General features: G+C 47.8%; 1 protein-coding gene across 2 annotated transcripts; it reads left to right on the top strand.

The window, feature by feature from the left end:
* The first annotated feature begins 74,828 nt into the window (after positions 1-74,828).
* Positions 74,829-132,354, top strand: WSCD1 (WSC domain containing 1). Of its 2 annotated transcripts, XM_064271629.1 has the most exons (9): positions 74,829-74,894; positions 85,721-86,415; positions 92,078-92,192; positions 94,043-94,227; positions 99,950-100,071; positions 113,400-113,559; positions 114,615-114,779; positions 118,369-118,569; positions 121,978-132,354. In XM_064271629.1, exons 2-9 carry the CDS (start codon positions 85,989-85,991, stop codon positions 122,328-122,330), a joined length of 1,728 nt encoding a protein of 575 aa, XP_064127699.1. In that variant the 5' UTR covers positions 74,829-74,894; positions 85,721-85,988; the 3' UTR covers positions 122,331-132,354. The 2 variants fall into 2 exon arrangements, with proteins under 2 accessions (XP_064127699.1, XP_003416907.1); XM_003416859.4 differs by lacking the exon at positions 74,829-74,894 and having other exon boundaries at positions 85,486-86,415.
* The last annotated feature ends 11,825 nt before the right edge of the window (positions 132,355-144,179 follow it).

The raw sequence follows: 144,179 nt of genomic DNA, 5'->3' as shown, positions 1-144,179 counted from the left end.
AATAAAGAAAATTAGCCATATAAAGAAACATTTTTAAAGCAACAACAACAAAAAAGAAGCATTAAAAATAAAAAAGCAGAGCATAAAAAGATGACAGGACGAAGAACAAAGACGAACGCCTTCTCTGGAATTGTAAATGGGATGAAGACTCCTCTTAAAGGAAATCTGTCTCTGATTGCATCAAAAAGCAAAGGCAAATTATATGCTGGAGACAAAAGTATATAAAAGCAAGTGACAAAGAGAGACTGAAAGTGAAAGGACGTTTGAGCCCGTACCTGGCAAGGCAGCAAAAGCGAAGCAGAGCCTAAGGTCTTAATACAAGACAAGGTTGAATTTGAGGCAAAAAGTCTAAATAAAAGTCCAAGAAAAGCTTTTTTTCTGTAAAGGGTACCATCCTCGATGAGCCAGCATGAATATTTTCGCATCAAAACATGGCAACAAAATCCATAAGCAAAAATTACGGCCTGTGATAGACCCAACAGACAAACAATAAGCATGGATGTCATTATGGATTGAACTGTGTCCCCCTAGAAGATGTGCTGTGATTCCTAATCCCTACAGGATGTATCCGACTTATAGTGACGGCAACAGGTTTGGTTTTCTTGGCATAGGAAGTATAAACCAAAAAAACCAAACTCGTTGCTGGTAAGTTGATTCCGACTCTTAGTGACCCTATAGGGTTAGGAATTAGAGCACATATTCTGGAGGTACACAGTTCAGTCAAGGGGTCCTGGTGGCGTAGTGGTTAAGTGTTTGGCTGCTAACCAAAAGGTCGACAGGTCAAAATACCAGCTGCTCCTTAGAAATCCTATGGGGGCAGTTCTACTCTGTGCTATAGGGACACTATGAGTTGGAATCAACTTGACAGCAATGGGTTTTTTATAGTTCTGGAAAGGAGACCTGGTGATGCAGTGGTTAAAGTGCTGGGCTGCTAACCAAAAGGTTGGGTGTTTGAACCCACCAGCTCCTCCGTGGGAGAAAGATGTGGCAGTCTGCTTCCGTAAACATTACCGCCTTGGAAATCCCATGGGGCAGTTCTACTTTGCCTATAGAGTCGCTATGAGCCGGAATCCACTCTATGCCAACGAGTTCGGTTTTTTGGTTTTTGGGTACTTGTGGGTATAATCCTGTTTATGAGTAGGGTTTTCTTTATTACGTTAATGAGGTCCTATCAGTGTAGGGTGTGACTTAAACCAATCACCTCTCAGATGTAAACCAAGCTAATTAGGCACAGAGAAGGAAGTAGAGATGGGGGAAGACAGATGCCAGCCACATGAAGATCCTAGGAACAGAAACTGAAAAGAGACAAGGACCTTTCTCTAGAGCTGGCAGAGACAGAAAGCCTTCTTCCAGAGCCGGCACCCTAAATGCGGACTCCTAACCTCCTAAACTGCAAGGATATAAATTTCTGTTTGTTAAAGCCACTGCTTGTAGTATGTCTATAATGGCAGCACCAGATAACTAAGACAGGTATACCAAAGCCAAACCAAACTCATTTCTGTGGAGGCTATTCCAACTCGTAGCGATCCTATAGGACAGAGTAGAACTGCCCCATAGGGTTTCCAAGCAGTGGCTGATAGATTCAAACTGCTGACCTTTTGGTTAGCAGCCAAACGCTTAACCACTGCACCACCAGGGCCCCAAGACAAGTATAGAGGACCTAAATCTTATACCTAATAATAATTATTATATATATGTAGCCATATATATACACATATATACATATATGTTCTATGATATATATGTAAAAAATATTTATCTCAAAAACACACTCCTCCCTGCCGCCTCTGAAGTATCTGTTGGAACATTTGTAAAACTGGCCATATTGCGTATTAGACCACAAAATAAATCTCAATACATCCCAATGAGAGAAAACAACACAGACGGCCTCTCTGATTATGATTTAATAATATCGGCCAATAATAACAATAAAATACAACCACAATAAAAATCTGTCACCAGACACACACACACACACACACACACACACACAAACTCTCAGACAATTCTTATGTGTCAGAAAATCCAAAGCAAAATTGCAGGATATTTTTAAAATAAGATCAATGAAAACCCTATGGGCTGCCATTAAAGCAGTGCTCAGAAGAAAAGTCATAATCTTAAATATTAGTTTTAAAAAATGAAAATAAACAAATTAAGGGCTCAGTTCCAAAAACTAGAAAAAACAAGAACAAAATAAGCTTAAGGAAAGCAAAAGCAGGAACTGTCAAAGACAGTAGAACTACCAAATAAATTTGAAAGCTGGTACACTGGACGAGAGAAGGAATAAAATAACTAAACCACTAGCTAACCTAATTAAGGAAATTTTTTAAAAGAGAAAGGAAAAGCACAAATACATTACATTAGAAATGAGAGTAGGAGAAACCTCCAAAGTTCCAAACTGTGCCCTAGCAGAGCAGATTTCAGAAGTCACACATAGTTTAGAGAAAGATAAATTGTTCAGGGATGTGGTAGCCAGCCTCCAAGATGGCTGCCAATGAGCCTTGCCTCCTGGTATTCACACCCTCGTGTAGCGCTCTCTCACATTTACCATGGTTGGTCTGTATGACCAATAAAATATAGCAGAAATTATGGTGTTTAACTTCTAAAATTAGGCTGTAAAAGACACTGTGGCTTCCATCTTGGTCTCTCTCACTCTTTCTCTCCCTCTCTTCCTCTGTGATTCTCTCTTCTCTTTCTCTGTTTCTCTTTCTCTGTTTCTCTTTCTTCCTCTCTCTCTTCCTTTCCTCTGTTTTTCTTTCTCCCCTTCCCTTCCTCTATCTCCGTCTCTCCTTCTCTCTCTCCTTCCGTCTCTCCCTCCTTCCCTTTTGCGCTCTCTCTCTTTCTCCCCCCATCTCAGTCTGGGAAAAGCCAGCTGCCAAGCCATAAACATCGCTGTAGAGAAGCCCAGATGATGGAGAGCTGAAGCCTTCTGCCAACAGCTGCATGATGGGACTTGGAAGAGAACCCTCCAGCCTCAGTCAAGCTTCAGATGACTGCAGCTCCCACTGACACCTTGATAACAGGCTCATGAGAGACAGAGCCAGAGCCACCCAGCTACACTGCTTCCACATTCCCGACTCACATAAGCTGTGAGAAAACAAATTTTTGTTTTAAGGCCCTAAGCTCGGGGGTAGTTAGTTGTGCAGTAATAGATAACTATTATAAGGAAACAACATACAAGTCCAGTAGTTGGGGTGGCTGCTGTTCCTGGCACTGTAATGTGGCTCATAAGCTGAAGCTCACTCGGGAATGCTGGGAAGGTTGACTTCAGAAGCGTGTGGCTGTCTGCTGTGGTGCAGCACCCCTGCAGCTGGTCAGTTGTGGGGAAATGAGGAGCTTTCCCTGTGGATGTTCTGAGGCTGGCACCTGCTCTTCCATCTATTAATAGCTACCTCGTCTATTGCAAGGTCAAGCCTTGGGGGTAAACCATGCTTTCACATCAGTGTGGTGTGGAAGAGGCTGGACCTGGGAGCCCCACAGACCTGGGACCACATACATGCTGTTGTGGTCCTTAGGCAAATTCTTTAAGTTCTCTGAGCCTGCTTGCCCCCATTTGTAATGTTAATACAGTACTTACCTCCTGGAATTGTTAAAAGGGTTAAATAGGATAACCTGTACTCAACGGTAGTTCCAATTTAGTGTGAAGAGGATGATGCTCTCCTTCACAAGATGTACCTATAAAATCCCCTGATGGGACTGAAGATTTCTGCAGGTGGTGCCGTTTGGAGTGGTGTAGAATAGATAGTCCAAGCAGACACTCAGCTGTGGGCCATGGTGGGGGTGGCGGGTGGTAAAGAAATACAGGTAACATAGACGATGATAAGTGGAGGGCAACCAAGATGAGGAGGAGACCAGGAAGCTAACCCCAGGTGAAACAGAACTTCAAGGGGGTGCAAGGGCCACTGTCTCTGTCTACTCACCTCTGGTGGCCTCTCCTAGGAGCAAGGCTTCAGGTGTGTATTGAGACCTCCAAAGGCAAAGCTGAGACTAGGTGGCAGAGGCTTCAAGGGACAGATTTCTGCTTCTTGACCAACACCGACCACACACGAAAGGGGCTATCTCAGGGGGTCCAGAGCAACCCATCAGGGGGAATATATGGGCAGGAACTTACCTCTGCGTGGTGGGGATGTCGCTGGGGCAATCTCAGTATGACATGGGCATTGGGACTCCAGGATCTGTGAAGTCCAAACCAGCCTTTCGGTCTTGGGATTCTGAGCTTTCTACTGTTAGTGAGGAGCCCAGGACTACTGGGATGCCACTGAGGCTGCTTGTGGCCATATATGTCTGCCAACTTTTGATGGTCCAGGAGCTCTAGGAGCTCCTAGACTTATATGTCTCCACCTCTTTAGTGATCCCAAGTCTACTCTGGAGATCTCAAACGACCCATGTTCTCCTTAGCAAAACTGTGGTGCCCCAGCAAGCAGAGGGGTACAAGCTAATAAAATAAACTTCTAGTCTCCAGAGAGAGAAATTCCTCATACAGTCCCTCAGGGCACAGACAGCCATTCCAGAGCAATATGGCTGGGGTTACCATGGATCTCCAGTGCTGGGTGGGGTGTGGGGTGGTGATGGAGGTCATGGGTGAAAGTCACTCTAGTTCAACATAGCACTCAGATTTTTCCTCATCTTTTTATTTAGAAAAGCTTCATACCTACAGGAAAGTTGAAAGAGTAGTAAAATAAACAGCATATATCCTAGATTTGGCACGACTCAAAATGAAAAGAAACAGATGCAAATATCCATTAATAATAGGAACATGGAATATATGAAGTATAAATCTAGGAAAACTGGAAATCATCTAAAATGAAATGGAGCAAATAAACATCAATATCCTAGGCATTAGTGAGCTGAAATGGACAGGTATTGGCCATTTCGAATCAGACTATCATATGGTCTACTATGCCAGGAATGACAACTTGAAGAGGAATGGCATTGCATTCATTGCCAAAAACATTTCAAGTTCTATTCTGAAGTACAATGCCATCAGTGATAGGATAATATTCATATGCCTACAAGGAAGACCAGTTAATAGGACTACTATTCAAATTTACACACTAACCGCTAAGGTCAAAGATGAAGCAATTGAAGATTTTTACCAACTTCTGCAGTCTGAAATTAATCGAACACGTAGTCAGGATGCATTGATAATTACTGGTGATTGGAGTGCAAAAGTTGGAGGTAAAAAGAAGGATTAGTAGTTGGAAAATATGGCCTCGGTGATAGAAATGATGCTGGAGATCGTATGATAGAATTTTGCAAGACCACTGACTTCTTCATTGCAAATACTATTTTCACCAACATAAACAGTGACTATACAGGTGGACCTTGCCAGATGGAATACACAGGAATCAAATCGACTACATCTGTGGAAAGAGATGATGGAAAATATCATCAGTCAGAACAAGGCCAGAGCCCAACTGTGGAACAGACCATGAGTTGATCATATGCAAGTTCAAGTTGAAACCGAAGAAAATTAGAACAAGTCTGTGAGAGCCGAAGTACAACTTTGAGCATATCCCGCCTAAAGTTAGAGACGATCTCAAGAATAGTTTTGACGCATTGAACACTGTTGACAAAGACCGGACGAGTTGTGGAACAACATTAAGGACATCATACATGAAGAAACAAGAGGTCATTAAAAAGACAGCAAAGAAAGAAAAGACCAAAATGGGTGTCGGAAGAGACTCTGAAACTTGCTCTTGAACGTTGAGTAGTTAAAATGAAAGGAAGAAATGATGAAGTAAAATAGCTGAACAGAAGATTTCAAAGGGTGGCTTGAGAAGACAAAGTAAAGTATTACAATGACATGTGCAAAGACTTGAAGGTAGAAAACCAAAAGGGAAAAACACGCTCAGCATTTCTCAAGCTGAAAGAACTGCAGCAAAAATTCAAGCCTCGAGTTGCAATAGTGAAGGATTCTATTTGAAGGAAAATACTAGACGATGCAGGAAGCACTAAAAGAAGATGGAAGGAATACACAGTCACTGTTCCAAAAAGAATTGGTCGACGTTCAACCATTTCAGGAGGTAGCATATGATCAGGAACCAATGGTAGTGAAGGAAGAACTTCAAGCTGCACTGAAGGCACTGGCAAAAAACAAGGCTCCAGGAATTGATGGAATATCAATTGAGATGTTTCAACAAAGGGATGCAGCACTGGAAGTGCTCACTCATCTATGCCAAGAAATTTGGAAGGCAGCTTCCTGGCCAACCAACTGGAAGAGACCTGTAATTTATGCCTATTTCCAAGAAAGCTGATCCAACCAAATGCAGAAATTATTGAACAATATCATTAACATCACACACAAGTAAAATTTTGCTGAAGATCATTCAAAAGCGACTGCAGCAGTATATCGACAGGGAACTGCCAGAAATTCAAGACAGATTCAAAAGAGAACGTAGAACCAGGGGTATCATTGCTGATGTCAGATGGATTCTGGCTGAAAGCAGAGGATACCAGAAAGATGTTTATCTGTGTTTTATTGACTATGCAAAGGCATTAGACTGTGTGGATCGTAACAAATTATGGATAACATTTTGAAGAACGGGAATTCCAGAACGCTTAGGTGTGCTCATGAAGAACCTGTGCATAGACCAAGAGGTAGTTGTTTGAACACAACAAGGGGATATTTCGTGGTTTAAAGTCAGGAAAGGTGTGCGTCAGAGTTGTATACTTTCACCATACCTATTCAATCTGTATGCTGAGCAAATAAACTGAGAAGCTGGACTATATGAAGAAGAACAGGGCATCAGGATTGGAGGGAAACTCATTAACAACCTGTGTCATGCAGATGACACAACCTAGCTTGCTGAAAGTGAAGAGGACTTGAAGCACTTACTGATGAAGATCAAAGACCACAGCCTTCAGTATGGTTACACCTCAACATAAAGAAAACAAAAATCCTCACAACTGGACCAGTAAGCAAGAACATGATAATCGGAGAAGAGATTGAAATTGCCAAGGATTCATTTTACTTGGATCCACAATCAACGCCCACGAAAGCAGCAGTCAAGAAATCAAAAGGCACATTGCATTGGAAAAATCTGCTGCAAAAGACCTTTTTAAAGTGTTGAAAAGCAAAGATGTCACCTTGAGGACTAAGGTGCGTCTGACCTAAGCCATAGTGTTTTCAATCACTGCATATGCATGTGAAAGTTGGACAATGAATAAGGAAGACCAAAGAAGAACTGATGCCTTCCAATTGTGGTGTTGGTGAAGAATATTGAATAGACCATGGACTGCCAAAAGAAAAAACAAATCTGTCTTGGAAGAAGTACAAATAGAATGTTCCTTAGAAGCAAGGATGGCAAGACTACGTCTCACGTACTTGGGACATGTTATGGGGAGGGAGCAGTCCCTGGAGAAGTACATCATGCTTGGTAAAGTAGAGGGCCATAGAAAAAGCGGAAGGCCCTCAACAAGATGGACTGATGCAGTGGCTGCAATGATGGGGTCAAGCATGACAACAATTGTGAGGATGGCATCGGACCAGGCAGTGTTTCTTTCTGTTGTTACATAGGGTCACTATGAGTCAGAACCAACTCAATGGCACCTAACAACAACAACCCTAGATTTATGTCGCCTAGATTGACTAATTTTTAACATTCTCTTTCTTCCATTCTCTCTCTCTCTAAACACACACAAAGTTTTTCTTTCTGATTTATTTGAAAGTAAACTGCAGACATGCAGACGCTTTACCTCCTTCAGAATGTGTCTCCTAAGAACAAGGACATTCTCTTGCATAGCCACAGCACCATTACTCAACAAAGGAATTTATCACCGATACAATAATATCATCTATTATACAGCCTATATTCAAATTTCTTCAACTGTCTCCAAAATGCCTCTCTTAGCCTAGATTCCCCTGAAAAATGAGCGTGAGACAAATACTTGAGTACAGGTAGTTTGAAAAATGAAATCCCAGGGAGGAAGAGTGAGGGGTGGGTGGACTGGAACATGGAAGGAAGAAAGTGAATATGAGGCGGTGTTACAGAGTTGGTGGGTGTTAGTGTTTGGTCCCTATGGATACGTGCACCTCGGGGACAAGGGCAGAAGCATTTGTCCATTGGCTCCTGTGCTCTTGGTCAAGGGTGACCCCATGGGCATTAACAGCCTTGTACTTCCGGGTTGTGCATAGGTATTCTGTACTGGGATGTCAGAGAAACCCTGGGGCTGGAATCAAGAGGCCCACAGAAGTCAAGTCTGAGGAGAGATGCCACTGGGTTTTACCTGCACAAACCTGATCGAAGTCAGCACAGAATGGTTGCTGAAGCAATGGCTGGAAAAAGAGGTGGGGCCAAGGGAACTTGAAATGGCACAGGAAAGGTGTGCCATAAAATGTCTAATGCAATGTCTTTATACCTTTTTTGGGGGAGAGGGGGCAGGATCAATCAAGGATCTCACATCACATTTGGATGTCAATTCTCTTTAGTCTGTTTTATTTCAAAATAATCCCTGCCTTCTTCTTTTTTTTTTTTTTTTTTTTAGTATTTCATGACATTGGTATTTTCAATAAGTCCAAGCCATCAAGACATGCCTAATTATTTCCTCATGATGAGATCCAGATTCCCATTTTGACAAGAATGCCAGATAAATGATGTTTTGTACTTCCCATTGCCTCAAATCAGGAGACACCTAGTGTCAGTTTGGCCCACTTCTGGTGGTGCCAATTTTGACCACTTAGTTAAGGTGGTATCCACAAGCCCTCTCTGTTGCAGAAACACCTTTTTCCTTTTGTATTAACAAGTAACCTACAGGATGAGACTTGGTTGTTCTATCCCCAACATCATTTCACCCAATAGTTTTAGTGTCCATTGACACTACTCAATAAGCAAGGTATACATGAGCTGATTTGTGTTTACCTACTAATCTGTAGTGAATAATTTCACGTTTTCTGCCACATCTGCGGTTAAAAAAAAAACATGAAATTGTTCACTACAGATTAGTAAGTAAGAACAAGTCAGCCCATTTGTACCTTGCTTACTAGGTAATCCATCCCTGTCAGGAATTATGAATTTGGAAAGAGGCTTTGATTCTGTAGGAAGGTGCTGTGAGGTTGGGAGAGAGACGAATGCCAGCCATACCTAGAAGCAGAATCTTTGATGTGATGACAAAATGTGGAATTGTTCACTACAGATGATCTGGTAATTACCATGCTTACCTTGTCTATTAGATAATCCGCTGCATGTATCCATCATTACATTGTTGGTTGCAAATGATTTCAGCACGTAGATTTTGAGAGATGTGAGATGAGGAGGCTAAGGTTCAGAAGGGTTAAGCTAGGACCCAAACTTGGGGCTTTCTGACTCAATGTCCGGACTCTTTTCATTTCTCCTTGCTGCAAAGCTGGTCCTGAGGTCCTTTACCTGTGAGTGAAGGAGCATGGCAGCATCCCACAGAACCAGATGCCAGAACACCAGGATCACCAACACCTTGAATGTCTGGGAGAGGGCTATGAAGACATTACCCTCTTCAGGGACTCAGGCCCTGAGACAAAGCATAGAGACTGTGAAAAGAAGAGGAATGAAGGGAAGAGGTAGGTGGTTTTTGATGTCCATGACTCACTACTGCAGTTGGCCATGGAAACTGTCACGAGGAGTGTGGAGACTGTAGTCACTGAGTCTCAATTTGGGGTGGTGAATCATAACTCAAAGTCATGGCAGGTAATGTTGGTTACTTCTAACCTCTTTACAGCCACCTGTCCACGTGCCACGCATTGCCGTTGAGTCAATTCCAAATTATAGCAACCTAATAGGACAGAGTAGAACTGCCCAGTACAGTTTCCAAGGAGTAGCTGGCGGATTCGAACTGCTGACCTTTTGGTTAGCAGCTGTAGCTCTTAACCACTGTACCACAAGGGCTCCTTATGTCCACATGCAGATATCTTCTTATCCCAAGGAACTTGTTTAAAACCTGGTGGCCCTCGAGGATGGTGTCTCAATCCACTGGCCCACATATGTGCCACGTTACTGGTAGTTTTTGAAAATGGTATCCTTTCTTTAGAAAACATTAAATGAGACAGAATTCAAGGTTATCCCTATCATAGTCTTACTTGCTTGCAAGAAAGATGGGTTTTCTTGTGTAAAATGTGGTGAAGTTCTGACTAGGAGATGGAAATTGAATATGGGCATAAGAATTGGTCTGTTTTGAGTGTCAAGCGGGAAATATGACTGAGAACTGCCATCTTTGTGGGTGCTGAAGCTTGAAAGTACCTAGACATGTCACATTTTCCTACCTCCTGGTTTCTGATGATCACTGGTCCAAAACTTCCAAGGTAGTGACAGCTAAAAGATTCTGGGAGAAGTCTGGTAACAAGGACTCCCTAGTCTGCCTAACATTCAGAAAAGACAGCACAAAGAAGCAGTCAACTTGGCCAGGCAAGCTGCTGGGTTGTAGGTCTGGAAAGTTGAGGGAGTGTGGCCTGAATGGCACAAAAGCTGGAGCACAGACACAGTTCTCACAACAAATTTGTAATTCGCAAATATCTGGAGTCAGGCATTACTCTCATGATGGTCTCTTTGGATTTCTTTGGTTCACCAGACTGCTTGGCTCTGTAGAGGACAATTTGGAGGTTAGGATGACCAACCATTCTAGTTTGTCTAGGACTCTCCTGGTTTTAGCATCAAAGGTCCCACATTCCAGAAACCCTACAGTCTTGGGAAAACCAGGGTGGTTGGTCAGCCTAGTTGGTTTAGAATCCTTCCAGATCCAAGAAAGCCCCTTCCTCTTACCTGGAAGAATATTACATTTAGTCAATCTGTGCCAATCTCTGGCTTTGATCCCTAGGGAAATTATGACAGTTATAATGGGAAAAAGAGAAAATTCCAGCTTATCTGCAATCCAGTCCACACATCACATAAATGATATCTGGATGGTTCTCTGTGTGTGTGTTCACACACATGCACAACCATTGTCTTAGGCTGGGTTCTCTAGAGGAGCAAAACCAGTGAAGAGTATATATACACACACATATATAGAAAGAGATTTATTTCAAGGAAATGGCTCATGCAGCTGTGAAGCCTGGCAAGTCCCAAATCCATGGGTCATGCGTCAGGCTGGAGGCTTCTCCTGATTCATGTGGTTGCAGGGACTGACAAACCCAAAGTAGGCAGGTCAGGCAGAAGGCTGCTGGCTCACGGAGTTGCAGGAGCTGGTGACTCCCAAGATCTGCAGGTCAGGCAGCAGGCTGTTAGCTCAAGTCCCAAGAACTGAAGGTCAGAGGATGGTGAATGGGGTGGAGGCTCCAGTGCAAAAGCCAGTGACCTTTGCCAGAATATCCATGTGTATTGGATGCAGGCCATATCCCCAAGAAAACTCCCGTTACAACTGATTGGCTGACCACATCAGATCACAAAATGGAGGATGATTACATCATCACATCACTGCCAAATTACATCATTATATAACTGCCAAACTACATCATTGCATACTTGCCAAACTACATCATTATATAACTGCCAAGCCACTGGGAATCATGGCCCAGCCAAGCTGACACACAACCTTTACCATGACACGCATACAGCACACAGGGGAATGCCTTGCTATCTAACTTTGGACCCCTTTTCTCCACCGAAACATGCCTTGTCAAATTCACAGATGTTCTATTAATTACCAAACCTATGGCCTCTTTTCTGCATCGTTAGATAAGCACATAGAAATCTAAAAGAATGAATCTGAATATCAACCATTAGAATTAATAAGTGAATTTTGGAAGGTTGCTGGATTCAAGGCCACTATAGATCAACTGTGTTTTGATATACAAGCAATAAATGACTAGAAAAATAAATTTTAAAATATTATCACCAAATTAGCATCAAAACCCACCAAATACCTCGAAATAAATCTAGTTAGAGATCTGCAAGACCTCTATAACAAATAAACTTTAAAGTGCATCAAAATTGCCTGGAGAGCTTATTACCATGCTGCTGGCCCCTGCACCTTGAATTTTGGATTCATTAGGTCCGAGGAAAAGGATAGAGAATTTGCATTTCTAACAAGCTCCCAGATGATGCTGATGCTGCCAGTCCAGCAGCTGCCCTTTGAGGACCACTGTTTGGCAATGAAAACTGTAACATATTCACCTGTCACTTTTCTACTGTTCACGCTTTCTTGAAAGTCTCTCCACTCTTAGTTCCCCAGACGCCACATACTCCTGGCTCCAAGTCTGCTCACTCGCAGTCTCCTTCTCGTTTGTCTTGCCAATTCTTTTCATTCTCCACCCACCAGTCAAACGTGGGTGCCCTACGGGTCCTCAGTTCTCATCTCACTTTGCACACTCTCCATGGGTATATACCCATGCCTGTGTGCTCTGGTGGTTCCAAATCTCTATCTGTAGCCCAGGGCTCTCTCCAGAGCTCCAGACCAGGTATCCACCTGCCACCTGGACACCTCCACCTGGATGCTGTGTGGGCTCTTCAGGCTGCATGACCAAAGCTAAGCTTACTCTCTTCTCCCTTAACCTGCTCCTCCTCACCTTGGATGGAATCCAAAATATGGCACACTAGTTCTTTCCACCTGAGCACCAGTCAGGACTGGGTTGCCTGGAGAAGTCCAGCCCTCCCTGCCCCTGAGCCAGCTGCGTGGAGGAAGCAGCTAGGAGGACATGGTCTGTGAGACCAGTGGTCTTGACCCAAATCTCACTAATCAAAGAAGGCTTTCCTCTTCTTGAAGGAAGGGCTTGGAGAAAAGGACGGAAAATGTTCCTGAAATCACTTTCCACCCTGGGGAGTGGAATGGAAGCCCCTCCGCCTCCATGGAAACAAAAGGAGAGTATGATAAACATCCCATACCACAAAAGCCCTATATGTCCTTGAATAAGTCACTCTCTTGCCCTGAGCCTCAGCTTCTCCATCTGTAAATAAGGACCTTCAGACCAAAGGCTGTGGAGGTCCTTCCGAGCTTTCAGATTTGATTAAATCCTATGAATATGGAAAGGCTGTGCTCCTGCAAGTTTTCCAGCTGAGAGCCTACAGGTAATTTGTCATTTAATTACTCCAAGAGAAGTTGGCAGCCCAGTCCTCTCTGGCAGCCCGCACTGCAAAGATCAGTGTGGTTTGCATCCTACACAGCTGGAAAATGAACGGAGTCAGAGAACAGTGCAATGCAGTATCTGGCAAAAACAAAAAGGAAGGGTCATGTTTCAGTCATCCCTTCATTCCTTGTGTATATATTGAGCATCAACGGTGGGCCCTTTACTAGGGGTTGAGGTGGAGGGCACTCATACAACCCTGCTGTCAACAAGGTCGCAATATAGCATAAGGCATGGATATGACTGACTGTTCACAAAAAAAACACAGTCATCAGGGCTCAGGACTGGAAGGTAGGGGTAAAGCAGGGAAGGTTTCCTGAAGGAGGTGACATTTTAAGTAGCCCTGAGGGATACAAAGCATCTGCCGGGATTGGATATGGAGGGATCTTCCAAGCGGAGAGGACAGCACTTGCAAAAACAGGAAGCAGCAACCATGGAGACAGGAAATCATTCCTTCTGACTTGGACCAAAGGCATGGCGGGCGGAAGAGTTGTGATGGATCTTAGACAAGGGTACTTTTCCTCATCCAGGTAGCTTCCTTGTGCCCTTTCCCAGTCAACCACCCAACCCCAAACAACCTGTAACCTCAGCTTACTTTGCCTATGCTAGAATTTATCATAAATGGAATCATACTGCGTGTACTCTTTTGTGTATGTCTCTTTCATTCGGCATAAGATTTTTGGAGAGTCATCCATGTTGCAGCATGTATGGGTAGATCTATTATTTTTATTATTATAATAGTAGTGTTGTTTCTGGGTAGCACCCCATTGTGTGGGAATTCCACAGTTCATCCATTCTCCTTGTGACGGACATATGGCTTGTTTCCAGTTTTAACTATCATGAGAAAAAACTATGAACATTCTTGTACAAGGCTTTTTTGTGGACATATGTTTTTTATTTCTCTTAGATAAATACCTAGGAGTGGAATTTCGGAACTATAGAGTAGGTGTCTGTTCATCTCTTTAAGAAACTGTCAAAACGGTTTGCAAAGTGCTCCCTTCCTTTTCTCATTGGGGATTCCTCTGTGCTTCAGAGGCAACTGGACAGGCACACCCTGAAAGAGAAGCATTCTCTCCTTCCAGGCTCCTCTTATCCCAGGCGCCAATGACTAAACCCTGGAAAAATGTCAAAACAACTCTAAAATTAGGTCTCTTTGCAACCTGCACGTCCAGCTGTTATGCTTTGCGCCAAACCTCCCCTACCCCCCAGAATGAAACTCATCCCATGAATACTCAAAATAATTCCTGGTGCAGCTTCCTTGGCTGTGTGAGCCCAAGCTTCCGCCCCCCTAGAAGAGACTTGTCCTGTGTGTGTGTGTGTGTGTGTGTGCGCGCGCGCGCAAGAGATTGAGCAGCTCAAGCACAGCCACTCACCTCTGAGAGGACGCTTTTGGTTAAGGACCGAAGACTCTGAGGCTTGGGTGAATTGGCCAGGGGAGGACAGGAGGCTTCTTTGGACACCCCAACTTTTCTGCAGACCCCTTCTTATAAAACACCGGTTGCCATTGAGTTGATTCTGACTCGCGCAACAACATGTGTGTCAGAGTAGAACTGTGCGTCATAGGGTTTTCAGTGGCTGAGTTTTTTGGCAGTAGATCACCAGGCCTTTCTTCTGAGGCATCTCTGGCTGGACTTGAAGCTCCGACCTTTTGTTTGGCAGCCAAGAGCATTAACTGTTTGTGCCAGCCACGGACTCCACGGGCCTCTTCTTATGCCTCATGCTCACTGGGTTCTTTCCCAGAGTTTCAGAGGGGGAAGCAACTTGGGGTCATCTCTACACTACAAATGGGGGAGTGGAGATTTGAAGAGAGGAAAGTGCTGTCCTGGCTGCCTGGGGAATTCCTGGCCAAGCTGGGGTCTTCAGACCTCATCCACTCTCCAAGCTGTCTCTCTTAGCTTGTTCCTTTGCTGTGGACCATACATTCTCCCATTTCAGTAGTCAGTGGATTATGAACTGTGCTAGGACTCAGATCCAGGCCCTGTCCCTAATCAAAGCTCATCTCCTGCACACTGTGCTTCTGTCCTTACCTAAAGACAAGGTCAAATGGTAGAGGGAGACCCTGTGCAGCGACGGCATGGCAAGAGGGCGTTCCAGGAGCTCTCATGGGACAGGATGCTAAAGGCATGACCACTGGTTCCACAGGCAATAATCCTTCAGTGAGGACCAACTCTGATGTCACTAGATCTTCCTTCCCCTCATCCAGAGGGTGGTCCCAGAAATCTGGGCCCCTCCAACCCCAGATAGAAATGGAAACAGGTGCCTGGTCCCGAAGTCCCAGGACTGGTGCCAGAACCTACCTCTTCTGTGTCCTTCTGGGAATAACAAAAGTCTTTTACCTGTGACCTGGTGCACAGGTGGACTCTTGAAGAGCCAGCACTAAGGTGTATTCCAGTGCTTGGTGCCGGCTATGGGAAGGGGGGAACTGAGCTTGTCCATCCCCTGATGGAGTGTGTCTGTCTGTGCGTAGCTGAGGCAGGCTCTGCAGAGCTTCTCCTGGAGAAGGCCCAGTCCCTTCTGGCATCCTCTGGGACATCTAGGAATGACCTTTTTTTAGTCATCTGTCAGGAGAGAGGGCAGGAGAGGGGTGGCCAGGATGCCTCCAAATCTTTGGAGAAAGTTCTCTCAGGGTTCTGCAGGTCCATCAAAGAATGCTTTGTACTGGACTTGGCCTCTGAGGAAGGCTGGTGTGCAGCATGGGGCCCCTCCCAGGCAAGAGCCACCTCCAGGGTCTCACCTGTTTCTTTCGCCCTTGTCCTCACTCCTTCACCCATCAGGATGCTGTCAGTTGGTGGTCAGGGTGGAAGGTGGGAGACCTTTTTGGTCATTGGTGTTCTGCCCTTGTCTCCTTACTTTATGGACTTTGTTGTAGGTCAGTGGCACCCTATAACCTTGGGCAAGTCCCAGCTCCCTCTCAGGCCCTGGATTGGCATTGTTCTGTGTAACCAGTGGGCTGTAGCAAGGCTTCAGTAAGGACACATGCATAGCTGGTGAAGCTTCTAGCCTTCATGAGGGATCCTTGTTGGAGTGAAAGGTGGCCTGAGGTTCAATGGTTAGAGTATGGGGTGAATGTACCCGAGGTCATAGATTCCAGTCATGAAAGGGCCAGTTAGACCTAGGACAGTCAAACTGTGACCCACAAAGAGGGTCGTGATTCCAGCCACACTGAGCTGCACCCTTAGCCCCACCGAGCCCTGACCCTGGCCATGGAACTAGGAACAAGTCACCGGAAGGCTGTCTTGTTTTCATCCAGCACCGGGCACTCACAGATGCGTGCTCCAATCTGCCTAGCCCTGCATATTCCGGCAGACCCAGTCATATCTGTGACTTCCCGGTGTCTGCCTCCCAAGGTAATTTTATTTTATCCTTTAAGTGAAACCTTGTCATGCATTAGAGGGAGGAAATTACACCCTTCGCTGAACAGCCTCTGCACTGAAAGGAAGACAGCTAACGTGATGAACTGAGGCCAAGAGCAGCGTTAATGCAGCTGGTCATGAAAGTCACATGGACACAGGCAGCTGCCACCCAGCCCACTCCCCGGGGCTCTGGCAGGTACCTCAGGTCCTAAGTGGGGTGGAGGGGGCCTGCATCCTTCCAAGGCTGGCCCAGAGTGGGTGGGCTCTTTAAACTCTGGCTTCTCTGCTTCCCGGGAGGGTCAGCCATAAGGAACCACTGGCAGCAGCAGTAGCGGCAGCGTGAGCTAGGAGAGCCTGAGTGCTGGACCTCCGGGATTGGCAGCCCTTCTTGACCCACAGGGAGCTCACTCTTGGAATTGCTCCTCAGGAAAGCTGTGCAGTCCCTGGCCTTTGACATTGCCAAAGAAATGATAAATTCCAATGGTCAGTGGATGGGTAATGATGTACTAAGGTGGGAATTTGGATCTGATGAACTTTGGGGGCCTTTTCTAGCTCTAGAAGTTATTGACGTAGAGTGGAATACAGGAATTGACGAATGATGAATGAATAAATGATGCAGGGGAGTAGAAGCTAGAGCCAGGAAGGTGACTTTGAGGCTGTTTTGACAGCCCAGGCAGTGACGGTGGAGACGGAGAGGAGCAGACATTTTAAAGGTCCGACTGGCCCATTTCTCATCCCCTCCTGAACACAAGAGAAACTCCTGATAGTGGGGATTGACGGAAGCTGAGACCGAGGCCACACTGGGGTCCACACACATTCTTCGTGACCCTAAACTCAATTTACTGCATCCCTAACAGGGTGAACGGGGCTTCAGCTTTGCCTGCCTTTGTCCTGTGTCTGCATGCATGCTTCCGAAAGTGGCTGGGGAATCAGAGCACCATTGTCTGGGCCTGAGCATACAACGCCTTCACTGTGCAGCTGGAGAAACTGAGACCAAAGACATAGCAGGAATTTTTCACTCAGAAAAAAGGGATAGACCATGATCTCCAAAGAGAAAGCAAGAAACAACGAGAAGAGTGTGGGCGGAGAGTCAGAAAGCCTCTACGCGGTGTGTGTGTGTGTGTGTGTGTGTGTTTCACGCCTGTGTTTCGATACCTCGTTGAGGAAGATGCAGCCTGTAGAATAGCAGGCAGGTGGGTCAGAGGTGGGAGGGGTGAAGCAGAGATATTACAAAATCCGTATGCGACCGGCGGTTTGTTTCATTTTCTGGATTCCAATTCTAGAAATTACTTCGCGACAGAAAGTCATAAGATCATACCCAGTAAACTCAAGTCCTCTATTGATTCTTTCTCCTCTTCAGCAGCGGCTGTGTTTTGACCACAGCATGGTGAAGCATTGAGCCAAGCAAGCAGAAAACAAGAAACAACCCCCTCAGCTCCCAGGACAATAAACTCATCAGCAATTCACTGGGATGAGTAAGTTTATTCTCGCCAGAGAACAAGTTACTGAGGGTCTGCTGCAAGTATCGTAGATGAAGAACCTGGCTGACGGTTTCAGCTCCTAGAATTTAGGGGAAAACTACAACCTCTTCCCCCCACCTGTTCTCTTCTAGCCCAGCCAGGAGTACTCGCCACCTCCTGGGTGTGCTTTGCACCAATCCAGTAATGTGTCGAGTCTTCCCTTTTTCTACTTCTTACCTGTTTGCCTTGCCTCCAGATCAAAATTAAATACATTATCTTAAAAATAAACTATTTTATTGAAATATAACATAACAAATCATAAGTATAATACACATGTATTCGTATGTATAATCCATTGTTGTGGAGTCCATTCCGACTCATAGTGACCCTATAGGACGGAAGAGAACTGCCCTGTAAGGTTTCCAAGGAGTGGCTGGTGGATTCCGATTGCTGACCTTTCAGTAAGCAGGCAAGCTCCTAACCACTGTGCCGTACGTATATATGTACTGAAGTATACGGAGTCCTGGGTGGTGCAAATGCCTAAAGTACTTGGTTGCTAACTGAAAGCTTGGAGATTTGAGCCCACCCAGAGGTGCCTTGGAAGAAAGGCTTGGTGATCTGCTTCCCAAAAATCATCCATTGAAAACACTATGGAGCAGAGTTCTACTCGGGCACACATGGAGTTGCCATGAGTTTGAGCTCATTCAACAGCAGCTGGTTATTGTAGTTTGGTAAAGTCCCACACAGTGATCACATCCATAGAATCTCTATCCAGATAAAGAAACAGGACATTATCAGCCCCCCAGTAACCCACTTGGGTCCCCTCCCGGTCACTACCCTGCCCTGTTCTCCATTGGCAATCACTGTCTTAACTCCCAACAATGTGGGTTAGTTTTGCCTGATTTTGAAATTTTTCTTATAAATGGGGTCATAGAGTATGTGTTTTTCTGTGTCCTGCTTTTTATTCAAAGCTGTTCCTGAGGTTCATTGGTGTTTTTATGCATTGCCCTTGTTTGTCTGTTTTCACCGCTGTTTCATATTTCGTTCTACCAATATATCACAATTTATTTACCCATTCTATTTTAATGGAATTTGACTTGTTTCCAGTTTTTAACTATTAGAAGTGATGTTGCTATGAACATTCTCACACGTATCTTTTATAGACATGGGTGAGGATTTCTGTTGGTTGTATGCCCAGGATTAGAATTCCTGATTATGAGTTCAACTTTAAGTAGGTATTTCCAAACCCTTTTCCAAAGCGGTTTTACCCATTTACGTTTTCACAAGCAGTGTCAAGGAGTTTCAGTTACTCTACATCTTTGTCAGTACTAGAAGTCTTTTTAAAATTATTTTAAACAGTCTAGTGGGTCTCACTGTGGTTTTAATGTGAATTTCCCTGACTGTTAATGAGAGCGTGTTGGAAATATTGTTTGCCCCAATGGGTTACTTTTAAACCCTCTGCATTGTGTCGTCTGCTATACAGGCAGTCCCTGAGTTACAAAAGTCCAACTTATAGACAACTCGTACTTAGGAATGGACTGCCATAAAGCCTATTACATTAACAATTTGAATTAAATACAATGATTCATAATAATGAACACATATATACTACTTTGTGATGCTCAAGAAAATATTGTATGGTGTGGGTGTATTTCCTAAGTGTTTTATATGCATAAAAAAAAAGTATAGAAAGGTAAATATATATACTATATGCTAAGACAAACATTTGACTAACACTAGATAAGAATTGTATGTACCTGTTCTGACTTACCTACAAATTCGACTTTGGAACAGACTTAGGAATGAATCTTGTTCATAACTCAGGGACTGCCTATATAAGGTTCTTGATTTTAATGTAGTTCAGCCTCTCATTTCTTCTAAGTTTAGTGGTTTTTGTGTCTTGTTTAAGGAATTTTTCCTATCTCAAGATCATGGAGACAGTCTCCTTTGTTTTCTGGAGAGTTTATTGTTTTATCTTTCACATTTAAATCTATAATGCAGCTGGAATTTATTTTTGTGTATGGCGTGAGGTAGGAGTCAATACTCTTTTTTTTTTTCTCATAAGGTTATTCATTCAGTTGACTTAGCATTAGTTAGGAAAACGACTGTCCTTTCCTCACTGTTGTACATTGCCATCTGTGTCATAAATCAATTGTGTGTATATACACACAGCTCTGTCTTAGTCATCTAGTGCTGCTATAAGAGAAACACCACAAGTGGATGGCTTTAACAAAGAAATTTATTGTCTCACAGCCTAGGAGGCTAGAAGTCTGAATTCAGGGTGCCAGCTCCAGAGGAAGGCTTTCTGTCTCTCTGTTGGCCCTGGGGTAAGGTCCTTGTCATCAATCTTCCCTGGTGGAGGAGATTCTCAGCACTGGGACGCTGGATCCAAAGGATGGGCTATTCTCCTAGCTCTTGTTTCTTAGGGTCTGAGGTCTCCCTGTCTCTCTGCTCACTTCTCTCTTTTATATCGCAAAAGAGGTTGACTCAAGATACAACCCAATCTTGTAGATTGAGTCCTGTCGCATTAACATAACTGCCTCTAATCCAGTCTCATTAACATCATAGATATAGGATTTAAAACATAGGAAAATCACATCGGATGACAAAATGATGGACAATCACACAATACTGGAACTCATGGTCTAGCCAAGTTGACAGATATTTTGGGGGACACAATTCAATCCATGGCAGGCTCTGTCTTAGGCTGGGTTCTCTAGAGAAGCAAAACCAGTAATGTGTATAAATATAGAGAGAGATTTATATTAAGGAAACAGCTCAGATGATTGTAGGAGTTGGAATGTCCCAAATCCTTGGATCAGGATAGAGTCCTTTCCCAATTTATGGAGCCGCAGAAGCTGGTGAACCCAAGATGAGCAGGTTGGAGAGCAGGGATCCTGCTCACAGGTTGTGACGGTCGAGGAATCCCCAAGGTTGGCAGGCAGGACTGCAAGGTTTCTCCTGAGTCAGCTGCAGGGGCTGGTGAACCCAAGATAGGCAGGTCGCAGAGCAGGACTCTTGTTCGCAGGCCGTGAAGATCGGTGAATCCCAAGATGGACAGGTAAGCTGCTAGCTCAAGTCCCAAGAACCAGAGGTCAGACAAGAGACAACTGCTGGATCCAGAACAAGCCAACCACCTTTGCAAGGTGAGCAGGAAGGAAGTAGGCGGTGGAAGACGGACAGATGAAGGCTGAGGGGGCGGTGAGCTGCCACAGGCCCCACCGCCGCTGGGACCACTCAGCAGATTCCATCATGGGGGTGATCACATATTAAATTTCAACAGGAAAGTGATCACATTATACAACTGCCAAAACACTGAGAATCATGGCCCAGCCAAGTTGATGCAACATCTTAACCATCACAGGCTGTCTATTTGTTAATCTTTGTACCGATATCATACTGTCTTAATTACTGTAGTTTTATTAAAAAAATCTTGATATCTGATAGTGTAAAGATTGTCTTGGCTTTTCTTATCCCCTTGCATTTTACAAAAATTTTAGAATTATCAGTTTCTACACACAACACTTTCTGGAATTTTTACTGGCATTACATTGAATTTATAAACCAATTTGGGAAGAATGGGCATTTTTATAGTATTCAGTCTTTCAGCCCATAAGTATGGTATATACCCTCATTTATTTAGGTCTTCTTTAATTTATCTCAGTAGTGTTTTATGGTTTTCCAGGTAGAGATGTTGCACGTCTTTTGTTATCGTTTTTTCTAGGTATTTGATTTTTTATGCTATTATGAATGGTAGGCTTTAAAAACTTGTGTTTTCTAATTGTTTGCTGCTAGCATATAGAAATACAAATGATTTTTTTTATATTGACCTTATGTCAGCGATCTTGCTAAATTCACTTATTTACAATAATAAATTTGTGTAGATTCTTTTGGATTTTCCATGTATGCAATCCTGTCATTGGTGAAAAATGACAATTTAACGTTTTCCTTTCTAATCCTACACATTAAAAAAAATTTTTTTTTTTCCTTTCCTTATTGCACTGGCTAGGATACAGTGGTGAATAGAATTTGTGGTAGCAAACTCTAGGGAAAACTTAATATTTTGCTATTCAGTATAATATTTGCTGTAGGTTTTTCGAAGGGAGCTTTACCAGATTAAGGAAATCCCTTTCAATTCTTAATTGAGAAAAGTTTTTAATCATAAAAAGGTACAGAATTTTATCATATGCTGTCATGGATTGAATTGTGTCCCCCAAAAAATACGTGTCAAGTTGGTTAGGCCATGATTCCCAGAATTCTGTGGTTGTCCTCCATTTTGTGATTGTAATTTTATGTTGAGAGGTTTAGGGTAGGATTGTAACACCACTCTTATTCAGGTCACCTCCCTGATCCAATGTAAAGGGAGTTTCCCTGGGGTGTGGCCTGCACCACTTTTCATCTCTCAAGAGATAAAAGGAAAGGGAAACAAGCAGAGAGTTGGGGACCTCATACCACCAAGAAAGCAGCACCAGGAGCAGAGCGCGTCCTTTGGACACGGGGTCCCTGCTGCTGAGAAGCTCCTCGACCATGGGAAGATTGAGGACAAGGACCTTCCTCCAGAGCCAACAGAGAGAAAGCCTTCCACTGGAGCTGACACCATGAATTTGGACTTCTAACCTGCTAGACTGTGAGAAAATAAATTTCTCTTTGTTAAAGCCATCCACTTGGGGTATTTCTGTTACAGCAGCACTAGATGACTAACACATATGCTTTTTTACATATATTGAGATAATTATATAACTTTTCTCCTATATTCTGTTAATGTAACAATTTGACACTGGGCTTTAATCAGTCTATTTGTAGTCTATTTCTGGTTAGCCATTACCCCTTCAATGTGCCCCTTCTGAGGTCCCAGCTAAAAGCCTGGGATACTCATGAGTGCCCTTCCTCTTTGGCGGAACCTGAATTTCAATTTTCGTCTCCCAAGCTCTAAAAGACTCCTGAAAGTTAACAATTTATCATTTTCTATCTTAAACAATACTCCGAGGAGCTTCCTTTTGCCTTTATCTTCTTGCACGTGTGATTTATCTCTTTAGGGCAAACTCCCAGGTGTGAAATTACTGAGTCAAAGTGTGACTTGCTGGAAAGTCTCTCTTAATTCTCTCTCACCAACAGTGTATGGAAATACTCTTGAATGGGCCACACGCAAGATTCCTGCACATTCTTCCAAGAGGTCTCTAGAGAGCCCAGTACCAGGGACTACAGGGCAGGGGCTCAGGACTTGTTGTTGTTGTTAGTTGCTGTCAAGTCAGTACCAATTCACACACAACAGAATAAAATATTTATTGCCTGGTCCTGAGCCATCTTCACGGTCATTGGTATGCTTAAGTTCATTGTTGCAGCCACTGTGTATTTTGAGTGCCATCCAACCTAGGGGACTCATCTTCCAGCACTATATCGGCCCCTATTCTGTTGTGATACATAGTGTTTTCACTGGCTCATCTTCAGAAATAGATCACCAGGCCTTCCTTCCTAGCCTGTCTTAGTTTGGAAGCTCTGCTGAAACTTGTCCACTATGGGTGACCCTGCTGGTATTTGCAATGCAGATGGCACAGCTTCTGGTGTCAAAGCAACGCGAAGCCACCACAGTATGACAGACAGACTGGTGGTGGACTCAGAACTTAGGGAAATGCTAAGATGCTAGGCTCAGAGCCAGAGAGAAAAACAGGTCCATGGCTGGGTCAGCACACTACAGGGTTAAATAACAACAGAATGCAGACTTCCCCCTCTTCTCTTCCATCCCAGGCTTGCAAAAGTCTAGTTGAAATTCCGAAAACAGAATAAATTCATTCACAGAATAATCAGTTGTCAAATTCAGTTTTGGTGTTTCCGACAGGGCAATTTTTCCTGACTGCATCAGCTTATTTCGTTTTTAGATGGCTGCCTGGACACAAACATTTAAACTTGTGTTTATGAATAATTTAAAAGGAAATGGTTAGCAGTAATCGGCTTCTCATCAGCTTCCCTAATGATGGTTCCTTCTTCCTCCTGCCCTTCCCAGGCTGCAGAGGTCACCTGTGTTTGGACTGTGGCCTCAGTGAAGGATGTTATGAAGGCAAAACAGAAGAACCTCAGCTGGTGTTTCATCCCAGTGACCTTTCTTTGGCATCCTAGAGAGCGCAGGGTTGACGCAATGGAATTTCCATGTGGTCCTCTGGAGATCTCCTACCCTCCAGCTATCCTGATCTTTGTTTAGGCCCGAGGGTTTGGATGCGGGGCCACAGATGCACTGCTCCGGAGGGCAGCATTCACACAGCGAATACAGTGGAGTTGTGCAACCAAATATAAAACGCTGGTGGGAATATTTTGTGACCTGATAAAATGTGAACTGCATCATCAGATTGGGGAATTAAACAACAACAAAAAAAAGGCCAGGATCTTAAACTAAGCTAGGCACAGTTTTGGGGGTGAGTTTAGGACTGGAAAATGCCCAAATGTGAGGGAGAGGGGGGTGTTTCAAGCCTAGCCAGTTCGATACTGACTCTGGAGAAGAAGGTGAGCATCTGGTTATCAGGGTTTTATGGGCACATAATAGATGTTAGGAAAAGGCTGAAAAGAAGAAAGAAGCAAGTAAAACTCTCCTGAAATCCCACCACCCAGAGATAATCACTGCTCGGTATTTGGTGCATTTTCTTCCTGAGGGCATGTGTTGTTCAGAGCCCGGATATCAGGCTGGCAGCTCCCAGCTGCAGCTGGGGAAAATCCGGCCCCAGATGGGACACAGGGGGTCACTGTTCTGTGTCTCTGGTAGCCATAAAGGACACTACATCACCTGCTCCAAAAGGCTCTCTGAACTCCTACGAGGAGGTGGATGGCCTCGGAGCTCTGGCAAAGGCAGCCCAACCTAACAGGAGCAGAGTATTGGGATTGTTAAATGTGGACAGTGGCTGGGAGGGAGGCTGGACTCCCCTGGTCTGTGGCAGGTGTGTCAGCACCTGCCTTCCTCAACTCTTTGTGGCTCTAGGTCCTGACGCCTCCAAACTGTAGGCTCGAAGCCCCCTGCTGTATGAGCTAGTGCCATCCAACAAGCAGGCATCTCGTCGGTTCCATACAACCAATACTCCTTGTGTGAGACTCTGTGCCAGCAGGTGCTAGGGGCACAATGCATCCAGAGACAGCCCCTGCCCTCAAGGAACTCACAGCCAAGTGGGTTAGGGTCAGCAGTCTTACCAGGCTCAGATCCTCCACCAGAAGCTTTTGTAAGGCCAAGGTGCCTTAGCCCTCTTTTGAAAATGGGCCTGGGCAACTGGGTGTTCAAGCCTCATCATGTGTACCCAATTCCCCCATTTGCTTTCCAGTCCCCTCATTGGGACAAGACCTTGCCCTCTACTGTGTCCATTTGGCTAGAAGCACCAGCTTTTCATTACTGGATCCTCTGAGCCATGGAACTACAGAGGAACCCATGAATGGCAGACAAACTTGCTTCAGTGGGAGCTTTGGCCATTGCCAAGATGCAGAAGAAATAGGCTCCCTTCCTTCCCTCCATCCTTTCACGTCTGCTTGGTTCTGGAAACACAGAGAATGTTGTCCAGGTCCTTTAAGGGATCCTGGCAGGGCAGAGAGACATGTATAACCAAGCTGGTACACTGTAGACATATGTGGGTGTCAAGGGAGTAGCCTGTTCAGAAGGGCAGGGAACGGCTTTCCAGATGAGGTCACATTTGAGCTGGGTTTTGAAGGAAGAATGGGAGTTTTCCAAGTGACAAGAGAGGAAAGGGCAAAGTCAGCTGTGTATTCGATGACAGATAGTGTGAATGATGGACAGAAGGTGGGGAGTGGGGTCTGGGGAAGCAGGAGGACCAGCAAGGTGGCAGCTGTGATGGCCAGGCTAGAGATGCACTGAGGCCTGGGAGAGGACAGATGGTGAAGGAGCAGCAGGAACCAACCAGATGACTTGTCGTTCCAGGAAGCAAGACTTCCTGGTGTTTGGTAAAGACTGGGCAGACGTCAACCTAAAGACCGTGTAGGCAGCCAGAGCTTTACGCGAAGCCAGGAGGCCTGGGGCTCCCACTCAGAACCCCCATGTGGAGGGTGGGGATGTTTAGGTGTTGGAAGGCATCTTGGCCAGTGGGAGGGCACTTTGTAAGTGGTCTTAAGAGATTAAGTACATCTTTTATTAAGAAAAATGGTGACACCTCCGCCTGCTTGCTGTGAGTTTGTTTATCCAAGTTCCCTCTCTTCCCTCAAATGGGACATAACAGAACTGCAATTATTTTTAAAATCCTAAATTGGCTTCTTTTCTCCAAGAAAATGGCCCTTGATTCAATTAATTCCTATCCTAGAGAAGCAGTTAGGCATCTGATTGGAAGAGGGGATGAGGGAAAGACAGCAACTTCTCTGGATTCCTTTACTGTAATCCAATTAAACCGACATTTATCAGGTGTCCACCACGGGCACAGTCCTGGACCAGGAGCTGCAGACCCGCAGGTGCGGGGAACCACACCCTGTGCCCTACAAGAGCTCAGAGTCTCACAGAGGAGAGTACAACAGTAAACTCATAAACCAGCACATCACTCTGCTACTAGCCAGACTGAGCAGAGCATGGGAACTTAGAGAGGAATCTAGGGCGGCTTCTTGGAGAGGGAAAGAGAAGAGCGTGGCCTTGAGGAAAGACCAGACACTGCCAGAGGGACCTGGGGAGAGAGGCCTTCCAGGCAGAGAGGACAGCTGGACCAAAGGCTCAAAAGTGAGAATGGAGAAGGTATGTTCAGGAAAGAGCGGGCAGAGTGGTGTTGCATGGTGTGACCCACATTGATTCCAGACCTTACTGTTTGCAGAAATTCTCATCAACCTATTGTTGCTAGGTACTTTCAAGTCTATTTCGACTCACAGCGACCCCATGGGACAGAGTAGAACCACCCCATAGGGTTTTCTAGGCCATAATCTTTACAGAAGTAGATTGCCAGGTCTTTCTCCTCCAGAGATGTTGGGTGGGTTCCAACCACCAGCCTTTTGGCTTGTAGCTGAGTACTTAACCATTTCGCCACTCACATAGGTCTAAGACCTTCTGTTTGCAGAAATTTCCATCAAGCTACTCTTTTTTTTTTTTTTTATAAATTTCTTTTTTTCTTCTGAATTGTGGTATGTGTGTACATATATATATATATAGCCCTCATGGCACAGTGGCTGCTAACCAAAAGGTTGGCAGTTCAAATCCACCAGCCACTCCTTGGAAACCCTGTGGGGCAGTTCTACTCTGCCCTATAGGGTCACTATTAGTTGGAATTGACCCAACGGCAACAGGTTTTTTTGTATATATAAATATGGAGTCCTGGTGGTGCAGTGGTTAAGAGCTTGGCTGCTACCCAAAGGGTTGGCAGTTTAATTCACCAGTTGCTCCTTGGAAACCCTATGGAGTAGTTCTACTCTGTCCTATACCATCGCTATGAGTCGGAATTCACTAGATGGCAACAGAATATACACATATATATATATATATATGTATCCATATACCTGTACATATATGGATATATACATATATAACAAAACATTTGCTATTTCAGCCTTTTTTACACATAGAATTCAGTGACATTAATTACATCGTCATGTTGGGTAACCATCACCGCTATGTGTTTTCAGAATGTTCCATCTCCCTTAAGAGAAGCTCAGCCCCGTACCATGGGACCATGGTCTCAGAATATCTAGCTCAATTGGCATAACATAGTTTATAAAGAAAATGTTCTACATTTTACTTCGGTGAATAGTGTCTGGGATCTTAAAAGCTTGTCAGCGGCCGTTAAAGATACTCCACTGGTCTCACCACGTCGGAAGAAAGGGAGAAAGAAGAAAACTGGGGACACGGGGGAAAGATTGGTCCAAGGGACTGATGGACTGTGACTGCCGCAGCCTCCACCAGACTGAGTCCAGCACAGCTGGATGGCGCCCGGCCACCACCACTGACTGCTCTGACAGGGATCACAGTGGAGGGTCCTGGTCAGAGCTGAAGAAAAATGTAGAACAAAATTCTAACTCACAAAAAAAGACCAGACTTACTGGCCTGACAGAGACTGGAGAAACCACAAGAGTATGGCCCCTGGACATCCTTATAGCTCAGTAAGGAAGTCACTCCTAAGATTCATCCTTCAGCCAAAGATTGGACAGGCCCGTTAAACAAAATGAGACAAAAAGGACATACCAGCCCAGGGGCAAGGACTAGAAGGCAGGAGGGAACAGGACAGCTGGTTAACAGGAAACGCAAGGTGAGAAAGGAGAGTGTTGACAAGTCGTGGGGTTGGTAACCAATGTCACGAAACAATATGTGTGTCAATTGTTTAAAGCTAGTTTGTTCTGTAAACCTAAAAAAGAAAAGAAAAAAGATCAGCGTCCCTAAGCGATAAGTCTCCTTTTCCCATCTCTCCTGCCCCTGGTAACCACTAATAAACTTTGGCCTCTAACACTTGCCTCTTCTGGATATTTCATGTGAGTGACACCATACAATATTTGTCCTTTTGTGACTTAGCATAATGCATTTGAGATTTATCCATGTTGTAGGACGTGTCGCTACTACGTTTCTTTCTAAGACAGAGTAATAATCCACCGTATGTTTGTACCACACCCTGTTTGTCCATTCATCAGTTCGTGGGCATTTAAGTCAAAACAGCCTTCCAGCACAAATGGATGTTGCCCATGTCTTGAAATACTTTTTTCTTTTGCTGTCTCCCCATCTCTCTCCTCGACTATTTCTTTCTCTGAATACTCCCTTTCCATCTTTTACTGGCGCCATCTTCCCTGCCTCCCTTTAAACACTGTAGTCTCCCAGGTCTCACTCCGTGTGCTCTCCCTGGCTTCATCTGAACCCTGAGGACCCCACTCCCCTTAGCAGTGCACACATATATGTGTCCCGGAGTCTTCTGGACATCTCCACTTGTATGTCCCTCAATTATCTCATGCTCAATGCGTCCAAAGGGGAAGTAATTCTTTCTTCCCGACACTTGACCCTCTCTCTGTGCGTTCTGACCCCCCATCCATCCAGGAAAACCAGGAGTCATCCTTTGCCCTTCCCTTCTCTCACCCCTACCACGTGGTCAGGCAGTGAGCCTGTCTAGTCACGGCCTAACAGCTCACACCGTGGTCGTCCCTGCTTCATCACTATTACTTCCTCTGCTCTCCAGGCCGTGACCATCTACTTGTTCTACCCAGATTATCAAGGCCCTCCAATATGCTGTTCCTTCTGCATAAAATGCCCTTCCTGCCCCACTCAGAGGCCCCTGAGTGGTACAAACAGTTTGCGCTTCACTACTAACATAAAGATTGGTGGTTCAATCCCACCCAGCAGTGCTGCGGAAGAAAGACTTGGCAATCTGCTTCTGTAAGACCACAGCCAAGAAAACCCTATGGAGCAGTTCTACTCTGTAACTCATTGGGTCACCATGAGCAGGAATCAACTCCATGGCAACAGGTTTGCTCTTGGTTTTGGCCCCGCTCATCCTCTGGCAGCCAGCTCAAATGCCAAGTCCTTGGGAAGGCAGCAGTCCTCCCCGGGCTACCCCAGCTTTATCTCTGACGGTGTTTTATTCATTCTGAATCGCATCTGTCTCACTGTTTTATAAGTTCTCTCTGTATCTGTTTGTCTCCTCTAAGGCATGCCTCATCTACCTCTGGCGCCAGGCTGCTTGGTATGGTGTCGAGGCTAAGAATAAGGACTATAGAGTCAAACAGATCTGGGTAGGAATCCCGGATCTGCTACTTAGTAACTCTGGCCTTTAAGGAGTGTGCTCGACTCTTCTAAGCCTCAGTTTCCCAATCTGTAAAATGGGATGCCAAGAATAGCTTTGTCCTGGGGTTGTTCTGAGTAAGTGAATTAATACATACAAAGTGCTTAGTGCTGGGCTTGCCATATATTGATCCCTCAGAAAACACTAATACGGAGTCCGGGGTGGTGAAAATCATTAACACGCTCTGCTGCTAATCAAAAGGTTGGAGGTTCAAGTCTACCCAGAGGCACCTTGGAAGAAAGGCCTGGCAATCTACTTCCAAAAAAATCAGCCAAATTCTATGGAGTACAGGTTTTATTCCAACACCCATGGGGTTGCTCATGAGTCACACTCAGCTTGACGGCAACTGGTTACTGGTTAAATGCTAACATACCATAATAATAATAATATTGTGTATTCTTCAGAAAGGCTTCTCCAGGGGCCAGTTTGGAGGGTAGGATGGAGGGCAGGGAGCCAGGGAGGAAGAGGCTCATCCAGGCGAAAATGGTGAGGCCAGAGTGAGCTAGGGGCCATGCAGATGGACCACAGGGCTGCTCCTGAGGCAGAATGAGCGGGACTTGGTTACATTGGTCATAGGGAGTCGAGAAAGGGAGGGACTTTCAGATGCTGCAGCCCTGGGCTCTTTACAGGCCAGCGTTAACATCTAAGCAGCTGTACTCTCTCACTTACTCAGAGTCACTCAGGGCCACGGTGTCCCCTGTTGCGGGCTCTGGGAGGCCTGACCTTTCAGTAGTATTTACAGTATCGACCAGCTAATTTTAGACACTAACACCGGTAGGCAATAGGGTAAAGGCAGCCTTCCTAGAGCTGCTTCGGCCACAGCGCTCCCCAAGATGGTGCCTCTCGAGAAGGAAGCCAGCCTTTATTGGATGCCTGTGTTGAGCCCGGCCCGGGCATCGATGGTGTGGGTATAAACAGTCTGTCCTTGTTAAGACTGCAGAGAGAAGGCATCCCTTCAAAGGTGGCGGCCCTCAGGATTCTGGCCGAGGCTAGGTTCTCTCTCACTGGATATCCACCCCCAGGTGATCTCATCCACTCCTTGCTTTCACCAGACCCCTTCGGCCCCTCCCTGCCCTTCAGGGCCTCCAACTCTCACTCAACTCCAACCCTCCTCGAGGTTCTTCTCAGGCTGGGCTCGAGGCTTGGTGGGGGCTTCCTAGAGCAGTGGAGAGCCAGAGGTGGGGTGCAGCACCCCTGGGCAGCAAGCATCAGAGGCATTACATGGGCCAGGCCATGGTGGAGAGAGATGCTGATCAGCGAGGACCAGGGCTGCTCCTTTTCTAAGCCTCGCCTCTCTAATGTCCCAGCCACCCCTACTGGCAGGATTTGTATTAGGTACAGGGTATAAAAACCAGTAGCCAGAGCATTGACTCCGACTCATGGCGACCCCAGGTGTGTCAGGGTAGAACCGTGCTCCGCAGTGTTTTTAATGGCCGATTTTTCTGAAATAGATTGCCAGGTATTATGTGCTTGCCTGCTAACCTAAAGAGTGGAGTTTGAGTCTACCCAGAGGCACCGCTGAAGAAAGGTCTGGCAATCTGCTCCCCTTTACCCCCCAAAAAACCAATAATTGAAAACCCTATGGGACATAGTTTTACTGTGACACACTTGGGGTCACCATGAGCTGGAGTCAACTCCAGGGTAATTGATAACTGGCTATAGGAACTAAAGAGCTTAGCACAGTGCCTGGGATATGCTAGGCACTTGGCAGGTGTTTGTTTTCTTTCTTTTTTTTGCCGGCCACCCACAGCCCCAATCTCATCCTCAGAGCCCTGCAGGGAGCAACACTGGGGTGAGCAAGAGAAACGCCCTGAGACGGGGTCAGCCTCCCCCCTCCCTCCATGGCCACAGGCTTGGCTCTGACACGTGGGCCCCACTCAGTCCCCCCACTTGGGGCGTCACCGGCCCAGTGACACTGGGAGGGAGAATATGGGGTGTTATGTGCACTCCGCCCCACTCTCCAGAAACACAGCGGGCTCAGTCTGCCATTCCCAGGTGAGAGGGAGCCCATGACAGCCTTGCGTTCAGCCCTGCACCCACTGTCCCTTCACTGTCACACACGGCCTTCCCTCTAGGACTAGCAGAGGGTGGATGCATCCGGAACAGCTGCGTGACGTGCAGTAGCACCTCTCTACCCCCCAGCACTGGCTCTGGATTGGGTGCCTCTCTCGCCACAGTTTTCTGGAAACCACCCAGCACTACTTGCCCTGTCCTTGAACAGGCTTCAGGGCTCTGCAAAAGCCAGCTGGGGCCCAGGACACCTCCTTTCTAGCTTCCACTGCCCAAGGACTCATTCACCTCAAGGCAGCTGGGAAACAAACGCCTATGGTGCAGGCTCTGAACTTGAGGGAATGAAGAGCTGGCGTGGCGGTGTTTCTGTGAGTGGGATGATTCATGTCTCCCCTGATGGCAACATGATGGAGTCAGACTAGCCATGGCCCAGCGTCTCGGCTTTGGGGTTCAGTGCAAACAGTTAATGCAGCAATGATTAGCACTCAACTGCTAACAAAAAAGGCTGGGGGTTCGAGTCCACCTAGAGGTACCTTGGAAGAAAGGCCTGGCTATCTACTACCAAAAAATCAGCCATTGAAAACCCCATGGAGCACGGTTCTACTCTGAGACATATGGGGTCATCGTGACTTGGAATTGACCCCTGGCAACTGGTTTTTGTTCCCTCCTTCACCCTCCCCTCAAGGCGGGGAGCTTTTAGTCTGAGCCCCGATGGGCCAGAGAATAGAAGGATACTAAGGAGATTCACCCAACGAGCGGGCAGAACCTGACAGTGGAGTCTTCCCTATCAAGACCAGGGTCTTCGGCTCCATTGTACAAAGAGCAGAAGGTTTTTGAGACAGGGCGTGCAGAGGCCGGCCTGAGCTGAAGGTTTTGCAGAAGGCAACTGTGCTGGCGCTGTGAGGCGAGATGCCGGTGGTGTTCTCATTATTAACCGCAACCACCATGACAATAATCCCATGCACTTCAGAGCGCCGTACAGCCTCTAATGAGCTTCCATAATCGCTCCTTCATTTGAGCCTTCCAAGGGACACAGCAAAGAATTAATTAGTTGATTCCTTCATTCGTTCAGTTACAGAGCGCTTGCTAGATGGTGGTCAGTGGGCTAGCTTGGTCCATTAGTCCCCTTTAAAGTGAGGAACCACCACCCATCTGTCAGTTTGTCCCATTGTGGTGGCTTGTGTGGTGCTATGATGCTGGAAACTGTGCCATTGGTATTGCAAATACCAGCAGGGTCACCCATGATGGATAGATTTCGGTGGAGCTTCTAGATGAAGACAGACAAGGAAGAAAGGCCTGGTGATCGACTTCCAAAAATAAGCCAGTGAAAACCCTGTGGATCACAACAGAAATATTGTCCGATCTAGTGCAGGAAGATGAGCCCTGTAGGTTGGAAGGCACTCAAACACATAGTGGCCACAACAATGGACACCAGCATAGCAACAATTGTGAAGGTGAGGCAACACAAAGAAGGAAGGGGTAACATTTGGTTCTGTTGTACGTGAGTCAGAAGCAACTGGACGCCAACTAATGACAACACAGTAAGGAAACTGGGGCCCAAAGAGGTAAAAGTCCTCACCTACACTCTTATGGCTAGAAAGTTGAGATGGCCTTGAGCTCATTCATTCAACTTCCCTTTAGCAAGCCCTGCCTGATGCCCAGGAGCCCAGCTGCAGAGCTGAATCTGGCAGGGCCCTTGCCTTGAGGAGCCCACAGATTCCTGGGGGTTGGTCGTGTCAAATACCTAACCAGTTGTGGGGAGCACACCACTAGGGCAAGTCAGGGAATGCTCCCTGGAGAAGGTAAGACTTGAGCTGAGCCTGGAAGGCCAAGTGTCCCTTTTCGTCCTGGGTCTGCTGCCGTTGAGTTCCTCCCCACTTTGAAGCTGCTCCCCCTGGGCTATGTGGATGGGACAGCTTGGAGGAGACCCAGGGGACAGAACTGGTTGTCCATAGCAAGCAAACATGACTGCCCAGGTCATCGTGCCACAATTATATTCACTAGGAGTAAAAGTAGACGGTGGTTGTAGGCAACTGGGAAAAAACAAAAACAGAAACTTGGCTTTGGAGCAGATGCCTGTCCAGTCATTTCTGACTCATGGCTTTCATTACTGAATTGGGGAAGCGTTCCTGCTGCAAAAAGGTTTAGCTCCAAGATATAATAAAACCACACTTAAAGATTCAGTGAACTTTGGAGCATCCGAAAGCTGAGGGAAAAGAGAACTTTCCGATAAAGTAACTGTAATCCTGCTCAGAAGGCAGTTGCCATGGTTACCCCGAAGTCGCTGGTGCTGTTTTTCGTTGGGCAGAGCTGGCAGATGTTTTCCCAGGTGAACCTGGCTGACCGCAATGGCCTGGGGGTTGTGATGAGCTCTGGGACCAGGCCAAACCCCTCTGTCAGAGTGGGGGCCACTGCCCAAAGGAGGGGCCAGAAGGAGAGCCTGAGACTCAGGGGGGACTTTCCTCTGCTCATCACTAAGGGAATAACACACAGTGAGCACCACACACCAACAGTAATCGTTCAGTAACGATGATGATGGCACTCACATCCAGCCTCGTTTACTGAGTGCTGGGCAGGCACTATGCTAGACACTTTATGCGTTGTTAGCTGCCATCAAGTCAGCCCCTGACTCAGGGTGACCCCGTGCACAATAGAATGAAGCTCTGCCCAGTCCTGGGCCACCCCTGTATTCAGCTGCGGGTTGGACAGTTGTGATCCATAGGATTTTCCCCAGAGTCCATCTTAGCCCAGAGGATCTGCAGAAAACTGTTCAGCATCACAGCAACGTGAAAGCCTCCCCTGACTGCACAAAAAATGCATTTGTGGGGAATCGAACCCAAGCCTCCTGCATGGAAGGTGAGAAGTCTACCTCTGAACCATCAATGCCTCCATAATGCTTTATACAGCTTATTTTATTTGACCCTTGTGATAGCCTCAAGCCATGAAGAAAGTATTATTGCCATTTTACAGATAAGGTAACTGAAGCTAGATCCCACAACCAACAGTGGTGCTGGAAGTCCAACCCAAGTCACCTAGACTCCAAAGCCCAAGGGGTATGGCATGGACGCTAGTTTTCAACTAACGAGACCTAGAACTTTGGGGGCAGCCTCTCCTCCTGCCTTGTCCCTCCTCGATGGTATCTTTTTAATGCCCTTCTAGTAAAGGAATGGAGCCTTGGTGGTGCAGTGGTTAAGAACTTGGCTGCTAACCAAAAGGTCAGCAGTTCAGAGCCACCACCCAGTCCTTGGAAACCCTACGGCGCAGTTCTACTCTGTCCTATAGGGTCACTATAAGTCAGAACCAACTTGACGGCACCTAACAACAACAACAAGTAAGAACGCTGAGCATGATTCTCCAGCCGGTGAGTCTCCTGCCCTCATCTGGTCCACGTGGGCGCCTCAGGAGGATTTGCCAAATGCCCACCTGGAATCTTAATGCCCCACGTCTGTTGTCCCCAGGCAATGAGCTGTTACCTAGGAAAGGTCTGGTCTCTTTTGTTGGCAGTAAAGGGGGAACTTGAGCTCAGGCTTTGCTTGACTCTCCTGTCTGATGGACCACCCGATGTGCCTGTGGGGAGGTGAGCCAGAACGGACGAATGTGAGTCTGGTTGCGCTGGCCCACTCCATCTCACTGGGCCTGGTCATGCTCCATACCTAGGGCAGAGGTTATGTCTTTTCCAGTCTGTAGCCTCTGCATCCTAGACCCCTTGCATATTAGGGCTTTTCAGCCATTCATTTGTTCAACAAACTTACACCAAGTCCAGAGGGCAGCCAGGCCCGGTGTTAAGCACTGGGAACACCTAAACAAAATACCTAGTCCCTGTCCTCCAGGTGCTTACAGGCTGAAGGGGAAACATACAGACAATTACAAGGCTCTTACGGTTTATCTTGTGATGTAGAGGGTCATAGGAAGTCACAGCAACCCAGATGACATGAACTAGGTTTACCCAGGAGGCAACAAAGGTTTTATAGAGAGGGTGGTCTTTGATCTGGGAAAGGAAATGCTCAGAAAAGAGTTAATACAGCAATCCTGAAGCTGCTATCTTTAGAAGGGCCTAATTGCAAGGTTGGCCCTTGGCTGGCATGATCGTTAGGTTGTGTGTCAGCTTGGCTGGGCCATGATTCATAACTTTGGCAGTTCTCATGATTCGTAACTCTGGCGGTTATGATGTAGTTTGGCAGTCATATGATGATTGGATCATCTCCATGATGAGATTCAATATTATGTGATCACCTCCATGATAGGATCTGCTGTGACTAGCCATCAGTTGAAAGAGAGTTTTCCTGGGGTGCTGCCTGGATCGAATATAAGCACACATTCTGGCAAGGCTCATGGGCTTTTGCTCTCTCTGGTTCCTGCAGCTGGCTCCTGTTCATTTGATCTCCGGTTCTTGGGACTCCAGTTCATCGATCTTCACAGCCTGTGAGCAAGATCCCTGTTGTCTGACCTGCTGATCTTGGGTTCGCCAGCCCCTGCAGCTATGTGAGTCAGGAGAAGCCTCTATCCTGACCCACGGACTTGGGACATTCCAGCCTCTACAACCACATAAGCCATTTCCTTGCTATAAATCTCTCCCTATATATGTTTATGTGCTTTACTGATTTTTCTTCTCTAGAGAACCTAGCCTTAGACAGCTGGTGTCCAGGAACTTGGCTTTTGAAGGGTTCCCTAACTGATAAAGTTCTTTTGTTGTATTTAGACTGTACAAACAATGTGTTTTGGTAAATACCATTCTTCCTGGAGTTTTGTGGTAAATACCAACTTTTCTGGAATTTTGGTACTTGCTAGGCAAAGAATGCCTATCTGATTAATTAGCCCCCATTAAAAACCCTAAACTCTGACTCAAGTAGGCTTATCCACATTGTACACACATAGCTGCATTTTGGCTTCTAGAGAAAAGAGCATGCTCCTTGCGGCTTCTTATGGGAGGGAGAGCATAGGAAGGCTGTGCATGGGTTTCTCCAGACTCCATGCTGTCTTTTTCTATAGTTGATATTGTCATGTATCCTTTCACTGTAATAAACTATAGCTGTGAGGACAATGATATACTCTATACTTCTAGTGAACTATATACTTCTAGTGAATCAATGAGCATGTGGGCAGTCTTGGGGACCCCTAAAACAGGAAAGATGAATGAGATCGTAACAGGCAAAGCATGAGAGAGGGAATTTCAGATATAGGGAACAGCATGTGCAAATTCATAGAAGCATGAAAGGGCGTGGCTTGGGCAGGGAACAGTGTGGCCTATGGGAAATTAGAGGAAGGTGTTGATGAACCCAGAAGCCCTGGTAGCGCAGTGGTTAAGTGCTCAGCTGCTAACCAAAACGTTGGTGGTTCAAATTCACGAGCTGCTCCACAGAAGAAAGATGTGGCATTCTGCTCTCGTAAAGATTACAGCCTTGGAAACTCTGGGACGTTTCTACTCTGTCCTATAGGGTCGCTTTGAGTCAGAAGTGACTCAGCCAGAATGGGTTTGGTTTGGTTTACTGATGAAACCGAAAACGTCCAGAAGCAATATGTTGCATGGGGTCTAGGTACTAGGTCAAGGTGTCCGGATTTTATCTTAAAAAGCAATGAGGAAAACTTAATGTCTGTCAACAGATGAATGGATAAAAAAATGTGGTGTATATACACAGTGATAACACTACGCAGCCATAAAGAGAAATGAAGTCCTGATACAAGCAAGCCACAGCATGGATTCATCTTGAAAGTTGTATGCTGAGGGAAGTCAGTCACAAAAGGACAAATTCTTTATGATCTCACTTATATGAAATAAGCAAATATATAGAAATCAAAGATTATTAGTGGTTATCAGGGGTGGGTGAGAGAGGAAAAGATGGAGATTTTGCTCGGGGTTCACAGCCCTTATGTTAATGGTGGTGGAACAATTTGGAAAAGAATAGTGACAACAGTTGCACGACGTAAAGAACGCAATCAATGTCACCGAATTATTCATGTAGAAATTGTAGAGTTGGCTACTGTTTTGCTGTGTACATTCTTGCCACACACACACGTACATACACACACACAAGCAATGAGGAATACTGAGTGTACTTGAAAAAGGAAATAACCCTCGAAGACATTTCTGTTCAAACCACCACTCTTGCAAGCCAGTGTGTAGGGCTAGTGATGGGGGAACAAACAGGAGGCTGGGAGGCCAAGGAGGAGGCAGGCGTAGTGATGCAGATGTGACCTCAGTGGCCCAGGTGTTCCTTAACAGTCTTCTTGATGGCTGTCCCCTCTCTCTTCCCATCTTTTCAATTGTCCAAGAACTCTGGACGCTTTCTCAGTCCTTTCTGATGAGGCCATCTGTGGACTCTGAGGAAAACTGGTCCAGCCCAGTTGTATCTTTGTCCACCCCTGAGCAATGCCCGTGATGGTCTAACCCAGTGGTTTCAAGCAGGGGTGGGTTTTTGTCCCGTCCCTCCCCCCTGGGACATTTGACAATGGCCGGAGACATTTTGGTTGTCACAATGGTGGTGTGGTACTACTAGTATCTAGTGGGTAGAGGCCACGGCTGCTGCTAAGTATCCTACAATGCACAGAACAGACTCCTACAACAAAGGTTTATCTACCCCAAAATGTCGGTACGGCCAAGGTTGAGAAACCCTGCTCTAGATAAATGCTGTTCAATAGGACTTCTTTTGTGTGTGTTCAGAGCAAATATTTACAGAGCAAATTCGTCTCTCATTGAACAGTTAATAAGCACATTGTGTTGTGACATTGGTTGCCCACCCCACGACATGTCAGCACTCACCCTTTCTCAACCCTGGGTTCCCCATTACCAGCCCTCCTGTCCCCTCCTGCCTTCTCATCCTTGCCCCTGGGCTGGTGTGCCCCTTTCATCTCGTTTTGTTTTATGGGCCTGTCTAATCTTTGGCTGAAGGGTGAACCTCAGGAGTAACTTCAATACCGAGTTAAAAGTGTCCAGGGGCCATACTCTTGGGATTTCCCTAGTCTCTGTCAGGCCAGTAAGTCTGGTCTTTTTTTGTGAGTTAGAATTTTGTTCTACATTTTTCTCCAGCTCTGTCCGGGACCCTCTATTGATCCCTGTCAGAGCGGTGGGTGGTGGTAACCAGGCACCGTCTAGTTGTGCTGGACTCAGTCTGGTGAAGGCTGTGGTCCTTGTGGTCCATTAGTCCTTTGGACTAATCTTTCCCTTGTGTCTTTGGTTTTCTTCATTCTCCCTTGCTCGAGGTGGGGTGAGAGCAGTGGAGTATCTTAGGTGACCACTCACAAGCTTTTAAGACCCCAGACACTACTCACCAAAGCAGAATGTAGAATATTTTCTTTATAAACTATGCAATGCCAGTTGAGCTAGATATCCCCCAAGACCATCGTCCCCAGCCCTCAGCTCAGTAATTTGGTCCCTCAAGGAGTTTGGATGTGTCTGTAAAGCTTCCATGACCTTGCCTTGTGCTGGCTTCCCCAGGATTGTGTGCTGTCTTACCCTTCACCAAAGTTACCGTTTATCTTTCAGTAGAGCTTTTTGCAGTGATGAAAATGGTCTCTAATTGGGTAATGTCTATTGTAGCCGCTGGGCACATGTGGCTATTGAGCCCTTGACATGTGGCCAGTAATGAATGTGGAACTAAAGCTTCCATATTATTTAATTTTAATTCATTTAACTTTTAATTGAAATAGCCCCATGTGGCTAATGGCTTCTGTAATGCACAGAGCAGAGCTACATTCTAAGAAGCCTGCAGTGATTCTTCTTTAGTTCCTGGGGATAAACCTCTTTGTTTTACATCCCATAGTTCCAGTATTTTCCCCAGGGCTCACCCACTAGGAAGAGTGGCTTAGAAAGGAACTTCCAGCTATAGCCACACCTTAGGTCAGATTAACTTCCGGCCTGAGCTCAGAGGTTGAGCCCTGCTCACTGTCTTTTCTCCAGGTGAGTTCTCCAAGAGCCTTAGTGTCCTTTTCTGCCAGTAGACCTGAGTCAGGACCCTCTCCAATCGCCAGGAGAGTCCTGTATCATTGAACCTCAGAGATGAGGAAGAAATCAGGTGCTTGAAATCTTTCTTCCCAAAAACCAGTTGGCATTAAGTGGGCTCCAACTCACCGTGACCCCATTTGTGTCAGAGTAGAACTGAGCTCTATAGGATTTCCAGGGGCTGGTTTTTCTGGTTTAGATCATCAGGCCTTTCTTCCGAGGCCCCTCTGGGAAGACTTGATCCCCCAGTCTTTCGGTTAGCAGCTGAATGCATTAAACATTGGCACCACCCAGGGACTCCTTCTTTTTCAAGAGGTCCCTAATTTGCCCAGTTCCTTCCCAGTCACCAGCTCTGGAATACTGGGAGGTGTGACCTTGGCCAAACCTCAGAAAAGGCCCTGCTGCTCGTTTCTTCCAGGACAGTGAATGCCTAGTTGTGCCCGACTCTACCACTAAAGGCACTCCTTTCAGGGATTCTCGCTGGGGAAGAGAACACCTTCTCCAAGATGACAAGATGTCCCTCCCTAGGCAGAGAAAAAAAAAAAAAAAAAGAAGGTGCTGACAAATCTAAACAGGAGCTTCTCTGGCTTAAAATTAAAAAAAAAAAAAAAGAAATTAAGTTTTGCCTAACTAGACATAACCCCTAGGCAGGGAAGAGAAGACGAGGTCTGAATTTGAACTGTGGATGTGGAGTGGGAAGGCTGGACCAATGCATGTAATGGGGAATCATAAGCGACACTGAAACGAGTAAAGGAGAAAAGTCCTTCTGATAAAAGTCTAATGAGGTTTATATTATCCCCATTTTAGAAATGAGAAAAGTAAACCTCAGAAAGGTTAAGTGACTTACCCAAAGTAACACAGCAATATGTGGTAGAATCAAGATTTGAACTCAAGTCTTTCAGACTTCCAACCCCAGACTCACAGCCACTGAGGCACCTGGACAAAGGCGTTTGCTCCCTGGAAAGGCAGGGGGCATGTGGAGACACCTCCTTAGGTCACTTGTCCAAGGAAGGCTTCCAGATTTTTGGGACAGGATGGGATGTGGGACCAAAGCATCCCCAGACACCCAGGAAGGGGATGAGACAGAGATAATCTTCCAGTTCTGTATGGGAAGGCAGCCATGCCTCTACCTGACTTCAGGAACAGAATGTGCTGGCCATGGGGACGGCTATTTACTTCACTGTGGGGAAACATCCATTTCAATTTGGATGATCAAAATCTAGCCTGGTGCTCTGCAGAGATGGTGGCAGGGGGTTTGGGAACTGGCAGGGACAGACACTGGGCTGGGACGGCCGGGAAACTGCTGAGCCTGGAAGTGTTTGCAGAGCCTCCTAATTAAAGGACAGGCCCACAAGGAAGCAAGTCCAGTGATATTTAGGAATTGGAATCTGGGCTGTTGCAAATTTCCATGTTGAAAATTAATCCCTTTTCTGGCTCTGGGACAAGGTATTTCCTTAGATCAAGGTGGCTTTACCGTGATTATCCAGTTGGGCTCTCCAGAGTTAAAACACATATCCCAGAGCAAGGATAGCAAATTCATGGCAAGTGTCTACCAGCTACTACCCTGCACCCATGACAGACATCAATAATCAATCAAAGCACTGTTTCTTTTGGAGGCTAACCAAAGCTTTAGAATTATTCTTCCAGCAGCACTCCAGGCAGCCACCACCAATTGAGTCAAATTGAAACATAAAATCTATTTGCCATCCTTACACTTAAAGGCAGGTGTAGTCTACAAGGCTCTTAGCTGTAGCTTAAAGGGCAGGCAGATATTGTTTAGAGTAAGCTACCTAGACCAAAGCCATTGTCTGAAAAACAATTACGGAGCTAGGATGGGCTCAATACTAGAGAGGTGAACCCACAGCCAGGGAACAAGAGGGACTCCAGTGCAGCCCGTTTTTCCAACTACACCTTGTACTCTCTCTAATTTTAGCCAAGTGATTGACTAAGCCTCCACTTGAACAGGTCCAATGGTGGGGAACTCACTACGTTACAAGACAGCCGACACTTTTTTTGGTGAGCTCTAATTGCTAAGACAAGAAGCCCTGATGGTGCAGTGGTTAAGTGCTTGGCTGCTAACCAAAAGGTCAGTGGTTCAAACCCACCAGCAGCTCTGCAGGGGAAAGATGTGGCAGTCTGCTTCTGTAAAGATTACAACCTTGGAAACCCTATGGGGCAGTTCCACTCTGTCCTATAGTGTCGCTATGAGTCGGAATTGACACAATGGCAATGCGTTTGGGTTTTTGGTAATTGCTAGCAAGTAAAAAAAAAAAAAAAAAAAATTTTTTTTTTTTAGTGTAGGCTTGGGAATCATCTAGCCTTGGGTGTGCCTGCTGGATTGTTTTGTTATAACTGCGTAATCTGTCACCTCTTGAGCATAAAGTGTGGGGAAATCACGCCTACCTCAAGGAGATGAGAGAAGGAACTGAATGTATGTAAGGCAACTAGCAGAATGCCTCACACACGGTTGGTGTACAAAGCATGAATGCTCTTTTCTTTCGTTTTAAAATTACGCCCAAATCTGCCTTACTGCTGCTTCCCCCACTGGTCCCTTGGGGACCCCAGGATATGTCTGCTTTCTCTTCCCCATGACAGCCTGGCAGATGTTTAAAGACATATGTGAAGGCAGAGTGTCAAATCTTCAGTTCTTTCAACATTTGCAGAAATCTATCTAATGCTCACTTCCTATGGACTTGCTTTTAGCTTGAGGACCCAATTCTTGGGGCAGCTCAGACCACAACTGGAGAGACAGGACACTTACCACCCTCACTGAATATTCTAGGCACTTATTCATTCATTTGCTCATTCATTCAATCACTTATTCATTCATCACTTCACAAATACTTTACTGAGTCCCTACCAGGTATATCAGGCACTTTGCTAGGATAGAAAGATAAACATAATCCCTGCCCTTTGTTGACCCATTCATTCACTGACTTGTTAATTCATTGATTCAACAAACACTTCATTGTGTCAATCACCCTGCCAGAAGTTGTAAATGCAGCAGAAAACAAGACTGATGTGATTTCTGTCATTCATTCATTCAAACATGTGATGATAATTTATTGATTCATTCAACATCTACTATGTTCAAGACCGCCACGAAATCAGACAAACAAGAAGGTACCACCAGGATAAGTGCTATGAAGACATGCAGGTGCTGTAGAAGCCAATGATGGGAACCTACCCTAGTCTTTTTATTTTTTAACTTTAGGTGCACAGAATTGGATTAAGCACAACCCTTGGTTTATAATACACCTCCACCTTTGGTCCATGAGTGACCCAATTTTATTATTTAGTTAGTTATCTTAAGCAGTGTATAGCCGAACAGAACTAAAGCGAACCCGTTGCCGTCAAGTCAATTCTGACTCATAATGACCCTATAGGACAGAGTAGAACTGCCCCATACAGTTTCCAAGGAAAGCCTGGTGGATTCTAACTGCTGACCTTTGGCAGCCGTAGCACTTAACCTCAAAACCTACCACCAAGCACAAAATCTAGGACTTTGCCAATACCCCACTTCTAACCATATGGTTCCTTCCCCAACCCATGGCCCTGCCTCCCCAGTCTCAAGGTAAACATCAGCCTGAATCCTGTATTCATCATTTCCTAGTTTTTATTAGTACAGAGTCTGTTGTATACATATATGTATAATAACCCATTGCTGTCAAGTCAATTCCAACTCATAGCAACAGCGTAAAACTTCCCCGTAGGGGTTCCAAGGAACAGCTGGTGGATTTGAACTGCCAAACTTTTGGTTAGCAGCCAAGTGGTTACCCACTGTGCCATCAGGGCTCCAAGTACGTATGTATATGTATATATAGAGAGAAAGACAGAGACAGAGAGAGACCTTGGGTAGTACAAAGGGTTAACGTACTCGGCTGCTAACCAAAGTGTTTGAGGTTCGAGTCCACTCTAAGGCACCTTAGAAAAAGGCCTGGCCATCTATCTCTGAAAAATCAGCAGCCGAAAACATTAGGGAGCACAGTTCTACTGATTTTATATACATATATAAACATATATAAAACATATATGTACGTATATATTGAATATCCTCAAATATCTAGCCAGTGTTTAAATTTCCCCAGTTGTCTTAACCAAGTTTTTTTTTTTTTTTTTTTTAAGCATATCGTTTGCTTTAATCAGAATCAAAGTAAGGTGTATATATTGCAATTGTGGGTATGTATTTTAGTAATTCATTTAGGAATGTGTGTGTGTGTGTGTGTGTGTGTGTGTAGTTTATTTGGAAAGCTCCAAACAAATATAAAGTGGAGATGATAGTATAAAATGTCTTCAAGAACTCATCACCTAAAAAATTTATCAATTAATGTCAAATATTGTTTCATCCGTGTCCCTACTCATTCCCCTTTCCAAAGTGATTTGAAGGAAATCCTTGACATGAAAATATTTCAAACATACATACTTCAGAAAAGTTAATTTTAAAACATATAGGTCCTTTTGAAAAGCCATTACCAAAAAACATTATCCCATTTTAACGTTTAATATCCTCAAATATCTAGCCAGTGTTTAAATTTCCCCAATTGTCTTAAACAATTTTTTTTTTTTTTAACATTTGTTTGTTTTAATCAGAATCAAAATAAGGTCTATACATTACGATCGTGGGTAGGTATTTTAAATCTCTTTTAATGCGTAGATTTCTTTTTCCTCTTCCCCCCACCTCTGGAAAATTAATGGTGGAAGAAAAGGGACCATTTGTCTCTAGGTTTCTCCCTAGAGCCACACGCTGAATTCTGACTTCTAGCCCCCTGAACTGTGAGAGAACACATTTCTATTCTTTAAAGCCAACCACTTGAGTTTTTTTTGTTGTTGTTGTTACGGCAGCACTAGATAGCTAAGACAATTGCCCAGAGTTACAATTGTAATTTTTTAGATATTATTGGAAACCCTGGTGGTGTAGTAGTTAAGTGCTACGGCTGCTAACCAAGAGGTTGGCAGTTCAAATCTACCAGGCGCTCCTTGGAAACTCTATGGGGCAGTCCTACTCTGTCCTACAGGGTCGCTATGAGTCGGAATTAACTTGACGGCAGTGGGTTTCGTTTGGCTTTGGTTAGATATTATTGATGCTAGTTCTTATGTAGATTGCATCTTCTTCCAGCTGTAACTTGTCTTATTGGGTATAGTGTGATGTACAAGCATCAGGATTTACTTTTTCCTATTTTTTTAATATGGATACCCAATTGAACCAGCACCATTAATTGAAAATGAAATCTTCACTGTTTTATTGTTTTTATATGCAAATCTATTGTCTATCTGTATGTGAGTCTCTTTTAGACGCCATTAGTCTATTTGTTACCCTTGTCCTAGTATCATAACTGACTTAATTACCATAGCATCAAAGTAAGTCCTGATATTTGGCAGCACAAGTCATTCCTCCCGGCTATTCTAGGCCCTTTACTTTTACATGCAAATTTGGAATCATTTGGTAAAGTGCCATTAAAATTTTTGGCACCTTGGAATTTTGATTGAAGTTTTACTGGATCTGGACACTTTCGTGATATTAGGACTTCTTATCCATGAACATGGTATATTTCTAACCACATCTTGTGACTTAAACACTGATTAAAACTTATATAGGTGAAAAAGTGAAAGAGGAGCAGGAGAAAAAAAACAGCAGAGAAAATTGCATGTGCATAGGCCCTGAGGCATGAAGGGGAAGGACACAGAAAGATGGTCAATATAACTGGAGCAAGGATGAGGAATGAGGGGTGATGAAGTTGGGGATGGAGGCAGGTACTGTGGGGAGATGAAGGAGCTTAAGAAAGGAATCAATATGACCAGACTTTTATTCTAGAAGGACTACTCTGGCTTATAGGTAAAGAATGAACTGGAGGAGAAGGAAGAACAGAAGTAAGGAGAGAGGCAAGGAAGCTATTGTTGCTGCTTAAGAGATGATGGCCTAGACCAGTGTGGTGGCAGTGGTGATAGAGAGAAATGGACAGGTTCAAAGTTTATTTAGAAATTAAAGGTGGAATCAATAGGGCTTGGTGACTGTTTGCATGTGGGAAGTGAAGGACAGGAAGGAGGAGAGAATGGTGCCTTATTTTCTGGTTTGGTTGACTAAGTGAACAAAGTTTCCATTTGTTAGAAGGGAATTTCTTATCCTAACTCCTGGTTTCCAGGAGGAGGGGTTTCCCTGGCCACACATGGGCTTTCTCTACCCTTTTGTACCCTGCCCCTTGGGGAGGTAGAGTGACTCATCTCACTGGTAATCTTGGGAAGAGTAACTGTGCATGCCTACTTGACTTTGTCCTTCTTAAAGGGTAAACATTCTCCCCTGCTCCTCCAAGACACAGGTCTCACTTGAGTAGGACCTTCCATGTGGGAAGCCTGCTCCAGTTTGGCCCTGCCTGAGGCAGGAAGTGGATACATCTTCCAGGTTTAGGGTTTCGTACTAGAAGCCTCTTACCTAATAGACCTAAAGCCATATTTTCCACCTGGTCTCTAGAAGTAATAAACATGATGTTTGGACCTCTACCTTTGCTTTTTGTTTTACTTGACAACTTGTTCAATACCTTGGAGGGGCAGCGGGGTGCCATTTATTAGGGGTTTCCTCGAAGATCGTCAATATTTGGTACATGGCAGAATTAAAAAAAAAAAAAAAAGAAGAAGAAGATGACTGGAATTTGGGAAGCCAAATACATACACATGGAGAGGTTTTAGGGCAGCCAGGGTCTGTGGCTTTGACCTTAGACTTTCGTGCATGGACAGTACATTTTGATCTTGGTGGTTTCTAGAAGCTTGAATTAGGCTGTATGTGTTTTTACAGTTATGTGGCTGTCTTTTAACAGCTTTGGTGTGGGCGAGATAGTTGTGCCTTCGGCCAAGTGGTATATTGACCTTCGTGAACGATATAGCTTTTGGTCCATACAACAAATATTGGACCTCTGAGCCTGCATGCCCAGGAAATAGCATGCCTCTTCCCCACTTGGGTTTTGAACAAATTGAGAAAACAAATACGGATGGAAGCCTGCAAATCTTTCACTACTGCATCAAGCCAGGCTAAAGGGTGTGACTGTAGGTGTGCTGGACCCCACGCAGGTTGCCTCCCTGCAGGGCTGGAGCAGCAGGACCCCTGTGGCCAGCTCTCTCCCAAGAAGACAAAGAGATGGAGAGAGCCCAGAAGGAGCTTTAGAAAAGCCTCCCTCACAGAAACCAGGAAAGAGGAGAAGGCATTCCCTGCTAACACCATCCTTCAGAATGAGGACCCACAAAGAGGACCATGAAGCTGGATTCATAGAAGGAGGCTGCCAATGGCTAGAGCACTTTGTCAACACTGTAAACCCCACGGTCAATATATTGGCTTTACTTAGTCTGAGGGAAAGGTCCCTGGGTGGTACAAATGGTTTTCACTTGACTACTAACCTAAAGGTTGGTAGTTTGAGCCCACCCAGTGGCACCAATGCAGGAAGGCCTGGCAATCTGCTTCCTTGAAGCTTCCATTCAAGAAAATCTTATGGAGTAGGTGTTGCCATGAGTTGTAATAGACTCAAGGCAATGGGTTTGGGTGTTTTTTTGTTGTTGTTGTAGTTAGTCTGAAGGATCCCAACCAGGCCCACATTTCTCTTTCCTTTGCCTCCTCACCTGGCCCTGCCCTGCTCTGGGAAGGAGCTCGGCAGGGGCCAGTAAAGGTCAGTGAGTAGCAGTTCTGGAAACCCCACAGGTAATGAGACTCCCTGGCCATCACCGTGCCCTGGGCCAGCAGGGTCACCAGTTGTGGGGCAGATTCTCTGTTATTTGTTTTGGTATCGGGGCCCAAGTAAATAATTCAACAGAGTTTCTGCTCCTCTAGCGTGTCTGACCGTGGCAATTAACTAAGATTCTGCTGGGATTGTCTGGTTTTCAGTGTTCCCTGACCTCTGACCCCAGTGCATTTAATTCTGCTCCTTCAGTGCTTTCTGGGAGTGTAGATTCTGTTGAGTGAGCAGGTTCCCTCCTGCAGAAATCAGCTTAAACCCTGAAGCTGCACACTGCATATTCAGGAAGACTGAGGCTTGATATGTTTCGGGTGCAAGCAGGAGAGGTGAACAGGGGGCGCGTTGGATGCAGGCTGAGGAGCCAGGCAAAGCTCTGCCTGAGTGTATGGGACTTGGGGGTGGACTCTCCAGCACCCATCAAATGAGGTACCTGCCAGGGAGGCTTTTGGTTGTAGGCTCCTTTAGCGGGCTCTTGTAGAGAATGGAATAGCCGGGAGATTGCAGGGTGCCCCAGATGGGAAACACAAGCCCCTCTTTCATCATTCCTTCCTTCCTTTACCCAACAATGATTTATTGTTCCAGATACTGGACAAGGGGCCAGAAGAGGCCGAGGTGAGAAATGCATGGTCCCTGCCCTTTAGGGAAACATGGGCATGTGAGGTGGACAGGTGCAGGGGAAGAGGCATGCTGGAGTGCAAGGTCGTCCCATAGTGTGGGCCCCATGCATGAGCACCTGACCCCGGAGGGGCCAATCAGGCCTCCTTTTGCAGGAATTTGGAAGTAGATCAGGAACTGTCCACCTTTCCAGCAGCCAGAACTACAAGGTTAAGTTAGAAGGCTGTGGGGTGACAATTTTTTTACCTTGTGGCTGAGTTGAGGAGGACCCTGGTTTGGGGAGAGAGGGGGAATAAATGGGGTCAATACTCAGAAGAAGGAGTTAAAGGGAGAAAATATGTACTTCCATCATTTTTGGAGGCTTTCCAAGGTCATGTTCCAGGCACTAAGAAGGCCCAGCTTCACTTGCCCTTGGCTTCTGTGAGACACCCCATGTTCTTATGACCAAGCCCTCTTTTTGCCTAAGCTGGCTTGAATGAGTTCCTGATACTTGAAAATAAGTGTTCTTAAACCATATGACATACCTGCAAAATACTGGCATAGTTGTTAAATGACAGAAGAGGAGCTTGGGAACACTGGCAAGGGGGCATCTAACCATAGATGAGGGAGCCAGGGCAGTAGGGAAGGCTTCCTAAGAACAGAAACACCAAACACAATCTTAAAGTAATAGTAACAGCAACCAACATCATTAAACCATCACACTGCCAGGCACTTCTAAGTGCTCTGTGATTATCTCTAAATTTGTGCTTACAGCAACCCTGGGAAGCAGAGACTATGATTATGCACATTTTTCAGATGGGAAAACTAGGGCTCAGAGGCTAAGTTGCATGCACAGGTTGTGTAAGTAGGAAGCGGTGGGGCTGAAATAAGCACCCTGGTTTCTGGCTCCAGCACCTGTGTGTTCAGCCACTGCTCTGTACTGGCCTCTTCCAACTACACTCTTCCCCAAAGTTTGCCACACGGACAAGGAACAGGCAGGGATGGGCTTGGGATGACACTTGGTCCAGAGGAAACATTATGTAAAAAGAAAGGTAGGAAGTATATGGTGAATTGGGGCAGGGTCAGCTACATAATTTGCCAGGACCAGTACAAAATGAAAATGTGGGGTCCTTTGTTGGGAATTTCAAGATGGCGACAGCCGAGTATTAGACCAAGTGCAGGCTGCTCTGAGCATCGGGCCCTGTGCATTTGCACAGAGCGCATCTTATGAAGCTGGCCCTGAGTTTGGGCAACCACCATCACCCTCGGGTTCAAGGTGCAAGAGGGAGAGTGATGGATATTGCAGTTGCAGATGAGGCCAGGGTGGGCTTACTTGCCAGGCTAGATGGCTTGGATTTAACCCTAAAGGCACTGAGGAGCTAGTGAAAGATTTGAGAAATCCAGTGATATGATCCCATCTGGAAACTCTGCTTGCACATAGCAGATTGCTGTAGTTGCTGTCAGCTGCCATCAAACCGGGCCCAACTCTCAGAGATCCCATGCACAACAGAACAAAACACTACCCAGTCTTGCTCCGCTCCCATGGTCTGTTGCAAATTGGACCTTTATGATCTACAGGATTTTCATCAGCTGATTTCCGGAAGTAGATTGCCAGACTTTGTTTCCTAGTCTGTCTTAGCCTGGAAGCTCCACTGAAACCCGTTCAGCATCATAGCAACACGCAAGCCTCCATTGACGGATGGCTGGTGGGTGTGCATAAGGTGCATTGGGCGGGAATCGAACCCAGGTCTCCCTCATGGAAGGCGAAGAGTTTACCACTGAGCCACCACTGTCCCCATTGTTCACTCAGATTACTGAGGGCTAAAAAGACAGGTAGGGTGCTAGTCACCATTCCTGTAGGTAATTCTGACGGGTTTTCTTAATGCAGCCTGCTTGGGACCTCTTGACCACTTGAAAATACTGAGATGACTAGCTGAGGAAGTTCAGAGGCCTGGATGGGAAAATACTCGTTAAGATATGTTGAATCCATTAACAAAGAATTTTTTTTTTTTTAAGTCTCAGCTGGAGGAAAATATTTAAATAGAAATCGTTAGTGAGCATATTTCTGAAACTAACAGGGCCTAATAAGTCAAAATTGCTTTCCCTAAAAATGACACCTATTGAAGGTTTTCAACCCCCACCCCCTTTCTGAAGTGCTTAATTAGGGTTTAAAAAAAAAAAAATCCATAGCTCTCCTTGGGTTGAAATTGCTGAAAGGCGGGAGTGCTTTCTGGTTAGACCTTGTTTGACCACAGTGATACAAAGCAGCCTTTTAAGATAATTTATATCTTGGAGAGGAGTTGGGAAATGGGTCTGCTTGGAGCTAAAAGCATCGTAAATAAACTAGCTGGGGAGCTGGGCCAGTTGCATTGGGGAAATGCAGAGTGGTCTCCCAGCTTCCCCATGCCCGGGTCATAGGGCCTGCTCCCACCTGGGGCAAGCAATGGAGAGAGGCAGGCTGATCCATACCATTGTCCACTGGGGAGTGCAAGGGCCTCTCCTAGGCTTACAGCAGGGTGGTAGCAGAGCCAGGACCAGGGTGGTGCCTCCTGACTCATGCTGGGGCAGCCAGTTCCCTAAAGGCAGGGAACTGACAGTGTGGAGAAGGGATAGACCAGTACTGGTGATCATGAGACACTATTGTTAGGGGCCAACTATCAGCGTCATGATAAAAACAAACAAGAACGCCTTTGTGTGTGTACATGTGTCCGTGTGCATGCTTGTGCACAGGCCCTATGCACTGGTTTACAGTGAGCACTAACCTGTAGTGCACAGTGCGAAACTGTGTACTACAGCATAGTGAGTAAACACAATTAAGCCCATGCATACCTTGCTTATTGAGTAATCCGTCCCTGTCACGCACGTGTATATGTGTATACATGCCTGTGCGGGTTTGTATGGGTATGCACTTGTGGGAAACCCTGGTGACGTAGTGGTTAAGTGTTACGGCTGCTAACCAAAGTGTCAGCAGTTCGAATGCGCCGGGAGTTTCTTGGAAACTCTATGGGGCAGTTCCACTCTGTCCTGTAGGGTCGCTATGAGTTGGAATTGACTCGACAGCACGGGGTTTGGTTTTTTTGGTTTATGCACGTGTGTATATGTATTGAGTGTATACATATGTGTTGAGTGTATGTGTGTGCATGCTTGCATGTGTATGTGTGCAAATGTGTATATGTGTTTGGATTTGGGGTGCCTAACCCAGCCTGGGGGAGTTAGGGTATTTAACTTAGGGGCTGCAGGTAACAGATTAAGGATGGTAAAGCATTTGACTGGATCAGATAGGGACTGGTTAAAGAATTTGAGCTTTATTTTTTAGGGCCTTGAAGGATGGTAAGCAGGGGAGTGACTTGGCCAGATCCGCATTTTAGGTACTTCAAACGCTGCATATGAGATGAGATTCTTTTCCTGAGATGTTTCCCTCAGACAGCATTCCTCCCCAAGTCTGTCATGTAGCACACAGGGCACCATCCAGATGATCCTGGAAAGCAGCACTGTTTGGGGAAGACGTGGTAGCCTGAAATCCTCTCCATCTGTCTGCAAAAACAAACGGCGACAAAGAAGTTTAAAACAGATGGGGTAATTATTTCTGGGCGGCTGACCCCATAATTGTTGGATGTTATTGTAAGCAAACCTCAAAAGATTATGTTAGAGACCAGAGTTTATTAGCGGTTACTGGGGGCTGACGGGAGGGGGCAACGGAAGTCAGGTGAGGAGGCAGTAAGCTGCAGGGGGGTGAGGTGATGGGAAATCTGGCAACAGATGCAGGACTCACATCGTACAGCTTGACTAACGTAACCAGTGTCACTGAACTGTAAGTGTGAAAAATGTTGTGTTTTTATGAATATGTACATATATATATTTACCACAATAATAATGATTTAAAAATTATCTTTGAAAGCAATGAAGAAAGTTGTTTGTTTTGAGGAGATGGTCCTAAGGATTGGCAAAGAGGAGCCCATGGTTTTGGTGGGGGGGACCCAAGGTGGCTTTATAAAGGGCAGTTCTGACAGGATGAGGGGGGTGAGCCATGGGGGAGGGGTCCAGTGAAGAGGCTAGGGCAGGGGTCCAGGAAACTGCTGAGCTTGATCTGAGGGGAGGGAAGAGGGAAAGGTAGGGGACAGGGGGTGCGGTTGGCATAGGGCCCACAGAGGCAGAGGGGCGACTTGGGGACCAGGCTCCAGCTGGTCTCAGGTGGATCCTGCAGGGACAAGGATGTCTCTGAAGTGCCACATTCACTCGGAGCCAGCTCCGTCTGCTTGGAAATCGAGGTGACAGAGATGTAGTGACTCCTGGCACTTGCTGTCACTTCCCATTTCCCTGCTCCTCAGAGCTTGGCCAGACCTGGGTGGAAGCTGGTCAGAGAGCCCAACTCACACCTGAGCCTTAGCATCCCTCAGGTGTGGGAACCAGGGGGTCACCCCTTGGGTGTGGAAAACCAAGAGGGGCAGGAGGGCCCATAACCCAAGACTCTGTTTGCTGGGGCAGTGTGGGGGCGGGGTCAGGTACCAAAACTGCTTGCTCACCTGGGGACTTCTAACGGAAGCTAGGTGGCCCCAGTTATTTGCCCTAAGCTCATCCCAAGAGCCTGAGAGTCAAACTTACACATACAGAAGCAGCAAGGCCCCTCCCACCCTCCTCGCCATTGGTTGCTATGGCAACAGGCAGATTGGGAACTGTGGTCAGGACCCACCACTCTGCTCCCTTCCCCCCATTGCTGTTTCTGTCCATTGATAAAAAAGCTTCTAGTGGTTCTCCATCACCTAGCTCTGGGATAAAGACAACACTCTTTAGCTTTTCCTAATACACCTCAAGCCTCCCGCCCCCACCCACAGGCCAACCACAAAGCATTTCCCACCATTTTCTGAGCACTCAGGTATGTTTGCTGTCCTTGCCTCACTGGCCCATACTGTCCCTTCATCCTGGAATAGTCTTCTCCTCCATTCACTCAACTCTCCTTCTCTGAGGTTTTCTCTTCAAACCTTACTCCTACTCCTCTAAAACTTATTCTCTGCTGTCCTGAGCTTCCAAAACTGATGAATTATACCCACACCCTCTCTGTCCCCAGGTCACCTGCCTGCTCCCAGCCTTCCCCCACCACCCTCCAATTCTCCACCCCAGTCGGCACTCCCTGGCTCACACTCAATCCTGGACAGGGCCGGAGGGATGGAGAAGAGAGAAGGGAGCTAGGAAGCCCCATTCACTGAACACGTATTTATGGAACCCTGCCCTGTGCCAGATGTGTCCGTAGGTCCTGGAAGAGCAGCGTTATTGAGCACTGGCATAGCCCAGCCCTGTGGTCTCAGAGTCTAGTGTCAGGGCAGACGTTAGCCCAATAAGTTCCCAAATATAACCATGATGCAATACCTGAAGGAAAAGAAATAAGTAAATTAATGCACCACCCACCTATCCTTTTGTCATACTACGGTAGCTTGCATGTTGCCATGATGCTATGCCACCAGTATTTCAAATGCCAGCAGGGTCACCTACGGTGGGCAGTTTCAGCAGAGCTTCCATACTAAGACAGACTAGGAAGAAAGGCCTGGTGATCCGCTTCCGAAAATCAGACAATGAAAACCTTATGGAACACAAGAAAGCACTGTCCAATATAGAGCTGAAAGATGAGCCCCCCGGCTTGGAAGGCACTCAAAATGCACAGTGGCTGCAACAATGGACTCGAGTATACCTGAAGATGGCACAGGACCAGGCAGTGTTTCATGGAATATGAGGTCATCACGATTTGGAGCTGACGTGACAGCACATAACAACAACAACAACCAGGTGCGAGGGGAGTTTCTGGATGGTGCAAACAGTTAATGTGCTTGGCTGCTAACCGAAAGGTTGGAAGCTTGAGTCTACCCTGAGGTACCTCAGAAGAAAGGCCTGGTAATCTGCTTCCAAAGAAACAGCCACTGAAAACCCTGTGGAGCACGGTTGTGCTTTGACACACACGGGGTTCCATGAGTTGGAGTCAACTCAAAGGCAACCGTTCTTGTTTTAGTTTTAAGGTGTCAGGCACAGTGCTAGGGACCCAACAGAATTTTTCTCACTTAATTCTCATTAGTTCCATTTTTCAGATAAGGACAATGAAGCTCAAATTGGTGAAGGGATTTGCTCAAGGACACACAGTCACGTGATTAGTGAGTAGAGCATCAGCCTGGTCTGTTGGGCTTCCAGAGACTTCCAGGTGAGTTTCTTGTTACATCACATTTCGGTTCCTTCTTAGCACCTCTATTCCTTGGCTCCCCTGGAAGAAAACAAAAGGAAACAGAAGGATGTACATGAGACGTGGAGGAAAATTTTACATATTCAAGTTCCTTTGCCCCATTCCTATTTATTTCCTGTTACAGAATAGTTTTCTCCAGAGTTTGGGCCCATATGTCTGAGGTCCTGGCCAGGTGTAGGTGAGGGACAGGGGCTGTTCTTCCGCAGGTCTTTTCTCTCCTGCTCTCTCCCTCTCCCTCTCCCCAGAGGATCCCTTGATCCAGCCCAAGGAGCTCTAAGAGAGATACAGCTTTCCTTTCTTCCTTCCCTCCCTCCCTTCCGCCCCCAGTCCCCTGGGCTCTGGCAGTGACATTGTCCACGTCCTCTGTTAATAACGACTCAGCAGCATCCTTTCCATGGAATTACTTCATAATGGGAGAGACAGAGGACAACACGTGTGTGCTTAGCTGTGAGACATCTGTACTGGGGAAGGAGGCCAGAGACTCCTCCAGAGAGACAAGAGATGGCTGTCCTTGTGTGCTTCATGGCGGGGGAGGGGGACAGGACAGGTGGGTGGGCATGGGGGACTAGGCTAGATTCCATGGGAATGGCTCCTTGGAAGCTAAACAAATCTGAGCTTCAATCTTACCTTTGCCACTTTCTAGTGTTGTGACCTTGGCTTAGTCATTTCACCTCACTGAGGCTCTCAATTTTCTCATCTATAGAATGAGACTAAAACTGGTACACAATGCATAGAGTTCTAAAGGAGAATTCAATACAATAACATGAAATATGCTTCACACAGGACCCAGGATGCTTCCTTACTGATAGCACCTTCTCCTGCCATGCTCATCTCAGGGGAAATGGGTAGCATAAATACCTTCTGGGGCAGTAAGGATCCACAAAATTCTCTCTCACACATGCAGACACACACACACACACACACACACACACACACACCTTTTCTCTCCACTTGGATATCTATGTCTCCCCATTCTGGCTTTTGTCCTAAGCACAAGGCTGTGGGAATACTGATGGGAGGAGCTTAAAATTCTGATGTAGAATCTGGGAAGGCTTTGGGAAGAGGGTAGAGTTTATCCCAGACCCTGAAAGATGGAAGCCCTTGTAGATGGAGGTGGCCAGGAGATGGGTGTGTTCCAGGTTGGTGGAACAGAGTGGGCAAACTCCAGAGATGGGATTACACTGGAGGAGCATGACAACCAGGAGAGGGGACTAAAGCAGGATGGGCCAGACCATGAAAGGGCCCTGGATGTTAGGCTCCAGAGTTTGACCTCACTCTGCAGGCAGTGGGAACATAGACAAGGGTCATGAGCAGAACGTGTTAAGATCACACCCATGCTCTATCAGATGGGCTGAGGGCTGGGTGGGCAGGGCTGACAGCAGGGAGAAGTGTCCAGGCCAGGGCTGTGGAAGAGGGTCTAGATTGGACAAGAGATAGTGGGGATGGGAGAGGGGACCCATTCCAACAGGATTGAGGGGTGTGGAATGGACAAGGGTTAGCAGTGAGATGGGGAGGGATGTGGAAGAGGGAAATCCTGAGGCTGATGCCCAGGTTCCTAGCTCAGATCCTTGAGTGGATGGTAATGGCCTTAACCAAGGGAGGGAAATCAGGGACAGAAGATGGGAAAGGGAGATGCATCACCAGGTAGGGATGGGTGGTGTTCAGCTGCTGGAGGGCCATCCATGGTGACATGGGGCAGACTGCTGGAACCGAGGTGTAGAAATCAAGGCAGGGCAAAGGCAGGGTCTAGAGGAGGAGAACAAGCAGATAAGAGGCCTGAGGACAGAACTTTTGTTGAGGCAGAGCCAACGTTGTGCTACAGACAGAAGCACCATACTGTTCCTCCACAGCAAAGACCCAAAAAACTAAGTAAAACAGAGACAAGCATCAATCCTGGAACCCTAAGTGTCAAATGAAGAGATAAAGAGCTCAGCCAAGCACTGAATGGAATAAGAAACTGATAGAGAACAGAGAGTCAGGAGAGACACGACCGGAGGTCCCCTATCAGCTAACACAGCGTGAATTTGCCATCTTGGACTCCTGTCAAAAATTGGCAGACAGGGAACATGGGAAGGCAGCTTCACGGAGCTCCCAGCAGAAGACAGAGCACCCCGCAAACAGTGATATACGCTTTCCTATCCCTCATTCTTCTTCTCACTGCTCGCCCCTGCTGCTTCCTAGCTGGCCACAGTCTCTCGGCTGGGAGGCACCAGCTTGGTGCCACTTGGATTTGCCCAGCCCGCGCCAGCTGGCTCCCTCAGTGCCATTTCTTTGTTGCTGCTGTTACTTTTTTCTGCTTCTTTTGGTTTCTTCCCTGCCTCTCACCTCCTCCTCCTCCTTTCTTTCGAACACCTGGCTCCATGTGCCATCTTTGCTTCTTCTTGACAGGCTGTGAAGAACTGATCAGCTGGGGAACAGCTTCCCCAATCCACGCTACCATGCTAGTGGGATCCCTGGGGACTTTATTATTATTTATTTAATTATTTTTGTTTTGTTTGTTTTCTTTTTCATTTCTCAGCTTGGGAGCCCCTTCTAGCCAGGCTGTACTGCACTGCTTGGGAGCCACTTTCCTCACCTGCGCAGCCGTGTCGGTGGGATCCCTGGGAGCATTTTTTTATTTACATTTTCTTTTTTCCTTTTTTGTCTTTCTTCATTTCTCAGTTTCTCGTCTCTCTCTACTTTCCTTCTCTTTCTGTCCCCTGAATACCTGGCACCGTGTGCCATCTCTGCCCCTTCCAGCCAGGCTGTACTGTGCAGCTTGGGAGCCACTTTACGAGTCTGCGCAGCCTCATCAGCGGGATCCCTGGCAGCCTTTCTTTTTTTTTTCTTTTTTATTAATTTATTTTTTCTTTTCTCTTTTTCTTTTTTGCTCTTCGTTTTTCCTCATTTCTCAGCTTCTCATCTCTCTCTGCTTTCCTTCCCTTCCTGGCTCCTGAATACCTGGCACTGTGTGCCATCTGTGCCTCTTCTAGGTGAGCTGTGCCCCAAGGCCTAGGAGCCACTTCCCCAGTCACTGGTGGGATCCCTGGGGGTATTTCTTTCTTTTTTAATTTCTATTTATTTATTTTCTTTTTTCCTTTTTGTTTTTCTCCATTTCTCAGTTTCTTGTCTCTCCACTCCAATGGCAAGCTCCCTCAGCACTTTGTTGTTGTTGTTTGTTCATTTTTGGCTCCTGTTTCTCTCTATTCTCTTTCTTCTTTCCCATACCCATCTTAGGTCCACACATCAAAGCCTTCCCACTTCTTCCTGCCTACCTGCACCATGTGTCAAACATCACACCTCCTAGCAGCACAGCCATGGCCTACCAGAACCTGCCCTGCACTGACTCCCAGCCTGTTGGCCCTAGTACATAACACAACAACCCAGCTCAGCCACTCCCCTTCAGCTGGACCTGTCCCGCTGCCTCACAGCTGAGTGACTGGCCCTGCCCATTGGACTGGAAGGTGAAAAGTATCATCCCGTAGACAAGTAAACAGCAAAGAATGCACAACCTGCCTGCTCAGATGTAACAAAATAAAACAAAAAGCAGGATGGAACAAACAAATCTAAAATCAATAAATGAAGAAAATAACTACTGAATGCCTGGAAGAAAGCAGAAAATATCAAAGCATACTAAAAACAAAAACAGGACAGGATGGTTCCAGTAGGTGTCCAAAATAAAATACCAGATGACTTTCCAGTAGAAGAAAAGGCACTAGAACTACCTGATAGGGAATTAAAATCTCTAACATTCAGAGCTATCTAAGAGTTGAAGCAAAAAGCAGACAAAAATGAGGAAAAAATAGACAAATTCATGGAAAATACTGACAAAAAAAAAAAAAAAAAAAAAAATGGAAGAATTCAGGAAAATAATACAGAAACAAAATTCCAAAACAAATTTACAACCAGAAATCATACAAAAACAACACTCAGAAATTCAAAAGATAAACAACAAGATTGCAGATAGGGACAGTGTCATAGAAGGTCTGAGGAGCAGCTTTGAAACAATGGAAGACAAAATCAGCAAAACTGAAGACAAGCACTTGGATATAACTTTGAGGAAAAATCAGACAAAAGAACAAGGAAAAAATGAAGAAACCCTGAGAATTATGTGGAATGCAATCAAAAGCAAAAATTTGTGAGTGATCAGAGTTCCAGAACAGGGGGAGAAAACAGAAAACACAGGATCATTGAAGATTTGCTGATGGAAAACTTCCCTAATATCATGAAAGATGAAAAGCTGACCGTCCAAGAAGCGCAACTAACACCATATAGGATAGACCCCAAAAGAAAAACACCAAGGCGTGTAATAATCACACTTGCTAAAACCAAAAACAAAGAATCTTGAGAGCAGCTGGAGAAAAATAAAGTCATATTCAGAGGGGAAACAATAAGACTAAGCTCAGATTACTCAGCAGAAGCCATGCAGGCAAGAAGGCAATGGGATGACATACATAAAACCTTGAAAGAAAAAAATTGCCCACCAAGGATAATACATCCTGCAAAACTCTCATTCAGATATGATGGTGAAATTAGGACATTTCTAGATAAACAGAAATTAAGAGAATATATAAAAACCAAACCAAATTTACAAGAATTATTAAAGGGAGTCCTTTGGTTTGAGAACAAACAACATCAGATCACAGCCTGAATCTAGGATGCAAGAGTGTACCAGCCAGATACCAGCCTAGGAAATGAACTCTCAAGGACTATTCAAAACCAAAAGGTTTACAGCAGGCAGCCAGAGAGGTTAATCTGTAAATGATAATAACCTCAGAACAATAAAAGAGGGAAGAAACGGCTTAGGTATAGAATTTTCTAATGGAGAGGCAAGGCGATACCAAGTAAAAATAGACTGGTTCAAACCTAGGAAGACTAGGATAAATTTCAAGGTAACCACAGAGAAAGTTAACAAACCTACTCATGAAAATAAAGAAAAACATAAAGTCTCAGCAAAAAAAATCTACAAAAAAGAAACCACAAACAAAAAGAATTCAGCACCGGTGAGTAAGAGGAACAAAGAAAATGTCTGCACCACAAATTTTAAAAAAAGCGCTACAAAATGACTGCAGTAAACTCACACCTATCAATAATTACACTGAATGTAAACGGCCTAAATGCACCCATAAAGAGACAAACGGTGACAAAACAGATTAAAAAAAAAAAAAAGATCCATCAATATAGTGTCTAGAAGAGACACACCCTAGAAACAAAGACGTAAATTTATTAAAAATCAAAGGATGGAAAAAAATATATTAGGCCAACAGCTACCAAAAAAAAAGAGCAGGAGTGGCAATACTAATCTCGGATAAAATAGACTTTAAAACAAAACCCACCATAAAAGACAAAGAAAGGTACTATACAATGATTAAAGGGATGATCCATCATGAAGACATAACCATAATAAATATCTCCTCACCCAATGACAGGGCGCCAAAATACATAAAACAAACTGTAAAAGCACTGAAAAGAGAAATTGACAGTTCCACAGTAATAGTGGGAGACTTCAACACACCACTCTCGGTAAAGGACAGAACACCTAGAAAGAAACCCAGCGAAGATACAGAAGATCTAAAGGGCAAAATCAGCTGCCTGGTCCTCATAGATGTGTATAGAACACCGCACCCAACAGCTGCAAAGTACACATGGAATGTTCTCCAGAATAGACCACATCTTAGGCTAAGAGCAGCCCTCAACAAAATCCAAAGCACTGAGATAATACAAAGTATCTGCTCTGACCACAATGCCATCAAAGAAGAAATTACCAACAGGAAGAGCAAGGGAAAAAAATCAATTACATAGAAACTGAATAACTCCCTGCTTAAAAACCATTGAGTAATAGAAGAAATCAGAAATGGAGTCAAAAAATTCCTGGAATCAAGCAAGAATGAAAACACATCATACCAAAACCTTTGGGACACAGCAAAGGCAATGCTCAGAGGTCAATTTATAGCAATAGATGCACACGTCAAAAAAGAAGGGACAAAATCAAAACATGAGCTACCCAACTTGAACAAATAGAGAGCAGGAAAAGAAGCCCACCGCCACCAGAAGAAAGGATATGGTAAAGATCAGAGCAGAAGTAAATGAAACAGAGAATAGAAACACGATACAAAGGATCAGAGAAACCAAAAGTTCATTATTTAAAAGGATCAACAAAACCCACAAACCACTGGCCACATGGACAAAAAAAAAAAGAAGATGCAGATAGCCCAAATAAGAAATGAAATGTGAGTCATTACAACAGACCCAACTGAAATAAAAAGGATCATAACAGAATATTATGAAAAACTAAAAAACTATACTCCAACAAATTTAAAAACCTAGAGGAAATGGACAAATTCCTAGAAACACACTACTACTGTACTACTACCCAGATTAACACAAAATGATGTTGAAAATCTGAACAGACCCATAACAAGAGAAGAGACTGAAAAGGTAATTAAAAAAAAAAAACTCCCAACAAGAAAAGTCCTGGCCCAGAAGGCTTCACTGGAAAATTCTACCAAAAGTTCATAAAAGAGGTTACAGCAGTACTACTCAAGCTATTTCAGAATATAGAAAAGGAAGAAATACTTCCATATTCATTCTATGAAGCCAGCATAACCCTGATACCAAAACCAGGCAAAGACACCACAAAAAAAGAAAATTACAGACCAATATCTCTCATGAATATACATGCAAAAATTCTCAAAAAAATTATAGCCAATAGAATTCAGCATCATGTAAAAAAAAATAATAGTAATACACCACAACCAAGTAGGATTCATACCAGGTATGCAATGATGGTTCAACATTGGAAAATCAATCAATGTAATCCACCACATAAATAAAAGGAAAGAACAGAAGCACATGATCATCTCAATCGACGTAGAAAAGGCATTCGACAAAGTCCAACACCATTCCTGATAAAAACTCCCAATAAAACAGGTATAGAAGGGAAATTCCTCAGCGTAATAGAAGGCATCTATACAAAATGAACAGCCAACATCATTTTTAATGGAGACAGACTGAAAACATTCCCCTTGAGAACAGGAACAAGAAAAGGGTGCCCTTTATCACTACTCCTATCTAACGTTGTGCTGAAAGTCCTAACTGGAGCAAAAAAGGCAAGAAAAAGAAATAAAAGGCATCCAAATTGGTAATGAAGAAGTAAAACTGTCCCTATTTGCGGATGATATGATGCTATATGTAGAAAACCCAAAAAACTCCACGAGAAAATTACTGAAACTAATGGATTCAGCAGAGTAGCAGGATACAAGATAAGCATGCAAAGAATCAGTTGGATTCTTATACACCAATAAACAGAACAATGAAAAGGAGATCAGGAAAATAATGCCATTAATAATAGCCCCTAAAAAAATAAAATACTTAAGAATAAATCTAACCAGAGATGTAAAAGACCTGTACAAAGAAAACTACAAAACACTACTGCAAGAAACCAAAAGAGATCTACATAAATGGAAAAATGTACCATGCTCATGGATAGGTAGACTCAACATTGTGAAAATGACTATTCTACCCAAAGCAATTTACAAATACAATGGAATCCTGATCCAAATACCAACAACATTCTTTAAAGAGATGGAAAAACTAATCATTAACTTTCTATGGAAAGGGAAGAAGCCCCACTAAGTAAAGCGCTATTGAAGACAAAGAATAACGTAGGAGGATTCACACTACTTGACCTCAGAACACACTATACAGCTACGGTAGTCAAAACAGCCTGGTACTGGTACAATGACAGATACACTGACCAGTGGAACAGAATTGAGAACCCAGATGTAAATCCATCTACCTATGGTCACCTGATCTTCGATAAGGGCCCAAAGTCCATCAAATGGTCTCATCCCTTTGGGAACAAGGAAGAATGAAGAAAACTAAAGATTCAAGGGAAAGATTAGTCCAAAGGACTAATGGACCGCAACTACCACGGCCTCCACCAGTCTGAGTCTAATACTACTAGATAGTGCCTGGCTACCACCCCTGACGGCTCTGACAAGGATCACAGTACAGGGCCCCAGACAGAGCTGGAGAAAAATGTAGAACAAAATTCTGATTCACAAAAAAGACAAGATTTACTGGCCTGACAGAGACTGGAGAAACTCCAAGAGTATGGCCCCTGGACACCTTTTTAGCTCAGTAACGAAGTCACTCCTGAGGTTCACCCTTCAGCCAAAGATTAGAAAGGCCCATAAAAGAAAATGAGTCTAAAGGGGCACACCAGTCCTGGAGCAAGAACTAGAAGGCAGGAAGGGTCAGGAAAGCTGGCAATAGGGAACCCAAGGTCAAGAAGGGAGAGTGTTGACATGTCGTGGGGTTGTTAACCAATGTCATAAAACAGTATGTGTACTAACTGTTTAACGGGAAGCTAGTTTATTCTGTAAAGCTTCATCTAAAGTAAAATTAAAAAAAAAAAAAAAATCTCTGGTTAAGGTATGAGCAGGAAAATAGGGCCTAAGAGGAATGAGAATGAGGTAGAGAGGACAGTGCGGTGGACAAAAGTCAGGTGGCAGAGCATCATGGGGCCTCCTACTTGAGTGGTTCTGGAAGGAGCTATATAGACAAGGGCATAACCAGAATGGGAAGTAAAGCCCTTACTTGTTTTATTGTGGTGGAAATATACACAACAAAACATACAGCAATTTAACAATTTCTACAGGTAAGATTCAGTGACATTGATTACACTCTTCAAGTTGGGAACCATTTTCACCACCATTTTCCAAATCATCCCACCACCATTAACATAAATGCAAAGCAAAAACTCCTCTAGTCCCTCTCCCTCCTACCCCTGGTAACCTCTGATAATTTTTGGTCTCTCTCTCTTTTTTTTTTTTTAAATATACTTAAGGGTTTCATTTTATTTGGATCCACAATCAACAGCCATGGAAGTAAAAGTCAAGAAATCAAAAGACGCGTTGCATGGGGCAAATCTGAGGCAAAAGACCTCTTTAAAGTGCTGAAAAGCAAAGATGTCACCTTCAAGACTAAGGTGCACCTGACCCAAGCCATGGTGTTTTCAACTGCTTCACATGCGTATGAAAGTTGGACAACGAACAAGGAAGACCAAAGAAGGATTGATGCCTTTGAATTGTGGTGTTGGTGAAGAATATTGAATATACCATGGACTGCCAAAAAATGAACAAATCTGTCTTGGAAGAAGTACAACCAGAATGCTCCTTTGAAGTAGGGATAATGAGACTACGCCTCACAGACTTTAAACATATTATCAGGAGGGATTACGCTTGGAGAAAGACATCATGCTTGGTGAAGTAGAGGGTCAGCAAAAAAGAAGACCGTCAATAAGAGGGATTGACTCAGTGGCTGCAACAATGGGCTCAAGCATAACAATGATCGTGAGGACGGCATAGTTTGGGGCAGTGTTTTGTTCTGTCGTACGTAGGGTCACTATGATTTGGAGTAGACTCGACGGCACCTAACAACAACAACGACATACGTTTGCTTAGGAGCCCTGGTGGCTCAGTGGTTAAACACCAGGCTGCTAATTGAAAGGTTGGTGGTTCGAACCCACCAGCTTTTCTGGGGAAGAAAGGTGTGGCAGTCTTCTTCCATAAAGCCTTGGAAACCCTATGGGGCTGTTCTACCCTGTCCTACAATGCGGCTAGGAGTTATCAGTATCAACTCAAGTGCAATGGGTTTGGTTTGGGTTTTTTTTGGGGGGGGGGTATACATTTGCTTATTTCATAGAAGTGAGATCATACAGTATTTGCCGTTTCATGACCGACTGATTTTGCTCAGCATGATGTCTTCAGGATTCATGCATGTTGTAGCATATGCATCTGAACTTCATTTCTCTTTACGGCTGAGTAGTATTGCATTGAGCGTATATACAGGTATATCCTGTTTTTTGCAAGGTTGCTTTACGCCACTTTGCTTTTACAAAAGACCCACATTATTACCTGTTTTTGCTGAATGAAACAAGTCTGAAGAGGATACTTGCTTTTATGATAAAAGGCACAAAGCGGAGATAGCGCTCAGCGTTTGTTTTGCACGAGCTGACAGAGGCAGCACACAACTTAAACTAGAGTGGCATTGCCAAGCGCCTTCCCCGGGAACGTCACTCAGCATCTCAGCGTCAAGCCTCCATAGCTGTGAACCGTGTCTGTGAGCGTCTGTGCTTCACCTCAATGTATTTTGGTATGATATGGTAGGTTATTTTTTGGGTCTGAGAATGCTCAAAAATTTTTACCTCAAAAATTAGTGGTAATTGCCTCCTCACTTTACCCCATTTTGGCTTACAAAAGGTTTCATAGGAACGCTCTAGTTTCAGATAGCAGGCGAAACCTGTACTATATTTTATTCATTCATCTGGTGGCACAGTGGTTAAAGTGCTTGGCTGCTAACCAAACGGTTAGTAGTTCGAACTCACCAGTGTTTCCTCAGGAGAGAGGTATGGCGGTCTGCTTCCTTAAAAATTTACAGCCTTGAAAACCCTGTGGTGCAGTTCTACTCTGTCCTGTAGGGTCACTGTGAGTCAAAATTGACGCGGTGGGTTGGGTTTGGATTCATCTGTTGATGGGCATTTCGGCTGTTTCCATCTTTTGGCTATTGTGAGAAATGCTGCAATGAACACTGGTGTACATGCAGAAGCATGGCTTTTAAAAGGCATTCCACTCACTTGTTCAGCAAACGTTTATTAGGAACTCACTGGTCCAATGCTGGGTATTAGGGGATGTGCCTCACGATTTGGAGGAGGGAACCACAGAAATACACGTAAGTGAGCAGGGGTTGTTTTCTCATCTATACAGTAGACTTTATTGTTTTTGACATGTGTCCTCTGCTGGCACAACAGCTCAAGGTGCCACTGGGGATCAAGTCTTCTGCAGTCTTCGCACCTGCCCCCTAGAGAGTTGGCTTGTCACCTCCTGGTCCCTAAATGGTGACTTCACTTTTGGTCACAAAGAAAATAAGTACAGCTGCATTTTAAGTGCTGCAATAGAAATTTCTAAAAAAGGGAGGGCAAGAAAAGGGATTAGAAAGGACTAAATATATTTCTCTTTGAACACTTAATAAAAAAAAAAAACTTAATAGACAATAGATAAATGGTGACTTCAGTGAAGAGCGAGACAGTACACAACACTGGAGAAACCAGTACAACTTGTCCAAGGCAAGGTCAGGGAAGCTGCGTAGACACATCCAAACTCCCTGAGGGACTGAATTATCGGGCTGAGGGCTGTGGGTATCATAGCTCAATTGGCATAACATGAAGAAAATGTGCTACATTCTACTTTGGTGAGTAGAGTCTGGGGTCTTAAAAGCTCGTGAGTGGCCATCTAAGACACTCCACTGGTCTCACCCCATTGGGAACAAGGGAGAATGATGAAAACCAAAGACACAAGGGAAAGATTAGTCCAAAGGACTAATGAAATACAACTACCAAGCCTCCACCAGTCTGAGCCCATCATGACTAGATGGTGCCCAGCTACTACAACTGACTGCTTTGACAGGGATCACAGGGTCCCAGACAGAGCTGGAGAAAAATGTAGAACAAAATTCTAACTCACAAAAAAAGACCAGTCTTAGTGGCCTGACAGAGACTGGAGAAACCCCAAGAGTATGGCCCTGGATACTCTTTAAGCTCCGTAATGAAGTCACTCCTGAGGTTCACCCTTCAGCCAAAGATTAGACAGGCCCATTAAACAAAACAAGACTAAAGGGGCACATCAGCTTTGGGGCAAGAACTAGAAGGCACAAGGGGATAGGAAAGATGGTAATAGGGAGACCGAGGTCAAGAAAGGAGAGTGTTGACATGTCATGGGGTTGGTAACCAATGTCACAAAACAATATATGCACCGTTTAATGAGAGGCTAGTTTGTTCTATAAACCTTCGTCTAAAGTACAATAAAAAAGTTTCTTTAAAAAGATATTTCTAGGCAAAGGGTTAATTTGCCTTGAAAAAGATTTTATGGGGCATTTAGTGTGCCCACTGATATTAGTGTGCTGTCTTTTATTGGGTTGAGACAAGGGGTGGGGCAACATGAAATGGCTGAATATGTAGATGAAACTGGAGCCGCACACAAGATGGAGTGAAGGGGCAGAGCTGGAGGTTGAGGCTGGGGAGGCGAAACTATTTTTCTTAAGTGAATATTCCTATAAGGTTGGGACACCTGGGATGAGGAGAGACCCAGATATCAAGCTGGCCTTGCATACCAGGTGTGCCTCTGGAAATCGGTCAGTAGTCCATTCGGAACTTGATATTGTGTTTTCTCAGAATTTTCTTTTGGCCATTATCAGCCATCTGCTAGCCCCTATTGTGCTGGAATTTCTTCCATTGTGGTCTCTCTTTCTCCCTCTCCTTTTCTCAGGACATCGGTCAGGTCTCCCAATAGGCCTCTCACACCAAGAGATGGCATCACTAGTCACATGATGTCACTAGCTAAAGAAAAACACTGTTGTTTGGCGTATCTGGTTTAAAATGAGCCAACCAAGACAGTCTACACGATACCTGGGTAGCATTTCTCAAGACCGTCAAGGTCATGAAAAACAATGAAACAACGAAGAGGCGGGGAGACATGACAACTAAATGGATTGAATCCTGGAGCAGAAAGAGGATATTAATAGAAAAACTGGTGAAACCCAAATAAAGTCTGGAATTTAGTTAATAGTAAAGTTTAGTAATAATGTGAATAGTAGTGTTCGTTGCTGTTGTCAGGTGCTGTCAAGTCGATTCTGACTCATATTGACCCTATGCCCAACAGAATGAAAGGCTGCCCAGTCCTGTGCTATCCTCACAATTGTTGCTATGCTTGAGCACATTGTTGCAGTCACTGTGTCAATCCATCTCATTGAGGGTCTTCCTCTTTTTTGCTGACCCTCTGTTTTGCCAAGCATGATGTACTTCTCCAGGGACTGATCTCTCCTGAAAACATGTCAAAAGTATGTGAGAGGAAATCTTGCCACCCTTGCTTCTAAGGAGCATTCTGGTTGTACTTCTTCCAAGACAGATTTGTCATTCTTTTGGCAGTCCATGGTATATTCAATATTGTCTTAGTCATCTAGCGCTGTTGTAACAGAAATACCACAAGTGGATGGCTTTAACAAAGAGAATTTATTTCCTCACACTAAAGTAGGCTAAAAGTACAAATTCAGGGTGTCAGCTCCAGGGGAAGTCTTTCTCTCTCTGTCTGCTCTGGAGGAAGGTCCTTGTCCTCAATCTTCCAAGGGCCAAGGAGCTTCTCAGGTGCAGGGATTCCGGGTCCAAAGGATGCACTCTGCTCGTGGTGCTGCTTTCTTGGAGGTATGAGGTCCCCCAGTCTCTGCTTGGTTCCCTTTTCTTTTATCTCTTGAGAGATAAAAGGTGGTGCAAGGCCCCACCCCAGGGAAACTCCCTTTACCTTGGATCAGGAATGTGACCTGGTAAGGGTGTTACAATTCCACCCTAATCCTAACATAAAATTACAATCAGAAAATGGAGGACAACCACAGAATACTGGGAATCATGGCCTAACGAAGTTGATACACATATTTTTGGGGGGACATAATTCAATCCATGACAAATATTCTTCGCCAACACCACAATTCAAAGGCATCAATTCTTCTTCAGTCTTCCCTATTCATTGTCCAGCTTTCACATGCACATGAGGCAACTGAAAACACCATGGCGTGGGTCAGGCACACCTTAGTCCTCAAGATGACCACTTTGCTTTTCAGCACTTTAAAGAGGCCTTTTGCAGCTGATTTGCCTAATTGATTCCTTGACTGTTCCTTCCATGGGTGTTGATTGTGGATCCAAGTAAAATGAAATTCTTGACAATCTCAATCGTTTCTCCGTTTATCATGATGTTGCTTATTGGTCCAGTTGTGAGAATTTTTGTTTTCTTTATGTTGAGGTATAACCATACTGAAGGCTGTGGTAATGTTTACTTAATGGTTATTTTGGACATTACTATTAACGGAACTTCGGACTTAGATGGTTTCTTTGTTTTGACCAAGGTACCCAGTAACCTAAGATGTTAACAGTGGGGAAACTGAGTGAGGGGTATATGGAAACTCTGTCATTGTGACTTTTCACTAAATCTAAAATTACTCCAAAATGAAAAGTTTATTAAAACAAACCCACTTCCTCTTTTATCGATTCTATAAACTTGGGGGATTTCAGCAGCTGAATTTAGAAGACAGTAAGTTCAAGGCCTTTGATAAATGACGCACAGGGAAGTTCATAAAAATGGATGAGATGAGGTATTTCCTCCACTGAGCACAGTGATCTTCCCAGCACCTGTGTCTGCCCACAGGTTCTTCTGGGCCAGGGAGCCCCCACACTAGGCAGGCAGGGTGAACAATGTGGGTCCCCTTCTGCCATCTTCTAGCACCAGGGTTTACTTGGCATCCCAGCACCTTCAGCCTCCAGCTCATGACTGGTCCCCTGGACTCTGCACTTGGCCCAACAGTATCCTGCACTCGGTGGTCCTTCGGTGATGTCTGTTCTTCAGACCGGCCCAGTAGCTGCCCGAGGGGTGGTGGGGTCAGGCCAGTGTAAACCCCAATCCAACAATCCTGATTCCAGCATCTGCCGTGTCGGACCCCACGTCCAGGCTGTCAGAGCTGGAAGAAATGTCACAGTTACCATGTATTGAACTTCTACCCTGAGCCAGGAGCTATGCTCTAGGGATGAAACACTTTCCCCACGTCGCAGATTCAAAAACTACGTCTGGGAGAAATGATGTCATTTGGCTGGCTGTAGAGGCAGAACTGACTCCAAAGCACTCTCATTTTATTCATTTACCTCCCTTAAGGAAAGGCCCTTCAATATCAGCGAGACGACCGGCCCATTTTACAGAGCACCAAACCAGGACTCAGAGAGGTAGGCATGCTGTCATGCTCAACCCTGGACAGGGATGGAGGGGTGGTGAAGAGAGAGGGGAGCTAGGAAGCCACACTCATTGAACACGTATTTATGGAACCCTGGCCTGTGTCAGCGCCATTGTGGGGCCAACATAGAAGCCCCTGGGAAGTCACGCAGCCTGTTCAGATCCAGCGAGAACAGGACCTCAGGCTTCCTTGCTGCAAGCCCAGTACTCTCTGTGCTGCTTCTCAATTCCTGGAGCTTTCTGGGTACCTCTGACCCAAGTGCCTACCTGCTAGGAAGTCCAGCTGCTCCCAGACAATTCCTCAGGAAGGCTCCTCCCTTCCCAGGCAGGTACACAGATTCCTAGCCCTACCCACTCCTCCTCCACTCCTTCCCCCCAATCCTGGTGTCTCCAGGCACAGCTCAGCAGGGGGTCCAGTTACCATCTGTGTCTCTGGCATCTTTACAGAGGCATATTAAAGTCGCTGCGGCACTCACAGGAGCGAGCAAGTAAATACGCAGCCCAGACAAGTGCTGAACCGGCCTCAGGTCTGATTGCACCAAGGGCATCCCACAGTGCACACAGCACTCGGCAAAAAAAAAAGGCAAAGAAGACACTGCACCTCCCCATTTGAGGTGTTGACAAAGGTTCTATCGGTCTCTGAAGGACACTTTCTCAGATGATGCAATGCTTCATGGGAGAAAAAGGCAACCTTTACAGGACGCCCTGGGATAGCCAGGCCCTTGTCGCCCTTCGGGCCAGGGCAGTGGAGGAATAGGAGCCAGGAGCTCTGTGGTCAAAGGAGGCTGCTGCTCAGATGCAGGTGCTGCCAGCCTGGAGGGGCACCTTCTCCCTCATCTCATCACAGGTGCGGTGAGCCATCCACACTCCTCCTGTCCCGGGTCTTCTTGGTGGCTGGTAGCATCCAACGGACAGTTGTGAAAATGGTTAGATACAGCCAAGGATCAGTCTGTGACCAGGAGAAGAGGGAGAAGTCTCTGAGTTCTTGGGAAGAAACATGGTGACCACTGGGACCCAATTTGGGTTTATGAAAAATATCTCATGCTAGACACATCTCATTTTTTAAGTCAATCAATTATTAATAAATATTTAGCAAGCATCTCTTATGTGCTGAGAATTAAGCTAGGCACTAGGGAGATAGTTCTGAATGAGATAGAAAGTTCCCTGGTGTTCTTGGGGCTTAAATTCTCTAGCTATGGGGGCTGTGAGGGCTGGGGAGGAGGAGACAGATAACAGACTAATAAATATATAAGGTAATGATGGGATAATCAGTTCTGCGAAGACCGGGAACTGGAGCGTGAGGTGATTGCTTTAGCTGGAATGTCAGGGAAGGTCTCCCTGGGGAGATGGCATTTGGAGGGAGAGAAAGAACGTCAAGCCAGGTAGACCAGGAGACCATTGCACATGTGGCGTATCTGTGTTTTAGCAATGCCTTGAGGAAAATCCCTTCATATAATAATTACTAACATATGATACGTGATAATTTTGTGGCAGACACTATGCCATCTACCGTCCCGTTGCTGTCAAGTTTGACTCATAGCGACCCTATAGGACAGAGTAGAACTGCCCGTAGAGTTTCAAAGGAACGGCTGGTGAGTCTATCTGCTGACCTTTTGGTTAGCAGCTGACCTTTTAACCACTGCGCCACCAGGGCTCCACCTACTCCATAGGCATTTTATTTTATCCTCACAAGAACCCAATAATGGGTGACTTCTCTCTAATTTACAGACAAAAACGATGAGGCTTAGAGAGATGGTAACTTGCTCAGGAAGGAGAATTATGGAGCTGGATTAGACCCCTGCCTGGGCTTGTCATCACGATGCCTCCAACTGCTCAGGCTGCCTTTGTCAACTTGGTGCACAAATGTGGGATTAATGATCCATAACTTGTTGAATAACAATTTCCAAAGGGTGATGATGTCTAGGTGACACCCCTACGGAGGGAGCCATGGTGGTGGCTCAGGCTTGGTCCTCAGCCCTCCCTTGTCCATTGGTGTCAATCATCTGAACGAGGGCTCAGGTAGCCAATCATGGTCCAGCCTCCTCACTAACCTCCCGTGGCCATGCACCAGCTATGCCAAAAAAAAAAAAAAAAATGCCAGGTTACTGTCAATTCCCCCAACACACCATGTGCTTCATGCTTCCTTGCTTTTGCACAGAAAGCCACTCTTATCTGGAACAGCCCCTTCTCCCAATGATCCAGATGATGACACCTTCTCTTTCAAGAGATAGCTTAAATGTCACCTCCTCCAAGAAGTCGTCCTTGAATCCCTCCAAGCTGATGTTGCAAGTCTTCTGGTTTCCAATGCATCATGTACGTATGTGGTACCCACAGCTACTTGTTTTCTCAGCAGCCATCGCCCTGCTTGTTCTTTGCTAACATTTGAACAATTTTGATCAGGTGCCCAGAAAAGACTAGGCTAGCCCCAAGGATGAGTCATAATTTGCATAAACCTACTCCTTTTGTCCAGTGATTGGTTTAGGAGTGTGCCTGTGGTTCTGCAATTGGACCTAGGGTGGGGGCATTCTGGGAGTTTGTCTTCTCCTGTAAAAAGGGATACTTACGGGAAAAGGAGCCCTGGTGGCATAGAGGTTAAAGAGCTCAGCTGCTAACCAAAAGGTCAGCAGTTCGAATCCACCAGCTGTTAGAAACTATCTAGGGCAGTTCTACTCTGTTCTATGAGATCACTATGAGTTGGAATCTACTGGCAGGCAAGAAGTGTCCCCTTCTTTCTTGCTGCTGGGTGTTGTCATTGGGGGAATCATGCACAGAGCTGTAATAGCCATCTTGCAGTCAAGAGGGGAAGTTCAGGCAATCCTGACATCATGAGCTACTGAATCACCTAACCTTGGAACTTCCCACCTCCAGGCTTCTTGTTACCTGGGATCAAAAGCCCTTTGATGGACACCACTTTTGCTTTGCTCTTTGTTACTCAAAGCTGTAAGCATCCTAACAGATACAGCAGAGCTCCTTCTTTGTGAGGGCATTATCACTTCGGGCCTGTTTCTTCGTTCATTTCCCTACACCGGAAACTCCTTGAGGGAACTGTTCCTGCTTTTTGAAGAGTCTCCAGTGTCAGTACAAAATGTCACACATGGGGGTGAGGGGGCCTTGCTAGGTGAATAAATGAAAGGTTGCATGGATGGAAGGTGGGGAGAATAAATCAGCAGATGATATGATGTTGGGAAGTGATGTAGACACTTGGGATCCAATCATTGCGATCCACAGAGGAGCAGATGAAGTCAACGGCCAGACACAGAGGGGTGGAATCGAAGTGGGATCACATTGGCCTGTCTCTGAGCCCCAGACCTGGAGGAGGGAGGAATGCATTACTCAGCAGTCACTGGACATGTGTCGACACCATTGCGGGGCCAACACAGAAGCCCCTGTGATGGCAGAGTATCTTCCCACAATTGCTTTTAGGGTATAGACTGGGATGGTATGCAAATGACTATTAGACAGTCCCAGCTATGTCAAGAGGAGAGCTGTGGGGCAGGAGGTGGACTGGGTTGAAGGGTCACTCTGTTATCAGGCCCACTCCAGGTGGCCTCCTCGCACCGTCTTATCTGCTACCATTGCTAGGGAGGAATGCTTCTCACACCCTTTTATCTGCCACCTCAGAGCTCTGAAATACTACTGGTCGTTCTGACAACTATAACTGCCCCAAGTGGAATTTCCCAAGCCCTCCTCAACTACTTTATAGATTCTCTTATGCACTCCCATTCCCCACATCTGTCATCAGAGTCAACAGGTACACCGAGCTGCATCTGCTTCTCAATGTAAGTCCTCTCAAGGTGGTCTCTCCCACCAAAAGGCAGCTGGCAGGCAGTGCCTGGCCTCCCAGAGGAGCTGCACATGCGTTCCCCGTGCTCCATTTGCTGTGAGCTTCATCTGTAAAGTGGGTGCATGAAGGCACCATAGAAGTACCATGAATTTTGAGTGGGACCATGGGCATGGGAGGACCGGGGCCTGCCTCAGGACATGTGAACTTTGCACAGGGTCCCAGGCTCAGGAGGGTTCTACTCTTGGTTTCATGCTCTGCTGTTGTCATCTTGAAATTCTTGATAATTTCTCAACAAGGGGCCCACATTTCATTTTGCACAGAGCCTGGCAAATTACATAGCTGCTCCTAGAGAGGGCTTTGAAAACCAAAAAGCGTTGTGAAAATGCCCAGTGGGTTACTGTTGCTGATAACGATAACAATACAGATAGTCACATTCTTGAAGGGCTATGTATGTGCGTGGGGCTTCTCCAGAAGCCAGGAATGCTGGGGTAACACAAGATACATCTCTCACTCCTGGTGCCCCCCTTGCTCTCCCAGGGCTCTGGAGCCCTTGACCTTCATTCTGAGGGTGCGGGCTCTCTGTGCCAATGCAAGCAAGTCCCTTTCCCCTCTGGATGCCACCTGACTGACCTACATAAAGTGGTGCTCCAGCCAGTTCCCAGGCTAATCCTCTTCCTGCCTACCCTGCACCTGTTGAAAACTGGTTCTCTGAGCCTTTGCCAATCAGCTCTGCCCCTAGCGGGAGTCAGAGGCATGCAACTCTCTTTCAGGAAGACAGGGTTAGAGCCACACCACCTGCTCCTGCTGCCTCTCCTAGTCCCCAGTCTCCGGAGCATCTTAGCAGCCAGCCCCTGGTGAGGACAGGGGCCACCAGTGCATCTGGCAGGGCAGGGGTGGATGCCGTGATTTGGGGGCTTCTGGGGAGCAAGGGCAGGACTTGAGGGACATCCTCAAGGTTGGATCCAGCCCTTAAAGAGGCGGATTGTGTATAACAGTGTGATTGTATACCTGTGTGTTTGTATCAGCACCTGGCCAACTCAGTGTGTGTCTTTATACAAGCGTGTGTCAGTGGACTTCAGTGTGATGCTGCTTTTGTGGGCAACAGTGTCAAGGTGTGGGTCTGTCACCCTGTGTAAGTGTGGATGCTTGGGTCAGTGTGGGGCAACGTAGGAAGTTGGTGGCAGTGTAGTGAGTGGTAACCCTGTGTGTGTAGGCAGCGGAGTGCCAGTGCGTTTGTCTGCGGGGTGGCGATTCCGTGTGTGACAGTGCCAGACACTGTGAGTGTGTTCCCGTATGTCCTTGTTTGTGAGCAAGTGTGGCAGTGTGTGTGTGCATGGAATGTGCGTGTCAGTGTTAAAACTCTCCACGCAACAGGGATCCAGCGTAGGTCTGACTTTGTGGGTTTGGACCGGAGTGACACAAACTGTGGGGCAGTGTGTGTGTGCCTGTCTCAGTTGTTTCTGAGTGGGGCAGAGCCCCTCGTGTGTGTGTGTGTGTGTGTGGGTGAGTGAGTGCATGAGCGCGTGGGTGTCAGTGTGTCTGTCTTTGCAGCAGTGATTCAGTGTGTATTTGTGTCAGACGGTGTGCGTCTGTCGCTGTGTGACTGCATATGAGTGAGGGTGGCGGCGCGCTCCTGTGTGGCGGTGTTCAGCGTGTTTGTGTGTGTGTGCGCGTGTGTTGGTGGGTGAGTGCCAATGCATTCGCCTTGGAGCGTGCATTAGAGTGAGGCTGTGCCTGTGTGTATCCGAGAGAGAAGGGATCAGGGCCTCCGGGAGGCAGTACCCCCTGTGGCAGTGCCCCGTGTGCGCGTCTTCCGGCCCGGGTCAGTACGTGGGTCCAACCACCGACGCCGCGACCCCTCCCCACCAGCCGCGGCCGGCCGCGCGCAGCGACTCCTCTAGGACCCGGCGGCGGCCGGCCGCTGTCCCTCCGCCGCGCGAGTGAGCATGTGCAGAGCCGGACGCCCGCTCGCCCGCCCGCCCGCCGCCCCGCTCGGCGCCCTCCGCCCCGCGCCCGCCGCCGCCGCCGCCGCCCCGCTCGGCGCCCGCTCGCTCCGCCGCCGCGCTCAGCCCCGACGCCCGCCCGCAGCCCGAGGAGCCAGGCAGCGGCACCCGCGCCCAGGCAGCCCGGGTCCACGCGCCGCCGGCGACCCGGGGGCGTGCGGGCGCCGGGGGCGCAGCGGCTCCGGGCACTGCGGGGCTGCGGGCTCTGGCCCCGGGGAAGCGGGCGCGCCGCCGCCTGTGCCAGAGCTCCGCCGGCCGGGATAGCGGGGTGAGTCCTGTGTCCGGGTCGCCCAAACCGGGCCCCCCGCGCCGGCTGAGCGCAGGCTTTCCCCGGCCGCGGGCACACAAGTTTCTGGAGACGCGGTGGGGAGCGCGGCGGGGCTGCACCTGCTCCGGCTGCTGGGCGGGCTGGCGGGGGGCGCGTTTCCGGGGCGCCGGGGCAGCTTCGCGGGTCAGGGGGTGCGGGTGTACGTGAGCGTGTGGGAGCGCTTCGTAATGACCCGGCTGGGGCGGGGGCGCGCAGGGCAGTTTCCAAAGCCGCTCACCCCTCCTGGAGTCCGGGGAGACCGTCGTTTCCCGGGGGGGTGGGGACGATACGAGGTCTGCAGCCCCAGAGGGAGCCGCGGACCTGGGCCCGGGGAGGGGGCTAGAGCAGGGTTTGGGGTGCGCACTGCCTCCCCCTAAGAGGAGAAAATACCAAGAAGCAGCTCCTGTCGTTCCGCTCCCCAGCGAGGTTTCCGGTCAGCCGAGGGTTTTCTCTTGGCTTTTGGTGAACTTGGACAGATACAGAAGCAAAAGCGAAAAGGATGCATTTTGTTCGGAAGATACACCCCGAGCTGGAGTTTTGCATCTTCCTAGCTGTGGACAGAGACTCACCACCGGATAGTCAGAAGCGTCCCTAGCTGGGTCCCTACCTCTGGATAGCCTCGCTGCTCGTTTATTTTTCTGAGCATCTGTGTGCCTGCTCGCCCTGGGGACATGGGGACGTGGGGGCGGGGGATTCCTGTCCCTTCTGATGGGTGTTGGGGGAAGCTGAATGTAAGGGTTGCAGCCCCCATAGCCCTCCCTTGGGACCCGGCTGCTGCCGGCACTCGCCTGGTCCCCCCTGGTCCCGAGATGGACAGACTCTTTATAACTCCACTGTACTTTTCTAACCAGAGCAGATGGCATGATGCCTTTTGTTGCTGGGCTAGCATGCTTCAATTGATGGAGACCCTCGCGTTATCCCATATTGGGCCCCCCGGGCTAGGATCAAGGGATGGGGACCTTTTCTTTTCTCCCCTCAATTGCAGGTGTTATCAGGCACAGGGAGTTAGGGCTGGTGGGAAGTTGAATAGTTAGAGGAAACAACAAACAGGTTTGTCTGCCTGTTGCCAGCAGCCCCCATCTGATGGCTGCAAGTGCTGGAGAGAAGGCAAGAGGGAAGTTTCCTGGGGTTAGGGAAGAATGAGGTGTAAGCATGTCCCCCTCTCACTTAGCGTGACCCTCAGAAGTTGGAGAAGGTGCCTCATGGGGCCACTGGAAACCTGCATTCCCGTGGTGGTTGAGGAAGGGTGGCCCCTTTGATCTGTGATTGGATTTGTTCAGCTCGACCAGAGGCAGGTTTGCATGGCTGCTGAAGGAAGCTTGGCAGGTGGCTGGCTGATAGGCTGAGCCTGGCAGGCTCGTCTTCCCCAGGAGAAGCCCTCTTGGCCCTCATCTCATGCTCCTCTTGAAAAAATGCTTTATTTTGGAGTGAGGGGCTTCCTGTTTTCAGTTCACGTTGGAGCCCTGTGGGCTGCTGTTCTGTGCCTGCCGTCAGTCTGTCTGGCTGGAAGGGAAGAGAAGCCTGGATTAGGCAAAAGGCCAGACCCCCACTTCCTTCCCCATCGCCTGCTGTCTGCCTAACCAAAACCAAATCAGATACTGTCAAGTCAACCCCAACTCATGGTGACTCCATGTGTTTTAGAGTAGAACTGTGCTCCATAGGGTTTTCAGTGGCTGAGTTTTCAGAATTAGATCATCAGGCCTTTCCTCGGAGGCACCGTGGGGTAGACTCGAACCTCTAGTTTTCTTGTTAGCAGCCAAGCACGTTAACTCTTTTCACCACCTACAGACTCCACCTAACCAAGCAGAAGTGGCTTTTCTGTGCCACCAGTTGGTCTACTGCTCAAGCCTGAACCTGCAGTCCAGTGAGTTCAGTCTGAGCATGAGGGACAGAGTTGACCCCCACGGGGTCAGCCTGAGAGGCAACCAGGTGGTCCAAGTCTAGAAACTCCAGGCTGGATCGAATTGTACTTGAGAAGGGCCTCTGGAAAGGGGCATTTATCCTTGTCGACACTCAGCTTGTTCGCCTGCATGGCTCAGACCCGGTTCAGCTTTGGTGGACCAGATTCCCTGACTCTCCTCCTGGAGCCACAATAAAGTCAAGGCCAAAGACTTGAAGGCCCTTCTGTTTTTCAACCTTTAGGGTCTTTATCCATAGATACGAGTGGTCATCGAGCCCAACGGCAGTGGCAGAGCTGGGTCCTACCATCTGAGGCCTGGCTGGACTCAAGGGGCCCTGCCCAGTCGGTTGATGAGTGAGCAGACTGGTTTCTAAAAGGCATGGCCTTCGACTACCTTCTCCCTGGCCTCCCGGTCTTGTTTTTGCAGCGTTTCCTCTAATGTCTTCTCGTCATGGCTTTATAGTCACCACGTTGACTTACTACCTTAAAAATGAACTAGTGCACCACTTTTGGGGGACACGTTTGGGAGAGGAACCCTGTCTATGCTTACTGCTTATGGTGTGGGTGGCAGAATGGACTGGATTCATTTCATAAGCTGCAAAATACGGTGCACCTTTTGGAAGCTGTGAAGGCCCCTTCCCTCCACTCTGCTTCCCTTCCCTTGCTGCTGGAAACCCAGGGGATGCGGGCTCCCTCACAGAGGGTAGCTGCTTGGAAAGCCGCCGGGGTTACAAGGACAGGATAACCAGACATCTTGTGCCGCATCCCAGTGGCTGCAGGCACGGTGGACATAGAGCCAGAAAAGGACAAGTCTGGCTTTGGTGGGGTTCTTCACCCACTTGCCTGGGTTTATCCACGTCACTCAGTGTGATTTGAACACCTCCCAGGCCAGACCCTGAGCTAGACAACTCTCAAGGGTTTACCACCAGGTGGGAGAAACATGGCAAACAAGTGAACAGAATAGGGTTCTGTAGCCGATGTAGCCCAGAGATTGCCCAGAAGAGGTTGTAATTGGCTGTTTGAACAGTGGTGTGGGCTCCAGACCAACCAACTAGAAAGGGAAACTGCCAGCCCACATGGTGGGGTCCTGTCTTTCTTTGCAGCCCCAGCCCATAGCTCGGTGCCTGGCACATGGAAGGAGCTTGATCCCTGGTGCTGAACAAATGAAGCCCACGTGATATGGCAGATGAGACCACAGACTTGGAGTCAGAAAGCTTCACTGCGGTCCAGCAATAGCTGTTCACCTTTGGTCAAGTTAATTGGCCTCTGTATCTCAGTGTCTATATAATGGGGATGATAACAATTTTGATTTTACAGGCTTCTGGGACAATCACTCATTCATTTGTTCCATTTATTCATTCAGCACACTTAATAGTTTGTAAAAGTAGCTTGCGATCTCTAACGTGATATGTAAAAATTATCTATGAACTTAGCAGTATGTTTGCTGGAGGTTTTTGTTTTGTTGGCTTTTCCTTTGCATCGAATGGAGTTTTGACCTTGTATTATGTTTTATACCTTTTTAGCAATGTTTTTTGGGGGGGACTTTTTCTCTGAAGTTCAGAAGTTCAAGAGGTTTGCCTCCTTAAAGGCAGGGATCCCATCCTATTCCTAATCCCCAGCCCGTGTTCGTACCCTGGCATCCAGCACATGTATGTTTAGTGGGCCCCGTGTTCCCTTTCTCAGCCTCCAAGACCCAGAGGTGTGGGGGTCCAGAATTAGGGCAGCATGGCCCTGAGCATTGGAGGGTGGCCTGTGGGCACAGATTTTCTGAGGGCCTGCCTTGGGTCCCTGGAAGTGGGCAGAGGCCCTGACAGTCTTTGTCTGAGAGGGGCTTGCAGTCTGGGAGGAGTAGACCTGTTCATTAGTAGACAGCCCTGACTCAAGGCAGAACAGATCACTCAGGAAGGATTCACGGCAGCGTGCAGCCTCATCATCCCGGCGCTGGGGGGCGGGCAGCAGAAGTCCAGCAATCAGGAAGGCTTCATGGAAGAGGTGGCTATGGGATCTGAGCCACGATGGCCAAGAAACATTTCAGATCTATGATATGGGGCACAGACATCCCTGCTGGTAGGAGAGCATGCGAGAAGGGCGTGAAGTATCTCAAGCTGGCTAGGGACCATCAGGTTGGGACGCAGAGCTCTTGAAGGAATGTTGAGAAGGTGGGGCTGGAGAGATCTCTGGGAACTGGACCATGGAGGGCCATTGAATGTCAGCCTAAGGAGCTTGAACTTGTTTGTCGCAGCCCTGGGGAGCCATTGCTGGCTGCAGTATTATCAGTTCTTGGTGTTAGAAAGCTCTCTTTCTTAGGCTGCTGGAAGAGCACAGCTCCTGGAGAGGGGGGTGGGACCCAGATGACAGGTTCTGAACCTGAGGGAGGGTATAGGGGATGGGTAGAGGGATGGGAAAGCCAGGGGAGGGTAATCCAGAGCCCCAAACCAGCTGGAGGCTCCCTTGTGTGGCTTCACTAAGGTCCTGAGGTTGAGACCCCCCTGGCTGGGCTGCTGGGACCACGAGTGCCACCTCCTTCTAGCCCGGAGAGCAGCATGCTGGGCTGTCCCTTTGTTTTCAGGACTCTCGCCCTGCCAGGAGCACTCACCTCTGAGTCCTGAGACAGACTCAGAGCCTTCTCTGCATTGGCCATGTCGGCCTAGACGTTTCTGGGGCATCTGGAGTCATTCGCACCTCAGCTGCCACTGCCCGTCCTCCCTGGCCAGGAGACTTCAGGGAGGTAGAGTCATGTGACTGAACCCAAGGACACTGGTCAGGCCTTGGCCAGCTCTCATGCTCTGCTTTCCAGCTGCCAGGCCCAGGGGCTGCCTGAGACCCGTGCCTGCTGAGGGGTAGGTGCCACCTGCCCAGCCTAGCTCCCTTCTGGCTGCCTCCAGCCTCCTGGGGCCCAGATGGCAAAGAAACAAAGACTCAGGATTTCTGAGTCCCTGCCTGCCTCGGGCTCCTGCCTCCCTTCCTGCTGCCTCCCAGAAGCCCCTTTAGCCTATTGTTCTCCTCTCATTCCTAAGAGGCAACTCAGGGTCCCCCTTCCTAGGCCCTACCCTTCTCTTGGGTGACTTTATGGAGGGAGGCTACTGGGCAGGACAGTGGGGGTCCACCCTTGTCCAACCTAAGGCTGGGTATTCAGCCCTGGTTCCCCCTCTCCCACAAGGCCCCAGCCTCAGGCAGGGGTAGAGCTCACCAGCTAAACACTTCAAAAGGCTGCAAGGTGGGAGGTGCCACTGGGATAGGAGCCTTGGGAGGAAATTATCCAGACTTCCAGAGGAGGGAGGGCTCTGAGGCCCCCTCCCGCCTGCCCCAGGAGGCCAGCACTTACCCACATGGCAGTGGCTGGAAGGTTTGGCTCCAGGGACGCCCTGTGCGGCAGCATTACCGGGAGCTCAGGCCTGGCATGTTTTCAGGAAGGTGCTGACGGAGGCGTGCTAAACTCCTTTCAAGAATAAATCTTGCCGCCTGTGAAGCCAGGGCTGGCGTGAAGAGAGAGGCAGGGAGTTTAGCGCCAGGGTGAAATCGGGTGGCCCAGGGGTGAGTGCTGGCCAAACCCCAGAGTCCCCAGCTCTTAAGTAGGGACAGGAAGGGCATCTGCCTTGGGAGGTTGTATGGAGTCAATGAGATGATGCATGCAAAGTGCACAGCCCAGATTCAGCCACTTATTAGTGCCGCAAATGCTTAATAAATGGTGGCAATGAAAAATAAAGCAGTTGCTATCAGCAGCCTTAGCATGGGATCAGGTTCAAGTAAGAATGGAATACTGGGTCCACCCCAGGGAGTGGGGGGCTAAGAGGGAGGGGAGGGCTCCCCTTGAGACTGATCTCACCAGTGGCGTAGCTGCTAACAGCCTTCCTCTAGCTTTTCCTTGTTTGTCTCGTTTCCATTCATAATAAGTGCATGCCACAATCTGCAGGTAATGGAGAGGTTTTACTCCTGAATTTGTTCCCTGCAACCATGCGATTTAGTTCCGTTGAGCAGATGAGGAAACTGAGGCTCAGCCCCGTGCAATGATTTGCCCAACGTAGGTCTCCTTGAATGGAGGCCCTTCTGGCTTTGGGGTGCAATGAGCACAGCTGCTGGCCTCCCAGTCCCTGTGCAGCCAGACAGCAGCTAGATGCCCCCGCCCCAGTGTTGGCAGTTCTGCTGTGTGACTCACCTGGTGGCTTGCAAGTGAGTCTGTACAGATGCTTCATGGCCTCCCGGCCCACCTAGGCCTCATTCAGGCTCAGTTGCTCAACAGCATTTACAATAGCTGCCCTGGTGGATCTGGGGACATGAAGATAAATAAGGTGTCACCTGTTCCCTGGAGGGGCTCCCAAACTAGAGGAGAGGTGGCCATGGCAGAGGGTGAGGGGTGATTGGTGTGAATGTGATATTCATGGTGAAGCTTGGGGGAAGCCCAGGGCAGGGGCCAGGGCAGCTCGTTCCTAATGTTATGGGCATGCAGACCCCCAAGCACACGGGGGTATCCTCTTGTCAGGGCTGGGAATCAGCTTTGCTATTTGAAAAGCCTGGAGTGGCAGCCTGCTTTATAGAGGTGTGGAACACTGGCCTCAAAGTGGCAATCCCCCTGCCTCCAAGCCCACTGCCTGCCTCCACAGGCCCGGGGAGGCCCCTCTGGGAAGGACATCTGGAGGCTCTTTGGGAACCCGGGTGTGATTGATTGAATCCTAATGAATTAACCTTGACAACTCTTCCCACCCACCCATTCCATCCCTACTACTCGTATCGTGTTCCCGAACCTTGTGTATGAAATATAGTATATGAAATTCACACTGCACCCTGCCTTCAAAACTCTCAGCTTGATCCATTTCCCGCCTTTCTGCTCCAGCTCACCGAAAGTGGTCTTTTCGCAGCAGGAGTCCCACCCTCCCCTTTTTAGTTTTATGGGATTTTTCACTGACAGACTCCAATCCTCCTAACCAGAACCCCTTTGTGAACAGCCCTGGAAATCCCTCTTCTTAGAATCTCAGCCTAGAAAGAGTAACCTAGAAAGCTCAGGCACTCTTTATTAACGTCCACATGTCCGAAAGCCCTCAGCTCTGTTAAGTTGTGTCGTGGGACAGCTCAGAGGGCCTGTGTTTCCATGTTTCCAATGAGCTGTGTCAGCTCTGAATGAATGGAGTTTGAGGTTTCACTGCCCACAGACCCCATAGAAGCGAGTTTCTGGTATCAGGATTTGCCCATTACTTCATCGAACCCTCCCATTCATTTTTAGAACTTAGAAACAGAAATCACTGAGTGTCAAAGGACAAATACTGTATAAGACCACTATTATAAGAACTCGAGAAATAGTTTAAACAGAGAAGAAAATATTCTTTGATGGTTATGCGAGGGGGAAGAGAGAGAGGGAGGGAGAAGGGTATTCACTAATTAGATAGTAGATAAGGACTATTTTAGGTGAAGGGAAAGACAACGCACAATACAGGAGAGGTCAGTGCAACTGGACTAAACCAAATGCAAAGAAGTTTCCTGAATAAACTGAATGCTTCGAAGGCCAGTGTAGTAGAGCAGGGGTTTGGGGACCATGGTTTCTGGGGACATCTAAGTCAATTGGCATAATAAGATCTATTAAGAAAACATTCTCCATCCCACTTTGGAGAGTGGCATCCGGGGTCTTAAACGCTAGCAAGCGGCCATCTAAGATGCATCAATTGGTCTCAACCCACATGGAGCAAAGGAGAATGAAGAACACCAAAGACACAAGGCAATTATGAGCCCAAGAGACAGAAAGGGCCACATAAACCAGAGACTACGTCAGCCTGAGACCAGAAGAACTAGATGGTGCCTGGCTACAACCGATGACTGCCCTGACAGGGAACACAACAGAGAGCCCGTGAAGGAGCAGGAGAGCAGTGGGATGCAGACCCCAAATTCTCATAAAAAGACCAGACTTAATGGTCTAACTGAGACTAGAAGGACACCAGTGGTCATGGTCCCCAGACGTTCTATTAGCCCAAGACAGGAACCATTCCCAAAGCCAACTCTCCATACAGGGAATGGACTGGACTATGGGATAGAAAATGATACTGGTGAAGAATGAGCTTCTGGGTCAAGTAGACACGTGAGACCATGTTGGTGTCTCCTGTCTGGAGGGGAGATGAGTGGGCAGAAGGGGCCTGGAGCTGGCTGAATGGACACGAAAAGAGAGAGTGGAGGGAGGGAGTGTGCTGTTTGTTTGGGGGAGAGCAATTAGGAGTATATAGCAAGGTGTATATAAATTTTTGTATGAGAGACTGACTTGACTTGTGAACTTTCACTTAAAGCACAATAAAAATTAAAAAAAAAAATCATTGAGCATCTACCCTGCTCCCAGTCTCATGCTGGGGGCTGGAGCTTCAAAAATGAATAGGATTTGGTCCAATGCCTTAGTTGCTTTCAGACCAGCAGGGGTGATTGACAAGTAAAGACAGAATTGTCCCAGGATAGAGAGTGCTGGGATAAGCATCAGCATGGGCTGTGGGAAGATAGAAGGATGTAAACCAGTGAGTGAATGGTAGTCAGGGAAAGCTTCTTGGAGGAGGTGACCCTGGCTGGGCTGAGATTCACAGGGATTTGCTAGTCAAAGAGAGGAAAAGACATAATAGACAGCATGTACAAAGGCACCGAGGCAGGTGTGCTGTGGTTACAGGGGGCTCTGCTGGAACGTGTGTGTGTGTGTGTGTGAAAGAGAGAGAGAGAGAGAGAGATGGGTAGCCAAGGGAAGGGGCTTGGCAAAAGGTGAGGCTGGCTGGGCTGGCTCAAGAAGGAGGCCTGTGTGTTGTGTTAAGGATCCTGGAGCTTATCCTAAAACCGCAGGGAACTATTGAGAAGGGTTTTAAGCAGGAGAGTGCCATGATCAGCATTGCATGTTTGCAGGATCACCCTGGCAGCCTCATGGAGGAGTGATTGGAGGGGCCAAGGCTGGAGGCAGGGGATCAGGCCGGATTTCTTGGGATTTTCTCTGTGGTTTTACAAATCTGACCAGGATGGCTGGGGTGGGCCTGGCACACACCAACTTAGAAAAATAGAAGCTCGGGAGACCTGCTCTGTGGTGGCTTCTTGACTCAGTTTAGTTCCCCTTTCATTTCCTGATTTCCCAGCCAGCTACCCCCACCCCCAGCCTAAAGGAACAGCTGGCCAGCATCCAGGCCTATCCCCTCCGTGGAGGTTTCAGAACCTGGGGCCCTCAGCATTTATTTGAAAGGGTCACAATGGCCTGAGCCCCTGTGGGTCTTAAAGGGCCTGCGATGCCAGGCCACAAGAGCCCAAACATTGTGTTTCCTCTCACACCCAGCCGGGTGTTCCCGGTGCACAGAGAAGCCATTGAGCAGCTGCAGGGCCTGGCAGGGGTCCTAGGCCACGTTAGTGACAGGCAGCAGCTTAGTCACGCTCCGACGAGCCCTTCTTTCTGGGACAAGCCTGCCCTTGTGCTAAGGGCCTTCCTTGCACAGCAGCCTGGCTCGAGGCAGCTGCAGGACCCTCTGCCAACCCTGACAGCACGCTTCAGTGAGGCGCTGATAGGAACTGACACCCAGGGTGAGAGTGGCTCAGGCAGTGGAGGGGCCCTTCTCATCAGGGGCCCCAGCCTCTGTGTGCAGGTGCGTGGCCTGACACTTCCCTGTTCCTTTGTCACTGGCCTGTTGCATTCAGGAGGCCCAGGAAGGCCCTGCAAACTTTCTCCCTCCCCCTCAAAGTTAAAGACCAAGGTTAAAGCTGACCAGCCTCCACAGAAGCTCTTTCAAAACGTAACTCGAAGTCCCAGTGCACCCCCGGGAGTTCTTGCACGCACATGTATTGAACACCTGCTGCATACTCATATCCTGGCTTCATTGTCGTTAGCTGCCATCGAGTCAGCCCACAACTCGTGGTGACACCACGCTGAACGGAGTGAAACACTTCCCAGTCCTGCACCGTCTTTGTGATCAGTTCCACATCAGACCGTTGTGACCCATTGGGTTTTCGGTGGCTGATATTCAGGAGTAGATCGCTAGGCTCTCTTCCTAGTCCATCTTGGTCTGGGAATGCTGCTGAAACTGGTTGAGCACCACGCCAACACACAGGGCTCCACTGACAGGCAAGCGGTAGCTGTGTGTGAGGTGCGTTGGTCGGAAGTCGAACCCGGGTCTAGGCGCACTCACTATGGTGGTGCCTGTGTATAGACTGGGCCCTGCAGTAGTTGAAAGTGTGGGTTCTGAATACACACGCAAACTTTGGCTCCTCTTGTTTCCCGGCTGTGTGACTGTGGGAAAGTTACTTCACCTCCTTTACCACAGCTTTCTTGTCTGTAAAATGGGGATGTTATATCATTCCCCTTGTTGGATTGGTGTGAGGATAAAACGAGCTAATGTATAATAAGGCTTAGCTCAGTACCTGGCACGAAGTAAGGGCTGGGTAAAAAGCTGCCATTCCTTCTCCACCTCTTCCACCTTATTAATGCTGCCATTATTTGGGAGTCCCTGGGTGGTGGAGCTGGTTAATATGCTCGGATGTTAACTGACAGGCTGGGGCTTCTAGTCTACTCAAGTGCCTTGGAAGAAAGGCCTGGCAATCTACTTCTGAAAAATCAGCCATTGAGAACCCTATGGGGTACAGTTCTACACTGACACACATGGGGTTACCCACGAGTCAGTATCAACTCCATGGCAACTGGTTATCATTACTGGATGTTGACTACAGTGTAAGGGGAAGAGTGTTATAACCATTTTACAGGGGAGGAAGCTGAGGGCCTGCAAGGTTAAGCAACTTGCCTAATGTCACACAGCCGGGGATTTGAACCTAGCTCTTGGTCCAGTGTTCCTGCAACATGGGTTCCTCGAGCACAGGGATGAAGGGGGGCCTGACCCTGCAGCATTTGGGGCAGTGGGCCCTCCTATTGAATCTAAGTGCCCTCTCTCCACCTTTCCAGACGTCTGGGCCAGGAGATCAGGACTGGTGGAGCTCACGGATGGCAATGGCCATGACACTTGGGCAGAAGGTGCTGCTACGGGGCCCAGCGGCCAGTGGAGAAAAGTAATGGTGCCCTTTAAACACCTCTTGAAAACGGGGAAGAGAGCACACGCTGGTGCCAGGAGCCAGGATGCAGGGATGACGCCTCCAGGGGTCCCAGCCTGCCAGCCACCCGGGCGCTAGGAGCCGTCCCTGGGCTCCAGCTGGGAGCCCTGCTGCCCAGGGTAATGGCAAAACCTTTCTTCCGACTCCAGAAGTTTCTCCGCCGAACACAGTTCCTGCTCTTCTTCCTCACGGCTGCCTACTTGATGACCGGAAGCCTGCTGCTGCTGCAGCGGGCCCGAGTGGCCCTCCCGCAAGGCCCCCGGGCACCCAGCCCCCTGCAGGCCTTGCCTGTGGCCGCCATGGCATTGGGTGTGGGTCTGCTGGACAGCAGAGCCCTGCATGACGCCCACGTCAGCCCGGAGCTGCTGCTCGACATGGATGTGCTGCGGAGCCCCCTGGCCCGGCCCCGGCCCGGCCCCCGCTGGCTCCGGAGTCGCAACTCAGAGCTGCGTCAGCTGCGGCGGCGCCGGTTCCACCACTTCATGGGTGACACCCAGGGGCCGGCCGCCCTGGGACCTGAAGCCCCCAGGCCAGCCGCTCACAGCCGAGGTAGGTGCTCAGCCCTGATTCCCTTTGTGTATTGGGGAGCTGCCCCCAGGAGCCCTGCTGGGGGTCACAGGCATGGTGTCCCCTCTCTCCGGCCCTGGTGGCAGCCTGAGAAGTAGGCACTGCAGGCCCGTGTCCTTCCAGTCGCTCTTTCCCTCCTGTTCCGAGGAGGCCTGGAGAACCTGCCATGTGAAGTTCTTTGCGGGTTTTGTTCACTCACAGCAGGAATTCAGGAAGATGTGCCAGCAGGTCACCTAGAGCTCAGCCTCCGGGTTCAGACAGACCTTGGCTGGAGTCCTAGCTCAGCCACCAGCTTGTCGTGTGACCTTAGACATGCACTTAACTTCCCTGGGTCCCTCTGAAATGGAGATTCACATCCTCACCCCAAGATTATTGTGAGGATTAAATGGGGTAGTAGAGACTACTGGCTCTCAGGCCAGCAGCAGCAGCATCACCTGGGAAATTGTCACAGTGCAAAGTCTGTCTTTCTCCCCAGACTTACGGAGTCAGGAAGGCTGGGGGTGGTGCTCAGCAATCTGTGCGTTAGCATGCTTGCTTGCCAGGTGACTCAGATGCAGGCTTAGGGTTAACGTGCCCTCCAGGTGACTCTGATGCACACTTCAGGTGAACACTCTCTCCATCTGGGTGATCCTGATGCACGCTTAGGTTTGAGAACCACTGGGATAGAGGACCTAGTGTATCATTTGGCATATCAATAAATGGTTTAAAAAAAAATTTTTATTATTATTAGGAAAAATGGCTAACCTAAAAAAAAATTTTTTTTTTATTTTATTTGCTGTACACCTGTGAGGTAGACGTTATTAGTATCAGATCTCAATTTTACAGATGAGGCACGGAGACGTTAAATCAGTTACCGAAGGCCATTCTCTTAGCAACTCCTGAAACAAGGATTCAAATACACCTAGCATATTTGATTCCAGGAAATACTGGTCGGGGAATGGGAAGTGAGACAGGGGAGGGAAGGCAGCCAGTAGAAGGTACATTACCTGGCAAGTAAACGGTCAACACCTGGTGCTGCGGGGGCATCCAGGGTCCTGCTCCAGTGCTGAACATGGGCATTTCTGAGCAGTCGGTAGCTTGTTAAGTATATTAAATACCCACCCCTCAGGATTTAAAGGAAGAATTTGCTGTCCCTGCAGAATATGGAAACCAAGGCTGGGAGGGCTGTGGGGTCACCTGACTGGAGACCCTCATGAGAAGGGGTAAAGGGGACTCCGTGGGCCGTTCATAGCCAGACCAGCCTCCCAGGTGGGGAGTAGCTGAGGTCCAGCACTGGGGACAGCTGTGGGCTGCAGACAAAGCCAGCATCTCTTTGCGGCCGGGCAGCCCGCCATCCTCCTGAAAGGGGCTCCTGAAGCTGCGGAAGCTGTGGAGGCTCCATCAATCACCGAGCATTTCATTATACCTTGGACAACATCCATAATGGAATAAAATGTCAGTAAGTTTACTGGGGGAAAAATAGTAACTTCTCCATCGCCAGTTTGTTTTTTATTGATAGTAATTTCCAAAGACATTCCAATATCTCCAAAGCCATCGCTAATAGCCACACGGCATGTCCATTTTGATGTGCAGACGAACAGATGCGGAGTCACAGACAATAACACGTCGCCTCCGTTTCAGCTGAAAGTAATAAACCCACCTCTGAACGTGTCCCAGCGAATCCCTCAGAAGTCCTTTCTCTCCTGCACATCCTTGCCTCTGTCAGGGAGTGAGAAACGCTGTTTGTTATTTTCCAGGAAAGAGAAAAAAGGGGGCTCACTTCCTGCTCACCAGCGAGGGGCCATCTGTGACTCAGGGCCTCTCTGCAAATTGAGTGGGGGCCAGCCAGGGGTCAGCATGTTCTCCTGACTGGTCAGCACCATCCGATGGCCAGCTGGTAACTGGGTGACTGGCCTTGTTTTCCAAATCACTTTTCAGCCATCTTTCCTCTCTTTCCCCAATGTGGCCATTCAGCTAATACTCACTGGTCACCATCCCACCAGGTCCTAGGTTAGAGTATGGGATCAGAGTAATAACTGCTGTTATTTATTCAAACATCTGTGAGGTTCCAAGCATCGTTCCTTGTCAGTCTGCATCTGTTCCTTCATTTAATTGGATCCTCAAAAAGCATTAGGATGTAAGTAGTATTAAAAACAACAAAAACAAACTAGTCGTCATTGAGTCGACTGTGACTCATGGCTACCCTGTTTGTGTCTGAGTAGAACCATGCTCCATAGGGTTTTCAGTGGCTGATTTTCTGGAAGTAGATCTCCAAGCCTTTCTTCTGAGGGCACCTCTGGGTGGCCCTGAACCTTCAGCCCTTCGGTTACAGCCAAATGCTTAATCGTTTGTGTGGGCTCCATAAATGGTGTTACCACCATTTTAATGACAGAATTGAGTTTCAGGGAGGTAATTTTAAAATGCTTGTTATTAACGGTTATTACTCAGCACTTACTATATGGCAAACCTTGAGCTAAACACTTGACATGTGTTATCTTATGGAATTCTCTCGCAACCCCATGGAGTCGGCATTACATCTCCATTTTATAGATGGGGAAGCTGAGGCTCAGAGACGGAAAGCTGCACATCCCAGGTCATAACAGCCAGATAGTGGCAGAGCTGAGGTTTGAACCTAAGTCTGCCTGTTTCCAAAGGTTGTTTCCATCCACTTCCCCAGAAACGTCCCAGTCTCTGCCTTCTAAGGTCTTGAGCCCAGGCACTTTCAGGGCTTTGTGGTTAATTTCCCCATTTACAGTGGTAAATGTTTAACAGCCCCTGAGCTTGTGTTTTGGATGTTTAATTGAAACCAGTAATGGAATTTCTTCTTTGCTGAGTGACACAGCACACATTTCTCAAATATTAGTTTTCTTGTAGTAAGTAGACAGCTGAAAAGTAAAATTAATTCTTCCTGGCCTGAGTGAAAGCTTTCTGCAACTGTCCATTTGGGTCCCAGTCATCCTGAGACATACATAAAGAGAGAGAGAGAAGCTGGAAGGGGCTTGGGTGTCTGGGCTTAGTCCTCAGTGGTCTCAGGGTTGTTAGCTGCCGTTGAGTCAGCCGCCAACTCGTGGCAACTCTGTGCACAAGGGAGAAAAAACACTGCCGCATCCCACGCCAGCTCCAGGATGAGTTGCGGATCAGACCGCTGTGATCCATAGGTTTTCACTGGCTGATTTCCAGAAGTAGATAACCAGGCCTTTCTTTCTGGTCTGTCTTAGTTTGGAAGCTCCACCGAAACCTGTTTAGCATCATAGCAACACGCAAGCCTCTACTGACAGATGGTTGGTGGCTGCGCATAAGGTGTATTGACTAGGGGTGGAACCCAGGCACCCTGTATGGAGGGCGAGAATTCTGCCACTGAGGGGTTTAGCACGAGCTTGTTGACTGCCTGCGGGGCGTGGCCACGTGTGTGCTGATGGCCGTCCTGGGATGAAGGTAGTCTCGGGAGGTTCGTGGCCTGGAAGGGGGGCAAGATCCTTTGACGGACACTTGAAGCTTGTCACTCCTCCCTCCTCAGCCCGTGTTCTCTAACCTGAGCATCTCTGGGTCCTTCAGCCATTCTTGTGTGGCAGGGATTACAGTAACTGCCATCTTGGTCACCTCTGTCTTGCTTTCTTAAACTGTGGTCCTGGGAATTGTACACTGGTGTAAAGTCAACAGGACAGTTCCCTCCTTGAAGTTGGGCTCTGTGCTTCTACCCTGGAGTCCCTGGGTAGTGCAGACCATTAACACGTTAGCCAAATGGTTGGAGGTTTGAGTCTACCTAGAGGCACCTCAGAAGAAAGGCCTGGCGATCTACTTCTGAAAAAAAAAAATCAGCTGTTGAAAGCCCTGTGGAGCTGATATCACTAAATTGTACACTTGAAAAATGTCTAATTGACAAGTGTGTTATATATATTATTACAACAACAAAGGAAAGAAAACTGTATGGAGCACAGTTCTCTGATACACGTGGTGTTGCCATGTGTTGGAGTCAACTCAGTGGCAAGTGGTTGCTTGGTTGATTGACTTCTGCCCTGACCCCTCAGAGGTCATCACTGTGGTTTTAGGAGCTGTAACACACTGTTGACAAGTAGTTGACGCTGACAGTTTGCTAACCCTGATAAGTCACCGGGGAGGTCACCAGATAGGGTGAAGATGTGGTTCCTGCTCTCAGGGAGCCTTAAGTCATGTTGCAGAGACAGGACACACAGGTTTAAAGATTCTAACACGCTCAGTTAATTATAGAGATGTGGATGGCAAATGAGGTTTTTTTTCTTCAGACACAAGAGCTCTAAGAATCCAGAGGAAGGAGAGAGCAGAGTGGTCTGGGGTGGTCAGGGATCTAAGCCCTCAAGGACAGTAGGAAGCAAAGGGTGGGCATTGATCCCTTTGATAATTGAGGAAACTGAGGCATGGAACATTGAAGTGAGTCAGCCAAGGCCAGGGGCACAATTAAGTGCGGTGTTCATGGACAGAAACATCACTCCCTTCCTTGGGCTCCAGAGGATGGCTGATTGGCAGGCCCGCTCCTCCAAGACACTCAGCAGGTGGCCCCAGAGGTGGTGCTTTGGGCCAGGTTCCTGCCAGGAATACAGACTCCCAGATGGATAGACCAGGCCTTACTCCTCACCGAAATGCTGTTCGGAGCTGGCAGGCTGCTGGGAGGCTTTGGGCGTGTGACTTCCCAGAGACAGCCTCATTTTCTCGAGGCTGCAGTGCACTCCGCAGGTGACATTTCAGAGGCACCCAGGAGTGGATACAGATATTCTCGGGAGATGTGCAATGTCTTTATCACAGGTGCCGATCCAGATCTCGGAACAGCTATTGTGGGGGTGCGCTCACAGCTTGGGGACTGTGTGATTGCATGTTTGCAAATTCCCAGTGTGCCATTCTTTCCAAACACTGTGGTGCGTGTGACACTTACTTGCTGAATGCATTTGCGTGTGCACGAACGCTCTGATCCTCTCCGGGCCTGTCTGGGAGGCATCTTCTTCCCTCGGGGTGATGGAGCAGGGCTGACGCAGGCTCCACCTGACCCCTCAGTGGTGGAGTCAGGCCACCCAGTGTCGCCTTCCAGAGCAGGGGTGTGCGAGAGGACTGAGCTAGAAGAGGGCTCCAGAGTCACGTGGTCCTATTGTTGGCCACCCAGGGCATCTCACTTAGACCCCTAACAGATCATTGTACAGCTTTTGCTTACCCTTCTCCAGCGGTAGGAGCTAAGTCCCTCCTGGCACAGCCTGTTTTTCTTGAAACAGCTCTTCCTCTTTGAAAGATCTTCCTTATATAAGATGATCATTCTTTCCAGCACTAGCTCCTTCCCTGTCCTGGAGTCCAGGAGAGGCAAATCAGCATCCAGCCTTGGTGACTTGGGGGAGAGGAAGGAGGTGGTAGACAGACTGACTCCGGGGTCCTGGCTGGGATGTCCAGGTAGACAGTGGGCCATTAACCAAGCAACCCAAAACCAAGCAAAGGGGCAGGAAATGAACAAGGCAGAGGTGTCCTGGTGCCACGCGGCTCCAGCTGAGTGGAAAATTGCTCTGCAGTTCTCATTTCCGGGGCTTCTCTGCGAGGTGCCTTGGCCAGGAAGGGCTGAGATGCCTCTGGCTTTTTCTAAGGGCGGGTCTGAGATGAGGACTCTCCCTCCGCCTCCCAGGCTTCCGAGTCTCCGCTGTGCTCCCTACAGGCACATACGTTGGATGCTTCAGTGATGAGGGCGAGGAGAGAACTCTGAAGGGGGCTGTGTTTTATGACCTGAGGAAGATGACCATCTCCCACTGTCAGGACGCCTGTGCTGAGCGGTAAGTGTGGGGCCCTGGACGGCTGATGCCACTGGGAATGGAGTCAGGATACAGCCCCAGAATGAGGTGGCTCATCAAGATGTTGGCTACCCATTGGCTGTGGTAGAATAATTAAACATCAGTTGACCAGAGTCCAGTCATCTACAACCAACAAAGTTTGTTGATGAGTTGGCATGGGCACCCAGGAGACCTGGGTTCTAATCCAGCTGTGCTAGGGACTCACCATGTGCCTTTAGTGAGTTCTTTTCCTTCCCTGTGCCTCATATGCTTAAAATAAAGGCTTTAACCCAGGTTTCTCTGAAGATATTTCTAGCTCTGTTAGAGAAAGTTTATTTTCTGTCTTGTGTTTGTAGCAAGGTTTGCTTTTTCTACTACTGCCTCTCGTCATGTGCCAGGTAATGGTCTCTCCTCCCAGGTCACTCACAATTCAGGGGGCGGTTAGGGGAAGGAAACAGCATCAGTAAATGGTACTCTTGATTTCTTTCTGTCACACTAGATTCTTTCATGTTTGTTATCTCATGTAATCCTCACTGCCCTCAGCTAGGTAGCAGTTACTTATCCCCATTTTACAGATGGAGAGACTGAGGCTGGAGAAGGAAGGCAGGGTCCCTGCTCACATGTGCTTTACGACTTAAACAAAGCTAAAGCCGAGAGTGAGGCAATCTCAATTTTCTTCTCCTAACTGTTAAGGAAACAGACCCAGAGGTTTTAAGTGTCCTTCAGGGTCTCACAGCTAGTCAGCAGCCAGACAGGGACTAGAAACTTACGTTTGGCTTTTCAATATGGGCTTTTTTTTTTTTTTTCCATTTATTTATTGTGCTTTAAGTGAAAGTTTACAAATCATATCAGTCTCTCATACAAAAAGGTAGACACACCTTGCAATGTACTCCTACCTGCTCTCCCCCTAATGAGACAGCACACCCCTTCCTCCACCGTGTATTCCCCATGTCTATTATTCCAGCTCCTGTCCCCCTCTGCCTTTTCATCTCACCTCCAGACAGGAGTTGCCCACGTAGTCTCATGTGTCTACCTGAACCAAGAAGCTCACTCCTCACCAGTATCATTATCTTATAGTCCAGTCCAATCTCAATATGGGCTTTTTATACCTAGATCCACTGAGATGGAATTTTGAGAATGTTGGCATCTTTGTATAGTTAAAATCCGTGCCATGCCTTGTAGGTTCTATTTCCAATCTTTCTTTACTTATGCTATTAAAACTGGGCGAACCAGGTAAAGACGTGGCTTTGGAGGAGGAGGGCCGTGCAGCAGACTCATTCATAACACAATGGCCGTGGCAGGTGCTTCAGACAAGTGGTGTGCAGGAGCTGGCTTGTGCAGACTCACAAAAGAGCCAACTGTTACATTTACAGAAATGTGATCTGATTGTTAAACCATTGGTAGATTGAAATCAGCTATGATGGGGATATTTACACCACAGAAATTGGCAAACACTACAAATCAGGGCTCCTCGCTGTCATGCTGGGAACTGGTTAACCAGCACACCACTGCTTTAGACTCATTTAACCTGTAACCATGGATAGCACCTTAGGGGACAAAGCTCAGGGACGACAAGAGGGACCAGTCACAAAGGAAAGACTCTGTTCCCTAGGCTTAGCCAGATGACCCTTAAGACTGGCTGAAGACTGGTCCCTAAGGCTGGCCACATACTGATGTCTGTGGCCTCTGCCTCTTCACCAGAACCAACCTCAGCTTCCCGTCTAGCTCATGTCCTGGGCACAGGCCCAGCTGCCGTTTCCGAACCCAGAGTTCCATGCAGTGAGGACTCTCGCCCCACCTCTGACCTAGGCTCCAGACTGACCTCAGGCCCCACCTTCCCACTGTCCTTGCAGGTCCTACATCTATGCCGGTTTGGAGGCTGGAGCAGAGTGCTACTGTGGGAACCGGCTCCCAGCAGTGAGCGTCAGGCTGGAGGAGTGTAACCACGAGTGCAAGGGGGAGAAGGGCTCAGTGTGTGGGGGCATCAACCGGCTCTCTGTGTACCGCGTGGAGGAGCTGCAGCCAGGCTCCAGGAAGCGTGAGTGTGCCGGCTCTCCTTGAGCTTTGTCCCCTTTACTCTTCCGCCACCTCTGGCTGCTGGTCCAAGCTACCTGGGCAGACCGTGTGCTTTCCCTCCCTATCACGTTCCCTGGATCACTCTTGGCCAGGCTGGGAGTGGAGATAAGGTCCATCAAAGGTTGCTTGAGCTCATGAGTGAGGTATATCTTCCCTCGTCCCCCAGCGTCTTAGTTACCTAGTGGCGTTGTAACACAGATCCCAAGAGTGGGTGGCTTTAAAGAACAGAAATGTATTTTCTCACAGCTCTGTAGACTAAGTGTCCAAATTAGGGCCTCGGCCACGTTGATTCCTTTCTTGTGGGTGGTCCCGGTGTTCCTTGGTTCCTTGGCTTGTAGGTGATCCTTATGTGACATCTTCCTTCCCGCCACGTGTGTGCACATCTCTGTGTCTAATCTGCTCTTATTATAATTCAGAAGTGATTAGATTTAGAACTCAACTCTACTTGGGTAGGAAACCTTGGTGGCGTAGTGGTTAAGTGCTATGGCTGCTAACCAAAGGGTCAGCAGTTCGAATCCACCAGGCGCTCCTTGGAAACTCTGTGGGGCAGTTCTACTTTGTCCTATAGGGTTGCTATGAGTCGGAATCAACTTGACGGCACTGGGTTTGGTTTTTTTTTTTGGGCTACTTGGGTGTGATCTAATGAACATAACAAAAGAAATCTCATTTCCAAACAGAATTACCCCCACAGGTATAGGGGTTAGGGTTCCAAGACATATTTTAGGGGAACACAGTTTAATCCATAACAGCCCTGCAGGAGAAAAACTGACCAGGAGGCCGGAAGTCTAGGTGCATATTTTAGACAGAGTACTCTTCTCTAGAGAAGCAAAACAAGTAGAGAGAGATTTATATCAAGGAAATGGCTCAGATGGTTGTAGAGGCTGGAACATCTGAAGTCCATGGGTCAGGCTGGAAGCTTCTCCTGATTCACTAGCCACAGGGGCTGGCGAACCCAAGATCTGCAGCCAGACAGCGGGCTCACAGACTGTGAACACCAACGAATCCCAAGATCGGCAGGCAAGATGGCAAGTAAGCTGCTGGCTGAGGTCCCAAGAGCTAGAGGTCAGAGGAACAGGAGCCAGCTGCAGGATCCAGAGCAGAGCAAAAGCCCCTGAGCCCTGTCTGAAAGTCCACCTATATTGGATGCAGGCCACACCCCCAAGGAAATTCCCCTTCAACTGAATGGCTACTCATAGCAGGTCCCATCATGGAGGTGATCACCTTATATCAAATCTCATCATGGAAGTGATCACAATATCATATGACTGCCAAACTACATCATAACTGCCAAACCACTGAAAATCATAGCCCAGCCAAGTTGACACACAACCTTAATGATCGCTGTGCACCTCAGACATGCTGTGTGGTTTTAGGCAGCCTGCTTCTCTGGGTTCCAGTCTCTGTAAACTGCAGAGGCAGACCTAGATTTCTAACAATGTAGCAGACTAAGTAATCCAGAAGTTTCCTAGCTACAAAACACCTAGAAGTGCTGCGTAAATTTTAGCAGACATGGTTTTAAATATAGAGCTGAAATTGCAGAAAAGCAAAATCCCTGGGTCCAGAAATGGAGAGGGAACCAAGGACCCCAGTGCTGAGAATAACAGATGACACCGTGCAGCCCTGGGGCTCAGCAGAGGGAAGTTGCAGGCTTGTTGGCATGGGACTTAGATTTTAATGTCCAAGCAGGACAGGAAAGGAGGCCTTGGGCCTGCCAGGGTAGGGAATTTGATTGAAACCTCTGCATAAAGGTAGGTTTCAATTTCCCTAAGGTATAAATCAGTGAAAATTTAGATTAAAAAAAAAAAATGCATCCCACTTTGAAGTGTGGCATATGGGGTCTTAAACGCTAACAAGCGGCCATCTAAGATGCATCAATTGGTCTTAACCCACCTGGCTTAAAGGAGAATGAAGAACACCAAGATCACAAGGTAATTATGAGCCCAAGAGACAGAAAGGGCCACGTGAACCAGAGTCTGCATCATCCTGAGACCAGAAGAACTAGATGGTACCCAGCCACAACCGATGACTACCCTGACAGGTAGCACAACAGAGAACCCCTGAGGGAGCAGGAGAGCAGTGGGATGCAGACCCCAAATTCTCATAAAAAGACCAGACTTAATGGGCTAACTAAGACTAGAAGAATCCCGGCGGTCATGGTCCCCAAACCTTCTATTGGCCCAGGACAGGAACCAATCCCAAAGCCAACTCATCAGACATGGATTGGACTGGACAGTGGGTTGGAGAGAGATGCTGATGAGGAATGAACTTCTTGGATCAGGTGGACACTTGAGACTATGTTGGCATTTCCTGTCTGGAGAGGAGATGGGAGGGTAGAGGGGGTTAGAAACTGGCAAAATGGTCATGAAAGGAGAGACTGGAAGGAGGGAGCGGGCTGACTCATTAGGGGGAGAGCAAGTGGGAGTATGGAGTAAGGTGTGTATAAGTTTATATGTGAGAGACTGACTTGATTTGTAAAGTTTCACTTAAAGCACAATAAAAATTAAAAAAAAAAATTTGGAAAGAACCAGCTACTTGCTGCAACTATTATTCTATATCTTACCATCCAGTGGGCATTTTCTATTTGCTAACGAGTTGTAAATGCAAAGAAAAAAAGGTGGAGATTTTATTTTAGGTGTGTTAATATGTACAGTGTCACAAAATATGCCTTATTACATTTCACTGAAAAGAATGTATTTGTAATGGCTCTCTATGCAGTTTATTTCAAGCAAGTAAACTTTGTGTATGTATGAGTGTGTACGTGAATATATGTATAAGTATGTGAAAAAAATTATATATATATATGTATATACCCCCTCACACCAGTTCAGGGATATGGAAAGCGTATCTGTTCTGATGTAGTCTTTAGGTGGGAAAAAAAAACTTCCTAAGAATTTGAGTTTTGGGGTTCAAATTTATACTATCTCTCTGGTCCTGAAAGTTCCAGGAAAAGTTAGCTGTAGGGTACCTGTGGGCACCTGGGAGAGGCAGATGCAAAATATTTCTGTGCCATCAGCGCAGGATGTGAAGGGTTCCCGTAGGTAAAATTACACTGAAGGTAAGTTCACAATTCAAAATTACAAAACTCAAGTGGAAATAATCAACCTCGAGGGAGCACAAGTTGATACAATAAATAGTAAGATTGATAGGCTCTCTACCTCCCCTCCCAAGACTTTTAGCTAGAGGAGCTATCAAATAGAGAGTATAGCGAAGGTGTCCAACTAGGTGGGTCTGAAACTCATGTTTGTCCTCACTGCAGGGAGGTGAGCCCCAGGGCCACTTAATCTAAGTATAAAATGCTCTTTTATAAAATAATGTGTTTGTACACATTTGCACATACTGGAGCTATCCTTTTTCTGGTTAGGAGGGGCCAAGCTAGAAAGGAGTCAGGGTGAGCAGAGAGCCCATCACCCACCTCCACTGGTGAGTGTAGGGCAGCTGATGATAGAGACAGCCTAGGGGCCCATTGACTCAGGGAGACAACTGCCACTGGCTATGGTCCTGGTACCGAGGCTACAGGAGAGCTGATGGATTAGTCCAAGAAGGGAGCATAGCTCAAGGAGGAGGTGTCAGGTGCAAAGGTGAGGCTGCACAAGGGTTCCTGGGATGGCTCTCTTAGCAACAAATGAGTTTGCCAAGCACTATAGCAGCCCAGTCCTGAGATCCATGGATGAGCCCCAAGTCCAACACTGACTACAGTGTATCGCTGGGATCAGAGCAACAGGGAGAGGGATTCAGTGCTCAGCCCCAGCCAACTGGTGCTGGGAAGGGGATGAGGCTCCTGAGCTGCTTCTTGCATCAGCCAGGTTGTGTCTGGGAACCAGAGGGTACAGATAGGGGAATGGGGACAGGGTGGTGACACTGATAGCAACTCTTTAGCTTGTGAATTAATTAAGGACTCATTCATTCAACAGATATTCATTGACACCTACTCTGAGGGTGGCCCTGTCCTGGGCACAGGGGTTTCCTGATACATGGACGCAGTCCTGTCCTTGAAGAGCCTACCTGTCACCAGGGCATCCAAATGGGCGTCCTGAGGACCAAGCTGCTCCACGCTGGCTTCTTGGATCTTCTCTTTTTCTGGGTTCAAACAGCATTAGTCACCCGTGACCCTCTCTCTACCCTCAGCAGGGGCAGGCCTGAGTGTAGGCATGGGCTGCCCTGCCAGCCCCAGCTGCCTGCTTCGTCATTAATTTTTGGAGAAGTCCTTTGTGCTTCAAGATGCCCATTAGTTAAGGAAGAGATAATGCAGTCAGTTCAAGCCAGCCCCAGATCTTGAGTCAGCTAGACTTGGTGTCAAGGTCATTATTGAAAACATGGGGCAGGCCATGGAGCACTGTGCAGTTGACCTGTGCTTTCCCACTCCCTTCTCAACGGGATGAACTGAAAGGACCTCAAGAAGTGCCTAGGTGATCCCCCATCTTAAATTGTAACTCTTACTCACAAGGAGCGTTCAAAGGCATGAGAGCCATGATCATGCTCCCTTGTCAGGGGATAGCCCTGAGCAATTTATTAATGCCTTCACTTGGAGGAGTCCTTCCCTACATGGCCCCTGGATTCCCACCTGGGAAGTGAGGAAGAGTGCTGTGGAGTGGACTGTACTAGGTCACAGCCTGTTCCCAGATGGTCACATCAGTGAAGCTGAGAGGCTGCTGCTGCCACCACCTGTAGCCACTCAAGCGTTTTTAACATGTTACAGTTCATGCAATGCCTTCATGTGCATCGTCTCATTTAATTCATTCATTTAATAAGCCTTACCGAGCACTTGTGGTCACTGGGGGTTCAGTAGTATGATTCTCAACCTCCACGCGGGAGACCTAAGTTCCATTCCCAGCCAGTGTACCTCACACGCAGCCACACCACCCATCTGTCAGTGGAGGCTTGTATGTTGCGATGACGCTAGACAGGGTTCAGCGGAGCTTCCATACCAAGATAAAGTAGGAAGAAAGGCCCACGATCTGCCACCAAAAATCAACCAGTGAAGAGTCTGTGGATCACAATGATCTGATCCACAACCAGTCATGGAGTTGGCAGCCTCTTGTTCCATCGTGCGTGGGGTTACTATGGGCCAGGGCCTGACTTGAGGGCAGTGGCCAGCAACAACATTGAGCACCTGCTACGTGTCAGGGTCGGGGCTGGGCGTGGGGACACAGGTGATCTGATATAGCCCCCTCTCCAGGATCTCTGCTCTGGATGCCTTGTGGTCCCTTGCTGAACACCCTGAGATCTGGGACTCACTGGGTGGCTGACCACTCTGCTTTTCCCATGTCTTGCCTGACTGGCCCTCCCCTGGTCACTGAGCCTGTCTCTTCAAGTCTGGCCACTCTAGTGGAGCTGGCTGAGAAGCCCAGGGCATCTAGGTGTTTTGCTCTTTTGGGGCCCAGTCATGCAATACAATGGGAAGGATTTTATGAGCCCAGCACTAGTGATCACCTCAGGGCTTCACACCAAGAGCTAGGGTAGAAACATGCTTGTGAGGAGACATAGGCTGGTCAGGGGATGGCAAATGGGTACACATTACTCCTCAAAACAACTCAGCAGAGATGTCTGAGTCTATGCCATGCCCAAAGTTACATGGCTAGTCACTGGCAGCGCCTGGACTTGAACCCAGGCTTTTAGGACCCGTTGATAGACATCGACAACGGTTGGTACCATTTCTCACCAGACACCCATTTCCTTTCCTACAGGGAGGACCGTCATGTATCGCGGGTGCTTCCGACTACCAGAGAATGTCACACACGCCTTCCCTGACTCCCTGATACAGGCCAATGTGACTGTGGACACGTGCGCGGGCTTCTGTTCCCAGAAAGTAAGACCCTTTTCTGTAGCAACCCCACATGTGCAGTGTCCCCAGGGAGGGAGCAGGTGCCCGGGCCGGGCTGCATGTGCCCGATCTCAAGTCTAGGGGCCTGGGGAGGGCGGCCAGCCATGCGTCGGACATCATTAGGGTGGGTGCTGGGTTGGGGGGACCCTGCAGCTGACATCGGTGCTTTGAGACTGGGCGAGGAATTGTCAGAGAAAGTTGCAAAGCTGGAAGGGTGGTGCCTTTCCCCATGTGTGTTCTTGGCACAACTGTCAGATGTTAAATTGACTTGGTTTGGAAGCAAGGAGATGCTGGCTCGGGCCTTGGGGAGAGCTGATGGATTTTTTGCTCTTTGCTAGAGAGCACTGGGCCGTGAAGCTGACGAGAGGGACTGTGTTGTACATGTGCACTTGGGATGCAGCCTGGGCTGACAAGTGGAGTGGGACTCTGTACAAGGGCCGGGTGGGACCCCAGAGGCCACTGTCCCTGGGTCACATGCCAGCTCCAGGGTAGGTGAGACTGGCCAAGGCCAGATAGGGCATGCAAAGGGCAGGCCCCAGAGTGTGGGAAGTAAGGCCAGGAGACCCAGCAGGCAGTGTCCAAAGAGCATTGAGACCTTGGGCTGGCGTCCAGATTGGTGTGGATGCTGTGGCTTTAGAAATGGCCCGAGGTGGCAGTTGGCTGGGGTTAGGGGCTGGATCTGGTGTGCTGGGGTTCAGTAGCTGTCCTCTGACAGCGCTGTGGTACTTGGCAGCATAAAAGAATAGGGCTCAGAAGAGAAGATGGCCTTGGCGATGGTAATGGCCCTGTTTCCCTAAACAGAGTCACGTTCATAGGTACAAGGGCTAGGACTTCAGCATATTTAGTCCATTACATTTGCCTTTCTAATTTGAAAGCTGCCCTTGTGGAGTCTATTTAGGCCTGTTTCAGGATTGGAAGCCCGTTATTTTCCCTGGTGCCAGGTATCAGCAACCGTGGGCACCGTTTCTCGCCAGAAATCCGTTTCTTTTCCTGATGATGAAAACCAACGATAGCTAATATTTATTGACCCTATATTACGTGCCAGGTACTAAGCACTTTATATGAGTTAACTCATTGCCTCCTCACAGCAACCCTGTGGGAGAGGCACTACTCTAATCTACATCTTACAGGGAGGGAAACTAAGGCAGTGAGAGGCAGCCTGTCTGCCTGAAGTCCCACAGCCAGTAAGTGGCGGAGCTGGAGTTTGAACTCAGTCTAGCTCCACAGGCTGTTGGTGGTGTGGAGGGTGGAGGGGGTGGGCTTCAGTGAGAGGAGAAATGGTTGGACGTAAATGACAGCACCCCTCGCTGTCCACCCCCTCCACCTGGAGTCCGCCCCCCACTTCCCTCAGTGGGTGGGTGGAGCACAGAGCCTTCTGTGTGCGCTTTGCTCTGCACAAATGCATCCTTTGAAGTGGCTCTCCTGCATCACCAGCATTTCCGAAGACACTGCCAAGGATGTCTTGGGTGTCAGGGCTTGCAGGACACAATGCAGCAAGCTGAGGGGCAGCTTTATTGTTTGGCAGACCATCTGGCCTGCAGACTCCTTTGTCCTCTCACCCTCTTGGTGGGAGCAGAGCTGGAGGTAGGGGCAGCACCAACACCGGCTCAGCCACCAGCCCTACTGGCACCTGAACGGAAACGAGCCGACCTTCTCAGGGCCTCTCCTCACACCTGCCACTCAAAGCAGCGCTCTCTGCAAAGACCCCCATCGGAATGAAAGGAACCCAGATGGTTCCACCCTGCCCAAGGCTGGCCTCCCTCAGGGTCACTAAACACAGAGGTGTCCTCCCATGGGGTGGATGCTGCTGGAGGCCCTCCCCACAGCTGTCTGCTCCAGCTCTCTCAGCAGCACCGGGATGGGCTGATCCTGGCTTGCTACAAGAAGCCCTGGAGGTTCCCACAAGTGAGAGCTTCCGCATGGAGGCACAGCGTGCCCGGCATTATAGCTCAGCTGTTGACACCATGTCCCACATTTCCGACGCTCTGCTGCCTCTTGGGGTGACAGCCAGGGAGGAGGAGAAGTGAGCCTAGAGGGGAGAGGCTGAGAGATGAGGCGGAACAAGGACAGGAACGTTAGCCAGTACAGCTGTGTTCCCTGTACTTATTTTAATTCCTGATAGGTAGTATGTTCCCCTGGAACAAAATAAAAAGATAGCTGTCTTAGTTTCCTAGTGCTCCACTAACAAATACCACAAGCTGGTGGCATTAACCATCAGAAATTTATTTTCTCACGGTCTTAAACCCCTTGCTGTCGAGTTGATTCTGAATCATAACGACCCCTATAGGACAGAGTAGATCTGCTCCATAGGGTTTCCAAGGAGCAGCTGGTGGATTCAGACTGCCGCCTTTTGGTTAGCAGCTGAGCTCTTAACCACCGTGCCACCAGAGCTCCTTCTCATGGTCCAGGAGGCTAAAAATCCAAATTCAGGGCACCGGCTCTAGGGGAAGGCTCTCTCTTCCCTCTGGGTGAAAATCCTTGTCTCAGCTCCTGTTACTGGGACCCTGGGGGACCTTCCTGTGACTTCAGTCGTTCTCCATTTGTGCTTGCTTGCTTCTGAGCCCCATCCGCTCTTTTACATCTTAAAAGTGATTGGCTTAAGACACACCCTCCGCTGATAATGATGTCATTAACGTAAAGAATCCCTGTTCCCAAATGGGGTTACACCCATAGGTATAAGGGTGAGGATTTACAACACGTAATTCTGGGCCGGGGGACACGATTCAGCCCATAACAGTAGCCAGGGGTTTGAAGGGAAGAGTCTTCCTCTCACCCCGGTGTCTCATCTGCCCCATTTCCTTTCTCGGAGGCCTCCGAGGGTCCTGGCCTCTCATGCCCACTTCGAGAAAGGTTCTATGAATATTCAAATGCCTGCATTGATGTCGCTGCTCCTTACAGACACACAGACACGGTGTTTTGTACCTTGCATATTTTTTATATAATTTTATTGTGGTAAGATCTACATCGCACAAAATTTGCCGTTTTAGCCATTGTTAAGTGTACAATTCAGTGGCGTTAATTACGGTTATCATGTTGTGCCACCTTCACCCCTTTGTTTCCAGAAGGTTTTCAGCACCCCAGACAGATACTCAGTACCCCGTTTTCCCAGCCCCTGGTAGCCTTTAATAAACTTTGGTCTCTCTGCATTTACCTGTCCCAGATACGACATGCAGGTGGAATCATACACAGTTTATCCTTTTGGGTCTGGCTTATTTCACTCAGCATACTGTTTTTAGGTATCTCCCATGTTGTAGCATGTACCGGAACTTTATTTCTCTTTTGTGGCGGCGTCATATCCCATTGTACACGTGTACCACATTTTGTTTAGCCGTTCATCTGCTGAGGGACACTTGGGTTGTGTCCACCATTTGGCTACTGTGAATACTGGTGCTGTAAACACTGGCGTATGAGTATCTGCTGGGGTCTGTGTTTTGGGTCCATTTGGGTATGTGCCTAAGAGTGGGATCGCTGGGTCATAAGGTAATTCCGTGTTTAGCTTTTTGAAGAACCTAAACCTTGCTTTTTTTTTTTTTTAACTGGGCAATCTGTCATAGAGATTGTTTCAAAGCAGGACAAGAAGAGCTTTCTCCTTCTTTTTGACGGCTGCCTAGTATTCCAGCATATGGATGTCCCGTCATTTACTCGGAGTCCCTGGGTGATGCAGACGGTTAATGAACTAGGCTGCTAATTGAAAGGTTGGAGGTTTCAGTCCACCCAGGGGCACCTCAGAAGAAAGGCCTGGCAATCTACGTCTGCAAAGTCAGCCAGTGCAGATGCTGCGGAGCTCGGTTTTACCCCGGTACACGTGAGGTCGCCGTGAGTCAGGGGCGACTCCGCGGCAGCTGGCGTGGAGTGTGTATTATTTATTTAACAAACCCCCACTGTTAAGCATTTGGGTTGTTTTCCCAATCTTTTGCTCTTCCGAACAACAATGCAGGGATATCCTTGTGCGTAAGTTGTTTTGCAGGAGTGGGTCTGTAAGATAAAAATCCCAAGGAAATGCTGGGTCAGAGAATGTGTGTCTTTGTTATTTTTTGGTAAGTGTTGCCAAATCGCCCTTGGCAAAGGTTGTACCAATTTACACCCCACTTTTTTTAGGGTGTGCGAAAGAGTTGTTCCCCATAGGAGAAGGGGCACTTTTTTGAGGGAATGACCCTTTTTAGGGGGAGGGTGGCTTGAAAGCAGCAGCCTAGGTTGATGCCCCAGGGTTCTAGTGGTACCCCCTTTTGGTCAGCACATTAGGACTCGGCAAATTCTGCCTTGTAGTAGTTGTTGTTGCTGTAAGCTGCCCTCGGGTAGGCCCCGACTCATGGGGTCCCCATGCACCACAGAACAAAATGCTGCCTGGTCCTGCGCCCTCCGCATGACTGGTTGCGGATCAGACCATTGCAACCCGTAGGGTTTTCATTGTCTGATTTTCAGAAGTAGGTCTCCAGGCCTTTCTTCCTAGTCCGTCCTCAGCCTAGACGCTCCGCTGAACCCTTTTCAGCATCATAGGAACATGCAGGCCTTTACAGACAGATGGCTGATGGCTGTGCGTAAAGTACATTGGCCAGGAATCGAACCAGGGTCTCATGCGTGGAAGGCAAGAATTCTGCCTCTGAACCAACAATGGCCTCACCTTGTAGTTATGGACACAGAATTTAAAGATTAAAACTGTTTGATTTCTTGTTATCACCCTTCGTTGATACTTATTGACACAAGTCCAGTTTGCTACAATGTCGCATCAGAGGACATGCCATGAGACCTGCAAGCTCTTGGTACCCGATGCTATTTTGCACCTTAGCACCTTGTGCGGGTCCCTCCCTGTGTGTTTCAAGGACAGGTTCCCAGCTCCTGCTTTGGTTAGTGCTGCTGTGAATTACTGGGGTCAGAACAATTTGGACAGGGCACCAGGGTTCTTAGAAATGGCCTTTGCCCTCAGCACGCACAGGCATTTTAATCTGTGCTGGCAGCTTCCCTCATATTCCGGCCTCCCCTGGGTTGTTGGATGGAGCTGGAAGGGTGGGTGTTTCCTCAAGTCCCATTGTTCCCATCCGCAGCCTTCTGCAGCTGTGAGGGGCAGAGTCATCATTTCCAGCTTGGAAGTGGAAATCAGGTCTTGGCAGAGCACATTTAGTGGGATTTGGCAAAACCCATATGCTGACAGGGTGGGTGACGCCATCTGCTGGGTGCCAGCAGATCCCAGCCCCCACTCAGAAGGTGGAGCTTCCAGGTGGGGAGGGGCTGAGACAGGAGCCTAAGTGACTCTAACACTTGAGAGTAAGGTCAGTGCAGAAGGGGCTGAAGGAAGCCTGGTGGGAGGCTTAGAAGGAAGGAGGACCACGACTTTTTGGAGGAATCGGAGCTGGAGGATGTGGCGCTGTGTGGGCAGGCAGATGGGGGCTTTGGGGAGTGTGTGGCAAGAGGAGGCAACTGCTGAGTGGAAACAAGGTGGCAGGAAAGCAGCCCAGCTCGCCTAGAGCAGAGGGTTCTATGGAGTGGTGGGAATGCTAGGGTTGGGACAAATCACGGAGGGCCTTGGATGCCTGCTCAAAGTTCAGACTTCTTTTCAGTGAGTAAGTGGGAGCTCCTGATGGTGTGGCAGCGACGGAGTGGTGGGACCAGCACGGTACTTGGTACCTATCGGCAGGATGTTCTGGAGCAGGGAGAGGATGAGCTGGTAAAGGAGGGAGCAGGTCTGAGAGATGCTACAGGGGCAAGATCCATGGAAGAGCATGTGAGGGCTCAAAGGAAGGAGACATGGGAAACCCCCAGGAGGACCGTCGGCATGGAGGACCCTGGGGCATGGAGAACAGGCAGACCTGGTGAGTGGTCCAGGGAGAGGCTCACTATGGACCCCTTTGGGACACAACGTCAGAAAGCCATCCTCAGGGTCATCTTCAGAGATGCCACAGTTGCAAGAAAGCCAACCTGAGACCTGGCTTTAGAGTTAGGGATTCCAGGTAGGGCAGGAACGATGCCTCGATGTCATTCCATCCAAGTAAAAACACCGTCTGCTTAGCAGAGTGAGCTTTTGGTTCACAGACCGTTCTCCATCGATTCTCTGTGTCCAGTCCTGTGGGTGTTGGAGTAACTTTAGCGTAAACCCTCTGACTGTCAGCTCTCAGATCTGTAGGTTCCTAGTAGGGACTTTGCAGGATTCTGACGTCCCCCTAGAGCGGGATTTCTCAAGCTCAGCACTATTAATAGATGAGGTAATTATTTGTTATACGTTCTGTTTTTACATTGTAGGACTTTTAGCAGCACCCCTGGCCTCTACCCACTAGATGTCATATTTTGTTGTGACAACCAAAAATGTCTCTAGTCCTTGCCAAATGTCCCCTGGAGGGCAGAACTGCCCCTGTTTGAGAACCACTGCCCTAGAGGGCCTCCTTGAATGTGGCAGCTCTGTCATGTCCAGGCGTGGCCCCTTCCCCATGGGTCAGAATCCTGATGGGTGGTCATCTTTGCCTGCTATTGGATGAGGATGAAAAAGCAAATTCTTCCTCCCGTGTTGAGGTCTGGTGGGTACAGGATCAGCTTGGTCATCTGACCAGGCCTGCGGAGCCCAGGGACCTATTCGAAGGAAATGGTGTTCGATACTCCCTCTTGACCATTGAGGGTGGGTGAGAGAGGTGAACTTGGCATGTCTGGCTATGCGTTCCCCTTCAGAACTGCCAAACACTTCCTCTCTGAAGGGCCAGTGGCATGGAGGCTGCAGGGCAGTCCCAGTGGCAACTGAATCCCATCGTAATTTGGCTGAAAGCAGGCTCAAATGTCCTGTGATAGGGGAATGGTTAAATTATGCCTCGGCCCTACAGTGGACTATGATATAGCTGTTGAAAATGTTTTCAGAATCTTTTATGATGGCAAATGCTCACAGTAGAATGTCAAATGGGGCAGAGCTAAACCTGGGGTGGGGGCCCTGGCTTTAATTAGGGCTGACTGGGCCGTGGTTCCTGGGGCAGCAGATGTGAGAGGTGGGGCTGGAAGGCAGGAAAAGAGGGGAGCCCTCCCTGTAGCACCCCCACTTCTGAGTACCATCTGAGGTTTATTTGTGGCCCCGATAAAAATCTCGACTGTTTTTTTGCTAGTTAGTTAAAATAGATTTGGGGAGCTCCAAGAGTAGTTTGACAGGGAAATAACATTTGGGGCAATATCAGCATCTTAATTATCTGACTCCCTGCCAGCAAGAGGGACCTGACCAATATAATGCATTTTTAAAACCCAGCGAAATGACCTGCTCTCATTTTCCGCGATCATACTGGAGATGGAAGGAAACCTGCTCTTTCTCAGAAGCCCCCAAGATCCTCTGCCTTCGCCATTTAGATGGAAGGTCAGAAAGAGCAGAGCCCAAACTTAGCTATTTGCACTGCTACCAATTCGGATCTGGGATAATTAACTTTGAAGCCAGGTATCTGTGCACCAGTAGATAGACCGTTTGTGGGAGCGCGCCTTCCCGGAATGGGACTGCAGAGCAAAATCTAACACCATCTGCAAATAGGTTACTAATGTGTGAAGCTTCACCAGTTACAGTGGCATGTGATCGGAGGTTTGTGCTCCCAGAATCTGTTGGTTCTATTGACAAAGGAATCAGAGGGAGAGGATGAAGGAGAAAGGCAAGTGTTTTACCCTCCTCCTTGCCCTCTTTGAGCCTCTTGCCAGTGTCTGTGTTCTTCATGCAGAATGTTAATCACCTGGATGGTCTCCCATTGACATTTCTTCTAAGGTGGTTTCTTCCTTTGGCCGTTTAATGGTAGCCTTAATCCTCTACTTTTGACACGGAAAGACATGTATTAATGTGGAGCCTGTGTATTCACTCCTGGGCAACTCTTGATAAATACCCTGGGATCCCAAGAGCGATGGGCTCCTTGTCTACATGGGGCAGGCAATTTCACACCTTTGTCAAAGGTTAGGACTGTCAGAGTCTGGGTTTTGTGCTGGTTCAGTGGTGGAATTCTCACCTTCCAGGCCAGAGACCCAGGTCACAGGGAAATATGGCTCTTGGTCACAGTAGCATTCATTCATTATGACATTTGCCTGGAAGTGAAAGTCTGCCCCTTCACCCCAGCCCTGCAGCGACCTTTGTGGACATCCCCTTTCCCTGTTGTATCTTTAATTCCAGACCTGGCCTCAAAGTGAAGGGAACCTCCCTAGAGGCAGGAAACTACTCAGAGCTAAACTCCATCCTGTTTGCCCAGAAAGAAAAAAAATCTGTTGCATTCATGTGGTTGCCTCCAAGGAGTGGAGTGTGATGGTGTGGTAGAGGCTTGACTGGCAGTCTAGGAGGCTGGCTTCTGATCCCATTGGCCCTGATGGCCTGGAGATGTTGGGCTTGCCTATGAACCTCAGTTTCCCCTTCTGTGATCTCTGAAATCTCTAATTCTGTGTACTCCTGGAGACCCTGAGGAGGTGCTCAAGGAAGAATTGAGATGGAGTAGGTGAGGCCCAGAGGGTCCGATTGTTGGAGAGGCCTTGCTTCTTGCCTGTTGGAATGTCCATCTGTGACGCCAGCCACAAACCAAGCCTTTGTATGTGAACCCCACCACCCACAGAGCCCTGCCCTTGCAAAACTGACTTGGCTTCAGGCCCAATGCCCACCCAGACCTCAGGCCCAGCCCCAGCCCTAGGCACAGGTTGAGACCTTGCCCAGCCCCTGCCTGAGCCCCAACCCTGGACACCCAGGCTCAGGCTGGATGTAGGGCCAGGCTGCAATACCCACTCTGTCCTCAGAAGCAGGCTGAGCCAGCTCCCTCTTTAACACTAATCTCTTCGTTGAAACAATTCAACATCTGTGTTCTCACTTTCTCTTTCTGCCTTGCTTTCTCCCAGCCTTTTCTCTGTCTTGCTCTCTGCTCTTTCTCACCAAAGCTGGAGGGGGTGGGGTAGTAAGGAGCGGGTGAGTTGGCAGAGAGATAAGATTCCTCAATATTTAATTTTTATGGAAATCATGTCCTAGACATCCCCAAGGGGCCGAAAATTGTTCTGTGTTTTCAGAATCTGGTGATGTTGCCGAAATGGTTATGTTGTGAATAAAACCACATTACTGTCTGCAGTTCTCCCGTTGTCCTGCAAACACCCGGAAACTTGACAGTTTAATCCACTCAAGGAAACAAAAAGGTTCAGGTCACTGGTGGGGGCAGCCTGCTCCCCCAGCCCAGGGATACAGATTGTGAGTCATCCGCGTCACAGTACTGTGATGGCTGGGGAGGGAGACAGAGCCAGCGTGTCTTGTTGGTGAAATGTTCTTCCTCTGGACAGGAACCCTGGGCCAGCAGAGCCCCCCTGGGGCTCCTGATGTTGGGAGTGTTAGTCTATATGTAATGGGCCTTCTACTCCTGCCCCACACTCAGGCGCGCACCCAACCAGCTGACCAACAAAGGATCATACCTAAGCCCATGGCCAAGAGCTTTTGAGGGGGTTGGGGTCTGGAAAGGACTTGTGTTTGTTCAGTCGTTTGCTCATTCATTCTTTCACTCATCCGTCAAACATGTATTGAGCATCTACTGTGTGCCAGACACTATTCTAGGTACTGAAATAGCTGTGAACAAAACACAGAAATCCCTCTTACACTCTAGTAGATAGAGAGCAAACCAGATACACAAGTAAAATATCTAGCGTGTTGAATGGTCAAAAGTATTGTGGAGAAGAATGAAGCAGGAATCGTAGGTATTTAAGAAATGGAAATATTTATACAGTAAAAGCCTTGTATAAGAATGTTCATACCAGCTTTGTTCACAAGAGCTGAACCCTGGACAAGGTCCACGTGTCCATCAGCAGGTGTGGTCCGTCCACATGATTGAACATGACTTAGCAACAACAAGGGGCAATACTGATCCCTGAGCATGAATTTTAAAAATATATATTTTTCTGAATGGCAGAAGTCAGATACAAAAACAAATATGTACTGGATAATTCCATTTCGATGAATTCTAGAATAGCCAAAATGAATCTGTGGTGATAGAAATCAGAGTAGCGGCGGCTCTGGGGAAGGGAGGTATGGGCTGGAGAGGGGACAGGGAAACTTTTTGGGGGTGATGGGGATGCCGTGTGTCTTGATACACATACATTCATCACCACTGATTGAATGGTCCACTTAAGACCGGAACATTTCATCTCAAATTACACTTCAATTAAAAAATTTAAAGTGTAGGATGTATCGGTGAAGGTGGTGGGGGGTACAGCTTGACATGGGGTGGCCAGGGCTCTACCGAGGAGGGAACTTGAAGACTCTAAGAGAGAGCAGTGAGGATATTTGGGGGAAAAGTAATTCTAGGCAGAGGGAACAGCAAGCACAAAGACCCTGAGGTTCAAGGAACGACAAGAAAGCCAATGTGGGCGGAAGTGCCAGTGACGCAGCCTGGCTTCTTGTCTCTGCTTTCCCCTGTGACAACAGTGTTGGCCTGGGGAGAGGATGGATGGTGATGGCAGAGGCCGGAGGTTGCCGTTCTCGTGATGGCTTTCCACTTACATCAGCAGGGGAACTTGTTTCCAGAGAAGCCAGCAGAGTCCTGATCGAGGGTCAAGTCACAGGTTTTGCTTCCTGCTGAGCAATGGCCTGAGGGTCCGTGGGAGGTGGAGTCCAGTGGAAGAGACCAATGGGACTCATCATCAGCCTTGTGTCCACTTCTCCCTAAGTCTAGTGGCATCTGTGATGGTGGCCCTGGGTATGACCATCCCTGCAGCTCTGACGCTGCAGCTGTGGCTGGAACCAGGGCTGCAGCCCAGTGTGGCAGCTGGTGTCCAAAGCAGTTCTTTTTACGTAGTTGACCAAGAGGAAAGGAACAGACGTGGTCATTGGGGGAGGGGCATCGGACCTTTGATTGCCCTGAGCTTCTTTCCTTGAAGATGGCCAAGGTGAGGGATTTTAGGAAGTAAATTCTCGGGTACCCAGTGTTAAGAGAGTGGCCTAGGGCCTGCTCCCAATATATACTGATGGTTCTTGAAAGATAAGGAAAAGAATAGGCGAACACTTATTACATAGACTGAGCATTCTCCTTCATTCATTCTCCCAACACCCTATGGGGTAGACATTATTATCCCATTATACAGATAAGGAAACTGAGGCTCAGAGGGGGCAGTGACTTGTCCAAGCTTACACAGGTATAAGAACTATGGCACTGGCATTTGAGTCCAGGTCTGTTGGATTATGAACCTGGCACTTTCTCTTACCCCATGGTGCTTGTTCCCTGGTCACGCTGGACACAGAGCCCATGGACACCAGAGCACCTCCTTACCCCATCCTCCATCCTTGGAGAAGTCCTAGTCCCAGGCCTCTTCCAGGGAAGGCGTGGGGGGACCCTCAGGAGGGACCAGGGGAAGCTAGTGGGAGGACTAGAGAAAAGTAACATCCTCTGATTCTTCCAGGCAGGCAGACCCATAAAATCTGTTCAGTTTACAGATAGAGAAACTGAGGACCCAGAAGGGGAAATGACTTGCTTATGGTACCATAGAATGTAAGAGTGCTTCCAGTGGAAAGGGAACCCTGAGTTCTAGAAGCAGGTGGTGCAGCAAGGTGGTGTGTGTGTATGTGTGTGTGTGTGTGTGTGTAGAGTGTGAGAATGGTGAAAATATCTCTCCTCCTCACCCCAGAGCAGCTCGGCTCTGTAGGAGAGACGTGGGCCTGGGCCCTGGTGAGATTCCTGGCAGAAGCAAAGCTGCCCCTAAGCCTGGGAGCACCTGAAGGATGTGGGCGCCGGGAGAGGCTTGCATGGAGCGTTGCTGGGCATTTGCGGGGGGACCCAGCCTATGCTTACAGAAGCAGCCAGACATGGAGGGGGCAACTCCAGCAGCACCTCCTCCTACCCTCCTCCTAAGATCACCCCTCAGGCTCTGCATCTGCTGTCCCTTGGCGGGGGCGCTGTCTGTCATCTGCTGAGGGTGCAGAAAGCCTGGGCCTTGCCAAGCCACCCTCAGAAAATGCTGCTATTGATCGTCCTTTATTTATTTATTTACGAGATTTTGCTGTAGGCAAAAATAAAAAAGGTTTATGGCGTGTTTCCCTCGGCGGGGAGAACTTTTCTCCTCCCACAGCCCCTGTCCCCCGCACAGTGTGCACGTACACTCATAAACAACTCATTCCTCTTCCCACTCTAGGAGGCCTCCGCGATGCAAGATGCGGGGAGGGGCAGAGGTGAACTGGGCCAGTGGCCTACCTGGTGCTTGGTACCTTTTCATGGTTGGGTGCTGTAGAGTCGATTCATAGAGACCCCATGCGACAGAGTTGAACTGCCCTATAGGGTTTTCTAGGCTGTAATCTTTCCAGGGAGCCCTGGTGGCTCAGTGGTTAAAGCACTCGGCTGCTAACCGAAAGGTCGGTGGTTTCAATCCACCAGCCACTCCGAGGAAGAAAGATGTGGCAATCTGCTTCCATAAAGATTTACAGCCTTGGAAACTCTGTGGGGCAATTCTGCTCTGTCCTCTTGGGTCGCTATGAGTCGGAATCGACTCGGCAGCAATGGGTAATCTTTACAGAAGCAGACTGCCAGGCCTTTTCTCCCACGGTGCTGCTGAGTGGGTTCAAACAGCCAACCTTTGGGGTAGCAGCCAAGCACTTAACTGTTGGTAGGTGCTCAAAAACTATTTGTGGGATAGGTGGGCAGGTGAAGTTTTGAGCGAGCTGTGGCTGGTGCCCATGTCGGGAAGGAGGTAAAGATAACCACTTCTCTGTGAAAGCACCTACTGTGTGCCAGGCCTCATAGCAAATCTGCAAGGTGGATTTGGCACCTTTTTGCTGTTGTTAGCTGTTGTCAAGTCTGCTCCATGGTTACTCCATGTAAAACAGAACGAAACATTGCCTGGTCCTGCACCATCTTCACAGTCGTTGTTGTGCCTGAGTCCATTGTTGTGGTCACTGTGTATTTTGAGTGCCCCCCAACATAGGGGGCTCCTCTTCCAGCACTAGAATTCTGTATTCTGTTGAGATCCATAGGATTTTCATTGGCTGGTTTCCAGAAGTAGATTGCCAGGCCTTTCTTCCTAATCTTAGTCTGGAAGCTTCTGAAGCCTGTCCACCATGGCTGACCCTGCTGATATTTGATATACCAGTACCATAGCTCTGTCACAGCACTGTTCACACTTTGTTGTGACTGTTTACTTAGCAGCCTGACCCACTGTGAGCTATTGAGGGCAGAACTCATGTCTGGTTGAGCTTTGTCTTCCCTGGGTGTGGGCACAGAACCAGGCAAAGAAAGGATGGACGCTCATCCCTGTTGACCCCGTGCCACCTGTGATAGTACATCCCATCATGCTCTTCCCGTACCTGAGTTGCGGAAGCACCATCCTCACATTCACCCAAGATGCTCTCTTCTCTTCTTCCTGCTCCCTGGCAGGAGTTCCCCTTGGCCATCCTCAGGGGCTGGGAGTGCTACTGTGCTTACCCCACACCACAGTTCAACCTGCAGGATGCAGTGGACAGCTCACTGTGCAGCCAGGAGCCTGAGGCACAGAGGCTGGGGGCTTACTGTGAGGTCTACCAGACGCCTGTGCAAGGTGAGCTCTGCCCAGAGGTGGATGAGGTACACAGGGACCTCCTCCTCCCTGCAGCTGCCGTTGGTTGGGGCATTTGGCCTGGGGGTTGGAGAGGAGCTTTCAGGATTTGGAGCTGCCAGACCTGGCTGCATTGCAGACGTGAGATGTGGAGGGTATCTGCATAAGGACCTCAGCATCTTAGTGGGTGGTGGCGATAGTGAGGAGGGTGAGGCCTCCATCCTCTCCTGCTTGCAGAGCAGTTGAACCTTTATCTGAATCTCTCTCTGGGGATGCAGGTAGTGAGAGGAAGTGCAGCGAGAGATGGGGCCCAGGGGGATGGCAAGGTGGTGGGGGATGGACATGCAGGTAGAGACCAGAGGATGGGAGGAATCAGAGCCTTGTGGCCACAGCAGCCTCTGATGTCTCAGAGACCGGCCAGAACCTGGGACCAGTCAGGCCCCTGGGCTGTGGTCCTGGGCCTCCTCTTTGATGTCAGGTCCAGCCTGCCCAGCTGACCTTAGGAGCTGATGAGAGGAAGGGCAGGTGGGAAGGAGCATGACCCCACCCTTTATGAAGTCCCTGCTGTGACCAGACACAGCCCTGGGTGCTTTGGGGCTTTCCCTGTGATTTCACGAGCTCCTTGCATCAGCCCGGGGGGAAGGAAGATGAGATGCAGAGAGGCTACTTACCTGGAATTAGTGCAGCCCTGGTTCATTGTGGAATGTACCTGGGTGTGTGGCGTGCTCAGGTCAGCCACAGTCCCAGCCACCTCCTATGTAGAATTTGGGGAGCCAGGGTTTGCCTGTGGCCATGGAGGCAGAGGTGGAGCTGAGGTTCCACAGGGCCTGATTCCCACTCCACTCCTGCACGGGGCACGGGAGACCTTGTCACTGAGGCTTTCTCTGGCTAGCCACGAACCTGGTACAGGGGGCAGATCCCTTCGCTTCCTTGGGCCGCAGTTCCCCCATCTATTAAACGGGAGTCTTGGTCCAGTAGTTCATATCTAGGGGACTTGAGCCTTGAATCCGTGGGTTATGGGGAGGTGTGTAACCCTGAGGCATCTTGCGGACTTTCAGACACTCGGTGCACAGACCGGAGGTTCCTGCCCGCCAAATCCAAAGTGTTCGTGGCTCTGTCAAGTTTCCCAGGAGCTGGGAACACGTGGGCGCGGCACCTCATCGAGCATGCAACTGGCTTCTATACAGGCAGCTACTACTTTGATGGAACCCTTTATAATAAAGGTAAGTCAAGCCTGCTGGGGAGGGGAGGAAGGCTGCTCCCTGTGGCCAGACTGGCATCTTGCCGGCCCTGTGGAGCAACTCAGGGCACCAGAGCAGTGCTTCTCAAACTTTAGCATGTATAAGAAGCATCCAGAAGGCTGGTTAGAACACAGATTCCTAGGCTGCACCCCCAGAGGTTCTGATTTATTTGTTCTGGAGGGGACAGGGCTGAGAACTTGCATTTCTCGAAAGCTCCCACTTGAGGCTGCTGCAGCAGCCCCAGGACCACACTTTAAGCAGAACTGAATGAAAGAATGTTCTAGATCTGAAGGAAAGGCTAGCAGTTTGATTTCCTTCTTTATAAACATTTCTTGAATATCCTGTAATCGTTAGAACCCTCAATAAGGGACAAGGGGGTGATCATCAAAATGTGTGTGTGTGTGTTTTAAATAGGTCTAAAAATCTTCAAGAGTTTTATGATTTCTAATTTTCCGCCTGTAGAAATCAGAGGACACATTATGCCAAGTAAATTAACTTAAATGACTCGAGTCTGTGTTGTTTAAGAATTAAGGACCTCAGACAAGTCAAGTGGCATCTAAATTCAGCAAAATAAATTTTTCCACTTTCACATTTGAAATTTGAAAGTTTCTCTGGGTTTCTTAACTAGTGCCTGGTTTAGGAAAAGATGGTATATCAGTAACATCCTAGAGAAAAATGGCAACTCCTGAGCCTGGCAGTGGACTCTGGAATCACCCATAGCAGTCTTGGTCTGGTTGGGAAAAAGCCAAGGTTGTCCACGTAACCCAGCGTTATCTTCCTGGGGAGCCCTGAGTGTTACAGACACCTGCAGATGACGGGGGAAGTGGCCAGACAAAGCACATGGCCCTGCCTACTCGGGCCTAGTCCTCTAGGAATCACTCACTGTGCACAGGCTACAGTTACCTACCTTGTTCATCTAGAAGGCCTTTACCTTATTCAAGCACCTGGCCATTTTGGTCTACATATGGCCAAATGGCCCAGTGGGTGGAATAGCTAGGTGTAAGAAATAGGTGATACTGCTTCGTAGGTCTTAGAGATGCCCAGTGCATCTTTGAGCCTTATGGGGCTGGTTAGACTTAGCTGCTGGCTTCAGAACATTGACAGAGCAATGACACACACATGCAAAAAATCCCAAGACAGTTCCAGAGCCAATCTTATGGGTGAATACGGTCTGACTGAGGTACAAGGCAAATGGCTGTCATTGCAATGGGCTGAGGCAGTGGAGAAGGCACCCTGTGTCTCAGGGTTGTCAAACATCAGACTTCAAGATTATTCAGCCCATGGTTTAACTCTTCCTTTCCTGGAATCACCCAGCTATTTGACAGATTGAATCAAAGCAGAGGCTGTTGCCCACGGCAGAGATGAGTGTGTGAAACGTGTGTTGAGTTTCAATGGGTGAACCCAGACTTCCAGATTCAAAAGACCTACATTTTCCAGGCATCAAAGAATCCCTCACTGCTTACTGCAGATAAAAACGCTTCCTAGCCATGCATGAAGGAGGTAAAGGATAGAACTCATTTATGTTTCCAAGGGCTCAGGATAAGCTCAGGAACATTTATTGAGTGTGTCTCCAGAGTAGAATGGTAAAATGTATCCATGGCATGGTCTTTGTGACATGTGGTAAGGACAGGACACTAGATTCAGATGACACCTTTTCCAGGAAGCCTTTGATGACATCCCACTGTTGTTGTTGTGTGTTGTTAGGTGCTATCGAGTCAGTTCCAAGTCATAGTGACCCTGTGTACAACAGAATGAAATATTGCCCAGCCCTGCAATATTTCATTCTGTTGTACACTTGTTGCTATGTTTGAACCCATTGTTGCAGCCACTGTGTCAGTCTATCTCATTGAGGGTCTTCCACTTTTTCACTGACCCTCTACTTTACCAAGCATGATGTCCTTCTCCAGGGACTAGTACCTCCTCATAACATGTCCAAATTATGTAGAGGAAAAGTCTCACCATCTTTCTTCCTAAGGAGCATTCTCTCTGTACTTCTTCCAAGACAGATTTTTTCATTCTTCTGGCAGTCCATGGTATATTCAGTATTCTTCGCCAACACCATAATTCAAATGCATCAATTCTTCTTTGGTCTTCCTTATCCATTGTCCAGCTTTTGTATGCATATGAAGTGATTGAAAATACCATTGCTTGGATCAGGTGCACCTTACTCCACAAAGTGGCATCTTTTGCACCAGATTTATCCAATGCAGTACATCATTTGATCTCTTGATTGCTGCTTCCATGGGCATTTATTGTGGATCCAAGTAAAATGAGATCCTTGACAACTTCAGTCTTTTCTTCATTTATCATGATGTTGCTTATTGGTCCCTCCCACTACATTCCCTAAATTGATCCCTCCACTCTTTGTTCTCACAAGTCAGGTGCTCTGTATTGTACTTGGCTGTCTAATATTGTTATAACTGTAAGCCCTTTGAAGACAGGGTCTGAGTCCTATCCTTTTATCCCTGACATAAAGTTTGACACAAGTTGTTGTTGTTGCATGCTATCAAGTCTATTCTGACTCATAGTAACCCTGTAAGACAGAGTGGAGCTGCCCTATAGAGTTTCCTAGGCAGTAATCTTTATGGGAGCATATTGCCAGGTCTTTTCTCCCATGGAGCTGCTGGGTGAGTTTGAACCGCTGATCTTCTGGTTAGCAACCGAGCACTTCACCATTGAGCCACCAGGGCTCCTCTGACACGGAGTACTCAAATAATAATCTTTGTTGATAAATGTGTGACTCTGTGGATGGATGGATAGAGCCTGGCCTTTCTAGCCAGCAGTCATTTGAGTTCTGAGTACCCAGTACTGCCCAAGGGACCCAAGAAGGGGACACACTCCAGATATGTTGGTCAATGGGAGCAAAGCTCTATTTATAGAAACTGGGCCCTGGTTCCACAGGAGCAGCTGAGACCCTGGCCAGATGAGCTCTGGGGCCTAAGGTGGAGAACCACCTCATATGCAACGTGGGGCCCTGTTGTAGAGCCATGGCGTAAGACCAGAGGGTGGGGCTACAGCTGCTTACAGCCTTTGAGCCTGATGGTGGGGACCCCAACCGCACTGTAGGGAAGTGGATGGGAGGGAAACATAAAGCCATGTAGAGAGTCTTGGTGCTGTTGCCATGATGTTGTGAGATCTTGGGCAAGCCACACACCCACTCTGACCCTCAGACTGTTCATCCACTTATGTCAGGAGCTATGGTTATTCTTCAGGCTCATGTGAAATTATCACTGTTGAAGTGCCCACAGCGTATACATTCCCAGTGTCTGTAAATGGAGCGTGGTTAGGCTCTCTGCTTCTTGGATTGAGGTCCACAGGAGGTCCTTATTTCCTTTCTCTTGCAAACACCCACTCTACAATGCCTACTGCTCTCACTTCCTGTTGGACAGGGGTCAATTCTGTAGAGGCCACCCCTCGGGCCCTCCTCCTGTGAGCTCCATGGGCCTGTCATATGCCCTGAATGTTGGCTGTCCTTCAGGGTTGCAAGTTAGCACTCAGACCTGTCTGCCGCCCTGGGAGCAGGGGCCCCATGGGTGCCTTCTTCCAGAGGGCCTTCATTTCTTGTGGGCAGGGTTCAAGGGCGAGAAGGACCACTGGCGGAGCCGGCGCACCATCTGCGTGAAGACGCACGAGAGTGGCAGGAGGGAGATCGAGGTGTTCGACTCGGCCATCCTGCTCATCCGGAACCCCTACAGATCCCTGGTGGCCGAATTCAATAGGAAGTGCGCAGGGCACCTGGGCTACGCGGCTGACCGCAACTGGAAGAGCAAAGGTGAGTGGGCAGGGTCTTTGGGGCGGAGGTCTTATCAGTGCAGGATGGGGACCCCGTGGGGATACAGGGCCAGTCCACTCATGCGTGTATTCACCCATCCTCCTGGGGACCCATTGTCACTGTGGCTCACGGTGTCCCCTTCCTGGGCCCCTGGAACAGTACTGGCTTAGCACCTGAATGACTGCTGGAAGACAGGCTCTACCTGTCTATCCACGTAGTCACTGTGTGGCAGCATATCTCACCGCCTCCCCACCCCTTCCCCACCTGCCCAGGGTCAGACAGCACAGCATTTTACGTGGAACACCAAGCTCGATGACGAGAATCGTGTCTGTCCTTCAAGATGGGGTGATCTATACCGCCCCCCGCCCTTCCATCCCTGCTCACACCCAGGCATTCATGGGGAGCTATGGGAGGAGCACAGGCTTTGAACCCAGCTGCCTCCTCACCTGCCTCCAAGACCAGGTTGCTTCTACCTCATGGGGCACCTGGGTCAGGGAGCATATGCATGTGCCCAGTCTATGGCGAGCACTCAGTGTGTCAGCCCCCTCCTACACTGCTTCCTGGAGCTCCTGGGTGGTGCAAATAGTTAATTGCTCTGCTGGTAACCAAAAGGTTGGAGGGTCGAGTCCACCCAGTGGTGCCTTGGAAGAAAGGCCTGCTGACCTACTTCCAAAAAATCAGCCATTGAAAACCCTATGGACCACGGTTCTGCTCTGACACACGTGGGGTTGCCATGGGGCGGGATCTGCACAACAGCAACTGCTTTGAGACAACTGGCTTGAGGGCAGTGGTGTGTCAGTGGTAGAGTTCTTACCTTCCATGCGGGAGACCTGGCTTTGATTTCTGGCAGTGCACCTCGTGCACAACTGTTACCCACCTGGCTTGCGTGTTGCTGTGATGCTGAAGAGGTTTCACAGAGCTTCCAGAGTAACACAGACTAGGAAGAAAGGCCTGGCGATCTGTTTCCCAAAATCAGCCAGTGAAAACCTTACGGAGCACAGTTCCACTCTGGCACACATGAGGTCGTGATGAGACAGAGTCAACTCGATGGAAGCTGGCTGTGGATAAACAGCTTCTCGCTGACCGTCCACAGCATCCCGCTGGGGAATGGCCACCACTCCCGCTTTCCAGATGAGGGAAGTAGAGGCACAGAGAGCACAGCCTCATGGCTTTCCAAACCCAAATTTTCTGATTCCATCTGTTCCCCACTAAAACTATTCTTTTAGTTAGTCTGCTGACACACACTGAAGGCCTACTGTGTGCCAGGCACTGGGCAGGGCACAGAGGGACCTCGGGCTAACGAAGTCATGGCCTCAGCCCTCGAGGCACTCTCAGTCTAGCCTTTGGGCAATGAATAATAGAGATGAAAGACATTGTGGAACAGGACAGGAAAATGAATCAGTGAGAAAGAAAGCTTAGTCCTGGCAGGTTGGGTGGGGAGAGGAGCTGGTGTGGGGACCTCATGGCCAAGCAGGCTTATCCTTCTGTCCCCTCTTGATTCTGGCTCAGCTGAGGCAGATTGGTGTCCTCAGCTAGCTTCCCGGGCTCCCCTTCCCCCATCACCCTTAGCCTAGACCAGCCCCACACAGCCATCTCCTGTCCCCCTTGCCGACTCCCCTTCAGAGAAGGCTCAGTAACCCCATGAGGAGGGCAGGGATCATGGAAGGAGCTCACCTCCCTCAGGCAGAGCTAAGCTGTGGGGCTTCTTGTGCATCATATGAATCACATGACCCCGGGCAAGGTGCACACCTCTTCTTCCGGAGCCTCAGTTTTCTCAATATTTATGAAGACGAGGATAACGACAGTCCCTATCTGTCTTAGTTTCTTAATGCTGCTGTAACAGAAATACCACAAGCGGGTGGTTTTAATGAGCAGAAATTCATTTTCTCAGTTTAGGAGGCTAGAAGTCCAAATTCGGGGCACCAGCTCTAGGGGAAGGCTGTCTGTCCGCTCTGGGGGAAAATCCTCATCTCAGCTTCTCTGGCGTTCTTCTCGGCGTTCTTTGGAGTTCTCCACGTGGCATCTGTCTTTCCCCTGTTTCTGTTTCCCTCCTTCAGTGCCTAACCTGCTTCGAAAGTGATTGGCCTACAACACACCCTACACTGATACGGCCCCATTAATATAACAAAACCCTGTTCCAGATGGGATTAGATCCACAGGGATAGGGGTTAGGATTTATAACACACATTTTGGAGGATACAATTTACTTAATGCATAACACTGTCCCATAGGCGTGTGGTAAAGATTAGAGAAAACAAACGCCTCCTGCTGTACTTGACGTATATTACTAGCCCAATTATGGAAACTGTTTTTGTTAGGATGACTCTTCACCTGTCTGCTACCCTGGGAGTTGGAACCCCATGACCACTTTCCTCCAAAGGGGCCCTCTCATTTTTCATGGACAAGGTTCAGGGATCACCTTCCCCTGCCAAAAAAAAAAATTCTTAGTCTGCTGGGGAAGAAATCCCATGGAGTAGATCCTCTGCAGAGGCTTTGGGCTGCCCTTTGGCTGTGGCCTCAGTATGTCTCCTACTGCCTGGCCGTGTCATTGGTTCCAGTTGTCAAATGCACAAGACACAGTGACATGAATCAAGCAACACGTTCACTTGCTTTAAAGAAAGATAAAAACCAGTTGCCGTCTAGTTGACTCCAACTCATGGTGACCCCATGTATGTCAGAGTAGAACTGGGCTCCGTGGGGTTTTTAGTAACTGATTTTTCAGAACTCACCAGGCCTTTCTTCTAGATGCCTCTGGGTGGACTTGAACCTCCAACCTTTTGGTTAGAAGTGAGCATGTTAACCGTTTGCACCAGCCAGAGACTCCTTTACAGGAAATAGAGCCTGCTTGGCCTCTTCAGCTCAGCAGCTACCCACATACCCACCACTTCTCAGGCTCTCATCACTCACATTGGATGTGGGTAGTTGCCATGTTCAAGATCAAGGCGTATGTGGTTCATCTTGATAGAGAAACCACTGTCTTGGTTACCCCCTGGTCTTTTATACTGCTGTATCTGTGTCTCAGAGGCCTAATACCCGTGGGCCACCTCCCAGATCTCCTAATTCAGTCCAGGTTCCAACCCATGGCTCAGGGGTTTCCTAGTAAGCAGGAGAGAGAAACACTTTCTGGCACACGGCATTCCACGTTTGCCGGAGCTCAGTGTGTTTCCAAGGAAATGCTGTTGTGTGGAGGCAGACTCAAGGTCACCATCTTCCAGGCAGATGCAGGTCTTTGCAGAGCCCAGCCTGGTATTAACCCTCTACTCACACTCACCCAAAGGGCCTTTCTCTGCAGGAGATTCAGGCATGGTGGCCCTGGGCACTGGGTAATGGGGAATCCTGGCTGCCTCCCTCTCTTGACCAGGCCAGGGCGGCTGCCCCTGACCTCCGTCCCCTCTCCTCCTGCCCCAGAGTGGCCAGACTTCGTCAACAGCTATGCATCGTGGTGGTCCTCGCACGTGCTAGACTGGCTCAAGTATGGGAAGCGGCTGCTGGTGGTACACTATGAGGAGCTGTGTCGCAGCCTGGTGCCCACGCTGCGGGAGATGGTGGCCTTCCTCAACGTGTCCGTGAGTGAGGAGCGGCTGCTTTGCGTGGAGAACAACAAGGAGGGCAGCTTCCGGCGGCACGGCCAGCGCCCCCACGACTCCGAGCCCTTCACGCCGGAGATGAAGGACCTGATCAATGGCTATATCCGGACAGTGGACAAGGCCCTGCGTGACCACAACTGGGCCGGGCTGCCCAGAGAGTATGTGCCCAGATGATAGGCCGCTGGCCTCACCCCAGCCAGGACGTGGTCACGGTGCCGGCTGCGCACATGCCTGGAGGCTGGCCCTTAGCCTCGTGGGGACACACAGCGAAGTCTGCACAGCCAGACAGAGGGCCCACCAGATGCTGCCTCTAGGCCAGGAGACCCGACACAGCCCTCAGCTCCACACTCACACGCTTCACGCAGCAGCACCGACATACACACGTGCTTGTAGACACAGTTGACACACTACCCCATGCTCACAATGCCCGTGTGGACGCAACTAAGCTTTTCACATAGGCTGCTCCAGGACACTCAGACCCACTCTCAGACTCACAGACGTAATCACACACAGACATATATACACAGATGCTGGGCTCCATGTTCCCGGAGGCTGGCCGGCTCTCTCGCTCACAGACACACGTGCACCCCAAGCTCACTCTTGGGGACCCCGGGTGTCCTGTTCCCAGGCCAGCACAGACTTGCTCTTCAGGGCCCTCTGATCTGAAGGAACCTTGACCCCTGGACTTGGGGGCACTGGGCTGGGTGATGTCATGCTCTGAGCAGCAAAGACCATTGGGTTGGAGGTGGGGTCATAGACTTGCTGCCAGGCAGGTGGCCCTGTCTGCGTGTCTGACATCCATAAATGTGTGACTACTGCAGCCTGCCTCTCCCGTCTCTGTGGATGGGCTGGCAGCACCATGGGCATGGTGGGTTCCCCCCGCCACATGCCCCCCCAACCTCAGGCCTGGCTGTTACATGTCCTCTGTACCCTCCACCTGCCCCTTCCCACTTGCCCTACACCAGCAATCCTTGGAGTGGGTTTCTTTGCTGGGCTTCTTCTCTGACCATCCCCAGGAAAGCTGGGGTTCACACCATGCCCCAGAAGTGGCATGAGGGGGAGCAGTAGGGCAGAGGCTGGGCCTGCAAGGAAGCCCCTGAACTCCAGGGGCTGATACACCAGCAGGAGGAGGTTTGGGCTGGACATGGGAGACTGTAGAGGGATGGTCTCGAGGATCACGGTACCTGGTTGTGCTCCCTCCCCCAACATAACTGGTCCCTGCATCCATGGCATCCCAGGCTGGCCTGGGAAGAGCCGGAGCTGGATGGCTGCTCAGGGGAAGGTGCAGCCGCCCTGCCCATCCACAAGACCTCCAGAGGCCAGGCAGTGCCGCAGCTCTGACAGTCACTCCACCACTTCCTGTTGTCATTGCTGTGACACTTGGTCTCTTTGCCACACTCTCTGTTTTTGCGAGGCTGGCATCTTTCCCACTTGTTCATCCATGTCCTTGACAAAAGGGCAAGGGCGCTGACAGACGCTGAGGCTGTGTGATGTGTGCTGGCCGCTGGAGCTCACAGTCCGATAGGAACAGGGGGAGACATCACAGATGGGCACGGACAGCCCCATAGCAAAAGAGGTTGTGCTGCGCAGGCCCAGGAACATCAGCCAGTCCCCTCTGCCTCTGCAGGGAGTGCATCACAGGGCTAAGAACTGGTCTCAAAGAATCTGTAGAAATTATCCTGGCCAAGGAGAGAGAAGGAGAATTGAGGCAGAGAGAACAGTACTTGCAAAGGCTCAGAGGCCTGGAAAACCCCGGTGTGTTTGAGGAATGTGTGAAGAGTTGAGCGTGGGGCATGTGCACCCATTTCTGTGCAGTGGGAGGAGGGGAGTCGGTTGGTGAGGCTGGATGTGGGGGCAGAGGAAGGGACTCTGTCCTTCCAGCCACTGAGCGCTCAGCCTGACTCCCAGGCCTGGGTGTGGAGGGGTGCTGATGCTAATTTCTGTCTTGGGTCACCCTTCCCTGTCTGAGGCTGTGGAGACCAGGAGGCTCAGGCCCGCCAGGCAGGGGTGCTACCTGGAGCAGGCTCAAGGCAGCCAAGACACAGGAGGACTGCTGAGGAGCTCAGGTTGCATGTTGACCTCAGAGGGGAGGGAGGTGGCGAGCCCCTGAGCCCTTTGCAACTTCTGCAGGTCTGGGATAACCCGGGATGGGCCTATGGACCTGCCCTGCGAGGACCATCAGCAGGGAGACCCATCAGCCTGAGCCAAGCTGCATTGGGAGAAGACGGAGCAAATGGTTTGGAGGCCCTGGCATCAGAGCACACCCCATGTCCTCTGCTCCGTGGCCCAGAGAGCACCATCCACCAGGGCTGGAGCCCACTGGAGCTGCCTCTGTTAGAGCGGAGCCTCCCTAGCCTTCCGTTTCTCAGTGGGTGGCTTTGAGTGTTTGTGCTCCTCAGGACCTCCAAGTCCTTCCACTGAGATGCCCGCAGAGCCACACTGATGCTGAGGCTGTTCTTGATCCTCCTACAGCCTCGCTAAGCTCAGGGCTGAGGACAGCAGGTCTTAGTAAATGTTTATCGGTGCAGGGTGGCTCCATGGTCAAGTCTTCTGAAGCCCTGATAAGGCTTCCAAAGTGGTAGGGACAATTGAGATGCACCCAGGAATCCCACCCTGCCTTGGAAGGGGTGAGGAAGCAATGACACCCACACCCCAGAGCAAACCTTAGAGGCTCAAAAGAAACAGGCGTTGGGCACATGGAGAACCGGGGGCCCAGCCTCCTGCTGAGATTTGCTCCTTGGCTTTGGCCCTCACTTTCCAGGCCATCGGATGACCTTCAGGGGAGAAGACTCGGAAGCCATGGTGGCTGGAAGGGTGTGGCTGGAGGACCGGCCAAGACAGCAGCCTGGGCATGACCTCTTGGGCTTCCCCTGCCACACCAGGAGTCTGGGGAGAGTAACAGCACCGGACTGTTCCTTCTGGTGGGTGGGTCGATACAGTCACTGTCACCAGGTACCCAGAGTCCTCATCTCCTTCCAGGTGGAACACCACCTGCTCAAATGCCTTGGAGTCTACCACACACCTTAGCGGTGCAGACAAGCAAGATGATAGGGTCAGGATCCACCCAGGTCACAGCGAGCCACTCCCCACCGGATACTTGCCTCCCAGATGTTGGGTGGTCCAAAAGAATGAAGATGCCCTGCCCGATGTTGCTGGTCTTCAGCAGCCTTCAACTCAAGTCTTCCTCTGTAGGCAATCTCATCGGAAATGCAGAAAGGGGATCTGTCCTTTTAGACAAGTCCATCTGTCTCTCTCCGACTTAGATTTCATCTGTAAAAAATATTTCATCTGTAGCTGTTAGTAAAGAGGATGCTGTCCCAACCAGCCAAGAAGGAGAAGCTCATCTGTATTTAGGGGAGAAGTGTAGCAAATGCATCAGGATCCAGTTAGAACAGAACAGGGAAGCCTCACCTGTCTACAAATTCCAACTCTAATCGCAACGCTATGGAGTTAACACAAACCTATGTTAAAACATGTAATTTTCATGGATTTTATCTCCCGTCGTGGATCAATTTGGAAAACTCAAAATACATCATTTTAAAAAACTAAAACACACTGCTAGTCCCAGTGATGGGTAAATGAGAGAGAAGAATAGACAGGCTTCCAAACCCTGGGAAGAACGCTGCTTAATTATGTGAGCATCTTATAATGAAGTCTCTTCTAGCTAAAATTAGCTTTGGAGTGCACGAATGTGTGATAATGTTTGCACACCAGAATGCTTTTTTTCCCCCCTTAAAAGTAGCAGGAGCTACTTGGTTCTTAAGGGGCCCCAAGAGGGAACCAGGAAGTGCTGGGGTTGATCCTTGCAGCTTCGAGAATTTTTGGGGGCACAGGCTTGTTTTCTTTTTAACTGGAAGCTGTTTGGGGAGCTTTGAGCCAGGATGCCTCCAAAAGCAGTTCATTTAGGTTTGGGGAGAAATTAATTCGTCTGCCTCACATTGATTGTCACCACCTGGTGCTGGGTGAGTTGGACTGAAGGAGGTAGGGAGTGGAGTGGAGTGGAAAAAATACAGGGGCTTCAGACAGAGGGCTGGGTTGTAGTTCCAGCTCTGTTCTGTGATTTTGGGCAAGGGCTTTTCCCTCTTTGGTCTCAGATTCCTGTCCGTAAAATGAGGAATATGGTGGATGTTGTCGATGGCATCTCCACTATCCATTCCCCCATTTCCTCTGCCAGTAGCCCCTGTTTTCTGTTTGGGGATTTGTATAATGTGGAGGAACTGACTCACCAAGGTCAAGGTTGGAACACATGACCTGGTCTAAGCCAATCAACACATTCCATCTCTCTGGCTACAGTGATTGGTTCAGGTTATGGGCATGTGATCTGAGCCAGTGCTGTGAATGCTGGGTAAAGAGACTCATTTTACCCTCCTGCTAGATATGAAAGAAGAAATAGGTAATCCCGGGTCTTGATGGTGGCCACCTTGGGGCCATAAAAGGGAACCACTCTCAGCTTGAAGCTATACCACTGAAGGGAGAGCTGAGAGGCAGGAAGAAATCAGGCCCCTGGTGACATTGTTTTAGTTCAGAGTCAAGCCTTTCCATCAGCTGGATCTATCTCCGGACTTTTTTTTGTTGTTGTTACATGAGCCAATAAATCCCTGTTATTAATTTGAGTTGGGTTTTCTGTTGCTTACAGTCAGAGCATTGTGCAAATGGCTTGTATTGGAAGGCCCTGGGAGCTCTGACCTTCTCTGTCTCAATTGCTGATGGAGATAAAGCCTGAAACTCAGACTAGCATGAGCAGTTGTGTCTTTCCTAGTAGAAATGGGAGGTTGCTATCTACAGGAATGGGGCTGGGTATGAAATGTTCAAAAGGAAGTTGTGCTCAGTCAAGCAGGACAAGTAGCATTTTTAAGCCAGTACATGTTGAGGTCACCCAGATGTCCTTAGAAAATATTCCTTCCTGGATGCCAGCCCAAACCATTGGTTGTCTCATTTAATCCTTAATCAATCTTTTGATGTGGGCATTGCTATTATCTCCTCTTGACGGGAGAGAGGACTGAGACACCAGCCTGCACCAATGAATGTTAGGTGTGGTGCTCTTTGAATTGGCCATAACTCTCACAGAGAATGTGATATGTTGGAAGGCATGCTTTGATAAGACACTTGAATTGGGGGTGAGGTCCCCTTCAAGGGACACGTTTGACTAACAACAGATGACCAGGGTTTTCATTTCCTGGGACTGCCCTAACAAATTATCACATACTTGGTGGCTTAAAACAGAAATTTATTCTCTCATAGTTCTAGGGGCCAGAAGTCCAAAATCAAGGTGTTGGCAGGGTTGGTTCCTTCCGGAGGTTCTGAGGGATAATCCATTCCATGCCTCTCTCCTAGCTTCTGGTGGCTGTTGGTGTTCCTTGGCTTGTAGGTGTATTCCTCCAAGCACTACCTTCATCTTCACTGGTTCCCTCCTGTGTCTCTTCCTCCTTTTATGTCTCTTATGAGGACTGTAGTCATTGGTTTTAGGACCCACCCGAATTCAGAATATCATCTCAAGGTCCTTACCTTAATGACATCTGCAAAGACTCTTTTCCTAGATAAGGTTACATTCTGAGGTTCCAGGTGGACGTATTTTTTGGTGGACATAATTCAACCCACTACAGACAGTAAAATGCCTTCTAAAGAGGGTAGGTCTGGTTAACCACACAGCTTTGGTTTTGCTGAGTGGTGCCTGCAGGCTTGGGACAGAATGGATTTGCTACCATTGGGAGAGAGGGATGCTACTGAGATTTGTTCGTTGTCTGTCCTTTCCTCTTTAACCCTACTGTGTGCGATATATTTGAGGTACGAGGGAGGGATATGTGTTCTCTATCTCCAAGAAACTCTCGTTGGAATGTCTGACTATAATATAATACGCCAGAATGGAGGCCTGTACACTATGTAGAGAAAGCCAAGGATCCAAGGAAGTCAGTGTAAGTATACTTGTCCACAGCATTCCTTGATGTAACTGAACATAGATCTGGGCCCAGATCTATGTTCAGTTACAAAAAGAATTTTCATTATGCAGAAACATTGCATAAATCCAAGTCCCTGCCGTGAGAAATGTGAGCAAATCCACCCTGGAAAACAGACATAATTGCTTATATAAAATGAAGATTCTTGATGTCAAAAATAAAAACAATTTTAGTAGATGCTGCAAGCATAAACTGAGAGAATGAACCTTCTCTAGTGTTGGAGATATTTTTTCAGGCTCAGACATCAGTAGTGACAGGTGCATGGCTTGAAGGTTTTGCCAATGATGATCAATAACACTAAATAGTGTTCTTATGGATCACGGAGTTCTACAGAAATCATTCCACGTGTGCCTCAGTGAAATGGACAGTATTCTTTCCATTTGGGGAGAAAAGAAAACTTCATTTCCGGTATTGAGTTGCCTAACCTTCAACCCCTTCGATTTACAAGTGATAGAAATGATGGTTAGAGAGGGAAAGGGTCTCAGGAGTTTATGCTGTGAGAACGAGTACAGAGCTAGGATCAGAACGTGGGCTTTTTCCACTAAACCATCTGATTGCCCCTGTACTATATCCATACAACTCTTTAGGAAGTGGCTGGAAATGAGGTGGTTGTATATTCAGCTCATTTAGAAGCAGCTTCATTAATCTCACTGCTAATTTGTTGCCAAAGGGAGCAGCCCTTTCCAAAGGGGTGCCACTAGACTAGGAGCCCAGAGCTGCGACTGTCCATCCCGAGCAGCAGAAAGGCCCTGCACTCAAAGATACTGATTGGCAAGTGTCTTTGGTGGGCCTGGGCCCAGCAGCGTGTCTGCGTTCATAAGTACGGGTGCATGTAGATGTGAGCCAGCTGCTGAAAGACGTCTTGCTCCTTCGAGTCCCATGCCAGCTAGCCTGAAAATTACAAGTGACAAGAGCCTAGTCACCTGGGCTTTGGCATCAACTCACTTGGATAGCCCTCCCTCCCTTTGTCAGAACTACCAAATCCATATGGCATATAACCTACCCCCAATTTGGAACACAGGGCATGCACTTAGCATGTGGCTGGGAGGAAGCCTAGGAAAGCAGAGTAGTGGTACTTCTCACCCGCTCCAGCCTTCGCCAGTACCTGTTGCTGTCACAGTGACCCTGACTCATGACGGTCCCACGTGTGTCAGAGTAGAACTGGGCTTCATAAAGTTTTCAATGGCTAATTTTTTGGAAATAGATTGTCAGGCCTTTCTTCCAAAGCAATTCTGGGTGGACTTGAACCTCCAACCTTTCGTTTAGCAGCCAAGCACGTTAACTCTTTGCACCACCCAAGGAGTCCCCCAGATCGTACATGGAACTTGCCACAAGTTGAAGTCACGCCACAGCAAAATCACCTGTATTAGTTTTCTATAGTTGTGTAACTGCCTCTCCTTTATACCAAGAAGAATTGTCCTGGTCTCCAAATTCAGCCTAGCAGGAAATGGACAAATCAGGAAGTCTCTGGCCCGACATCCTAGTGGAATGGGCCACTCCACGGGCCCACCCAAATCAAGAGCCTTCTCTGTTTCCTGGGAAACCTGCTCTCAACATAATCCATTAGTCCCTGCTCCACCCAGGCTTCCCCTGCTCCATGGCCACATTAACCTCCATCAGATAATTAAGGGCTTGGCTTGCCGTGAGAGACCTTAAATGTCACCTCTCTGTCACCCAATACGTCTTTGAATGACACAGGCTCTAATGAGATGTTCAAATATAGAAAACTGAATGACTCCTCGCTTTAGTGGTGACATTTATTCAGCCGGAGTGATCTGACTACGCCGCTACATTACTTATAATTTCCACCTGACCTTGGGTGGTGACGGGTAATCTTTAAGGAAGCTATCCGTTTAATCTCCCTCACCTTATTAGCATTTAATTACCATGACACATTTCCAGATGTACAAAGGATGTTAGGATTATAATTTAATTTTTCCCTCAAGTGGCCCAGTAGCCAAGGGCAGTGGGCCTAGCTCTGGGACCACCATGTTCTGGTCAAGGAAGTGCCCTGGTCCTGGTTCGGCTACCTGCTGTCTCAGAGCACCGAGCAGAGCGTATCCCAAGTGTAGCACCCCAGGTCTGAGCAAGATCTTCTGTCCCAACGTCTTCTCTCGCTCTCTGGCCAGTGGGCTGAAACTTGCTATGTTGCTCAGGGTCAGGCCCAGGCACAGGGCCAGGAAAAGGATGTTCTAAGCCCAGGATGGCAGCAAAACTTCAGATCTGAGAGCCGCACTGGCCAGTGGGCACCATAAGGAAAATATTTTATGTAGATTTTAGATTGCACAGAATGGTGGTTAGAATCCAGAAAAACTCTGATCCATTTTCACTGCTTTAAAAAGCCACATTGTGTCCTGAGAGTTACTCAACCATGTTCCCACATAAACAATCCATTTTGACATCTCTTGCTTGTCCTAAGGAGTCCCTGGGGGGTGCAAATGTGTTAAGTAATCAGCTACTAACCGAAAGGCTGATGGTTTGAACCTACCCAGAGCCACCGCTGAAGCAAAGCTTGGTGATCTGCTTCTGAAAGGTCACAGCCATGAAAACCCTACAGAACACAGTTCTACTCTGACACATGGGTCTCCATGAGTTGAAATCAACTCGACAGCAGCTGGTGGTAGTGGTGGCATTGTGTGCCGTCAAGTCGATTCCAACGCATAGTGAACCTATAGGACAGAGTGAAACTGCTCATAGAGTTTCCAGGGAGTGGCTGGTGGATTCAAACTGCCCACCTTTTGGTTAGCAGCCTGAGCTCTTAACCACTTTGCCACCAGTGCTTGTCCTAGTATCATAAATCACTGAGCAATTCCTTCTTAGGGCCACGAGCCCTTGGATATGGAGAATAAGGCAACTCCAAGGAGTAGACAGACCAGGTGGAATCCAGGTCACTTGGGTTCTAGAAGAGGCCCTGCCATTAACTGGCTACAGTGGTGGCAGAAACTTTTGGCAACTGCCTCCTTCTCTGAGAACTATGACGCCAGCATAGTGATGGAGCTGACAGCTGGGTTTGACCTCATGACCATGTCTCCCTGGTCAGAGCTCATGGGACCACTGGGGCTCCCTGACCTGAGGCAGGGCAATCGGATTCTCTTGGTCATTTGGACTGGGGCCTGAAAGACACCAGCCAGTCTATGGTTCTGTGAAATGAAGACATGTAAACATGGGGAACATGGAGCCACAACGGGCATACAGGAGCAGAAAGGGCTGGTCTGCAGAAGACCAAAGAATGACATCAGTGTGCTGAGAGAAGGAGAACCTGGAAGGAAATAGCCCCAGAGAGAAAGAGAGAGAGACTGAGATGGTACCTGCCATGGTAACCATTGGCATTCCAGGGCCTGGTTCTAGCCCCTGGTCAGGCCTGGCTGGCCTACTCAATCTTGAGTTCCATAAATTACCCACCCCATCCCTTTATATTGCACCCCCTTTCCAGCTGAAGTTAGTTTGAGTGGGCTTCTGTGACTTGAAAATGAAAGAGCTTCAAGAGCCCATCTCGTCACTCTTTCTCAGTTTTTGTTTTAATTGTGGTAAGAATTTATTTTTCTTTTTAATCTTTAATGATAATTATGTATATAGTAAATGTTAATAATATTGTTAATGTTAAAATGACAACCAAAATTCAAGAAAAAAATTGTGCACCTAATCAAATCAATGATGTCATTGTCTGTGTTGTTTTCTGGTTCTTTTTCATATGCTAATTTTCTTTTTACCTGAATGAACTAATGTAATACATAAAATGCTGCTTCCTTTTTTTTTTTTTAATTGTACTTTAGGTGAAGGTTTACAGAGCAAATTAACTTCTTATTAAATAATTAATACACATATTGTTTTGTGACATTGGTTGCCAACCCCAAGACATGTCAACACTCTCCCCTTCTCAACCTTGGGTTCCCTGTACCAGCTTTCCTGTCCTTTCTTGCCCTCTCATTCTTGCCCCTGGGCTGCTGTGCCCATTTAATCGGGGTGAACCTCGGGAGTGACTTCATTACTGGATTAAAAGGGCATCCAGGGGCCATACTCATGGGGTTTCTCCAGTCTGTCAGACCGGTAAGTCTTGTCTTTTGTTGTAAGTTAGAATTCTGTTCTACACTTTTCTCCAGCTCTGGCCGGGACTCTCTATTGTGATCCCTGTCAGAGCAGTCGGTGGTGGTATTTAGCATTATATCATGAATATTTTCCCTTTTTTACTTTTTATGTTTTTAAAATATATTACTTTCCTCTCCTTGACTACTTTCCTCTTAGTCCCCAACAGAGTAACCAATAGGGATAAAAAAAATAGCCTGGTATTATTCACACTGCAGTCCATACTTATACACTATATAAAAGTACACACACACACGCATATACATATATATGGATATTGAGAGTCATCATTTGTTTTTGCAAAAATGTGATCATATAATACACACATTTTTGTGCCTTTTTTTTTCCTTAAATAATAAAAAAAAAAATTCCTGTAGGAATTGTAGCATAATATTTTCTAGTAGTGGTCTCCAAAATGGGTGCATACACCTTGCTGACACGAGAAAAAAAAATCAAACTTTTCCTTTTATTTCATTGTTTTAAATTTCCTATTTTGCCTTTACTTATAATACACTTAAGATAGTCATACGTGCAAGTAAATATCCAAATACCGGAGGTGCACTATCAGGAAATGAGAGCAATTAAAACGCTTAGAGAGCAGCCATCTACAAAAGCAGGGAACAGTTGATGCACTCGTGGCCCTTTGGGTGGGTCTCCAGGCCGTTTCTAGTCGGGCTACTACAAACCATGCTGTGACAAGCAGAGCTGTGCTATCCATTTACGTACCGGGGATATTCGTTCTATAGGATAGATTCCCAGAAGTAAAACTGCTGATTGAAAGGGTATGTATAGCTTGAATTTTAATTGATATTGGCTACCTGCTCTCTAAAAAGTCTGTAGCAATTTATATTCCCCACAAGAAATATATGAAATGTTCACTTCCCTGCATCTATACTGACCTTCGGAGTTACCGCTCTTTTCAACTTTTTCTAACCCAGTGGGTGGGTTACCAGTCCAGTGGGTGGGTTACCAGTCCAGTGGGCGGGTTACCAGTCTGCTTTAAGAGTATCTTTAAGAGCATCTTTGTATAGATGTTTGCCTGTGTTTTGGTGACTATGCGGGGACATTTGACCGTGTGGACCGTAACAGATTGTGGATAACATTGCAAAGGAAGGGAGTTCCAGAACGCTTAGTTGTACTCAGAAGGAACCTATGCATGGATCAGGAGTTGGCCATTCGAGCAGAACAAGGGGATACTGCATGGTTTGAAGTCAGGAGAGGTGTGCATCAGAACTATATCTTTTCGTCATGTTGGTTCAGTCTGTATGCTGAGCAAATAATCCGAAAAACTGGACTGTATGGAGAAGAACGTGGCATCAGGATTGGAGGAAGACTTGCTGACAACCTTCTGTGTGCAGATGACATGACCTTGCTTGCTAAAAGCAAAGGGAACTTGCTGATGGGGATCGAAGACTGCAGGCTTCAGTGTGGATTGCACCTCAACACAAAGAGGACACAAATCCTCACAACTGGGCCAGTGGACAACATCACGATAAACGAAGAAAGGATTGAGATTGTCAGGGATTGACACCCCATGGAGGAAAACAGTCAAGATACTAGATGACACATTGCATTGGGTAAATCTGCTGCAGAAGATATCTTTAAAGGTGTTGGAAAGCAAAGATGTCACTTTAAGGACTGAGGCATACCTGACCCAAGCCAGGTGTTTTCAATCGCCTCATATGCACGTGAAAGCTGGACAATGGGTGGGGAGGGTGGAGGACGAATTGATGCCTTTGAGTTATGGCCTGGGAGTATTGGGAGTAACTTAGACTGCGGGTCTGTCTTGGGCGAGGTACAGCCAGAGTGCTCACCTGAGGTGGGGATGGCAAGACTTCATCTCACATACTTCGGGCTTGTTGTGTGTGTGTGGTGGGGGAGGGACTGTTCCGGGAGAGGGACATCATGCTTTGTGGGGTGGAGGGTCGTCCTGGGAGAGGAGGGCCCTCGGCGGGATAGGTTCACACAGCGGCTGCGACACAACAACAAAAAAGAGGACCTTCATATATAAATGAGGGCATTGGACAAGACGACCCCTAAGCTTTCTTCTAGGGGTGGGCATTGATGGTTTAGTGGTAGAATTCCATGCAGGAAATCCAGGTTCGATTCCGGCCAATGCACCTCATGTACAGCCACTACCTGTCTGCCAATGGAGGCTTGCTGGTTGCTATGATGCTGAACAGGTTTCAGGAGAGCTTTCAGACTAAGATGGACTAGGAAGAAAGGCCTAGCAATCTACTTCTGAAAATCAGCCAATGAGCCAATGAAAACCCTACAACAGTTTGTCCCCAGCCAATCATGGGGATGACACAGGACCAGGCAGCAGTTTGTCCCATTGTGCATGGGGCCACCATGACTCCGGGCCAACTTCACAGCGGCTAATGACAACAACCAGCTTTCTTGTAGCTCAAGATCCAAGATTCCCTGATTATCTATTTTCAGAGCTCACCTGTTAGCAGGTGTATAATTAAAAAAAAAAAAAAGCAGTTGCTGTCATGCTGCTCTCCACTCATGGGGCTCCCATGTGTGTGAGCATGGAACTGCCCTCCACGGGCTTTTCACAGCTATGACCTTTCTGAGGCAGGTTGCCAGGCCTTTATTCCAAGGCACCTCTGGGTGGACACGAACTTCCAGCCTTTCGATTGGCGGCTGAATGCATTAAGTGTTTACAGTGAGATCTCTCAAAAAGTTGCCAGAAGCCAGCAAATCAAAGGCTGGAAAGAAAGAAAGCTGAATGAAGTCCAGAAGACCATCTTGCCAGTACTGTTCAGCTTGTAATATCCATCTAGGCCAACGCTCTGCAATTTTATCCAGAACAAATAATAAAAAGCGGTGTGTAATATTTCTAGGATGAGCATATGCATAGTAAATATTTTAAGATCAATAGCTACACAAAATGCATTTTCCTTGGAAGTTCCCTTTTCAAATGGCTTTGTATTAAAAGTGCTATTTCAATAAATATTCATGGGGAAATTCATTGATGTGTTTTACCATTTATAGCTAAAATTTCAAAGGTCCTGGAAAAAAGATGTATGGTTCATATTTTACCCTCTTAGGAGATGTGGAGAAAAATGCTAGGAGACGCTTTGTTTTTCTCTGACGATAAACCCTCCCAGGCAGATAGCTGTCCTTTTTCTTTCCTGCTCTTCTCTAGCTAGGCCTGGGATGGGTCACAGCCTGGTCAGAGGGCAACTGGCAGGAAAGAGCGAGGGAGGAAGGGGTGGGGAGAGGTTAGGAAGCTCTACGTGCTGAGCCTTTTCAGAGTCTCACCAGTGTCTCCTAATAGCTTGGTGGGTGCTTACCGTCTGAGAGCAACAAATGGTTAAGCACTGGGCTAGTAATCAAAAGATGGGTGGTTTGAAACCACTCAGTCATGCCTCAGAAGAAAGGCCTGGCAATCTGCTTATGAAATGTCACAGCCATGAAAACCCTATGGAGGGCAGTTCTTCTCTGAAAAAAGGTACGGGGTTGCCGTGAGTCAGAATCAACTGGACGACAACTGGTTAGTTTTCAGTTTGCATCATGCCAGAAACTTCCCGTACAGTCTCCCACTGAGTCCTCGCACTGGTCCTGTGAAATAATTCCCTTATTCCCATTTTACAGATGAGGAAACTGAACCTCAGAAAGGTTGCACAATTTGTCCCCAAGGTCACAAAACTAGTTACAGGCAGTCCCTGGATTACAAACATCTGACTTTCCTACAACCAGGAGTTACAAACCAATCCCCCCCACCAAAGCCTATTATGTTAAAATTTCAAGGTACATACAGTACCTAATAACAAACGGTCTCTACTTTGCGACATGTATCAAAACAGTTTTATTACTGTATTATTACTTTAAAGATGTTTTAGTGTATCTGGAAGTGTTTCTTTAAAGTTTTTATGCATAGAAAAGTACGCTGTATACTATATACTAAGACAAACGTTTGACTAACTGACGTTAGATATGAACCATATCTAACTGTTCCAACTTATGTACAAATTCAACTTAACAGATTTAGGGACAGAACTCTGTTCGTAATCCAGGGACTACCTGTAACTGGCAGAAAGCTGATTCCAACTTGCTTTGTTATTGATCCACCTGTACCTCGGTTTCCCTTCTTAATTTCCATGGATCTCTAAGAGCCCTTTGGGGTTGCAGGAATTAGAGGAAGCTCAGTGTGGTGCTAAGGGCTGAGCTGACCCATGCCTTCATCTCCCCTGCTTCATTGCTTCTGGTAAGCAGAAGCCTGCTCTGGACATGAAGCACCTGTGGCCTCTGTGACATCATTCTTCTTGGCCCCTTTGCCTATGTCAGGAAGCAAACCCACACAGGCAAGGAACTGAAAATCTGGCTGCTTATTCTTGCCAATTTCTCTCAGAGCCTTGGGTAAGCATATTTATTTTTGTAATGGCAAATTTTACCCTTGGCAGGGATCAGGTCTCATTACTCCCTTGCTTAAGATGCTGGAATCACTCCCCATGGCCAATAGAATAAAACCCAAATGCCCCGTTTGGCTTGGCATTCAAGGCCCCTTGCACTCTGACCAGCTAACCCTCCTTTTCATGGCTGTCATCTCCCCATTCACACTTCAGACACTCTAGATGGCTTGCTGTCCTTTGTCCATGTCTACACTATTCCAGGAGCCCTGATGACGAAGTAGCTAAGCACTGGCTGCTAACTGAAAGGTCAGTGGTTTGAACCCACCAGCCTCTCCATGGGAGAAAGATGTGGCAGTCTGCTTCCGTAAAGATTACATCCTTGGAAACCCTATGGGGCAGTTCTACTCTGTCCTATAGGGTCACTATGAGTCAGAATCAACTCAGTGGCAGTGGGTTTGATTTGGTGTTGGGTATGCTCTTCCATCTGCCTGGAATGTCTTTCTTCACCTTCTCTGACTATTAAAGACTTAAATATCCTTCACGGCCCAGCTAGAATGGACCATCTCCTTCAGGAAACCTTCTCTGATCCCCCCGGCTGAATGAATTGGTCTCTCGCCTAAGAAGCCCACAATTCTATCGCCCTGCTTCTAACCTTCCTTGGTGCGTTTTGTATCTGCCTTTTCAACTAGCCCGTGAGCTCCAGCAGGACAGGGCTATGTTACTCATCTATGTTTCTCCAGCATCCCACTCAACAGCTGGCTCTAAGTGATAATAGCAATAATAGTATCAATAACAGTAACCATAGCTAACCTTATGGAGGGTTTAAAATGTGCCTTTACTTCATCCTCAGAACAATCTCTTGAGGCAGATACTATAACAAGAGCCAAACCCATTGCCATGGGGTCAATTCTGACTCCCGGCAATCCCATGTATTACAGAGTAGAACTGCTCCACAGGATTTTCTTGGCTGTAATCTTTATAGAGGAGTCCCTGGGTGGTGCAAACAGGTTTGTGCTCAACTACTATCCTAAAGGTTGGTGGTTCAAACCCACTGAGAGGCGCTTCAAGACACAGGCCAGGCGATCTGCTTCTGAAAGGTCATAGCCTTGAAAACACTATGGAGCAGTTCTACTCTGCACACATGGGGTCGCCGTGAGTTGGAATTGTCTCGATGGCAGCTAACAACAACAATCTTTATGGAAGAAGATCACCAGGCCTTTCTTCTGTGGTGCCATTGGGTGGGTTCGAACTACCACATTTGCGACACCCAGGGACCTCTAGATACTATATTTGGCAATAAATGGTTCAAATCCCAAACTCCGCCATTTCCACAAGACCTCTCTAAAGCTCCATTTGAGTCCACCTGGAGGCACTTCGGAAGAAAGGCCTGGCAATCTACTTTAGAAAAATCAGCCATTGGAAACCCTATGGTGTACAGTTCTACTCTGACACACATGGGGTCGCCATGAGTCAGAATCACGTCCTCGGCAACTGGTAGTGGTGGTGACGTAGTGTCAGAGAGCCACGCAGGCAGGAAATATTTAGAGACCTAAAGACAGCCAAGCGGGATGTAGGAAACAAGAGGAAGGGCAGATGGAGAGGAGGTGACAGTCGCAGGGTAGAAGGGGAACAGGCCTGGGTGCCAGGCTGCGGCTGTAGCTCCACCTGTGGGAACCACAGGTGCTGGCAGAACTGAGGACACAGGTGTGGGGGTGTGGGAGGAATCACCTGTGCCTCCGCTCCGGAGATGTGTGGGTGCTGGGTGAGCACATGCAGACATGCTTGGCTCAGGAAGGGCCACATTGACCTGGGGCTCAGCCAGGGCAGACACAGCGGAGTCTAGCCCACCTGCCTGTTGGCTGCCACCCAGCCTTGCCTGATTCTTGGAAGCAGAGGGCAAGCCTTGGAGCCCTCCCTGTCCTCCCTTCTCCCCACTCACCTCACAAAGAGTTCTGGAGACCTGGGAACACAGGGACACTCAGTGGCACACACATACACAAATTGGCACAAACACAGTAGACAGTGACACCCACACACTCGGTGACATATACATACATGCGTACAGACACACACACAATAGACATTCAGTGACACACACTTTCAGTGGCACACACACACTCAATGAGTGACACACAGACACACATGCAATAGACATTCAGTGACACACATACTCAGTGACACACAGATACACACAATAGACAGTGACATACACAGTGACCCACACACAGTGACACACACACAGGCACACACAAAGACATTCAGTCACACAGTGACACACGCAGGCAGTGACACACACACAATCAGTGATACCTACACTCAGTGACACACAGACACTCAATGATACAATCAGACAATCAGGGACACACACACACCCCTCAGGCTTCTAAACACATCAAAGCACAGGTAGACGGGTGGATTTTGTTTCTGGAGAAAAATCAGCATTTCCTGAAGGCCCCTTGAGCTGGGTTCTTCATTCCCAGAAGCAGCTAATTGGCTCCTTGCTCTCCGTTTTCATCTTCGGTGGGTTTTGGCCTCGCACATGACAGGAACGTGTACCTCGGGGCCAGGGGTCAGTCAGGAGCCAGAAAACAGAATGGAATGGCCAGAAGGAACAGAAAACAGCTTATACGGGGCATTTAATGTCCAGTTAAGAAGATTGAAAGAACTTCCTACCGTGAATTTGGAAACACGTGACAGTGTTACCATTTCTGAATGTGCAAGGCTGCTCTGGAGGGTGTAACCGGTTCCCCAGATACTCAGGAGCCAGGACCTCTTTCCACAAGAGTGAGGAGCCAGAGATAGTGAGCGAGCAGTGTCTACCAGCACCACACTGAATGGAGTGTGGGCCGTCCCATCCAATTCAACTGAACATATCCATCCACCCACCCGTCCGCCCGCCCACCCACCCATCCATCCGTCCACCCACCCACCCACCCATCCACCCACCCACCCATCCACCCACCCACCCAGGCTTTGGGCCGTTCACTCACATAGTTAACATTATTATCACCTGCTATGCGTCTGCCTTTGGCCTGGCCCTGGGGTTCAGGTACCTGAGCAGACCTCAGGTCTCCTCTTCATCATCCATGGAAAGGGAAGGGTCCCGGCTACAAGGACTCATCCTTTCCTAATCCAAATGCAAAACAGAGCATGCACTCACTCTCTCAGATGTGAAAAATCCCTTGGCCTGAGAACCATGAAGTACCTAGTACCAGGCCTGACCAGTGCCAGGGTCTCAGGAATGACCTGCTGATGACATATACCACCTGCCTGAATTCCCTTGACAAACTCCGCACTTACTGTCTTTGAAAGTCTTTCATTTAGGTTGCATGATGTAAGTGAGGCAGAACAATTATGTAAGTGTTTTTTGCGACAAGTTTATGGGTATATATTTGAAGGAAGCAAACATATGCCTATTAAGCATGGGGAGAATTATCAGTGAATGTTTTTAAATGAGCAATAAAAATGAAATTATCATTGCTCATTGTTTTTTATGGATCATAATGTTTTTTGTTGTTTTTTTTTTTTTTCCTGATGGAAATATCCAACCAACTCCCCTCTTAGATGACGGCCGCTAATTACATAGTTAGCACACAGCAATCCACGCAAGTGGGTTCTCGCCTGTCCTAATTTATCTTCATAAATGTAATTGGCCCAATGAAAGAGACCGCAAAATAATTCTGCAAAGAGGAGATGGATTCAATAAAAACCGAATTTACTCGTCTCTTTTCCCAAACTGCAAGTTTGGGTTAGGAGTTTTTAAGAACGTATCAGATGTCTTCCCAGGTTGGCACCATCACCCTGATTGGCTTAATACTCAACTATTTAGAGAGGAGGTCTCTGGGTGGCGAATAACGGTTTGCAGCTTGACTGCTTACTGAAAGGTTGGTGGTTTGAATCCACCCAGAGGTGCCGCGGAAGAAATCCTGGCGATCAACTTCTGTAAGATTACAGCCATTGAAACCCTATGGAGCACAGTTCTACTCTGGCACTAATGGGGTCACCACGAGTTGGAACTGACTCGATGGCAATGGATTTATTTAAAGGGGACTTACTATCTTCAAACCATTGGCTAAATATTGGGGTGAAGCCAAACTTGAAACAGACTCCCCACTGCAAGGAACTGGCAGTTGGGTGGGGAAGTGTGTAAGCATCCAACAGAAAGAGCTGGGATACGAGACGGATGGTATTAAATGCTCCAGAAGAGATGCGGAAAGAGGACTACCAAGTTCAGAGGCAAAGCGGTTGCTTCTTGCTGGGAAATTAGGCAAGGCTTCATGGAAGAAGTGGCATTTGAGCTGAACCTTGAAGGAGGAGAGTGTAGGAGGAGAGGAGGGATATGACCATTCTGAGGAACAAAGTCATGGAGGTAGAGTTCATTCAGATCAACATGGGAGCAATTTTCATGGAGTGTAGGCAGGTGAAGAGTGCTGAGAGATGGAGCAAAAGGTAGGTTAACTGTGATTGATTGTGATGTGGCCATTTCTCCTCGCCTCTGCATATACAATAACTATTAACTTGATGCAATAAAGATGGCACACTTACTACCTTCCGGACCCTGAACAAGGGCTATGTGGGAGACCTATATGATGTAGACCCGAAGCAGCTGCTCAGAAGGAAGGTGGGAGTGGTGAGGTGGCCAATACTGACTTGAGCTTGTATCTGCACTTATTATCGGGGCCATGGGGGTGGTTGTTTAAGTGAGGCAGTAGCCCAGCTGGGCTCACCACCCGCCCAATCCGTGTCACAGCAGGCACTGTTAGCGTGACACTCCGGTTGCTTCCACAGCAAAAGATGTTTGGACCATTTACTGCCAAATCCTTCTTAACTCTATCTCAGTCTCTGACATTTTCCTCCTTAAAAATTACAGTCAGCCAGGTAGAAGGTACTGAGAATGTATGTTCAGAGAGACAGGAGGGCAACCCAGATGGGAATTGCAAAGCAGAATCCAAGGCACAGTGACTGGTGACACCAGCTACCCGGAGTTGGGCCAAACTTCACAGGTTAAGGGCACAGTCCTTTGGTCTTGCTTCAGATGCCAGCCACCGTTTTGGGGGTTCGCAGTCCACTTATACTTCCGACCAACTGGTTACAAATTCTGGGGTTCCCAGTAATCCTTTGGTTTCAGTAATTCTCTAGAATGACTCACAGAATTCAAGAAAGTGCTATACTTATGATTACAGTTTTATTGTAGCAAAACGATACAAATCAGAACAAACCAGAGAGAGAGATACGCATAGGGCAATATCTGGGAGGGGCCCAAATGTAAAGCTCCTATTGTCCTCAGGGACATGTCACCCTCCTGGTATGTTGGTGTGTGACAATATGCAGAGTATTGTCAAACAGGAAAGCTCACCCAAACTTCGATGTCCAGAGTTTTTATTGGGGTATCATTACATAGTCATGATTGATTGAACTCAAACTCCAGCCTCACCCACCCTCCACCCCAGGTCAAGCTGGTATCACATGGCTCAAGCTCCAAACACGTAGTTAGTCTGCCTTGCAAGGCCAGTCCCCACCCTGAGTCATTTTATTGGGTTAAATTATTGAAGGGCCCACCTAGAGTCACCTCATGAGCATAAATTATCAGGGGTGATCCGAGGAGCCCAACTTCTGTTTATTCTCCCTGCTTATTGTCTCACACAGCTGTTTCCCCTTCTTTGCTCCTATGGATTCCTTCATGGTAGACTGAGTTTTTGGTTCCAACTCTTCACTGCTTTGTAGAATTTTACGGACACACCCTTTCCATGGTCTACAAATTGTACTTCCCTACTCCTTGACTTTTGGGTTTACCATATGATTTGTTTTGGTCAATGAGGTGTTAAGGGAAGTGGATTAACCAGGGGCTTGAAATGTTCCTGTGCAGTGGAGCTTGCCCTTTTGTACTCCCCTGACTCACTGTGAGGTTATGTGCTAGTTGGATGCTGCCATTTTGGACTGGCCCCATAACGAATACATGTGGGATAGACCTGAGTCTACTGTGTGTAGTCTGGAGCCACTCCCACCCAGCTGGCCTGAAGCAGAGGCACCCAGCTGAGCCCAGCCCCGATCAGCCATACAGCAAACAGCATGCAGACCCAAGGTTATGAGAATACATATTGTTTGAAGCCACTGAGTTCGTTATGCAGTGTTACTGCAACGTTACCTGACTGATACAGCTTCAGTAGTTCAAGTTCTCTCTCCTTCAAGTCCAAGTGCCATATAGACTGTTAGACAATCTCAATTATCATTATAAACAAGGACGACTTCCACTTCAGGGTTTTTCAGTATTTCTTCTAGAAAGCTTATTCATTTGTTCATTCATTCACTCATACCCTCAACAAATGATGACTTGTGCTAATCTTTAGCAAGGGCAGTGGAGGTAGATAAGGAGTGGCCCTGATGGCACAGTGATTAAGCTCTCATCTGTTAACTGAAAGGTCAACAGTATGAACCCATAGGAGAAAGATATGGAAGTCTGCTTCCGCAAAAATTTCAGCCTTGGAAATCTCACGGAGTAGTTCTACTCTGTCCTGTAGGGTCACTCTGAGTCGGAATTGACTCAACGGCAATGGAATAAATTGGAACGAGACAAATTCCATCTCTTAAAGTGAAAAAGACCTGTAAGCAAATAATTACATCCCAAGGTGCCTGCCATAATTCTTATCCTAAAGCAAACCAAGTGGAGATAAAAATCATCATTCTTGCAAACACCCTTGTTTATACTTAAAAGCAGTTATCTGTGGGTATTTAAAAAAATGAAATCTATAGTAATTATGAGTTTGTCTTTTTCTTTTGCACTTATCTCATGAGCCAGTGAGGAAGTGCAACGCAAGACAGTCTTACCATATGTCAATATCAAATACGTTTTCTTTTAAAGTGTGCTTTATGCATCCTTCTGGAAGATGGGGAATGAAAAGCACTTGTAAACAGGCAGAAATGATTCACGGAATTATGATTGCTTTTCATCAGCTACATCAATTATATACAGCAATGGGACTCAGTGAAATACATTTACAACTTGTTAAAAACACTCCTTGAAACAGTTCAGGCCTTGTTAGGTCCTGGTGTGCTCAGCCAAGCATGGCTGGGCTGGCAGTCAGCAGAGCTTAGTCTTTATACTAAGTCCAGGCTGACCGTGACCAAGAGGAATGGTATACCAGGGTGGAGACTCTTTCTGATCTCTTTTTCCGTTCTGAGTTGGAGGACAGGGAAAGCCAGCCAGAGGATAAGTACAGATTTTTATTAGGTCGTCAATAAAGCATCCAATCTGCCATCAAGTCAATTTAACAATGCTATGCCAGGTGATAGGCGCACAGGAATAAGTTAATAAATATATGGTCCTGCCCTCAGGTTGTTTATGGTCTCATAGGAGATGTTGTTAGCAGCTACTGCATTGACTCCAATTCATGGCAACCTATGTGCAACAGAACAAAACATTGCCCATCCTGCATCATCCTCACAATCACTGGCAAGTTCAAGTTCATTATTGCAACTCTTGTGCCAATACATCTCACTGAGGGTCTCCCATGCCCTCATAGGCCCTTTACTTCACCAAACATGATGTCCTCCTCCAGTGACTGCTCCTTCCTGATGACTTGTCAAAGCAAGTGAGTTGAAGAATCTTCTGTTGTGATCCATAAGGT

Source organism: Loxodonta africana, chromosome 18 (assembly GCF_030014295.1).
Source record: "Loxodonta africana isolate mLoxAfr1 chromosome 18, mLoxAfr1.hap2, whole genome shotgun sequence".
In the NCBI taxonomy this organism is placed as follows: Eukaryota; Metazoa; Chordata; class Mammalia; order Proboscidea; family Elephantidae; genus Loxodonta; species Loxodonta africana.
This window is presented reverse-complemented; position numbering and strand designations above follow the sequence as displayed.

Coding starts and splice junctions, on each gene's coding strand:
- WSCD1 (XM_064271629.1), top strand. CDS start 85,989: ATGGCAAAACCTTTCTTCCGACTCCAGAAGTTTCTCCGCCGAACACAG. Junction 113,560..114,614: donor CTACCAGACGCCTGTGCAAG/GTGAGCTCTGCC, acceptor GCGGACTTTCAG/ACACTCGGTGCACAGACCGG. Junction 118,570..121,977: donor CCGCAACTGGAAGAGCAAAG/GTGAGTGGGCAG, acceptor CTCCTGCCCCAG/AGTGGCCAGACTTCGTCAAC.